The sequence below is a fragment of the Achroia grisella genome, unplaced genomic scaffold (genome assembly GCF_030625045.1).
Source record: "Achroia grisella isolate CSIRO2021 unplaced genomic scaffold, CSIRO_AGI_Agris_v1 utg558, whole genome shotgun sequence".
NCBI classification, from domain to species: Eukaryota; Metazoa; Arthropoda; class Insecta; order Lepidoptera; family Pyralidae; genus Achroia; species Achroia grisella.
In genome coordinates this window covers 1,096,578-1,221,602 of record NW_026712938.1, presented here as the reverse complement: position 1 = coordinate 1,221,602, position 125,025 = coordinate 1,096,578, and the positions used below count along the sequence as shown (strand labels likewise).

The window sequence follows — 125,025 nt, the reverse complement described above, 5'->3', positions numbered from 1 at the left end:
ATGCATGTGTTACATAATATTCAGTGTACTTTCTGTTCTGGAAATCATAAAATAACTTTTTGTAAAAACTTTGCAAATCAAAATGTAAACTCTCGTCGCAACTTTGTCCAAAACAATAACATATGTTTTAACTGTCTGGGGAATAATTATTCTGCTATATCCTGTAAAAGTATTAATATATGTCGAATATGTAGGAAGCAACACCACTCATTATTACACCCTAATAAAGACAATAGACATTTCGGATTCTAGTGGTAAAACGAATGCGAACCAATGATGCAGAGAGTAACACAAAAAGATTATCCGCGTTATTTTCATCAGGTTCTGTAAAATGTAATCACGTATTGCTACCTACTGCGTTAGTCAATGCTGTATCAAAGAACGGAAAGCAATTAGTTATTAGAGCATTGTTAGCTCAAACTTCTTTCATATCTGAGGCGACCGTCCAATATTTAGGTCTCAAGAAAACATCCATAAAGTAACGTACATCAGTTTTAGGTGGAGATACGAATGTATCACCTGAAGCTATGATTACCATAAATCTTCGTTCAATGGTCGATCCGAGCTACAAGATCTCAATGAAGGCTTATGTGTTGAAATCAATCACTAATTTTCTTCCAAATAAGAAACTAGATTCACTAGAATGGCTTTAATCACTTATCATTCAATTATTTAGATTCGAATTATCACACTCCTAATAAAATTGACATCTTATTAGGAGTTGAGGTTTATAACAAAATAATTCTAAAAGAAGTAATAAAGGCCACAAATGAAACATTCGGTAGTTCAATGCACATTATTGGGTTGGATTATCACTGGTGAATTAATGGCATCAATCAAGAATCAACGGTAATCAGAACAAAAACCTTTTTCTGTAGAAAAGATGAAAATAAAACATCAAAAATATATTGTGAAAAACAATATAATATAAATTTAACAAAACAACAGACGTTAAATGAAAATAATTTTCACTCACCAAACGGTGTAATAATTTCAAAACGTAAAGACATTGCAAATAAGGAAACTTATCTTGGATGTAATATCTGTGAAAATAAAAAGATAAACTTTATAAAAAAACGATTCCAGTGATAAAAATTGTATGTACAAATAAATATATAGTAGTGACCGATGAACATCACGATGTTATAGAAACCTGAAAAAAAACATAAAATTACAGAATATCAGATATAATTAATATAAATACACAATATAAAATATATTGATTGCTTACCACCAAAAGTATTATTATTATATTATTAGATGAATACTAAATCCATAAAATGACAATTGCATTGTATTAAATAGACAATTTTGTAACTACAAATACTACTGAATCTACATAACCAAGCTTAACAATTTATTTAGTTTAATTTCGCTGTGATAAGTTCATCAGGTGAACACCTACATACCTAATTTCATAAACATACGATGTGACCAATTTTATATGTTTGTACGTTTTACGATTGTTTTTTTAAAATTTGATAATACATATTTTATATTTCATTCTAGTAAACTGACTATAAAATTATATTAATTAAACAATTATTTAAATAAAATAAATAATACATACAATATAATATTTAATTAGAGACACTACAAAATATGACTCAACGATCTAGATGAAACTATAATTAAAGATAAAAGTCGTCACATTAAAAATAATCCATCTTATGGCAGTCGGTTGAAAATTGTTTTACATGTAACATTATCTTATCCGTGATTTTACTAAAAAATCAACAGATCTTGTGGCATTCTTGTCCAAAATTTTACAATAATTATGTTTTTTATGTAATAAACCAATACCTATATACTGTGACGCCGACGGCACAGTAATAAGCGATAGAATATCGGAAAATAATGATTCTTCATTTTAATTTGTGTATTAACGAACTATAACACAGACGGATACGCGTATTATTACACCCTTATAGAAATTACACTACTCAATAAATAAGTAATTATCTATAAATAGTTATCGTAAACTACTACATTATAACATATCTTTATCTTATTTACTGTAACAATATTAATGTTAAGGGGAAAGTTAGTAATGGGGATTTTTTTTTAATGGATGATAATGGAATGGTGCTCCCGTCTGTGCTAACGGTTTACGCTGGCGGGGCACCAGTGGAGGATGATAAGATGAGCATGAGGTCAGGTCAGTTAGCCCATCGTGACAAATTCACCAGTAATTTATCACGATGGTTTCCAGGGGGAACCGCGTGGAGGTCAACCTGACATGGTACATTGCTAGCAATGAGACCATCGGTCCACATTACTAACAATCCTCTTTCCCCCTAGTAATGGGGATTTTTTTTTTTTTGTGAATGATAGTGGAATGGAGCACCCGCCTGCGCTAACGGTTTACGCTGGCGGGGCACCAGTGGAGGATGACAAGATGAGCATGAGGTCAGGTCAATTAGCCCATCGTGGTAAATTCGCCATGACTTTATCACGATGGTTTCCAGGGGGAACCGTGTGGAGGTCAACCTGACATGGTACATTGCTAGCAATGAGATCATCAGTCCACATTACTAACAATCGCCTTTCCCCCCAGTAATGGGGATTTTTTTTTTTGAGGGTTGATAATGGAATGGTGCACCCGCCTGCGCTAACGGTTTACGCTGGCGGGGCACCAGTGGAGGATGATAAGATGAACATGAGGTCAGGTCAGTTAGCCCATCATGCAAATTCACCAGGAATTTAACATGATGGTTTCCAGGGGAACCGCGTGGAGGTCGACCTGACATGGTACATTGCTAGCAATGGGGTTATCAATCCACATTACTAACAATCCCCTTCCCCCCAGTAATGGGGATTAGTGGCCCCAATATTATCTCGACCACCGCGCGGTACCCTCTGGGATCCAATATGGTTAAATTCTGGTGAATTAGCAACCAGGATAGGCTAACTGAGTTAATTCATGTTCATTGTATTATCCGCCATCCGTCGCACTCAATTATATTTACCATAATTTTATCAAGTTTTACAACCATTTTAATAATACATTAAAATAATCTTTACAACGGTTTTTATACTGCTATGTAGTACAAGATTACGATCTATGTTAAATTTTAATAATATTAAAACAAATTGCATGTATGTTAAAATATATTTATTAACTTTTTACAAAATTAGTTAAATAATATACTATTTCATATAGGTTGCCTTTTCTCTCTTTTGTCACTTCATTTAACCCATACTTATGATAGTGAAATTAAGTAAGATTTAATAGAATGATGATTTATAGTATACAAGATTAATCCAAAATGGATATACTGACTAAAAACGTAGTGACAGTATAAATGTTACTGGACATACATTCTTCTAGTTATATGAAAAACATCTTCGATAACCTAATACTAATTATTTTTAGTATAAAAGACACAGAAGTTATTTTAATATTTCGTTTGAGTCATTTCGTCTCGTTCAGTTTCATCGGAACCTATAAATCATTAGGTTAATTATGTCCTGCTAGTTCTAACTGGACTAATCCTGTATACTTATCTATAAATTATAATACTCATAAAACCATATCGTGACAAGAAGCTTACATTTAACATTTCCACATTCAACATAACTTAAATATTTAAAGATATAACGAAACAATAACCTGTTACTCTGTAATCCCATCACATTATACGAACAATGAAATTAAGCACATTATTGATTAAATGTATAGAATAGAGAAAACATATTTGTTATATTATATTGAATGCTTTACATCAAGCACACGACTGAGCTAGATTGTAGTCGATATGAATGGACGTTAGTAACAACAGAGTGGTTACTAGAAGTTTTAATATTTTTATCCATGTACGGGAATTTAATGAACTTACTATGTTTTTGTCTTCCGCGACAATTGTACTGATTTCTTTAGGAAATCTTCTTCAGTACTAAAGTACGATTATTAATTCCAGTCAGTAAAATGACAAGTGCAACTATCACTGATACAAAAAAGGGTGACCCGCTACAATAGTGATGTCCGGCAATCAATAGACTTAGACATTTAGTCATGCTTTATTTTATTAGGTGTCGAAGACTTTTTTTTTAATTTTAAATATTTAATACATATCGTATTAAACAATACGATTTTAGAAATATGGACCTTACCAGCATATTAAAATTTCTCACTATAACATTATTACAAAAGCTGGGAAAAAATGTAAAAAGAGATTCAGAGGAATTAATACTAGAATTTTTATTTGTATAAAGGCAATTTGATATTGAATAAAAAAATGTAATCTCGACTAACTTTTAATTGTAAAAACTCGATTCTACCACATCACTATATATTTGGGACTAAAAACCTGCAACACTGGAAACGTCATTTTACTGACTGGAATTAATAATCTTACCTTAGTTCATCAGCTCGCCCGCGAATAATAAGTTCAATAAAAAATAATATAATGGGAAAATACTGTAGTTTTATTGAAATTTCCTTATATATCATAGTCATAGAATTTGAATTTCACAACCAACTTATAAAGTTTAAGACTACTTGGGACCAAATCATACCTCAACCCTTTATTTTTTTATTAGACTGAACAAATTCAGAAACATAATGCACGGTGCACGTTAACATGAGGATTACAGTTATTCTGATGATAGTCTCAAACTATAATGCAGTACTGATAAAATTAAAATTATGATTAACAAAAATATTTTTCTCATAAAACATTACAAATTTAATACAAGTGATATTAAATATAAAAGTAAACTTAGTATAAGTTTATTATAATTGTAAAATATTTAATAATTAGTAAAATGTTGTGAAATGTCTAGTATAATTGTTTCCATCAAGGCTATAAGGTATAGGTACACTAAAAATATAACAACCATAAAATAAATTATTATAAACGTTTATCATACATCTCCTATGATAATATTTTAGGTACGTCGTAAGTAAAATTTCTGTGTACTTAATCATGAGTCAGACCCATATATTATTATGATAACTTTTTCATGATAAGGAACAAACAGATATACGTCCATGTGTCATAAGATTTTCAACTCATGTTCTCAAGTGTAATATACAAAATATGCCACCTGCAGTAAAAATTAAATATATAATTCATTTCTACTACCATTTACTTCTTAAGAACACAATTTAAGTATTGGAAACAATAGATCTATTCGAAAAATATTATTAAATAATGTTAGAGGATCTTCAAATGTAAAGTATTGATATAAAGATTCAAGATGTACTGCTTGTCTTTAATCAGTCTTTTATAAATAATCCATTGCTTCAATTATTAATATTACAAAAATCTGGATCCTGTTCTTAATTAATATATTAAGTTCAAAGTTTTCTTTTTTACGAATATTTGTGAAAGCAATAACAATACTATTTATTTACAAGCGTGGACATGTATGGCATTATTTATATATTATATCACTACTATGTATTACTATGCATCCTTTCTTATTGCAAATAAAATTTATTTCATTTACGACTTATGAAATATGTGCACAGAGACAAAACAATAATCGTATTCGATATTTTTATTTTGATATCATGATATTTATGTCAATAATTAATATCTTTTAATTGCTTAAATATAATTTTGATTCAGATATAATAGACGTCATATTGTTCTGGTAGAGTTTACGCTACTGGCCGCCTACCGCTGCCCTCTGCCACCTGCTCTCTGTAGGTGTCACGTTCACGCCGCCACACTCACAGTACTCTTGTGCTCCTTGAAAAGTAGGAAAGAACTTGCTCCGTACGCGACTGTATTAAAGAGTCCAAACACCTGTAATCAGAAAAGTAACAATTACTGGGGTCTATTTTAAATAAAGTCCTTAATTATTATCCTATAATTAAATATGAAATAAACAAAATTTACTATGTGAGCAGTTTTACGTGATCTGCTCTGGTATGTATGTAGAATTTAGATACTACTTATCACAATTAAAAAATACTAATAATTTTTCATGGAATTGCAATGGTATCACATTCTCATATGACGCCCGTGACACCGCTGTGGTCATGTCATTCCTACGGAATGCAACTGTAATGTCACTGGGTTTCTGACTCTTCAACAGAAACATAGCTTACAAAACAAGGTGCAACACAGGCAGACAACTTTTGAGTAAGGATAGTCAGTCAGTTAGCGTAAATTGTTGTGCACGATAAATTACAGTGCTTATATTGTCAACATAACCAAAACTAAAAAATCCACTGCTTACAGCACAGTCACATACAGCCCTCTCATAGAACCTAGTCGCTCAGCGAATTTTAGATACAATATTTACTCGTATGCTCACTGCGTGATAGAATAAGAACCAAAAAAGAAGAACTATACTACAGATGTAATTCAATGAAAAAACTTTCTGAAATGTCGGAGGATCAGTTGTATTATAACCGCTACGGAAGAATGCCTTTGTATAAATGAATGCAGTATGCACAGAACTATCCTCGCGATAAAAATCACCTGACCTTCAAAATGTCATGGATGTAGGTGACTGTAGGACTATACTAATTTGATGGACTAGGATGATGACGATGTAACCATGACGATTATGTCTCGTGTGACCGTAAACAAATTATATATTAATGCTCTTGCAAGAAATAAATACGATGATGATGTTATCTAAAGTGAGTCATAACGAACTCGTCAATAATATGAATAGCTGCAGTTTAAACTATACGTTAATATGCGCTCCTACATGTAATAGGTTTTTCATTTTTATTTATTGTTTGTGTAATAATAGGAGGCATCTCAATTTATCAAATTTTCCATTATTAGAAGATTTTATCGTGAGATATATTTTATTATGTCGATGGATACACCCATAACATACACAATTTTTGCACATTTTGTTTAGGAAAAATCTTCTTAAAAAGTACTGCTTGTTTTCGGAATTTTATATACTAGCAAGGACTTAATTATTAGCTCACAGGACTACTTTTATTATTATTTATCCCTAAGTACCAACCAAACCAGCAAAAGTATTTAAAACAGTGTAAATTATTAGTTAATTATAAATTCTTCTTTAAATTCTTGTAATCGTCAAGTTTAATTTTACATTATCATCAATTCTACATTTTAAGTTCATAATTTAAATATCGTTCTATATAACATGTATACTTTGCTTTACATAATATCTATATATATTTTAGTGACGTAACCTGCCGTATTCGATTGACATTTTCGATAATAAATTTAAACCTACGTATTAATTCTGAAAGAAACAGGTCTATGCTCTTATACGAAAACTCTGGTAAGTGTAGGATGTTGTGACCTATAAGCGATATAAAAGATTTTGCAACTATGTAATATTTATATTATTTGCAACTAAGTTTATAGTCTTCGTATTTTTATGCTTATAATTAATTTAGATTGTATCCGCTCTCTAGCACTGATCTCATTATTATCTGAACTGGAGGCTAATTAGATAGATGACGGGGTAACATTGACACCCTTAGGGTGTTAACTCTATTAATTTTTATTTCATCACGTTAATATCGGCTTTTTTTAATAGGATTGTAATTTTTGAAGTTGATAAACGTTATTAGCAGACACCGTCCAGCATTTTTAAGGTCTTCATTTTGTCTCATCAGATATTATCCTACACTGCGTATTTTGTATGATAAGCGAATAAAGAACGTTTCATAATCATATATGACCTAGAGTTGCTAATGCAGTGTTACACCATAACAATTCAACTCACTAATCCTTTGCAGTATATTGATCAGTTTTGTTCTTCTGGGTGTATTCTACCATCGAATACTATCATTGACTACAACTCTGAGCGTAGCCTTTTCCTTTCTCGCTAACTCACTCGGAACGTCCTCATTTGTTATAGCCAGCAGTCTGAGATCACGTTTCAATTACATACATATATGACTTCATTACTGGTAACACGCACAGGTTCAAGATTTTCGTCAAATGTTGTAGTAATACGAAGATCGTGAGGCACATGATAGGAAACTTACATTGATTTATTAGCGCTTAGTTAGATGTTGTTGTAAAATTAAAAGGTAGTTTGTTTTAGTTAAAAATATGCAATTATTTTACCTAACTGTATGAGAAATTAACTGTCGGCCCACCTTATGGTAGCAACGGTCGCCAATAGCTATTCACGAGTCATCACATGTTGTTATGTAACAAAGGTGTTAATACCTCCGTAGCCTGTAATGTAATTGGTTTATCGACCCTTCAACAGATACACAGCATATCTCAATCTCAGTCACTGTCATAGTCAGGCTTCCTTCACACACACATAGGAAAAATGTACATGACTTTGTACAAAATCTAACTAGTGTAATTTATGCCAAAAGATTTTAACTTACAGCAGCTGCCACGTTGGCACCATAACCGGAGGCGTAGTAATTTGCTGTAGCAGCAAATAACACGATGAACGCGATCAAATAGAACAATGTCTGAACACCCGTGCTGATTAGTTCCTGCAATTGAACACATATTATATTAATAACTAATGACACACACAAAAACAGTTACTAACTTCTCGATCAAGTCTTAGAAACAGTGAAAGTGGTGGGATAGAAATTATAACGACTGTAAGTGGTAAATTAAACTAGAAATTGGTATAACTTTACACAAAAATTCATTTAAGTTGTATGTTTTAAAAAAAAAGATCTAATAATTTTTCATTCACTACTCAGTTATCAAATTACTGTTCATGTATATAACATGAACAGCAATACAAACGTCACGTTACCATATGATGCCCAATACCAAACATAGGTACTAAACGAGTAAACAATGCAGACGACTTTTTTAATTATTTTAAAATTTGAACTCACGACTTTTCTAAGTATAGGTAGTAACAACTGACTCTATTTATCTAAATGTGTAGATGTAGTAATGTACAGAAAATAATACTTACAGATAAAACCCAGTTAATAGGGATTTTTAATGCTTCTCTGATACTAAGGAAATAGACAAAACTCCATAGAAGCGTCGTGATGAAGCAAGTAACTGCTACAAAAACGAACCACGTCGAGTACCAGGGCGATGACAGTGCCATACACAGAATGCCCAATACCTGAAACAGAGAAACATTTTTAAGGATAAATTTTAATCAATCAATCAATTCAAGAAAGAAAGAACATAAGATTTCTTGTAAATTTTCATTACCTTACTTAATTATCTATTTTACTATTAGTTATTTATTTACTTTTTTTTAACAAAATTGTTATTTTAAGTATTTCCAAAAACATTCATTTAAAAACTAGGAATCTTATGAAATTTGATATTACGTCAAACTAATAAAATCCAAAACAAAGGCTGTTGCAATTCTTAGGAATTTAAATATTACTGCATATAAACTACAATGTTTTATATTACTCTCCATGGCAAACAAGCTGACGGCCCACATAATGGAAAGTGATAACCATCGCATACATGAACTCCATTGGATATTAAGAATAAATTATTGCACTATGTTACATAAAATGTATCATATAGAAATCCGTAATGCCATATAAAGTTGCCATATAAACTTATTTAAGTCATTTTTTTCTATATATGTGTATGCAATGTTAAACCCGCCTGCGTTAACGGTGTACGCTAGCAAGGAACCAGTGACATCGCGGCGAATTCACCTAGGTGCTTCGCATGGAAATCAATTTGACATGTTACATTGCTAGCAATGAAACCACTAGTCCCACTACTAACAATCCTCTTTCCGCCCCCAGTTAATTAGGTGTTAGTAATTTCACTGGAATAGATATCAAACTTTTTTCTATATAAATAAGTGAGACATATATGTGGTTTTGGCGTTTAGTTAAAGGATATTGTGTTTCAAAGATGATGTCCCATGAAACCCTATAGATCTATATGGTTATTTGTAGGACACACTCTAAACGATACAACTGTTGCTGGTGCACCACACCGTGCCGCATGGTCGCACTCAATCGACAAACCGGTTCGGTAACGTGCGCCGTTGTCAGAACGCACTGTCGCAATGTCTGCTAGCTCGACAGGTGTTATTTGTAGAAATTCCACATGTTAACTGGACTTTTCTATCAATACTGTAGATATCGTCTTCCTAACTTTCACTTTTTCTTTGCAGAGTTTTTATCTAATTAATGTTCTCCTTTTTTTTACTTACTTTTAGACGATGACTATTACATAGGTAGATACTATATATAATATAGGTACATATTTTATTTAACGTACCTACTAAGTGCAACCGTTCTCGTCGTTCCTTCACGTAAAAAAATACTACCATGACAGGAAATCGGCTGTAAACCGATGTGTGTCACATACAAGACGCGTGCTCGGTATATATGGAGAAAGTATGTAGAGGTAGATATGGGACGCGACCGCCATTCCAATGGCGACACGGCGCTATCAATGGGTTCACAGACCATCATCGCTTTTACTCGTTGCGCTTTGCTGTCTCGCTCCAAATAACGAAACGTGGCCGGATTTCCGATTAAATGTAGACGATGGTATCAACTATTCGATTTTATGTCAACACTAGCTATGCCCGTAGAATCACGCGCATGAAATTTATAGCCTATGTGTTATTCTGATGTAAGTAATTTTTACGTGAAAGAATAACAAACGTCCATCATATAAACTTTCACGTTTATAATATTACTAGCTGTGCCCGCGGTTTCTCCCAATAAAAAATATAACCAATGTGTTATAAGCAATAAGCTATATTACTGTAGTTACACTAACCGTTCAGTAGTTTTTGCGTGAAAGAGTAAAAAACATCCATACTATTATTAAGTTTCGCATTTATAACATAAATAAGATTAAGATTTCAACATCTATCCCTAATAGAAATAAAAGTAACATAGTAAACCAAATAATAATATAAGTCCAAAGAAAAAAAGCTGCTTGCATGCATTTAAAAATAATATTTAAGCAAAGAAATTAAAATTGTATCTACGTCATAGACTATATTTTAAAAGACTGTAATACAATTCATTAAAAATAAATTTACAAAATAATATATTAAACCAGTCAAATATCATTTAGACGAAATTATAAATTGTAGATCTACATTCTCTAGATTACATTCATTGCTATGACACAAATTGTACATTTGTTTTATTCACAGTTGCCACGAATGCAACGCAATCGCGATATAGAAAATGCAGTCAGGTAACAAGCATTGGGGTCAGTGGGTATCTGCGTGCGCGCCGATAATTGACTAACTGCGTTACAGCTTAACTAACATGTAAGTACCTACCTTGTTCTCGTCTGTCCATTGACCCATACTTCCGCATTAAGGAGTGTTCAAGCGATAAATACATCTACAAACCTTACTATTCCACCAAAAACATTTTGTATTGTAACTATACATATATTTTTAAGTGATACTACCATAACCAGTATTTGTACTAATATATTTGTCCCCAACATAACAATCTGTCACAGGTGTTTGCCAGAATCAGACTTTATTTTCTGATAATGGAATGGTACACCTACCTGTACTAGCGGTAAAGGATAATAAGATGTGGATGTAAAGAAGTTAGTTGACCCACCCAGGCCAATTACTAATTAGTAATAATAATGCTTTTCAGGTGAGCAATGTACTATAGACTGCTAGCAATCGAGTCACAAGTTTCTGTCAATTCCCCCATCCATTCTCCCTCCAACCTCCGCGGGGTTAGCTATAATAATAATAGCACAGATAGGAGAACATTACATAATAATAGCAAGTGGACAAGTCACACAAGTAAACAGGACAATGTGCTGCCGTGGAGTAATAGTTCAATTTATGTATGTACTACTGAATAGAGTTTGACACAATGAAAATTAAATATAATAGTTTGGTCGGACTGCATAAAAAATCCGTACCTATTGAATCAAATTAAATTCATAGTAGAACACCCCAAATTTTGGATTTGTTAGTAGACTTGCTGGTTTCGCTAGCTTCGTTCTAACACTATTTATAAAATGATACAATACGAGCATGACGATGAAATATCAAAATAACTTTTACTGATCAACCTGTAAATATTTTGAATTATACTTCGGGCGAGCTGGAAAACCAATTAAACATAAACGAAGATCCATTTGGCACGTCTTTCATTTTCATCTAACGCAATTCGCACCGAATAGTTCTATACTGTTAGTAACTCAATAAACTTTCGAACAATATCTATTGTATTTTCTATTATTATACAAATATTAAGTAGCTATTTACCTGCTAATTTACGTATATCTCAGACAACACAAATATTCATCTGTCTATGTATAATTTATATTTCTGCGATAAACACAAAAATTAACACATGAGATGATTATGATTATATGATATTCAGAATCTATATACCCTACCTATATAATATTTTAAATATGATTAAAAATAAGAATTTCAATTGTGTTATTGGTTTCATTCATAAGTACCTAGATAATAATTATTTCTAATATGTAAATCATAAATTAAATACATTAAACTAAATCCATAATCACTCTAGATCTATTCGGAAGTAGGCTATCTTCAATTTTTGTTATCCTTTGAAACTTAGAATATAACACAGTGATAATTGACCAAAATGTTTTGCAACATTTCAATAACATGTCTTAAACTCATGTTATTTTTGCGACATGCTTTATGCATATTACATTACATAATTTGATTCAACAATTTTTCAGTAAAGTGCGAGGTTTGTGACTTTTGTCCATAATATATGTCTAGGAAATAAATAATTTTATACGTGCTTACACTGTTACCTATGATATAATTAACAAATTTACACTTGGTCTCGACACAAAATTATACATTCGAATATAAGTTACACTATAAAATTGCAAGTAAGTTGATGTACCTATGTAGTAGGATGTATGTAGACATACTTACACATATAGATGTAATTGAATATCTAGTAATCATTGTTCTACCTATTTTCATGACGCGACAGCGAGCGACGCTCCGCCCAGTGACCTTATCTATGTAATGATTTACTATCGATCGCTTGAAACAGAGATCCAATACTCTTGGCCTTGATGCGCATGACAAGCTGTTCACAGGCAAAACATCTTCACGAAAAAATAAATATCTGAATGAAAGTTATTTCAATTTCATTGACCTCGTTTTCCTCGCACCGAGACTCGTGATGTTCCGTCATTAGAAAAAAACCAATCGATCAAGAAACATGATGTTTACAAACAAATACCGACAATGATATCGGTTACCGATAAGTTGATAACAATTTCAATTTCACACCGTATTAAGGTAGTAAGATGTTGCATTCAAATTTATTTAATTACTAGCTGACCCCGTAAACGTTTTTTTGTTTTATGACTTAAAATCGCTAGTAAAAATAGGGGTTGATGGTAGAAAGGTGAAAATTTGGTATCGGCCGTTAGATTATTTATTATTATTCGTGATAAGCAGCGTTTTTAGACTGGTAGTATATAATTTCAATAGCAACAATTTACCACACATACACACAAAGAGAGAAATTTAAATAAAAGTGTGTGAAATGATTTAAAACATCAAAATAATAAATACAAAGAGATACAATAAAGTAATTATTAACAAGAAACGTAAAAAATAGACATACTAGGTACTCTGTTTATCATCAAGAATTTTGTTGGTGCTAGTTTCCCAGGATAAGTCACCTAATAAAATCATTTACAGAATGTGTATGACTCAAAGGGAGGGTCACGCTGCCGCAATAGGTCAACAGAGATGTCCTCAATGTCTCTAGAACAGCTCATAATTTTAAATTTAGTAATTATAAGGTCACTGATGTTCTCATACACTATAGAAAGTATTCAGATAGAGATTGTGTCTATGTAAAACTGAAGATACATTAAATAACATTACATAGACTAAATAGTAACTATAGTCAACCAAGGATTATGATATAAGTACATCCATCGTATATAAGTCAAAGTCAGTCTAGTAATATTGCTACTACGCGCTTCCCCATAGGAACAATCATGATTAATCTGTAAGGAAATAACTACATAATACAATAGCAATACATATTATCCTGATTCTATTTTATAACTTTCACTAGTATCCGACCAGCATTCACTATTCAATTAAAATGAAAGCTTTATATTACCCAATGCAAATTATATTAATATTTATAGGGGATATTTAACGCCTGACATGTAAGTACTAAACTTTAGTGACATTTATAACAATGACTAGTTTTATCCATTACTGTGTTCTAAGGAAAATTAAGAGAACAAGAGACATGAGCGTATTCTATAAATAAGCGACTTACAGTAGCACCAGATATATATAAATAGTAGTAAACTCTATTAAAACCGTGACATAATACGTGATACCCCCGCCTCCATGCAGATACTGTCGTCTCGTTCAAGATACACTATGTGCAAAAAAATGTCGTGAAAACTGAAATATACTGTAAAAATGTCAATTCATTTAGATTTCTTTTGAACCGCGCATCGACGTAATAATTTTATCATAACCTATAGGTGCGAGCAGTGTAGTAAAACAAAAGACACAATCACTGCTACCAACGATCTCTATTTATATACATATTGTGTTAACCAACAGTCCTTGGGCTCGTTATTTTTACTAAGTATTCAAAGTATAGAGTCTAGCGATATATTTAGATACACCTTATTTATTGTATGTAGACAGACTGAAACTTATAAAATGTGTCCTTGAAATTACAACATTTTTACGAAGTTCAATAAGACGACATTATTGTGACAGACAATTGATATAATTTGCATAATATTTTATATATGGTAGATAATATTAAAAGGAACAAATACATAATAAATATCTTCTGCAAACAGATTCTATTAAACGTGTATTCCAATAAAATGACGATGTCTTTCTTTCCAGGTAGGAACATATTATGTAAAAAATAAGACGGCAATCAATGTTCGGTCGCCACCTAGATACGGTCGGTATTGTCAGATGAGGTAACTGGCTAAACAGATGTATTGTCAGTAGACAACTGTTAGCCTTGCGATGAACTCACGATGAATTTAAATCTAATGGTGGCAGTAGGCGACACTTTCGACTTCTCTATCTACCAAAATCCACTCTGTTCAAAGAGAAAGTTCTTGCATTTTTTTAATATCTAGTAAATATCATCTACATTTATCGTTAGAATTTGTGTTATGAATGATAGTTCACGGAAATTATATATTTTTTATTATTAACTAAAACTTTTCTCTTGATAAAATAAATAATAATAAATATTAATTACAATTACTAGTAATAAGATCAGGAAGTCGATGGACTGTTGTATGTGTCAACAAAGAATAATAGATTTTACGTGTTATAATTCATTTATTACTAATATATAGCAAAATATATGTATCATAAGTATTTCCTTGCAAAAACCATCACATGTGTAGGTATGTATTGTACTATGTAACGTACCCATGATGACAAATGATGTGTGTCACACCCGCCACGGGTTGTCATATTAAAGAAAAACCAGTTGGTATATACATAACATACTTATACTACATACAATTGCCATAATTTTTAATTTTAAGTAATGTCAAAAATATTACATTGTATTTAGATAATAAAACTATTAACTTATCGCTTATATATTACAAAAATCTAATATTTTAATTTTTGACTGTTTGTCCATGAGTTGTTCACGGTAATCTCAGAAACATGTTATCTGACTGGTAATCAGTATCCGTTCTCACTAGTATATTGTAGCGGGAAAAACAAATAACATATTATTATATTTTATTAATACAGACTTGTTTAAAAGAATATCATTTAATGCATTATAGGGACTTAACAGTAGGTATACATACGAATCTAGCTACATAAATGTGTAATCATACTACACTGTATATGTGACTATACCATATGTGTCTTCGCCACAGATATGTATGGCATATGCATAATAAATGAAGCGAGTGAAATGATGAGAAATTTACAAGCTGTCATGTGGCACCGGAACAAACTGGCTTTTCTTGCCCGAACCGCCTGAAGCACTTGAAGACTCGGTTCCTATGACTAACCAACATCTCGATGCCCGGTCGCCACGCCATCACATATCGAAGACAGAACTACTTTCATTTCTTGGCCAGCTTTCACCCAACCGCGCTCTCAAATAAAAGTTACAAATGATAAATTTTAATCACTTGTTAATATAACAGTACTCGTATGTGATAATGGTGCAATACGGGGGGGGTAGGTTAAAAATAGGGATTAGTGACCCCATTGCTTGCAATGTAGTGTATCAGATCGAACTCCATACTCCCTTAAAATCGTGGTGAATTCGTCATGACTTCATTCAAACAAAAATGTAATTTCTGCCCTAAATTACATAGTTAAAATTTACTAGCATAAATATGTTACTGAACCGAAGAATATTTAATTAAAACACTTAATATCTCTATTTAAATTAATTTTGACCAGTCATTGTAAATATTATAGTAATTGCAACAATACAATGGGTAATAAACAATACCATATGTGTTATCACAAATCATTGGATTTTCCATTTTCTACTTTTATCTTCATTATCGCAACAAATTATATTATAAGATAAAGGTTTCCATTTATTTCCTTTCTCCTTTTTAAGCGACTTTATAAAAGAAGATTTTCGCAAATTCACTGTATTTCATGTATGTGTCTATGATTTAGTGTTCATATTGATTGGAATGCTAGTCTAGGTAGCAATAGCGTATGTAGGTACTAAACATTCATCACGGAAACATGACCACAGAACAGCTCACTTCTCTATTCTGTGGTCAACACGATAATTAAGTACAGAAACCTAACTATTAGATACAGAAGACACATGATGGCGTGATATAGAGCTAGTAACAAATATAATTATACAAATAGAATTCTTACTCTAACTATAAATATTTCACGTCTCTAATTAAGCAACTCGTAATGTTCTTGTATTTATTGGAAACTCAATGTCGTTACGACACGTAGTCATGCAATAATTCTTCGAAGTATTTACATTGCAATGAAATTTAATATTGCCAGTTCCCAAAATCTGAAACTATGCATAATAAGTAGTTGGCTTTTTTAGTCTTACAAGCTTATCGGTCAAACCTAGCGGTCAAGTCGAGTCATTGAATTCTAAATCCCACGGTAGGTACCATAGGATATAGCCAACATGGGGTTAATTGACCGAAAAAGTAACTGTAATAATAAAATGCTTAATGAAGTTATTTATACTATAACATTTAAACTATCACAAAGAGTTCTTACCTCATTTGTCAACCGCCTAAAGTCTTAATTAATTACAGTTTTTATTATATTGCGACATCAAAACTATTCATAAAAGTATTGAATAAATTTTGATAATTTAACCATCTTGCGTCGACTGCATAGTGACTTAGTTTAACTTAGTATTTTCTTAATACTTATAGAGCGGTAGTCGTAAAAGATATTGATACTGTGCCTATAAAGCAGAGATAATACCTATTCAAGATACTAAACAACTTTCCCCAAGAGCAAAGTGGAAATCGAACAGCGCGGTCTCGAGATCGATTTAGTATGAAAATTGTTTTCACTGATAACAATTTTTGAACTTTTCGTACGAAAACTTTTCCGATTTCCGTCGTACTAAATCTTTAGTTCTTGGAGAAAGTAGTTCAGCATACAGCTTCGAATAGCGTCTATGACTAATTTTGTATTCTATAATATAAAATATGAGATATAATTTGATGTATTTTATTTTCACATTTTAAGTTAATGTAGTTATTTATTTGTTGCACCTCTCACCGGAGTTGCAAATTGCCTCTCCGTAGACATGACATGTATACCTACACGTAGCAGGTAACTCCTATTATGTCTAATAGAGACTGCTTAGCTGTAGAGCCGCCCATTGTGTACTTCACCTAAGTATTATTTTTAGATCTTCTTTTTTTTTTATTTAACACACAACACACACACAATAACACTTTGTCAAATAACTTTATAATTAGTGGTTAACGTAGTTAACATACCTATATGTTAACTACATTAACCACAAATTTATTTATTTATTGTCACATATTATTGCAAGATATAAACAGTATATGTAATTTAATTCTATTTCGAATACCCACAGGTTTACATGTGTGTAAGTTTTTAATGGAATAAAATTTAATTATTAAGTATTAATTTCGAAAGAAGTATAACAAATGTGGTAATAACACAGGACTGTACCAAATATGACATCAGATGATATAACGTGTTCCTGACGTTGTCGTCGCTGGTCACTAATAGTGTGTACATAAATACGCTAAACAATTGCCCATGTAAATAAAATAGTGCCAAGTAGGCATTATTTTTTTAACTTACATAATAATCATGAATACAATGCGCATAAGGAAAATAAAGTGTTAAAACTAGTAGACAATAACAACATGAAATAAATAGATAGATATTTCAATTACCTCAAGCTAACTGAACTAAGGGAGTTTTGTTTTTTTTTGCTTTCCTAAGAACAATATTATTCTGAGCAGTTTTCTGTTATATTTTTTAATCTGCGTAGGTATTTGTAATAACGAACACTAGCCGATAAATAATCATAAATAACCGTCATTTCAATTAGCACCTTGGACATCACAGAATACACAGATCACATAAATGACAATATATTTGAAAAAGACTCATACACACTTAGGGTTTGTAATTTTTTGTATTTCTCTTTATCTCTACCTGAAGAATGACTGGGTGGAAACTGAACAATTTATGGATCAAATATAGATTCTAATTTCGTTTACTTTCCTGATGAAAGTTGAGTATTATCGAAATGAATCTATAATATAGAAACTTCACAGTCGTTAAAATTGCGAACGTGTTTACTTATTCTCCTTTCAAATAGGAAAACTATTCTCACTAACGATTTCTCTACTAACATTTTATACACTTACATGAATAACAAATAGATAGATAATAATTTGATTAGTATTTACAGACACACATAAATGGTCAGTTACAAGTACTACCTATAGTATCTACACATACATCACCGAAGATTTAGAACTATATATGATTAAATATGTGTAAACTGTCATGTGTGTGCAATTACAAAATGGCTCATACCTGTGTGGACAAATGAACTATTTAAATCTGAATGATAAAAAAAACTTCAACTAAATTAGTAACAATTTAGCGCTTGTATAATTATAGTGTCACAAATTGGTATATTAGTCATAACCATTATACTTACTTCAACAGAAACATAATAATGAACCCTATTACGCTAGCTATATATATATATGTAGATTATAATAACACCTAACTAAATGCCTAAGCTATTTCTCGCGCAGGAATTATTACATTTGACTAGAGAAAGTTTTGGCGATGGCAATACCTTTAACAGTATTATTAGTTACTCCACCTAGAAATCGTTAATAACTCAGTGATTGTAGATAAAAATGTACTTTACATACATTTTATACAAACTTACGTGTTTTATAGATTATTAAGCAAATAACCTTGCAAGGATAACATGGGCGGCACAGCAGGGCAAAGCGATGATGTCAGCGTCGTGGCGTCGCTTACGTACGACACGTAGGTAGCTCGAGCACATTCTAATGCAAAATTGCAACTAATGACTTTTTTAATTAATTTTGATATTCAACATTATTTAATGTTTAGTAGTAATTATTTTGTAATTTTTTTATCATTACATAGTATAAAATAAAGTCGTTGTCGCTGTCTTCCCGTCCCCTATAGTAGGTAGGTATCTACTGTATACTTAATTCTTTAAAACTACGCAACGGATTTTAAAGCAGTTTTTAATATACATACACAAACAAATGTTGACTGAGTGCGGTCATTGTCTATAACCAAAAAGGGTTTGGTTATCGGCAATGTCCGGACTCAGTCAAACCTAAAATGTACTTTTTTTACAAAAAAAGACAACCTCAACCGTAACAAAACCAGGAATAGTATAAACGTGTGTTTGACGAAAGATGAGCTAGGTAATTTAAGTTTAAATTGAATGTTATGTAAGTGAAAGTTACACGACCGAAGTTTACGGATTGTATGCGTATCATTACATATACTTAGTCGTAGGTACCAACGAACCTACTAGATTAGAGAGAGAGAGCATAGCGTTCTGATGACTGATTGTTTTACGTAACAAGCACTTCATATTTAAGAGCAATTTATTGTAACTCAATTTTCGAACTTAATTTGTTTTAGAAGACATTGTTACATGTATAGAATAAATTTAAAAATTAGTAATTATGTTAATATTTATACTTCTGAGTTAAGTTGAGTAGCTGTAAATTTTATAATTATAATTATAACAATATATAGCTGCGTCGGAAGTTATTTATGATTCGACATATCTACTTTTATTATTTCCAAAATTAACACAACAAATAGATTTATATTCAGAAGCTAGAAGAGAATAAGAATACTTTTCGGGAATCTTATTCATATTTCAAATATATATTTGCGATGTAGTCAACCCATAAAGTCCACAAAATACCTTAAGTCAAAATTATATTACGGTTACCAACATTTAAAAAGAACTCGTGTAGTAACCATCCATAATTTTCAGCTGTACTAATGTTATTGATCGTAACTGGCCTTTACAACTTCAATGGATGTAAATAGGAGTGTGTGTAAATCCGGATTACTCCTGTCTAACGGATTCGAGTTAGTCTGAATACACCGCCAGGGATCGAAAATGGGCTCAAGCCGTCATATTTTGATCCAGTACTATGCTAAAGAAGTAATATTGTGGAAATGTGGGCATTTTAAGTGTTACATGCATCAACACGTCGACAGTGTCTTTGGGCACCACATCTAGGATAAGAGTCGAGATTGTCAATAATGGGAACTGGTGTCCTCTTACACACCCACCGGTCCTCTATAAAAACTATTCGTCGTTAATTAATAGTGACCTCACGATGGACAAAATGATCTAACTTCATGTTCATTCCATCACCTTCCACTGGTGTTACGCCAGCGTATAGAAAGATTTAATGTGTTTATTTTAATGTGTAATAATTACTAGTTAAAAACGAAATATATGTGAAATGATGTATCTGTGCATTCATATACAACAATACTGGACTGCCAGATAGATTTGTACTAAAACATTGAATATTCACCACATCCCAATTCTGAAGTAATATTAAATTATCTATTTCTACAAAATGCTTTTTGGCTGTTTCCCACCAAGTCGAATGCTCTTAGCTACTTTTTTCATCATCGACTAACTGCATAGAAACCCCACGCACCCTACACTGTCGACTGCTACCTAGTGACCTCCACTCCAACTCCACTACGCGCGCCGAAAAAGCGGTCTCAACAACACAATATCCTACCACGTAGGTATTGTGACCTCGTTAACTTTTATGCAAATGCATGCCTACATTTACTACTTAAATCGAGTCACATCACACTACATTAAGATGAAAAATACATTGGTTTGTACATTGCAAATACATTGGTACAAGTAACTTTAACAATATAAAGTATAAAAAAATATTGCGTAGTAGATATTGCTCCAAATACGTACATAGTTGTCGCCAAAATAGAAATTATAGAACGTATTAGAAAACACGCACAGTGAATAACATTACACATTGACAATACAAACAGGTTTTGTTTACCATCATGCTAGTCTACGTGTCGTATTGGCTAAGTAATAATAAAGGAGCTATCATTCGTTTATAAACACTTAATACTTCAAAGTATACAACTCACCAACTCGATGACTTTCAATATACCAGGTGGCGTTTTGAAATAGTCCGTGTTGATTTTAATCCAGTCCAAAGCGCCACCCTGCTGCTGCTGAGGTGGGGCAGCAGGCTTATTGTGTTCCACAGTCACTACCGTTTCAGGAGCCATCATCGTCTAATTAATGTAGTGATTCTGAACCAAATGTCGTACTGGTATCACGTTCACAAACACACTATAAACATAAATCCCTTAGCACACTGTGGACGCGGAACACATTTTTGTACGGCAGTGGCGAGTGTAGTATACTTCGTGCAGCGCACAACTGTCGAACCGAACCAAAGCAGAGTGGCGGGGAACGAGAATAGTGACGAAGGCGTCAGTGCGTTGCAAGCGGCGTGGCTCAGCTACTTACAACTCCGCAACCGCCGACTCCGTCGCAGCCGCCTTGGGTGACGATCGCAGTTGAACGCCGTAATAATTAAATAACGTTATTTAAGAACACAATGTAGGTTGCTGCATGACGCTACTGTTATTATTATGTATGATTGCAAATATAAATTGTCTTCTACATCAAACATAACGTGAATATAGATCATTTCGATTTATATAAAGTATTTTCAAATAACTATAAACAGAGAAAATATACATTTGTATATGCTATAGCATAACGATGGATATTTTCACCTCGACTATATGCAAATTAAATTATATTTTATTACATAACTATGGTTCACCAGTAGTGTTTTTACACGATAATTTCGGAAATTTAATTTTGATTAAAAAATTCTTCTTAACTTATCTAATTGGCCTATCATTTTATGAGTACTTATTATCAGATGGATATCACTATCTTCATTTATGTATACTACTGAAGCGTTATGGAAGTGGAAACCTTATAGTATTGTATTTTCTAAAGATGACAAAACTATTCTTTATACCTAGTAACGAAGGTGCGATAGGATAATTATATTAACAATTAATAGTACAACTGCGCAACGCCATCTAGTTTCAAACCTAATAAACAACTAATATACACAGGTGCTTTTTGTATATAAATACAAAATTATTTATATTCACGCCAGGTCTCTCTGAAGGAAGGTAGCACTGGTTAGAGAATTTTAACATTCATGACAACTGTCATACAATCAAACCGATCGCAAAAACTTCCCTCGTCTTATCCCACATATATTGTATAGAAAAAGCTCGAACAGGCAAACAGGAGAAACAAAGATTATTTTAAACTAGCTGTACCCGCCACTTCGTCCGCGTGGAATTTAGCTTTATTTTCCTAAAATAAAAGTAGCCTAAGTTACTCCTTCTTACATCAGCTACCTGCCAGAAAAAGTCCCGTCCAAATAAGACCAGCCATTTCAGAGATTAGCCGGAACAAACAGACAGAAATTGTAAAGAATGTTATTTTGGTATATGTACCGTATTTATATTCTCATGCATGTAGTAAAAATTTCAATATTACAAACAGACACTCCAATTTTATTTATATGTATAGATGAAATAAGAAATATTTTTAAGTTTTTCGTAAATATCACAAATTTCTACTTTCAATATTTCAATACTTGGATATTTTAGATATTCAAACACGTCACAAATTTAAGGACCTCTCCCACCTCTTGTGACAAAATGTCACAGGTTATTGTCCCCCTCTCATTTAACGTGTGACGTAATTTGTAATGGCTCCTAAAATACCTAAACAATTAAAATTTAACCTACAACAGAACACAGGACGTGTTTTCATAAATTTTGCAATTCAAATTAGTAATTACAAGAGAAATGTACAATTTATATGCCTTGGCACCACACTTTACTGCGTATCAGCTGAGCTCGCGTGCAATTGTACAGAGTACCGGTTCCAAAGAGCTCCAACATAAAACTTTATATAAAACATTCAAACATTTAATTTGATAGTATCAGTAGCGTCGACACTATAACGCATGGACAAAGGTGCAGTTTATTTTACCATTTTGGTTCAGAGCTCTAAAAGGAATAAGTACAAAAAGAATTACATGTACTTAATTTGCCTTATTTAATTTCCTTTTCTTAAGGATCATCAAACCCTTTTAAACTATCCAGAATGGTGACGCCATGGCTTTAATATCCCAGTATGTGTATTCATTAAAGTTAACACATAGAAAACACCGTTTTCCATTTTGTCAACTTTTGACAAGTTTTGAAATAATTGTAGAATATTTACAATTATTTCAGAACTTGTCAAATAAGCTTATTTAAAGTTTGTTTATTAGATTAATTCACAATCTGACCGATAGGCGAAATATATATTAATACTAGCTGACCCTGCAAACGTGTTTTGCAGGGTCAGCTAGTATTAATGTATATTTCGCCTGCCATATAAATTAAGTAATTAAAAATAGGGGTTGGTGATAGAAGGGTGACAATTTGGTTTTCTATGTATTTTTTTATGCCACTTAAAAATGTTTAATGAAAATTTGGTCCAAAAATTTAAAAATAATGTTAGGGGTGGACAACCCTTATCACTTGTGGGGAAAGGGATTATTAGTAATGGGAACTAGTAACTCCCATTGCTAACAATGTACCATGTTAGGTTGCCCTCCACGCAGTTCTCCCTGGAAACCATAGTGATGAATTCTTGGGGAATTTGTCACGTGGGCTAACTGACCTGATCTCATGCTCTTCTAGTCATCCTCCACTGGTACCCCGCCAGCGTAAACCGTTGGCGCAGGCGGGTGCACCATTAATATTACCATAATGGGTTCCTTATTTGCCTTGTGGTATTACAAGTTGGCCACATAAGAAAAATTAAGTAAACGAGTATTGCAGTTTAAACAATAAACACAGTATAGGTGATGACAATTATTTCACATCTACCAGGATAATTTTTTTTTGGAAATATAACTTGAAGATGGGCATTTATTAATTATTTTTAAATTGTAAAAATACACTTCTTTTACTTGTAGAATTAAATAAAACAAGAAAATACATTTTTAAATGTATTACATAAACTTAGAAAAAGAAACCTAGGATTTTCCCTCCAAGATGTTTCCTTCTTGCTTCTTCATGGTCCATGATACCACCGCTGGTGGTAAGTACAAGGTAACTGCAAAAATAGAAAATATCTTTTGTAATTTTTAATGCATCATAGAGTATGTAATTATACAAACATTATTTTTACATGTATACTAACAATAACATAAAATAGATTACTTCAACTGTTCTAATCAGTAATGTTAATAAAACTGTTTAAATTAGCACCCACAATGTTAACTACATACAGTGACATCCTTGGATACCATTTTATTTTATTTTGCACAACATATCAAATGACGACCAACAAGAACTATTGGCGATCCGCGGTAGTTGTGCGTAACATTGACATGCATAATCTTTTTTTTAAGGATGATAATGGGAAGCTGGTCTCACCACTAAAAACCTTTCCCCCTAATATGTATAATGTCATTATGGTCAACAATCACTTCCGTACAAATCTGGGGAGGGCATTAAAAAGTAGTTATGGTTAATGAACAACCCCTTACATTTTTTTAATACATGTTAATGGAATGTTACAATCATCATCAAATCTATTAAACATTATTGACATTAGTTACAAAAATATACCATTTAGATTTCTAACTTAGTTAACTAATTTAGTGTGTGATAAGGGGAACGTCCATAAATTATGTGGATGTTTAAGGGGGGTAGGGGATCAAGTCAAATCTCATCTAATCTTATGTTGCAGAGGGAGGTCTCTGCAATAATCACTGAATTTTTTTTCTGACTGAAACAAAAAAAAATACTATTTTGGTCCATTTAATCCAGATTCTACATGCTTATTATTATTACACTTAAACTCTCAGCATTATTACTAGTCTTAACTAGTCATAAATAAAAGCATGAAGCAAATGTTTTTCTTTTTACAAAGAAACCCACAATAAATTGATTGACCCAGAAGAAATTGAAAAATCTCACATGAGATTGGGAGATGGGGGAGGGGGTTGGATAAAATCTCACAACATCTCACCATTACAGATAATTAAAAAACACCTCACATGATTTATGGACATGATTTCTAAGAGTAAACAATAAATCTACAGAGGCATAACAACATAGTCCTCCTGAATGGCAATGCATGAGGCTTACCATAAACATTACATGTTCATGCCTGTGGCAATCTTTGTATATATAAGAATACATTGCCACATACCATCAGGTGGTATCTACTAATGAATGTTTGTTTTATGAAAAGGGTAACTAAACAACTTTCGTAAATATCATGAAATTTGTAAAAAGTTTCTATTGGTTTTTCTTAAAAATATAAATAGTCTTTCTTCAAATAAACTCAAACTTAAAACAGCAGTATCTTTTTTATTCTTACTACTCATTCTGAATTAAAAATTTGAACAAGAATTGAAGTTTTGAATTGAGTTAAGAGATATGTCTTTAATAGGATTATACAACAACACATTCAAAAGTATATAACATTTTACTTCTTTCGTACTCACTACAAAAATTATTTAAAAACTCAAAAGTTAGTTTGTCATAAATTAAACTGGCAACTGAACTGTATAGGTTTTAAAAAATATATAAAATTAATATATATATAGAAGTTGTTATAATTTTTCTATGAAAAAAGGTTTTTTAAGTTTAAGTCCCAAACTGAACAAAAAGCTACTATGAATACACTGAATACTACTTTTATCTAAATAATAAAATAATATACATAAAAACCAGACATACAAAAGAGGAACAATCATGTACATGTACCTACATAAATATTTTATTTGCACTGATAAAATTGACAATCAACAAATGCAGTGGATTACACTGACACATCACCAAGAGTCTTATATTAACAAAGTACTAAATAATTAAAGATAATTTATCAACATAGTAGAATTATACTACACTATGTAGACCAATTATGTGGTAATGTTCTCCTCACTGAATTCATATACATTAGAAAGTTTTTTGAGGTGTAATAACAAAGTACTACTGGATTCTATACTGGTACACCTGTAAATTAATAATACTAAATAATTCAAGTACCTGGACAAGTAACTTACCCAAACTGTCGGGATGGTAAGAGGTTAGTCCACCTCTCAATGTCGTTGATCGGTACATCAAAACGAGGAGAAATTACGCCACATTTGTTTAATCTGCCCGTGAGATTTACTACTATTTTGCCGGCTCTGTGGTCATCTACAATCTCGAACTCGCCGATGTACCCGTGCTTCATCATCACAGTCAAAAACTTGACAATAACTTTTGAGCAGGGCCGGATAAGGACTTGCCTTTTACCGCGCTTCTCTGCATTGTGGATTGATTTTAAAGCATCACTTAATACATTCATACGCACCATGGCTGGAATATAACCATAAATTGTACATTAAATTACAGGAACAAATATGAAACTACTACCGAACTGTCAAAACAATATTTATAGAAGGCTATATTATTAATGGTCTTTTAAACGAAAATATTATATTATATACATGAAACACAAAATAATTATTGAAAAAATATGATTATAACACATTTTAACGAATTACAATTAAAGATTACCTAGGATTAAAAACCCGCCTGTACATGCGAAAATGACAAGACGGTGGAAAAGAAAAAGATAGGAACATTTTACAGTGTTGCCAATATTATAACTTTAAAATAATCGACTGTACTAAAGAATTAGAAAAAACATTTATAAAGGGCGCCACTGAATTACAATGCACATAATATTAATCAAAAAATTAATTAAAAATCATTATAAATCTTTACTATATCTCGTACATTTTAAGAATGACGTAGAAAGTTTAATTAGATATGCTATACTGCACAACTATTATACACAAATTATGAGTTACACACATAACTCAGAATGTACTGGTATGAGACCATAAAAATTAGAATGCTCATAAAAGAATTGAGATCCCATTTGTCTAATAGTGTGTATTGATTGCTATGTGTATAATCACGCAATATCATCACTTTTGTTGTTGTTCCATATTTGACATTACAGCTACTATTTAATTCTCTGAATAATAAATGCTGTACATTTAATATTCAGAGAATTATTTTTTATTTTCTTCCAATTAAACTTCCAATTGCCTGAATTTCTATTAAAAATAAAATAGACATTCCCTTAATTGTTTTTGTAAACCTACGACTTTGAAAAGTATAACTTTTTTATTGTAAATCACTGCAATAAAAAAATAAATATTATAAATAAATTGTGAATGAAACCACAATAGCAAAAACCAAACAAACGCTTAGATATTTATAATAGAGAAATCAAACTATACACTACACACGCTTGCTGGGAACTTCATGCAGGTGTAAATTTGTAGGTTGTCATTTATTGTTGGTTTAATCAATCGACAGCAGTAAATAAACATCTGTAGTAAAATTGTAGGTAAAGGGTTAATTTTTATGTTATTAAACAAAAGTTTAATAACATAGTCTGTGAAATTTTCATCTTAAATTTCCTAGCCGTTTTTAAGTGAAATCATAACTCACAACCAGATAAATAACCAAACAGACAGTCCTGATCACAATTTTACGAATTTTATAATAAGTAAATATTTTCATTATAAGCCCACCATCGGAACGAACGAAGGCCGTTCGTAATAAAAAATCGTTAAAAAGTAAGCTTTTACCATATTTATGCCTTTTATAAAAAGCATAATCTGTTTTTTATAGAATGCACACTTTTTTATGTTTTTCCTAAGAACATCTCTATAAAATACTGATGGATTGACACTTCACAGATCTTGCAATAGTAATTAAACCCAAAATAGCCATAGCTATAAAATATAGCCATCTCCGTTTCTCATCATACGTAACACGTTTGCGCGACCGAGTAGTATATTCCGAAGTCATACTTATGTTATATTTTTTTAGCTGAATCTGTCCATAATGTTACCACATAAGTACGGAATCACCCAGATGTAGGTGTTATTAAAAATAGGGGAACTTCGGGATATTGAATATGGGGTCAATGAAAGAGAAAAACATGTTTTTGGAAAACATTAAATAAACGAAAATACACAGCTATGATACAAACAAATTTAATATATTGATAAATAACAACGTACTATGAGATACACAAATAGTTATAATATAGACTGTTCACTTTACGGGTATTTTTCATAAATTTTAGGGAATCTGAAGCGTTATTTGGAGTAAAAGAAAGATATATCTGGCAACTATACGGCTTAAAAAAAAATCATCAATAATTTCTCTGATCTGCGTTCAACTGTGTTGTTTTCGGACTCGTTCGGCTCGTTGAACGACCGTATGATACTGTCCCGATCTTGTTCGCGTCCTTCAAAGATTGTGAAATAAGTTTCTTACAAACTTTCAAAGTTAAAAAATTCAGTAAAGGATATTGTATACTCAATACTTGTATGTTTAAAACTAATCGGTTTTTTTTTAATCCTTGTAATTAGTAGTGAATATATATTTTCTGTGTTTAACATTTGAAATGACACAATACATTGAGTGAACTTGTGAATGCTACCTTGTTCAGTTTAATTTCGTTGAACCAAAGATAACTCCTACAAGTGGTAATTGAATGTTGTGGTGTTTTAAATCCTAGCAACCGAATAGCAATGTATTAGTATATTTGGAACTATCTTTTATATGATAGTTTCTCTAATAAAAATGTAGACATTGCCGTAGAAGCGTTAAAATTACGTGTCATGGAAGAGTTGGAGCGGCTGGTCAAAATGTTTCAATACAAAGTGTTTGGAACTTTCTTGCTGTTTATTGCTTGTGTAGTTCAGAATACATCATCCGTGGATAACACAGGTTAGTTATTTTGTCTTTAATAGTTTTATTATCATGGTGCAATTTATTTTAATTAACTTTAATATTTTCTGTAATATAAAAAAATACCGACTAAGTAATGCTGCGTGCATTACTTGTTCGGTTTTTTTATATGTCGCGTTGCGGTCACATTTAAAGAGAGTATGTGACAATGTATCCAATTAGCGGAGTTTATACGTAATAATATATCCTGTATGTAAATGACGAACCCCTCATATTTCTGATATTCATCAGTTAAAAAAATATCATAGGCAAAGGAAATAACTTGAAAATAATTTATCATAAAATTATAAATAAATTATTTAAATTTCCTACCTTTTTATACAATTTTGTCTGTGATCACACAGTTTTGTGAGGTTTACAGTCAAAATTATTACTTGATGACTTTTCAAAATTCCTCCATCCTACAAAACCTATATCTAAAGATTTAATTATTTTTAAAACTAGATTAAAAATATAATCAGAATCAATATTACTTCCTTTAAAGAGTAAGTGAAGGATAAACCTGGCCACTTACTCCTAAATTTGATGAGAAATATTGTAATTGTTATCGAAAACTTTTATATGACCAGAGACATGAAGAGGGAGTAATCTATTTAATGTTGATGCACAAAAATAAAATTTACATATGCCAGACGTAACACCAAGCGGCTTTAAGTCAACCATGAGTGATGCAGAGAAAGATTGTTGATATTTCTTCCATCACCAACATACCAAAATACTACTTGTTTGTCCTCAAGCATAAATAATAATAAAAATACCTGTATTGTTTTTATAAAGTAAATATTTGTGTAATTGGAATGCTGACAGCCCACCTTTTGATTACTGGTAACCATCACTTATATAGTTCTTATGAATGATAATGGAATGGTGCACCCTCTCACCCTGGTTTCCAGGAGGAACCATGTGGAGGTCAACCTGGCATGGTACATTGCAATCAGTGGGGATATTAGTCCATATTACTAACAATACTCTTCCCCCCAAATCACTTACATAGTTTCAGTATACGAAAATATGGGCAAATGTGGAATACACTCCAAATCTTGACTCTAACTTAAAGAACACTGATGGTTAGCTAGGTATTGTTCTTTTTTTATATCTACGATAATGGAATGGCGCCCGGAACCCGCCTGCGCTAGTTAGGTAGAGTTGCTAACCTTAAAATATTTAGGCTTGTATAAAGAAGTCGTCGTCGTAGTTGTAGGCCCAAATTGTACAAACTAGATGTTCTCTCTCGTACGCGAAAATAAATGTACTGGTACCGAAAACTAATAATCTCGCATCTGTGCGAGGATACTTAAAGATAGGCATTCCTATCGCTAGAACTTCATACTACAGCTCAAACTATCGTAATTTAGATCCGAACTAAATAGAAGATATTCACGGAATAAAAAGTTAAAACTGATTATTAATCATGTTTTTTTTTAAATCAAACCGTTTAATGATTGATTCAGATTATGGGATCGTGTTATAAATCTTAGAAAAAAGCTACCTAAATTATGACACCATAAATCTTAGAAAATAGCTACCTAAATTATGACACCGGATATGTTCTGGTGTAGTGATGTTCAGTTTTCTTGAATAATTGACGAACATAACTGCCTTCGTATGCACAAGCAAATTATGAGTTCTGACGTTAATTCATCATTGAATATTTTAGCACCACTCTAAGTTAGCAAAGTTCGTTAAAGTCCTTGATTGAGTTGTTTTCCAGGCATAGAGCTCTGTATAGAATAGACATTGTAAACTCCTACACATTTTACAGAGTGGTCCAGTTTTTTCAGTTTTCTTTTTTATCATACAACATATCTTGAAGTGTATAAAAAAGATAAGAGTACTTAAGTTAATTAAAACATGAAACTTCATTCAGTTGAAATTTTTAAATTTCTGCAAAATATCCTTGAAATATAATAATTACTAAGCTTTATGTTTTTGGAAATATAAGTATACATATAATGAATAATGCAAAAAAATACCACCTCCCCTCATCAACAAGTTTCAGAAGTGAACAATCGGTAATAACTACGTAGAGAGAAATGGTCTGTTTATCACCGTGGTTATTAGTGGACCGCCGTCTTTAAATTTACGCATTTTTTAAAAAATAAAGCTTTTTGTATGAATTAATAGTTTAACTGAATAGAAACTTCAAACTTATTCATTGAAAAACTCTTTTATGTATTTTATCTAACTTTAAGTATTAAATGATTAATAAAAGTGACGTTTTTTCAGTTCCCGGACACTGCACTCATTTTTAACTGCATTTTTAAAAAGATTTCTTTAGCTATATGTTAAGGTCGAAAATAAAAAATGTGTATGTACTTTATGACACACAAAACAAGCAAGTGCACTATAACACAACTACTTCGTTATATGATTTGATTTGTAAAACAGTACATTTAAGTTAAAACCAGCGACTTATTCCAATAACATACTTGTTCTCTCTATCAACAAAATATAGATAAATTTTATAAAAAAATAAAACCAATAACATTAAGTATATCATTAGAATGCATCCGGACAAAATTATTAATTTTCTATAGAAAAATCAATGGCCGACAACTGATACTTGCGTTCTGGTGATAAATAATTAAAATGATGAAACCGTTAATATTTATCTTTTTCCGTTACCGTTAATATATATTCTTTTATTTTAAACCTTACGTGTAGCTAAATAATTCTTTTTTAGTTGAGTTTTATATGATAGCACAACCGGTCGTAAACTGACCATTTGACCCTACTTGAATTAGAACAAAATTGTATGTAATTGATACGAGTTAAAAAAACAAGCAAACACACATTACCAAATCTGAACGTTTAGTAATAATGTCGTGTAGACAAAACTATTTTAAAAAGTATAATAATTAATGATAGTCCTTTTTTATTGGTTATCTATATAAGCAATATCATATATGTACATCATCATACAAGGACCGTGTTCTACTTATACTCTACTAGAGGGGCGTATTGAACTCTATAGTATGTAGTACTCTATTTATAGGCGTTAGTTGTATTATTACATTGTCAACCATGATAATAGGGAAACAACATTAATGTCCGACACCAAAGTATGACACAAATGAGTGAAAGATCCAATCACTTGATAATATAAAAACAAACTTCCCCACACATAAAAACGTTAGAATTCCAATTTAAATTGCGTTTATAATAATTGTACGTTACTTGTTCATTATAGCCAGAATAAAGTAATATTTAACCCTTCTCTTAAGAAAGCCGGTGGGTGCTGTGAGCGGTAAACATCTCATAAAGGCTCACCGGCTTGCGCCACAGAAACAGTAACAGGAGCTTCTTTCAATAGCGGTTATTAATACTGAAACAGCTTCCGAGCTGTACCGTTAGTACTGCTATGTTATGTTCTATCTAGTCTGTTTCTGAATAGTAACAAACTACAACAATTTAAAAATGTCGTAAATAAATGTTTAGTCACTGAACAGACGAACAATACTTTTTAGGACGAGCGAGTCAACAAGTATTTTTTACTGAAAGAAATTGAATTTTTAATTTTGTTTCCGTATATCATCGTCAGTAGGGTACCCTTAGAATTGACATGTTTAGATTATTTTTATAACCAAATTTATTTGCCGTTTTCTTCGTATCCTATAAAATATTATCAATATAAAATCAATTTATGGTTGAATGAAACATCTTTACTATAACGAAACACTTCAAATGCTCACATTTCGCTAAGCAAATTTAAATATTTATATATATAAATATATTTTATTAAACGTAACAAGCGGCGAATTTACCGCCGCGTATCAGATGAACTTGGTTTGTAAACTTTGTTTACGTCACCAGGAAAGTTAGTCAGAAATATAAATTGAACAAAGCTTATTAGACAAAGCAGATTAGAACCCATGACCTTTGTGGTCTAGAAGTGGGATTCGAAAACCATGACAGTACCAATGCTCGCACGCTCTGGAAGGATACCGTAAATAATCTATTATAATAATAAATATAACTTTTATAGCTACTATTACTAAAATGAACAACTGATATAACACTAGTTTTAAGATAGTATTGACCGACCCCAGTGTGACACTTTCGTTTTATACATCCGTGACTCTTACCAATATGTGAAGCAATGATTATTATGATTACTTAATAGTTCATAGATAAATAATAATTCAACTACAATATTATGAGTATTTCCCGAAGTTTCATCAAGATAATTGTTCTTCCCTTATTCGTACAACCTAACAATGTAATGTGCAATTGTGGGTTCGTGAAATATTTTTTCGTAGTGCATATGACTGCCATAATTCCAATTTAATCTAGCATCTTACATGGCTCAAATACGCATTGGCAATAACAACAAAATTGAATATATGGTATATCTGTAATATATAATTGATTTCTGAGCGTGTATTGTATATTTGAACGAATATTTCCACTTTGCAATTCAGTGTGTGTGTGTTTACATCATTAAAGCCTTCAAAGTTCAAATATATATATGGATAGGTATGACTAACACAAGGCTTCATACTCGTATCATCATCAGCCCAGTGCAGTCGACTGCTGAACTTAAGCCTCTCCCAAGGCACGCCACTAAGCACTATCTTCAGCTTTTCTCGTCCAGCAAACGTCCAAACGCAACCCAACGTATGTCGTCGCTACACCTAACCACGTATACTCGTATACTCTACATAAAAAATAACACAAACATATTTATTTTTCCAATAGGTTAGGATGTTATTAAATTGTGTTTTGTAGGTGTCGTAAGATAGTTTACGTGACAGGTCTTGGAAGGCGAAATGACATGTTGGGATGACAGTGGCTATATCAACCCTTCTTAATTATTCAAGTGACCCAACCAATTCGTGATTGTGTGGCTACCGACGATACACGTGCTCCGCTTAACAAACGAGGCGATCGGTGAATTAAGTTTAGTTTACGAATTATATTGGACATAACATTATCATCTGATCTATTCCTTTCAATGGTTATAAATCTTATGTCAGACCAAAAATATTGCTAATTTCTTTATTATTATCCATGGTCGTTTTGAATTTTTTTTACTAACTTATGATTAGTTTACTGGTAAGGTAGTGATAAAAAAGAGAAATATGATTAGGTATATATAAATATTAATTCATATAATCATATTTCTCTCTTTTAACTCTATTTACTCATAGTTAGGGACACCATAAATCTCTTACCGGGTAAAGAATACAGTATATAGAAACACTGAAAACAATTTAAATATTAAATAATATTTGATTATTAAGTTACCTACGTAATGATAATATTAAATCTCAACGATTAACTTAAATAAAATCATCTGTATATAAATTTTCTTATTAAAATTAACATCGCATATGTCATGTGTCAAAAAAGTCAAGTAAATATAGCTCTCTGTAATATTTAATTTTAAAAAACACAAAACGAATGAATTTTCCATAAAATATGAGTGTAATTAGTTACTCACCACCTAAAAACCAAGTGATACCGCCTTCTCCCGCACCTCCAATCAAACATGATGCCCCTCACAATCAGAACAAAGATAGATGTGCTATCACCACATATGACGTGCTACCACCACCCCTGACACCCTTGAGGCCCTACGAACAAAACATCCTCCAGCTCCAGTAAATCCATTTTTTCTTGACCCACCAACAGCAGGGCAAGTATGCCTTCAAATTCAAAACAAAGATGTGACGGATGCCATTTCATCCTTTAAACCAGGTTCGGCTGCAGGTTTGGATGGAATCTCACCCCAACATTTGAAAGACCTAACATCGCATTCTGTGGGTGATGCAAGTGAGCAACTTGTAATTTCGATCACTAAATTAATCAACTTTATGTATTCCGGTCATGTCAATTCAGAAATTGTTCCCATTCTTTTCGGCGCGTACCTCATTGCCCTCACCAAAAAGGACGGAGGGGTGAGACCAATTGCTGTTGGTTCAACACTACGACGTCTGGCCTCCAAAATTGCTGTTCAACATATATTACCAAAATTAAATTCGGAATTCGAACCCGTACAGTTAGGCTTCGGTGTAAAAGGAGGATGTGAGGCAGCCGTCCATGCCCTACGCTCTTTCCTATCTTACGGGCAGCCTGACGTGTTGCTCAAAATTGATGTCAAAAATGCATTCAATTCTGTAAATAGGGATACCCTGTTAACGGAAATAAAACAACATACACCGGAAATATATAATTATCTCCTTCTCAGTTACGCTGACCCAACAAAATTGTTATATCGTTCTAATGAACTGTCCTCGGAAGTAGGTTCTCAACAGGGTGATCCCCTTGGGCCTGCAATTTTTAGTTTGGCTATAAATCCAATAATCAAAAATATAAATTCTAAATTTAACGTTTGGTATTTGGACGACGGATCTCTGGGAGGTGATGTGGATACTGTGTTTTCGGACCTTTTTTTAATCAAAAATAAATTTGAAGCCATTGGTTTGGAGCTCAATTTTAGCAAATGCGAACTTTTTATAAATAACTGCGACTTAAATTTAAACAACGTAAAACAAAAATTTAATATTTTGACTCCAAATATTAAAATAGTTAACAGTAATTCTCTTTACCTTTTAGGTACTCCAATTTTTGATGAACCTATTTCTGAATATATTAAAAATTCAATTGCTAAATTTCAAAATTCTGCTGACCGTCTACTTGAAATCAGTCCACATTATGCTCTTTGCATCTTAAAATTCTGTCTTTTCGCCCCAAAATTTACGTATGTGCTCCGTTGTTGCTCCTTCTGGAAATACCCAGATTTTTTGACACAAGTAGACGATTTAATAAAAATTACCTTAGTATCGGTTCTTAATATGCAGCTAAACAAGCCATCTTGGACCCATCCGTTATGGTGGTTTAGGGATGCGCAAAATTTCCTCTGTCGCTTTACCAGCTTTCCTACCTTCTGTCCATAGTTCAGGAATTCTCATAAGTAAAATTTTAAGGGCATGCCCTTCAAACTTTGAGATTGCTGGCTTGGAAGAAGCTAGGAACGCTTTCTTAATTGCATGCCCATTTTCCAATATCTCCAAATTCACAGAGGAGTAAATTGATATACGACAACCTTTTGGGCTGTAGTACAGGTTCGACGCGTGCTAGGCTTTTGGCCGTGGGTGCGCATAATGCCGGCTACTGGCTTCACGCGTACCCTTCGTCAAATACAGGAACATTTCTTGAACCTGACGCACTCCGAATAGCAACCTGTCTACGGCTTGGGGTTCCGGTCTGCGCTCCTCACAAATGTCCCTGTGGCAGTGATGTCGACTAACTAGGACATCACGGACTGTCATGCCAAAAAAATGCAGGCCGTTTCTCGAGACACGCCGCACTTAACGATATCATACGCTGGTCCCTTGCCACCGTCAACGTGCCAAGTCTACTTGAGCCGACTGGTATTGCAAGAGACGATGGCAAGAGACCAGACGGTATGAGTTGGATTCCATGGAAGATGGGCCGGGTGCTGGTATGGGATGCAACCTGTTCAGACACGCTGGCCCCATCCCATCTACATGGAACCAACAACAGAGCTGGTGCGGCGTGTGAAGCGGCTGAAAAAGCCAAAGCATATAAATACAGGGGTCTAGGCTCCGAATATGATTTTGTCCCATTTGGTGTCGAGACCCTTGATCCGTGGGGTCCTAGTGCTATAAGATTTTTCAAAGAAATAACGAAAAGGTTAGTCGACATCACAGAAGACCGAAGAGCTGGCAGCTACCTTGGACAAAGAATTAGTCTAGCTATTCAAAGAGGGAACGCTGCCAGTATCTTCGGAACTTAAACTTTGCCTAAAGGGGTCCCTTTTAATAATATATTTTAGTTATTGTATTATATTTTTTAAGCTTTTTAATTTTAGGTTGTAGTTGTATAATTAAGTTATTTAAATGATATAATTAGTTTAGTATTGTTGTCTTTAAAATTAAATAATTACATATTAAAATTATACTTATTTATGTTGTTTAAAATGATTAAATTTTTATCTTCATTCATCCATTCAGCTTCGTAATTTAACTTCTCCTATAAGTAATTTACGTCGGAAAGTAGGAAGTAAGCCGTGCGTGCGGAGTGTTTTCAAGATTTTACGACAGCAGTTTCGTGTGAGCGCCGCGAGTGCGTACTAACTACGTAATCACCGATAAATTATAAACGCTTAAGTATATATATAACCGTTTAAGTTTTCTCAGTGCGTATTTGCTTTTCCCATTCTCCAGTTTTAACCCCGTCAAAAACATACAGTAGGTACAACCATCATTAATTAAGTTCAATTAATTAAATCGCAGCTATTATTTGTTAAGAAACGCGCTAAAGTAAATTGATTTTTAAGGATCGATAACTTACAATACCTCAGACCTCACAGTAATAATTTCATATAGAACATTTTAGGTTGTACTTTTACTGTTTGTTTGTTGTGCTTGTACTATACTAACTTTTATGTCTAGAAAATATTATTAAACAAAGTTTACAGATGTTAGATGGAAAAGAATATTTTATTGAATATTTTACGCATTTCACCAGCTTCCAAATTAAACTTATTTTAATTCATTCCGCCGCCACTATCATGGGTAAGCTGGTGTTCAGAACTAGCACTGAAGACCAGCTTTGCCATGATCTTTTTTTTTTAATAATAATTCCTCCTGGTTTTACTTTTATGAAAATGAAATTAAAATAAACTGAAAATAATTATCCTACTTAACCATTTCTAAACGCATTTTCCGGCATTTATTATTTTGCTATTACTAGTACTTGAATAATTAGATTAGATTTCATAATTAACAAATTCAAATTCAAAATCATTTATTCATGTAGGATGCGGCCAATAATACATTTTAGCCGCTTATAAAGCGGCTAAAATCTATTATTAGCCGCTTCATAAGCATAGTTCTTAGATAAAAACTAATCCATCCCGTGAATTAACTAAATGAAATTAATAACTTATATTTTTTAAATAATCTATTTACCTACCACGAAAAACATCGGCCCTGAAAATGTAATGATTCCTTTATACTCTATGTTATCATACTAACGAAATCTATACATATAAATAAAATTGGATTATCTGTTTGTAATATTGACCCTTTTTTACTACATACATATGAAAATAAATACGGTACATATACCAAAATACCATTTTTTACCATTTTTGTCTGTCTGTCTGTTTGTTCAGGCTAATCTCTGAAATAGTTGGACCGATTTTGACGGGTAGCTGATGTAATAAGGAGTAACTAAACCTACTTTTATTTTAGAAATATAAAATTACGAACGAAGACGCGGGTACAGCTAATAAATAAATAAATATATATATCTACAATTCCCTGAGAATAAAACATTTATTTATATACCTTCAAAGTTAATCTCCGCCCAGATTGTTGTGAATGTTGAACCTCTGTGTAATCTTACTAATTTGCCCATATCCAGATTATTCATTTGGAAACTTTTAATTACAAATGTTTCATTTGCATTTAATAAGGAATCTTCAGCTATGAACTATAAAATTTAAACAAAACAAATATGTTTGAATATTAACCAGATTGCTCAATTAACCGACTATTTTTCTTTCGTATTTATGATCATATATGTAGATGATATTTCGTATGTAGAAGATTTGTCATAAAACTTACTTTTTTTCTAGCAATTTGAAAAATAATGAGACTCTCAATTCCACAGTAATCATCAATGGGATTTAATTGTTTATGTTCTAGTTCTAAAAGATATTATTATTTACTGAACATCTCATTGAATTTAATTATGACCAACATAACAAACCAATTCATTGCGTATAGCTAGCTTTCTTACTCTCCTTTTATGAGTATTGTTTTTTTAACTTATCATAAATATAGTACAGATACTAACCCTATTTATATTAAATGGCACTATTTCAAAGTATAGTAAGTAACCACGTGTTTAACATACTTTAAAAAATGTGTTCTTCCTGTCGAACGGCTCCTGTTGAGGTTGCGAGCAGCTGACACGAATAAAAGGATCGATTAACTTCTATTTTTACTCGTGGCCCTACCTTGCAACTCTTCGGCTCAGCGCCCAGCGGCCGGTTGCCTCAAATGTGACTGGGATGAACAAAGGACATCTGACATTTAAGCATAAGAGCATTTTTGTGTTGCGAAACATTCATCTGAAACGTACCATTGATTCAATGTAATTAATGGTAACACTGTGGGAACGCCGGTCGTGTGTCAGGTTAATAAAATTCAAATATAAATGATTATAAGCTGAGCTAGATACATGTTCTGATTTTCAGGACATGAAAATTATATAAATACTCTTGTATAAAAGACCTGAACCAAATATGTACATAGTATAAAATTAAATCGCTTTCGCTTTATTTTATTAAACAATTATATATATTTTTTAAATATTTATCTGTGTACAGCAGTTCTTGTGTTTAAAAGTGCTTCTAAGGATAAATATATTTATTACTTGTTTTTACCACGTTAGATATATCGGTAGTATGTTGTATAGTACTTGCAACTCGTTGCAGTAACTGCAAATTTATTATAATAAATATATTTAATATTTATACACTTGAACATTATAAAACTTCGTCAATTTATAAAGATAAGTGTATGTAATAATATATACTATCACAAAATAGTAATGCATAGCATGCAATAGTATTAGTTACTGTATCGTAAAACAATGAATACAGAGTCACATTGCATACTTGCATGGGGCCGTGGGCGGTCGTTGGCCTGCATGCTATGCTATGCCTTATTGTGGCTATGCTGTGAGGCTATACGAATGCCACGTAATGCTTTTAGAGGTAACTGGTGACCTGTCGGTCGGTAGCGGATTGTTCCCTTCAAGCGGCCCATTTGTAATAAGTATTTGCCTACTCGTAATATCGATTGTTTGATACACCCGCAGGACAACCCGCCTCAATATTCTAGTCCATTGATTTTATTCATGTACGTCGAGGACCCACTCCCGCTGTTTCCACTGTAAATTATAAATCAGAAAAAGCCTGTGACCTAACTTTATACTGTAAATCAATAGAAAAATGCAATCTTGTATTCCGAATCATGTGTTTATTTACACTAATGTATTAGAATTCAATATATATGAAAATCTTGAAAATTATCATTTTTTGTAACATGTATTACTTATATTTTACAATTAAGGTTTTGTACAATATCATAAAATTAAAGACCTTATGTGTAAATTTTTATGGCATTCCTTCGAAACGCATATAATTGGATTTATTAATTAATAATATAAATATTATAATTAATTAAATCATATAATTAATAATATAAGTTAAAGGTACTTCATATATTGATATACTATTGTAATGAACATAAATATAATATTATAATAAACAGCAAGGATCTTAGGAATCCAAACAACGGCTATGAAAAATATGGTAAAAATAATACGGTTTGAGGTATAACCTTAATAATAAACCGTATCATTTTTACCATATTACACCCATGCAATTCGCTTGTTTTTCTTTAGAGAGAAGGCCAGAAAAATAGACTGTGATAAATACAATAAAATGTATATATATCAATTAATTCGGAAATAAACACGCCATAATATAAGGTTATGATAAAAATTTTAATCTAAGTAAAACAACCAACGAACAATCAACATCCAGTTTTTTAAAGTTTTATCTATCGAAAATAAACAATTTTGTCTCAGGATTTGTATCTTTTTTAACAACGTGCCTTATCACTTACGTATCAGTGTCTATAATAAGATGATCAATTCTATAGATATATTTTTAAAACCCAGTCCCAATATTTTTTTAATATCATCAATCTAAATATTTTTATTACTTTCTTATAGTAGTACAGTTAGGGACCTAATTGTGGTAATTATTCTACGCTGATGAGAGCGAATTGGTCCCTACTGATCTATAAATAAAAATTAAAGATGTTTAGTTTTTCACATTTGGTGAGTTGATAAAATGATGACGCACGGTTTCTCAATTTATTACCAATATAATGCGTTAGACACGTATTTATATCTAAGTAAATGGATAATTGTCAACCTAATATGATCTATTGTAATGTGTAATGAGGTAAAGTTTGGTGTTTGCATGTTTGTTCGTTTGGTTGGTTCGTTCGGTTCTTCTCATCCGATTTTAAAAATTCAATCACTATTATACTCACTATAGCTTTTTTATAGTATACAAATTTATTCTAAAATAATGCATTATTTGCGCAATTTATGACCACAGATCACTGCCACCATGATACATGCATTGTAACTTAATATTGCCACACAATATCAGGTTACATTATATTATATTGCACCTCAATTGGAGGAGTTGGTTAATTTTATTAAGATGCAATAATTAGGGAAAAAGTAACTATCGGGTTTCTTACCTAGTTTTTATATAAACTTATATAATAAAACAACTCCTTACAATATTTGGTCAATGAATGTGATAATTGTTTGTTGCTCGAAACCATTGTGTCTGGTTGATTATAATTAACTATGTACATCTTGTGTAACCACGTTGTACTATCCGTGTTCCACTTAACTAACCATATTGATTAACTGTTTGAAGACTTGCAGAGGCCGGTACTGTAAACAATTTCATGTGTTAGTTTTTGGACACGGATATGTAGATCATAATGTTAGAAAACAGAATGTTGTTAATTATTGTTTCACTAGCAAATTAACTTTAAACAAGTACAATGTGTGGATGAGGACACAGACTCTTGAAACACATGTTTTAGTTACACTTGCGTCGGGAATTAATATTTCTCAAACAAAACCAAAAAAAAGATACAGTGAGGTTAAAGTAAAAATTAAAGGTTACGTTTAGATATTGCACGACATGTACCTGATATGACCGTATTCCACACATAAAATATCCAATCCACCATTCCTTCGACCCTAGTCAAAGGGCAAACCGATGAGGCGTTGTGGGCAGTCTGTTGGGACTTAGCTAAACAATAAATAAACTTAATAACGGTACACCGCAGTAAATTTTTCACGTAAACACCCTTTGAGCCTTTGTTATTTTAGGGATTTGTACGTCACTGAAAAGTCATCAGGTATTAATTTCGAATAAAAAAACTATTTATACTGGAATTTCTATAAAATATGTAATCGGAAGATTAATTTCAGCAGTATGTATTTATCACCCCAAATTGTTTATCAGCCGTCTTATTTTTTTGTCTTAAAAAACCGATTGGTCATATAGCTATTCATGTTTGGATGCGATTTATATCTGAATCAGAAAAAAAGACCGAATTTGTAAATTTAGTAAGTAGGTATGTATAACAATATTACATTTAAAATACCTTACCTTCTTTGAGTCTTCATTTTGATGAACATTTTTGAAGCGTAACGAAACATTTCTCCACCGCTGGATTAATGTTCAAGTACCGTGGATGCGTAGTCTTTAGAAAATAAAATTATCAGTAATGCATTTTTCTTTTATGATTATTTTAAAATATAAATATATTATAGTTAGATCTGCATCATAATACGTATCACAGCAGGGTTTGTTCTACAAATAGCTTAACGCTATATAATGCAAATGACAGTGTTACTCGCATTTGTATTAAATACATGTTAAACGTACTCTATGTAAAAGAAGTACCTAAGATTATCAGTAACACTATAGTTTGGAAAGAATCCTGTATCCTGTAAAAAAACTATCTTGTAAAAAATATAAAGTAAAAAGGAACAAATAAAAATTTTATGTAACTGTATACTTATTTCGAAATGAATCACTTTCTTTCGGCGTTGGATTAAGAACTGATAAAAACAACTGAGACCAACGTTTCGAAATACGAAATGCTCAAGATGACGCACTCAATATTGCCGTTGACCGACACCGAGAACCAAATGCAACTTAAGCTTTAGTAGTTACCCCATGTATACACTTGCCGACTACACTAACTATAACATGATTGTTGGAGCGACTACGACTCAATTTTACTTGTTGGCTTTTATATCCGCTCCTGACCTAATTTCATAATGATCCTTTCAAAATTTAACGACTTACTACCTTTACTAATTTCAAAATTTAACGAAACCAGTTTACGCTTTTTATAATCATGTGTCTCGACTCGACGCAATGGCGAACAATCGCGTATTTGAACACTGCGGATGTGGCTGGAAATATGGACACTTCCCATCCACTCGTTCCGTATTGCAGGCTAAATATTGACGCAATTACGATCAGAGCGAAATCACATGAAACCACAGTTAAATTCTTGTTTTCAATATTACAAATACTTGTTAGTTAGTATTTGTGATATTGATTTATTCCTAATACAATACAATCGGCTGAATTCAATCTGCAGGTATCATACAAGTTAGTCGACGAGTGTGCGTAGGGATTTATATTCGTCACTAACTGCTGGCCGAGACACGCCGAAAATTTAAATAATGTATATAATGCAAAGTTTGGGTTCCATCCATACCCAAAGAACCAAAACAAAACGAATCTTATTTTTACAAGCTTCAATCATATTACAATATTGGTTATATGAGACAGGTTAGAACGTTAGTGATAGGACTACTTTCCACTTTGTATTGGACGTCTTTAATTACGTTAACGTGTTGCCTTTTGCAAGACATTTCAGGTAATTAAACCCAATGCATCAATGTTTCTAATAACTGAGATCTATGTTCAATAGTTTCTTTTTCGGATACGTAATATACCTGTTATATATTTAAAGTGTGATTTACACTAACAAAACTAGGTTACTTGCGTACCCAGTAACATACTTAAATAGAATTCTAAAAAAATGTTATTGTGTACCACATAATAGTTAGAACATTTTTGTCGCCATTAACTATGTTTTTAATATTACATGTCCTTTTTTTTGTAACCCTCGCGCTAACAGTATTTATAAGGCTTCTTTGTAAAATATACAAAAGGAAGACTAATAAGTTTCCCTTGTTCCTAACAGACCGAAAAATTAATGTCCGATATAGCTGATGTAATTGTTTAAAAGACATTGCATAATATATTTTTTTAGTAAATTATTTATTTATTACTCATTAGTGAATTAATAGGGGTTGGAACCCCTAGCCAATGTGAAATAACTGGGCTCATGATTCTTGGAAATCTAGGTATATATGTATGGGTTTTGTTGTTGATTTTTTTTAAATGATTAATTTTGCAAATGCTGTGTATATTTTTATATAATTTCAACTTTTGTCAGTTCCTGTCACTAGTCAATTAGGAGTAATCGAATAAACGTATTTGAATACATTTATATATTTTGTAGAAAACCTTTTATTTCACTCGGTAAATTTGTCTCATGAAAAGATAGCAATATAATATTTAAAAAAAAAAACAAATAATTTCAATTTTAAATATTTATAAACTATTATCACTAAGTTCGGAATGCTTCCCTCAGATTGAAGGCTTCTCAGAAATAAAAATGGCCTTCTGAACTCACCTATTAGTATGTTAGTGGTCGCTGGCATCGACTGAACGTGCCATAGGTGTGAGTCACGTAACGGAAACTCTTCTTGCTCAGTTATTAATGTCTTTACTTGATACATTCCCATGGTTCAATTTGTAAAATACCATTTCAGTAAACACCCTAGAAACTTACTAATCTCAATCCGAATATTATCAATGTTACGCTAATCCTAATTAAAATGAACCTTTTGGATTAAACCGTTTATCAACAAACATCTGCGTACCCGCTCGGTGTATAAATTAAACTTGTTTAAACGACTGTTTCTCCTTACAAAAACTCAAGCAAAGTGCCCTGATATTGAATGAGAATACTGTAATTGCAATTTAAATTTTACTTGACTTTATTTATGAGGCGACCGATTGTGGCTAAATATATTTTTCAGTTATCATTTTTAGGTTCATGTAATTTTATTATAGTCGTAATTTATATATATAGTATATTGGAAAACTAATTCATTTGCGAAAAATCCTTTTTATTTAATTCAAGTATTGTGAGTATTTGATATAATATGTCAACCGTAGAAATAAAATAGCATGCTTAGCATTATTTTCCAACCCAATTATGTCTTTGTTTTATCCCAGCACACCCAGCTTACGGTTAATCGCAAAAAGATAAATGACACTAATTTTATTAAGCACCAGGTTATTCAGCATTACATTATTTATATAATTATGGTCTTTGTATGATTTTAAAACTGCCAGCCTGGGTGTCATGAATACTTTTAATGAAAATAACTAAAAAAAAAGAAAAATTGTACCATTATCGGTACTAGAATTTATTTAGTGTACTTAATTTTTTTTATTAATTATTTGATAGTAATTTTGGAGTCAAACCATACACAATTGAATTATTCTAAATATTTCAAACATATAGTACGTAAACACGTAGTGTGAAACGTTAATCTAACAATAAATTCATAATGTACTATACTGCATTATCAGTATAGTATCATACTAACCCACAACGCTTTCTTTATACCTAAAGGTTAGCTGGTGGAGAACGGTATTATGTTCGCCTTTGTACAAGGTATATTATGCATAAAAGAATAAAAAAATACTATAGTACATATCAGATTATATAATAGTTATTGAGAAATATAGTCTAGTATACCTACCTATACGATACTTACTGCATTAAAATATTTTACGTAGACAATATTGTAGGATTTTCGACGGAAAGAATGTCGATATATGCCCGAGCGTTTAGTATTTTTAAGAAGTTTTTTTTTAAATAATACTAGGTATCGTTGGACTTCGGATTGTCCTTATACTAGTATAGTTACCGTTATACTTAGTGTAACATTACGATGCGCACATTCTGCTAGCAATAATCTAAATTAATCACTTGGCTTATCATTTTTATCATGTCAGCTCATTGCACCGCCAGCAAGTTTAGTGCAGACGTATCATAATGCCACAAAACAATAAAAAAAAATACAAATAATCTAGATATTGCTTTTTCAATACATACTTTCACACTCAGACATATACAAACTCAGAGACTATATAGATATATTTATTGTTTTGTACCAATTAAAACGTTCAGTTCTACACCAATATATGTATATAGATACAAAGCCAATAGCAATTTCAGGGAGTCGGTTATGCCAAGGAAAGAAATTCGGTCCATTTTATTACCATAATGCAAATATTTTGAATTGTTGTAATAGCTAATCTAAATATTTAATGAGTATCGTCTTTAATTAGAATTGAATACTAATAGCTAATATCCTGAAAGAATTGTAGAACATGCTTGTTTGTTATAAATGGCGAAAATTAATTTTCAATTTTGTAAAATATCGTCGATATATAAAGGTAATATGATACACACTCACACGTGTTAACTGCGGCAACTGGGGCAGGTTTACTCAGGTCAATCAAGAATACCATCGAGAAAATAAACAACTTGCACGTAGCAAGACGGATAGATATGTGGAATTAAAAACTATATTTGTAAGTAGGTATTCTGAAATATAAATATGTTGTTTATGAACCGATTGGAACCAAAGGATGATACTCAAAATGATGGTATTTTCTTTTACATACATTCTGTATCTTCGTAAAACTAAAGTGATTCTGATGATTATTTTTGCATAATAGTTTTTCTTTCGCACCATTTTTTGTCACAATTCGTAGTCTGATTTTAATAATAAAATAAAAAAATTGGTATCTATTAGTTCTGCGTTTAATTAAATCTACGGCGTGTAAATTATTTTGCTTACATAAAGCAAGCAGTACCTATAATTAACGAATCAAAAGATTTTCAAGCAAGGTAATTGAAAACAGTAAGCTGTTGCAATATAAATTATGCGACAGCAAATTAATTATCATGACAAATGCATTAGAATTTATTTCAATTATTATTTATTAAATAAATTAACTAGCGGTATATTTTTCGGAAGTAAAAGTATAATATGCACGCTATTTTTGTGTACATTTTAACGATTAAGTTTACTAATTTATCAAGTTTTGTTGTTATGTCTTAGTTTCTCAAATATTAAACAAATATAAATTAGATTATATCTCACTAGTTTTAAACTTACAAAACTACCGCACCGATTAGTCCTTTCATATGAACATTATCTTTTTTTTTTATTTCATACCTATTCGAAAAAGTGAAATGTACCTACATGAATTGTTATACCTATATGTATAACAATATCTCTTTTCATCTTACCTTTAAATGCGCTCGTCATAAAACAATTTTGTAGTGAATGCGCAGCATTTTGTAGTACTTTATCAAAGTAGTAACAATGTGCAATAACTTTATCAAGCTTCATGGTACTTATCTTATACTTATGTGCATAGATATCTATTTCACATATATAATGAGAAATTTATATTCTCATTATATATGTGAAATAGACACATTTACCGTGCTGTCTCTTGCAGCCCAGTCAAATACAGTTTGTCTTCTCGTACCTAGCAGTAAAATTAACTTTCGTTTTCAATACTTCTTATATAGTAATGGGTACAGTTTGTACTGTTATGTCATTTTGTACCTAAGAAACTTATGAGCTATTCAGTTTGGTGAATAATAAGTAGATAGATGTTCTAGAGAAATAGTTTGTTGTTAATCACTAAGTGGTTATGATTCGTACCATGGAGTTCGGTCAATTTTCTTAAATCTAAATTCTACAAAATAATAACACTTTATTTTTAGTGGATAATACGAGTATGACGTCCCAGTAATAAACTAAGTAGGTGTAACTGTAAGGATTACAAGATGACTACGGATCCATAAAGAATCCCTTATGAAATCTGTCCAACACCTGTTCGTGTGTTACTCCAGTGAGTAAATACATAAGTAAAGGATACTGTTTTGTAATATACTCATATTGACATTTAGTTTATTTATCTCTTATAAGTTAGAACGTACATAGCGTTATAACGTACATAACTGTCTCTTAGAAATTATATACTAAATAATATGAATTTAAAACATATTTAACTATTATCTATAAATATTTAAAAAACTCTGCATCAATTTTCCTTTGTGAATACTGAAGGATACATCTCGATTTATTTGTACCAAAGCTCAACGATCCCTTTGGGTGATCCTCAATAGAAAAGGGTTTGACCGTCTTCATCTAAACCCCTCATATGTTACAATTATTAGTTCTAAATAAAGTAAGTACTATAAAAAGAAAGTAAGTACATACAGTAAGTCAGGATTATATGGGTGCTACATATATATCGGCGATAATATTTTTAGATGGATTTTACAAGTATAGCAAAAATATTTGCTCGTAATTAAAAATATTATGAGCTTTATTTTCAATCGACTACCAAAAATAATCTTTTCAATTTGATAGCACTTTTTGTATGTATAAAATATAAATATACATATATATATATAAAATCTCTTTTTACGATATTTGATTGTGAAAATTGAATGTATTTCTGAATAGGCAAAAAAGTAAAAATAATATTTATTGCCCATCAGTATTGATAGCATTTCATTGCTCTATTTGAATTATTCCAATTTCTCTCCTCAGTCGTGTACAGCTTAATTACAACAGTTGCTCCCACATCTGCACAAGTAATGTTTTAAATAGTTAGGCAGTAACATGTTTTAAAAGAAGTATATTTTGAACAAGTATTTTAAAATTAGAATAGTGATAATATTTCTACACATATTTATATAGCTTTGGGACATATTATATATTTTAATGGTTATGTTATTATGATAAAAATGTGATACAAATTTAAAAAATATAGAAAATTTAATACTAGTAATAGTGTATTTTTGTAGAAAAATATGTTTGGAAAATGTATTATTATATTATCGATGTTGGCTTAGTATCTACATACACTAAATGAACGGTACTATTAGCATCCATCCACCAAAAATTTCTATAATACCTGATATGAACTTCATCTTTTAACCTTCAAGTTAATGATCTACTGGATATTATATAGAAATAGTACTTAAAAAGGAAACGGGTTAACGGTAAAATTTGTAGGAGTATGACGCGTTCAACCGACTCATACAATCTTGTACAAATAACCTCGATACCCAAGTATTCGGTAAAGAAAATAAACAATAACTTTTTTCAGAATGATGCGATATTAAACTCCTAAGGTGATAAAATTGGGTTAGGTTAATTTAATATCTGTCCGAAATGTCCTGGGGCTATACCTTTTGTGTGAATATTTACATATCAATTTAATAGTTATTTAATACCCAAATTCTGCCTACCTTGTGTGTTAATAAAGAACATTACAAATCTCCCTTATTGTAAAGTACCTATAAAATTATACTTGACCCCATTTATATAGCTATCCTTGTACTTACTGTGAAACCAAATTCCTGAATTCTCGTGATTAAGTATAACAATGGTGATTATTTATTTTTTCCAAATTGAGCTTTTTTACATTACCATAAGTCTTTATTTCAATTGCAATTGGATTGTACACAGTCCATGAATCCACCAGAATTAGAAGACGACGAAACTAAAGTAGGTAAGGTTTCCGGTAATTACAATTATAAAAACGACCGGCACCAAATAATCTTTGTAAGCTCACAAACTATTTAAACAATGTAAAGAGACCTCCGAAAAATGTATCTATTATGTAAAATGTGGTCTTTCTATTCTTCCCTTTCCCTTTGGATTCTTCAAGCGTATCATAAAAATGCACCGAGAGGTGCCAAATTAAAACATGAATATGAACACAGAATAACCTGTGTTCATATTCATGGACTATTATGGCCCAGCGAGCGCTCGTGGTGATGCAGGCACTTGTCGATAGCTAATATAGATTAAAATACACTGAAAAAATAACATATTACAAAGTAAGTATACATACAAGGGATTATATAAGGAGTCATAAAACAGGATGAACCATTCCAAACACAGTTTAGGTAATTGGCGTACTTTGCGATTCCATTATATTTCAGATAACTTAGAGTCCTATTAAAACCGGAAACAGCCGTCCATAAAGAGCGCAATTAATATTATTTATTGCTAGTTATTATTTTATTTTAATAACTATAATGTTTTTAATTGATTTCAATAAAATGTACTTAATACTAATAACGGATACTATCGTTTCATAAGTAAAAAACTTTTATCTAACTTGAGTAATGGTAAATATATTTTTACTAAACCCTTAACTTTGCTACTGTTGTTCCGATAAATTAGTGGGTACTTTCTAATGCCATTGCGTTGAAATGGCCCTTGTCTATCTTAGAGCTATGGTAATGTTAACAAAATGTTTGCGTAACTGATTAATGATTTCTATCGCAACGACTTCTGAACGACCGCAGCCGCCATTCCGATACGAAGATAAATTTGGTCAACGAGCACTGTGACTCCTTAATGTTGCTGAAACAGGACCGGATCGAATGACGTATCTCCTAATTGATTTAGTTTTTACTTTAATTATTCACTTTGGATCACACCAATTTTTTCCAACTAACGAATGAGAAATAAAATGATCCTTCCAAATAGGTATAGCTCAGTATAAAATAAATTTGAAGACTTTACATTTATGGGCTTAACGTTAAGGTTTATTAACCTTTCAATTCCCTAATTCTCAAAGGCATCGTAGAGCTCTTTAAATATACAAAACATTTTTGCATGAGCATACTCTTTTCCGTATAATATATATTATATCGATCAATAACATTACAATGTCATTTACTGCGAATATAAGTAGAAAATAAAATTATCGTTGAACTCTATCTACCCCGTAATTGAACTGGTATGAAAATATTATAGTTTCTTAGATAATGTTATATTATACATAAAAACATCATGAAATTATTATTTTTTTGTTTAATTGACGTCGTATAGGATAGTATTATTACAATACCTGCTTCGTATTGATCACATAATATTCTCATAGCACAAAAAAATCTTATAGCATTAATACAACACAACTGCCAGATCTTGTATATGAAAATGCAATTGTATATTGATGTAGTAAAGAAACGTCTATAAATATTTATTATTTGGTTTTATAATCAATTTATAGACTTGCAAATTTAAATTTTAAAAATGGTCGATTTGGATTCTGTTTCTTTACAGTCTTTTTGAGTGGTGCTGGGATACCTTGATACTCTTGATTGTAACTCTAGATGTGGTAGTCATATGCATTGTCAACTGGTAAAGTAAAAGTAATAATTAAATTAAAAAGAAAAAAAAAGCAGTATATACGATTTTCTATTATATATTTAAATAATTAATCATTTAAATTTTGTTACAGTACAAATGCAACCGCCTAGGTTCAGCATGCAGCCATCATCATCAAATAGTATAGTGAGAGAAGGTACCACAAAAATTTTGCAATGCTCAGCAATAGGTAAGAATATACCAATCCTTTTTTTGTTTATTCGTTTATTCAAAAAAACAATTACACTTACGATTGTTATATTCCGGTCCTGTAGGAATACCTCAACCAATGTATCGGTGGTTGAAAAATGGTGTGCCGCTTGGCGAATACTCTTCAGAATTATTTTATAAGATACACAATACCCAGCGGCAAGACGCTGGAGCGTACCAGTGTATTGCCAAGAACGATGTCGGTGCAATTTTCAGCGAAAAGAATAATATCGTCGTCGCCTGTAAGTAAAGTGCTTTTTGAATGACTCACTATTTATGTGACCAGGATAGCAAGCAAGTTGTCAATTTACTCGAAAATGGTAACGGTCGCCTATACACATGAACAGCAACATGGTATCTTAATATATATTGTCATGCTCGTGGGAACATTACGTAATTTACTGCGGGATATATGAATTACATCTTTAATTATTTGAAAATAGATATGTTACTTAAATAATTAAATAACACTATTTATAACCAGAACATATCTACACAATTTAATCTAAGTTTATGAAAAGCCTCAAGATGCATTGCATTTACGATTTTCGTATACGCTCACCATGCATTCAGCTTGGTAATTTTTATAATTAATTTGTAGTTACTTACGTTGTTTACAAAAAATATTATATCTTACTTGATATTATTTCGTTTTTTCTAATCTTTAAATTTGATACGCTATATTAGACTATATTTCTTTTTATTATGAACCCTAAACCATGATTTGTTATTATTAACTCATACCTCATTCTAATTTTGACTGTTGACCCGATCAGAATTTATCCAAGCTCTTCTCGCTGTTATGTAAATATTAAAAAAAAATTACAACATAATTATAAACTGTTGTTTTTACTCTATGTATATAAATAAAAAATGCAATTCATAATATAGATATGGGCGTCTTCGAAAATGCTTCTGAGCAAGTTGTGACTGCCGAATCAGGGAGGGCTGTTATTTTAGAATTTCCCCACATAGAGTCGGAACCTTCACCCTCAGTGATTTGGCAGGATGAAAATGGAGCTTTGCGATATGACCAAAAATACGCAATCACTGACAAACATCAATTAGTTATACTGTCCGCTTCGCAGGAAGATGAACGAGCCTATAGGTAAATATTATTGCGTCTTTATTTATTCTTCTTTTACAATTTATGTAGTGAATTGAAATATATAAATAATTGCAAATTATTTCAGGGTAAGAGCCATAAATACTCAACTAGGTAAAGAAGAAAACAGCCCTTACATTACTTTAAACATCTTTGGAGATGACACTAGGGATGTCCCTCCTGAAATCATTATAAAACCACAGAACACTAAAATAACGAAAGGTCAAGAATATACTAACTTATATTGCGTAGCTAACGCCAAGCCCCTTCATGAGCTAGAAACTTTGTGGTTTAAAGATGGAGTTATGATTGATTTAGCCGGAATCACCTTTGATTTAAATGACCAATGGAATAGAACGCTTAGTCTTATATCTGCTAATTTGACTCACACTGGCCAGTACACGTGCCAAGCGCGACTAAAGTCTGGAGGATTTGCCACTGTATCAGCCTCGGCAACTGTTACAGTATACGAAAAACCTGTTTTCTTAACAAATTTAAAATCCGAGACTTTTGGAGAATTTGGTAGCACAATAACATTGGAATGCAATGTTCAAGGCATTCCTATACCGGGCATAACTTGGTATAAAGATGCTAAGAAGATAGCAAGTGTAGGCGCTGAAGCTGGCGATACTGATAATAGTGATGTTGATGATGGAGGTGGCAGATATAGGGTACAACTTGATCGATCTCTCATTATCAAAGACCTGAGAATGGAAGACATGGGAATATACCAGTGTGTTGCCAACAACGAAGCAGGAGAATCATCTATTTATACATGGTTAAAAATTAAAAGTAAGTTCTATCCTTTATGTTATTGTTTTATGTGTATGTTATTATTACAAATCATAACTAGTATGAACAATGAACAATATAACAAATTAAAACTCAATAGTGGTACAAAATGTAGAAATAAAGTTACTTTCGAATAGAGAGTAAACATACACATACACACAATGAAATACCATTGAATCGACTATTTTGGTGTCAGAAAAATGTAACATTGCTTTTATCCTTAAAAAACGTAAAGTGCTTAATATCAGCTTAGGTGATATAATTCCTTGAACAACTATTAAAAGATTTAATGAAATTTTCCTATATTAACGGAGACATCGAATTCACGCGAGCGAAATCGTGATAAATAAACAGTTAGTACCTATAGCTAACTGTAATAATCGTAACGACAAAAATAATTTAAATGTTATTTATTAAAAAATCTGTCTGTGTACAATTACTAATTATCTTAGCAACGTTGGTTATATTGAGAAGTTCTCTAAAACTAAACGTCCTAGCCACTGTTAAATTATAAGTATAGGGCGTTTTTTGAATCTCAAAGATATCTGCCAACATATCTTACAACACTATTTATAATTTGGGTTAAACATTCCTAATTTACAGTACTTATTACAAATGTACACTCGTTTATGGTTAGTAAATTTACTTACTTAGCTCTATTTGGTGAAGAAAGTAAACACGCGAGAAATTAATAATATATTAATATTGACAACTGTCGTACAGCAAAGGAAACTAGACGACTTCCACGCAGTCACATGAAATTAATAAGAATGAGGACTACAGATAAAAAAGCAAAAACATTCAAATTTGATACAGGCAGTAAGCAAATAGTTATCGTTTTTGCACAATATAGCGATTTTAAATTTTTATAGCACAGAGTGATTGCAAATTATTGCTTCTTTGCAACTTTTATTTACCTTGGTACAGGTCCGATTGTGTTTTTTATGGTTTATTTATATACTGTATCAGTCTTTTTGTAGTTTACATGCTATATTAGGCACACAAGCAAATAAATATTTAAATATTAATTTGTTCTTTTTATTATTACTACTGTTATTTAGTCCTAGAACAATTTGTTAATATTGCATGTTATATTTAGTATCTTGTGTTTTTGCATAGATAGATAATTATAATAAATTCAACGAGATTAATACTTTTATGTAAAATATATTACAGCAACTAGGATTCAATTGTTAAGTAGGACTCGCTATCTCCGTAATTTGTAACATAAGAAACACCCAATGGCAAACAAGTCTTATCACCTTCGGCACACAAAGAAGGCTTATCCTTAAATGTGACCTGTTTCTGACGAGACTAGAACTACTTCAGTCAACAAGAAACTCTTATTACACAACGGTAAAGCTGTATTAAGGAAATGATTAGATCGCCTCACACAAAATCAAAGTTTGTGTTGTTATATCGTAATATTAGCTTTATTTTATTTAATGAAGTACTACTAAGTAATATGTTGCAAGTAATTATTTGGTATTATGAATTTATAATATATGCTACTAGTGTATCTAAAGGATATAAGAACTAAACTACACATCCTTTGTAGATATTTCTTATTAGATATACGGGATTCTGGGCTGATAATCGGTTCACAGTTAAACAGTTCATTATTAAAATACGAACAATTTTTTTTTTATGAAAATAGAATATATTTATTACAAAAGTAAATGGTATTTTTTAAAAGTAACAAAATATACATAAATTGTACTAACATGTGAAATCGAACTATAAACATTGTTATAAGAAAGTTTCTATGATATTATTTACAGTCTGAATCCACAAGTACGAGCTATCAGAACATTTGCTAATTACATCAGGTTGGATCTGTAAAATTAAACGGGACATTGTGGAAATTACTAAGCTTTATTGAAATTTATCGCTCTCCATAGCTCAATATTTAAAAATTTTACTTCTTTATCTTATTATATTATCAAGATCGATATATAATGACGTTATCTAAAACGATATAATAAAATTGTTATTTTCTATCTTTACTTATCGAGTCGTGAGATATAATATATACTTAATATATTCCTTCCAACTGAATATTTCAGTTCCACACAAATATTCTTACTATTAACAATATTAATCTGACATACAATTTGTATATGTATTTGTCAAATGACATCAAAATTAGTGCACGGATGGTCATTAAAGCCTAAGGGTGATTATTTCAAGGGATTTATAGAGCGCGGCATCATTAATACAAAGCAAGTTTTAATGATGTTACACTCTAAATAATAATCACCTGATCAGGTTATCTTGTTTTGTTAATTCAAAACCACTTTTATTACTATTCTATTATTTCGTAGTTAATTAAATATTTCATGAGTTTTCCTTTATTACGCTTCAATAAAACTTATTTTCTATAAATATTTATACATTATTATTATTGTACGACACGTCACACATGAGAAAGCTCTTACTACGCTTAACATACATTAATACATGATTATTTCATTACCTACCTTTATTTCAGCAATATATTAACTAAAAATATACAGGCCAAGGACGTGTCGAAAACACATTAGGCTTTCATAACTATACTTTAAGGTTTTAGGAAGATTGTCGATATAATACGTCCAAAATTATACCTAGTTATGTTTGTTTTTTTTTTCTAAAACTAACATACTCGTGTATAATGATACGGACACTCAATGGCCCGTATGACTGTAAGAGATGACTAATGAAAAAAGTTTAACTGTATGTAGAAAAGATAAAAGAAAAGATTTGAACGAAATTATAAATAGAGCAAGGAAAAATTATATTAGTCACACAGCTGCGGAATAAAAATTTCTTAGACTTATTATTCGACATAATAATTAAACATTACAACACCCTACCTAGCTACCCTTCCCCACTTCCCTTAGCGAACTTGAGAACATTAAATAGGTAGTTTATAGAAAACATTAATTTTATATAGCCACTGTCAAGTCTTTTTAACCTATCGTCTCGATATAATATGGATATGAAAATACGTGTACATGAGATCAAAACTACAGGTACTATAGTTCTTCAATCAGGTTTATTATTTGAAATTATAACTGCCGCACACCAAAACAGCTATTGCACTATAACTTAACTTGCATGTTTTTTTTGTAATGTGTGTACTAACTAATATATTATCTACGTATTATAAATTACAAAACGCTGCTAGTGTAGATCATGTACTAACCGTAATGTGTGGCTGTAGCGTCCCCGCCAGTAATGCAGAGCCCCCCAGCCAATCTGACTGTACTCGATGGAAAGGACGCCACTATCGCCTGTAGGGCCATCGGCGCACCGACTCCCAACGTCACCTGGTACTTTAATGGTGAGTAGCCTCTCCCCTGCACATCGTACACAAATATTAACAAAAAATATTTTTTATCTATTTGTAATATCTCCATATATTTAGGCCATGTTGTAAATTATGCTTATAGATTGAAATCGTTGAATTAATCTAATCCTATAGTAAATCTTTAACGTTCTAGAAGAATTTATGTACAAATATACTGCCATGTATATGATGTAGATAACCTAAGTGTTGTTGTGGTTTCACCAACTGCCTCATATTCCAATTGAATCTCCTCAAAACACGAACATCTGTTTGTATTAGTCTGTCTATTTTTGTACACTATTATATGTCATGAGTATAGTTACTTCCTTAAACCTAAATGAGTTAGAAGCTTCCTCGTGGAGCTGTCACAGTTATTTTATTCAAATAACATTCTATCGCATGCAGTGCCTACATTAATATAATGTGCACATATGCAACTGATTGTCACTTAGTTTGTATCAATAATATTATTTTTTTACAACTTGTCCGAACGTATTTTAAGACTAATAGTTAACTACGCTAGAAGAGTTTATCCGTTGACAGTTAACTTCATAATATTTTAGTCACGCAACAATAATAAATCAATGGTCTTTAACTGCCAGGTTGAGTGGTGACGTCCGTATTGATAGTATTATATTCAATCAATGCACGTAACTTTTCTTCATTACTTCATTTGTCAATACATTGTAGACATACTTTTAATTATTAAAAATAATTAGGGGTGCTGAGTATCCATCCGATACGTATTATATCATTCATCGTTTAATAAGTGCCAATTTTAAACATAGATAGGAATTCAAATACACAAGAAACAAGAACTTGTTCTCAGTGCTATTCACTTCAGCAGCGGGTAACGATTTAATACGAGATCCAATAATAGTCTGTACAAGTAGAATTTAGAATCGTTATATATTATTATAGTGTATATGTGGGATCTTTATCACTATCAGAAACATATCAAGTTATTTATATATGATAAGATAAGAATTCTACATTCAGTTATATTGTATATATCATAGCTGTATTAAGATATGGAATACATCTGTTTATTTACAGATTCACTTATTATAAACTTATCGGGTAGACTACAAACATTGGACGAAGGAGACCTATTAATTACAGGGACTACAATAGTCGACAGCGGAAAATATACTTGCCTTCGGTCTAACGACGCCGGTAACGTTTCTGGAGAAGCTTACCTCACGGTTCTAGGTAAGTTTTGTAACATTAAAATTAAGTAGCACAGAGTGTTACTGTATTTTTATTACAACGTTTAAATTTAATAAACCACAAGCTAGCCGCACATTTAATATAGAGTTATTTAAGACTTTCTGGCAAACTGATTAATTATGAGCGACTTTCCTTATTACCTTATATACCATGTTTTTTTTAAAGGACATGTTGTTTTAATACATTTTTTTTTCATATTTGCAATTTTTGTCCTTGAAATTATTGTTCAACTATTTTTGCTTTTAGGTATGTATACATATTAGACATAACAGTACTGACTATTAAAAAATATGTTTATATTTCTGGTACATATGTTTGTAAGTGAATACAATTTTTAGCAAATCAATTCCATTAATGTTTTGATTTCTTTGTTTTGGTGGGATTGATCGCCGGCAATATACTTAGTTTGTAACCTATGACCATTGGGTATAATGTATAAATAGTTTTCTTATATCTTCATTACATTTACTGGACAATCTTAAACAGATGTAAACAACATGTCGGTATAACTATTTAAAATATTTGTAATAATTTAATGCGTATATTTTACAGTAAGAACACAAATAATAGCTCCGCCGGTTGACACGCGGGTTTTACTGGGTCATACAGCAACGTTACAATGCAAGGTTTCAAATGACCCGAACGTTAAATACAATATCGATTGGTTTCACAACAAACAGTAAGTATATATTTTTGAATAATTCATATTACACTAAAACATTGTTTGAAATCTATATTGTATATTCCCATAACATAAAATGAACAACGCTCTTGTAATCACTCGCTGTTACTACTGGATACATGAAAAGAAAGTTATGCCCGCAAAGTTTTGACATTCTTATTTTTTATGTTGAACCAAAAATAAAATTGTATATTTACGACGTAGTAAAATGTTATTGAAATTACTAAGCACGGAGTTGATTTTACTCGAGATTACTTTCTTAAACTATATGATGTATCTACAAATAATTTCAATTTTATTAGACCCATGACGGTCGGATCGCGGGTATGGGTTGCGGCAGATGGTGCGCTCCAAGTTCAGGCTGTACGCGCCAGTGACGCGGGCGAGTACACTTGTATCGTGACGTCACCGGGCGGTAACCACACACGTCACGCTGTCCTGTCTGTCATCGAGCTTCCGTTTGCTCCCACCAATGCTCGCGCTACTAAACTCGAAGAAGCTTCACAAAGAGCCGTTAACATCTCATGGACACCGGGCTTCGATGGAAACTCACCTATTCAGAAATTCATAATCCAAAAACGAATTGTACCCGAATTTGGTCTGTATAATGCCAATTATGTCTATTTTTTTAGTTATAAAAGCAAACTGAAATTTGTCACGGCCACTTTTATCACTAGGTCCTACGCCGGATCCGCTATTGAATTGGGTAACAGAGCCACTGAATGTGTCTGCAAATCTGCGCTGGGTTCTATTGACCAATCTGAAAGCAGCTACATCGTACCAGTTTCGAGTGTCAGCAGTAAACACTGTCGGAGAAGGACCTGCCTCCGACGCTACCGACGTTCTAACACTGCCCCAAGAAGGTATATTTCAACAGAAATATTAATAATATGCTAATGAAAATATTTCGCTACATAGTAAATAATATGCTTTTAATCGGCACAATAATAAAAACTCGTATGACATCTATTTATTCGTATTCACATTGCAGCAAGGATGTAATACTAAATACAAGTTCGTAATCCAGCCATAAGTGTTTGATAGGAAATTTCTTACTACTCTATATGGTAGTTAACTTGCACTACTACATGGTTACATATATCATCAGCACTTCATGTCTCAACGAACCTATGTATTATTAAGCTTCGATATTTGTCTACTTTAGAATATTCTCAACGAATAGTTTAGTGGTGAAATAACATGTACTAAAAAATGTCACCACCACAGTGAATGACTTGTCGTTTAAGTTTGGGTATTACAATGTGAGTTATATGGTACGTTTTACAATAGCAAGTTAAACTACCCTAGAACTTTGTAGAGACAAGTAAGCTATTGGTTAATATAACTTGTTATTTATAAAATGCAGTCATAAAACAAACTCCTTTAAGTCTAAATTTTAATAAGTTGTTTGTGTGTTGTTTGAGTGTTGTGGTTGTAATAAGATACTTGTAGTGGTTAAATTTCTTTTATTTTTAGATATCGTTATTGTTATTAATTGTATAACACCATTTTCGAAGTTTTGATATTAACATAGGTGTCGTTTGAATTATGTAGTAGTTTAACGCTAGTCATTGTAAACACTAACCGAGCAGGTAAAGTTAGGCAAGCATTTCACTACAATAACTGTGTTTCTTTGTGATCTAGCAGCCAGCGATATAATATGCTGCCAAGGTATGATTTACACTGTACAAGTAGATGGCTTGTATCGTTATCATTTATATTTATTTTATAGCGTGTCCAATCTCTTAATAGTTTTTATTAACAGTTTTATTTTTTATTTCTGTGCATGAATCGATTTATTTTTTCTACAAGATAACAGTTTCGTTTGTGGTAGCCATTCTGATGTACAAATTTTTATTCACAATAAAATATAAAGAATATTAATATTTAACCATTTTAACACCCGGCTATAAATAATGTCTAATAAAAATGAAAGTTTAATAATAACTTTCGTATTAACTTCGTATTTAAGTTGTCTTGGTTAATGAAGACCTACTAGAGTTCATATGAATGCATCAGAATGAGTTACATTTTTTTTTTATAAATGTGTTAGTGAACATACCTATTTATGATTGTGGGTGTAATAATCAAAATATTTTAATGTTTATGTGTGTAATAGTGATTGTCGCTAAACGTTTATGGACGTGTACATTACTAAGTATGTCTTTACTTCGGTAAAGTACTGGAATATATAAAACTGACTGCCTTACTTGATCTTGTTATTATGATCGAAAAATAATCTAACCGAAAAATACATATGCATGCATGTAATACATGTACATAAAGTACACATCCAAATGAATTAGGGAAACATGTAAGGACTTATAAATAATTACTGGGCGAAATTAACTTATATGACTTTAATGTTAATTCAAGTTTAAATTTGGCACGAAGTAACTGCGCATGCGTGTTCCAGTGCGGTTGGTTTTTCTATAAATATTAATCACGCATATTTATGTTGATCTTAGTACGCTCTGTTTCTAATGAAAATTATGAATTTTCTGGTTTGAGTAATTATACTGGGTATACTTTATTAATTTTGTTTTCAAATAGTTTTCTACAACAAATAAGCGCCCTTACGATAGCTACATGTGCGCATTCACCGATGTGTGCACACTATGTATTATTTCCATTCACACAATGATATATGGCATTTTTTTTATATATAAAAGAATGTAAATAAGTCCGCTTCCTTTGTGCCATACTATATGTAGAAATAGAAGTGTAAAAATCTGGAATATTTTTTTCTCTATTTTTGTATTGTATCATATTTTTAGTGTACCTCTCCATGTCGTATGGTTACTCTTATGAGCTGAATGTGGTGATATGATGTCTATAAATATTTTATTTAGAATTACTTTTATACCGTTCTGAACAATCTGACATTTTCTTTGCAACTTTTATATTGATTGACAATATAAAATGTTTTGCAGCACCTTCAGGTCCGCCAGTGGGTTTTATGGGATCAGCACGATCCTCATCCGAGATAATAACGCAATGGCAACCACCACTCGAAGAGCACCGTAATGGGCACATACTGGGGTACGTAATCAGATACAGACTCCGCGGCTACGATAACAGCCCATGGACCTACCAGAATATTACAAATGAAGCACAAAGAAACTATCTAATACAAGACCTGATCACGTGGAAGGACTACAATGTGCAAATCGCAGCGTACAACGATAAAGGCGTAGGAGTCTTTTCAGACAGCTATACTATTAAGACCAAAGAAGGAATTCCCGAAGCCCCTCCAGATAATATCCGGTGCGATCCCTTTAACTCAACTGCTATAACTGTCTGGTGGACACCACCTAACCCTCAGAAAATCAACGGCATCAATCAGGTACATTTATAAGATATCAAATATTTATAAGAATTAAATCTCTTAGTTCAGTCGATTTTCAGATCACGTCTGTTTTATTATCTTTTTATATGGTATGAAAAATAAATTATGATTTCGAACATCATTTTATGGTCTGTAATGTATAGCGTAACTGTAGTAATGTCCTATCGTTTTATTGCAATATTTATTGCTGTAGTGTGTCCAACTAATGATTAATTTATTTACTTGTTATTGATGAATGCTTCACCGGGGTAACAATATTTGAGCAATATTTAATTGCTTAGATAAATCGTATATTTTTCTTAATACATAGAGCAAATAGCTCTAATCAAGATGCTATTGATTGTATTCACAATCGTTGCAGTAATAACGTAATATTATTATACAATGCGTAATGTTTTACTTTCATTGTTGTTGTTAAAATATGTGTCATCGCCTACTTTCTAATAAAAATAAATTTATATGTATACTAAAATTTCAAACTCACAAAATTAGTCAGTTCAAGCAGTAATAGAAAATTAGAATTATTTTACTTCGCTAACATTAAAATTGTAATGTTTGAAAAATATATAATCTTCCGCTTATCTATATATGTATATGAATTTTTTTGTACGTTCTAGGACATAAGGTACTTTTTATCGTGTAAATGAAACGTGAAGTGGGTATAGAAAGAAAGTTTGTATGGGGAATCAACCATTATTTATCAAGGGATATAGAAGTTATACTTGTACATTAAGGGAGAAAAAGACAATATTTCTGCCTTATGGACTAATTTAAGTGGTTCGGAGATATACTAATTCTAAACAGCCTTAGGCATGTATTGATGTGGTTGTTTTTTGTTACAGGGTTATAAAATTCAAGCATGGCGCTGGAATGAGGACGAAAATATTGATGAAGAACAGAAGCTTGTAAGCATTCCTCCAAATCTACTGGATCCTCTTACCGAACAGTCCGCTATCATAAGTGGCCTAGAAAAGTTCGCTAACTACAATATATCGGTACTATGTTTCACTGAGCCAGGCGATGGACCCCGTACTGATTTCGTTTTAGTCAGAACCAAAGAAGACAGTAAGTATACGTATAAATTGATAGTAGTAGATAGTAGATAATATACATATTACTTTCACAACTGTTATCTCATTTTTTATAAGCATAGTACCCTTTACTCTTGTTACTGACAATTATGCTATAATTATACGTTTAATTCACTGTTTATATTTCTTAATAGATAGTTCTATTATTTTATAATATCTACACATATTATAAAATAATAATAGTACTACTAATACTACTATCTAATACTATCATTACACTTAGTTTATAATATCTTTCAATATTTTATAGTAAAACTATAGCTAGAAATTTTAATATAATAAACTAATAATGTTTTTTATAATACTGTTTGATTAAATCCCCCGATCGAAAGGATCATCTCGCCTGTTTATTTGTATAGAAGGCATAGTTACTACTTATAAATAATAATTGGTCGTAATATGGATTATTTCTGCAATTATATGCCTGTTATATGAAATTTATTATGTACAGTACCCGATGAAGTGGGCAGTCTACAATTCGATGACATATCAGATCGAGCAGTTCGCGTCGCATGGAGCCCACCAAAAAAATCAAATGGAATTCTAATTGGTTATAAACTGACTTATCAAATAATAGATGACGAGAATTCTTTTAGAGAAGAGGTTCTACCGCCTAATGTCACCAGTATAAAAATCGAACACTTACAGGTAATACAACTTGTTTCCTATGTCTTGACTATTAATTTGTTACTTGGAAATTCACACGCAGTAAAAAAAGACAATGCATTTCCGAGTATGAGTATATAAGCATTAACAGTAGTTATAGCAGAACCTAAGATTATGGTATTGACTCAGTCTTCTTACTTTATGTTTAAGTATTTGGGCCGAAATATGTATACAGTTTTCATGGTTTTCGTAATCAATCTATCTTCAGATCACAAACACTTAAACTGTAGGTACAACATTAAAAATTATAAATAATACCTTTATTATACACGTTGTTATATAATACATGTATCAAGTTTTTTTATTTCTACTTGGAAACGTGAGAGGAAGTTTACGTGCCTCAATCTATGATCACTAACTCACATCTCAAATATCATTAAATAATCAGTAGATAAATTCCGAAATGCAATGCCTATATCGATTTCATAATGTTCTTTTTAAACGTAATCATGACTAACCGATGCTTATTAATAAATCAATAACATTGTCAGTTAATCCTTTCAATGAAAAAGAAAGGTGACATTAATACGGTGCTAGCGTATAATTCAACAATATAAAAAACGCAAAACAACGCAATTCAAGTGCATTGAATAGAATTAGCTTTCCAGTGTATACCGACAGGCAATTCGTGAGTTCTATGATGGTCGTATAGAGCCAATATGAAATGTTTAATATTCGTCGCGGGTACATTGCAGGCCAGTACGCACTACAGACTATCGCTGCGTGCGCTGACTGCTGTGGGCGAAGGCGCTGCACGCACGGCCACCATCCAGTCGGGCGTGGAGCCAGTGCTGCCTCACGCACCACGGAACCTCGCGCTCTCCAATATTGAGGCGTTTTCGGTGCTGCTGCAGTTCACGCCTGGCTTTGACGGCAACTCATCTATATCGTTATGGACTGTTCAGGTAACGCCCAATATACGACTACTAGAATACAGAGTATGTACCGTTTATTAATAACGTTTATATTTACATTCGTGGGAATCAATCAATAAATAAAAGTATCAAAAACCAATTCAAATCTGTTACCTTCAATAGTCTATGGTAATCTAGAGATAATGCTTAATAAAATTGTAATAAAAGCTGTTAAAAAGTCAACTGAACACGATAAATTTGTTTTTTAAGATATAGTTTACATTGTTAAACTATATTCAACCTATAGGTCAAACATGAACAGACTTAAAATATACATAGGAAACTAGAGAAGTGTGTAATGCTATTGTTATATAACATTGTAATGTTTAGGCGCAAACAGCCCGCAATTCATCATGGGTGACGATATACGAGGTGAACGCACCAGACGTGCAGTCGATCCTGGTGAGTGGACTGGTGCCGTTCACTACATACCGTCTTCGGCTGATCGCGACGAACGTTGTGGGTTCGTCGCAGCCGTCCGAGCCGTGCAAAGAGTTCCAGACTATCCAGGCGCCGCCCGCACACCCGCCGCGTAACGTCACCGTGCGCGCCGTCAGCGCCCACAATCTGCGCGTCCGCTGGATCGTAAGTCAACTCTTGCTTACATACATACTATGTAAATCTACATGCACTTCAATATTTTCTTACAGAGACGTTAGCTATTCGCTAGATGTAGCGAACCGTATCACCGGTTTAAACCTACTACAAATATTCCTATTTCTTAATTTCTTAATAATTTATAGTCAGCTTATTATATATTAGAAAAATAATTGATCTTTGAATATAAATTTAATAATAACTTTTCGTAATTAAAGTATAACACTGCTTGACACCGAATGTTCAGCTTATTCAGAATATTTTGATGGTATAATATCCTTATTCCTTTATTTTACAGCCACTGCAACAAAGTGAATGGTATGGTAATCCAAAAGGTTATAATATCACATACAAACGGAGTGGTACCAATGAAACATTATTTATCATCATCGACGATCACACTGCCAACTCGCACGTTCTCTCAGAGCTCGAGGAGTGGTCCTTGTACGAAATTCAAATGACGGCTATTAACGAGGTCGGCACGTCAGCAGAGAGTCCTATAGCTACAGAAAGAACGAGAGAAGCTGGTAAGTATTTAATTTTTCTATAAGTAATTTATTCTTTTTAAAAACAAATAAAGATACTATTTGTTAAGGTATTAATAAAAAAAGCGATATGGTATAACAATACAACATACTTTGTGAATGCAATTCAGTAAAGAAGAAACAAGTGCCGAACAAATACATCGTGTGTCATTGTTATCTATAAATTGTGTCTTCATGAAATTTGTCAAAAAAAATATATAGTATTTTGTTTAATTCAATAATGCATATTAACTTTCCAGTGCCATCCAGTGGTCCCATAGATGTGTCAGCAAATGCCACATCATCCACAACTGTTGTAGTCCTTTGGGGTGACATACCAGTACAAGATCAAAATGGTTTAATTGAGGGTTACAAAGTGTGCTATGCAGCGATTGTCCCTCCACCACGACCTGAGCAGCAGAAGGTAGAATGCCAAGCTATACCTTCTAATCAAACGCACACCGTAACATTGACGGAACTTAGAAAATATGTTGTTTATCAAATACAAGTATTAGGATATACAAGATTGGGAGAGGGTGCATTGAGTGATCCGCCTGTCACCGTAAGGACTTTTGACGATAGTACGTATGATGGAACATACCTATTTATTTTTTACTTTTCCTTTTTATTTTTATTAATTTTTATAATTAACATTATAGCTCCTGGGCCACCGTCAAACGTATCATTCCCTGACGTGACGTTTACAACTGCTCGTATAATTTGGGATGTACCTGAAGACCCCAATGGCGAAATATTAGCATATAAAGTGACGTATCACCTCAATAATACATCTCAGCACACATTCTCTAGAGAGTTCCTGCCGTCGGATCGAACATTCCGGTGAGTACACATGTATTGATAGTAAAATGAATAAATATATATATTTTGAAAATACATACATTGTATATTTTGTCATCTTAAAAAAATATTGAGTTCTTCTTATTGATTTTTATTTGTATATATATATATATTTATCTAGTAAAATACATATACATTAACAGTGAGTAATATGGGTCATATTACATATGTTGTAATAATTAAATGTAACAACTACAACAGTTGTACTTTAGCACAGCGGGGGAGTGGAGCTCTAATATATTGTAGTCTTTAAATGGTTTCTTTTCTTTCTCGATCCTTAATCGTCTGGCTCATAATCTCCTCCTGATTTTGAGGTACAGAAATGTAAATGTAATGTGATCATAAATCTGATCGGGACAATTTGACCCGATATCACCCTTATCCTAACTCCACTGTCGCCTCGCTGTACTAGAAAATAAGTAGGATAATAAAGGTATGGTTGGTGGTCAGGGCGACGGAGCTGTCGTCGGAGCGATATTACCAGTTCGCTGTGCGAGCACGAACGCGGCTGGGGTGGGGCGCGACTGCACGCGTGTTGGTGCTGACGACGGCGAACCGCGCCGCGCCCGCCCCTCCTGCGAGGCCCCACGTCGCACGATCGCTGCTGCAGCCGCACCACATCACCTTCTCCTGGACACCCGGCGACGACGGATACGCGCCGCTCAGGTTACAATGCACACATACCACTACTAATCTAATCACACGAGGCCTTCTTTAAACAATTCTTTAAACGATGCCTTCTTTAAACGACCTCTGTGGTCTAGCGGTCTAGCACTAGCGCTTTATGTCCGATGGTCGCGGGTTCGGTTCCTCGCACGGCACAAACATTTGTATTCATGAGTATGATTGTTTGTATCGGTCTGAGTATTTTCTATGTATAATATGTATGTATTACGAAACAAAAAAAAATTGTCTACGTATTTGTATCAGTTGTCTAGTACCCATAACACATGCTTTAGCTAGCTTAACTTGGGTTTAGATGGCTCTGTGTGAATTGTCCTGAGATTATTATTATTATTATTATTAATTACTCATTCATTTTACTAGCTCGATGAGTTAATTCTTCTGAAATTCACAACTCTCCAATACAATAATGATGGTAATAATAACACAAGACAAGAAAACTGTTATGTATTATTGGTGATAGTAGATAATATATTTTTTCTGTACACCGTTACTTGTAGTACTTTGTATCGGCCATTAATAAATCTCATTCCGCAGTCTTCATCTGTCTTTCATTGGATACATTACAAAAACATTAATAATAATAATAATAATAATTAGATATACAAAAACCACTTTACATCACCCTTCAAAAAGCTGCCATCTTAAATACTTGCCGTACAGTCCGAAAATTTCTCGAAATCGATGAAAATTATATAACACCAGTCACACCAGGCACACAATAAGTACACACACACTCACACATACATACACGCGCACACACACATACACAAACTCTGCAATTACTTGGTTTCGGCCCGTAAGTGTGAAGAAACCAGCAATAGCTGTGAAAAAATAAAGAATAACAATAAAAATAATATATTTATTTTTTGACACTATTTATATTATTACACTGTGATATATATTTGGTCAAAATATGTAATCTGCTTAGTTAAAGCTTTATTCGAAATTACGTATTCAAAATGCCACGTGCCTTGCGACGTAACTTGTAGCCAGATATTTGCCAATGAAAAACATCAAAATGTGTGTTGTAATGATTGGTTTTAATTAATTATGACATGCTCTCCAGATATTACACTGTACAACAAAAAGAAGAAGGAGGAACATGGCAAACGATTCCGGAACGAGTAGACCCTTTTGCAACTTCGTACACGGCCGAGGGTCTCAAACCATATACTGCCTATCAGTTTAGGATAAGAGCAACGAACGACATCGGACCTAGCCGTTTCAGCAATGCCACTGAAACCATTCGTACTCTTCCCGCCGGTAAATATAATATTTAGACATATGTCATAATTTTATTTCATTTACGACACTTCTTTTAACTGCTGAGTGTTCGTGGGCAACCTCACTTCTCGCAACCTCATAGTCGGTGACTATGTCATTCGCCAGTTACTATAATGGGTACCACACCAGTAGATATCTGCGTTGCTAATGTAAATTTACGCATTATAATGATTATTTCGATGTTAAGCTCCCAGCAAAGCGGTGGAGAACCTGCACGTGGTGCCGATAACGCCGAGCAGCGTGCGCGTGCAGTGGAGCCCGCTGGGCGAGCCGCACTGGAGCGGCGACGCGCGCACCGGCGGCTACCGCGTGCTCTACCAGCCGCTCACAGACTTCGTGCCCGCGCTGCACCACACCATGAAGGTGGACGTGCCCGGCATCAAGGTACGCCGCGATATGACACACGATCACCTATATGCCATTCATTAGGGCTAATAAAAAAAATATTGTCTACTAAACACTGCCCAAACCGTGTCACACCACCTTATTCTTTTACTATTGTTATTTTTAGTACATAAGATCGATCATAAAGATAATTATAATATATTTCCAACTTAAGCATAATTCTTAACAATTCCTAAAATATACAGAGGTTTCTCTAAACTCGGTGTAAAATTGGATTACAAATTTCAATAAAAGAGTCATTATGGTTGACGCAGATTGGTGAGAATATTTCTCAATACACACCCTGATTATGTTGCGAATATCTATTAAAACATGTCAATTATTTAAACAATTTTAGTTCGGTAAACTATTTCTAACATTTAGTATAGTCAAAAAATTCTTACTGTCAAATACAATTACATCTATTCACATAATGAAAAACAATCATTGTAATCCAACGCGACACATCGAGGCAGTGTATCGACATAAGATACTGACAGCGTTGCCGCTTTGAATAGCCATACCTTCTGTGTAAAGTAGCTAACAGTTCTCGGGTCACAAGTAATCTCGATGAGACGCGCTGAAGCTTCTGGGGTTCATGGGCCCAACGTGTCCACAGATCGTACTGTCGATTGAGGATTGGAGTATACCGTAAGCGTTTAATGCACGTGCGCAGAGCGAGGAGGTGGTGCTGACGGAGCTGGCGGTGGACCGCAACTACGAGATCAGCGTGTGCGCGCTGAACTCGCAGGGCGGCGGGCCCGCGGGCACGCCGGCCGTGGTGTGGGTGGGCGAGGCCGTGCCCACCGCGCCGCCGGGCCACGTGCGCGCCGCCGCGCTCTCGCCCACCGAGGTCGCGCTCTCCTGGCAGCCGCCGCTCGCCGCGCACCAGAACGGAGACCTGCTCGGGTACAAGGTGAGCCTCCGCCCGTGCTCGGATACAGGGCGGGCCCGCGGCCGTGGTGTGGGTGGGCGAGGCCGTGCCCACCGCGCCGCCGGGCCACGTGCGCGCCGCCGCGCTCTCGCCCACCGAGGTCGCGCTCTCCTGGCAGCCGCCGCTCGCCGCGCACCAGAACGGAGACCTGCTCGGGTACAAGGTGAGCCTCCGCCCGTGCTCGGATACAGGGCGGGCCCGCGGCCGTGGTGTGGGTGGGCGAGGCCGTGCCCACCGCGCCGCCGGGCCACGTGCGCGCCGCCGCGCTCTCGCCCACCGAGGTCGCGCTCTCCTGGCAGCCGCCGCTCGCCGCGCACCAGAACGGAGACCTGCTCGGGTACAAGGTGAGCCTCCGCCCGTGCTCGGCTACCGGGCGGGCCCGCGGCCGTGGTGTGGGTGGGCGAGGCCGTGCCCACCGCGCCGCCGGGCCACGTGCGCGCCGCCGCGCTCTCGCCCACCGAGGTCGCGCTCTCCTGGCAGCCGCCGCTCGCCGCGCACCAGAACGGAGACCTGCTCGGGTACAAGGTGAGCCTCCGCCCGTGCTCGGATACAGGGCGGGCCCGCGGCCGTGGTGTGGGTGGGCGAGGCCGTGCCCACCGCGCCGCCGGGCCACGTGCGCGCCGCCGCGCTCTCGCCCACCGAGGTCGCGCTCTCCTGGCAGCCGCCGCTCGCCGCGCACCAGAACGGAGACCTGCTCGGGTACAAGGTGAGCCTCCGCCCGTGCTCGGATACAGGGCGGGCCCGCGGCCGTGGTGTGGGTGGGCGAGGCCGTGCCCACCGCGCCGTCCTATTAGGCCAATCCAATGTCACTAACATTGGCAATTTCTTTGTTTTTTTAATGATTTTCATGTGTCATCATCGTTCAGATTATAATTAATCTATTAATGTTTTTAGATATTCTATCTGATGACGGATTCGCCTGAAGAACCGGAACCCGGTAGGCGAGTTGAGGAAGAAACTGAAGTAGTCCCAGCGACAGCTACGTCACATTCACTAGTTTTTCTCGACAAATACACGCAATACCGTATTCAGGTAATTAATAAAAATCTTTGTTTGATAATTGTATATCTGTGTCACACATCTATGTGTCTGTAATATTTTTTTTTATTAAATATATTTAAACTTTAACTATATCATAAATTTTAACTGTTTTTGTTTCACGTATGTATATTATTTGATTAGGCAAAAATACATGACCAATAAAATAATATGTTTGAAAATTACAGGTACTTGCATTTAATCCTGCTGGAGATGGTCCTCGATCAAGTGCAATCTCAGTACGTACTCACCAGGGCCTGCCGTCGGCACCACGCAACATCACCTTCAACGACATAACGATGAATAGTCTGGTCGTGTCTTGGGAGGCGCCACAACGACGCAACGGACTGATACAGGCATATCTCGTCACATATGAAACGATAGAACAAGACGAACGTGAGTATCTATAAAATTAATAATATTACATGTTTCTATAAATACTATGAAAGTTTTATTACAATATATAAATACTTTTTGGTGTTACATTGTATTGTCTTCTTGTATACGATCACTACCAATAGTAAATTTATTCATTTCCTCTCCTTACCACATTACTAACACTGACTAAACTTTAATTCAATTATTCAAACATTGCTCTAAATTCTTTTATTCTACTTGTTGACTCTTAAAAATACGAAGCAATTACACATATTGGCAAATAACGTGAGTATGATATATTAGTGTATAGTGACAAATTGACATATTTAACTTGTACGTATTTACTTTCGTGGATTAATGTTAACAAATCTATTTATTACCATAAGACTAATGACAAATGAGGAGTACATAGTATATTGTACTAGTGTCAATAGATGTATATCTTTCAGGGTTCAGCAAGCAAGTGAAACAGAAGGTTACGGAGCGGCGGCTGGCCGTGGGCGGCCTGGAGGAGGAAGAGGAGTACACGTTCAGCGTGCGCGCCGCCACCGACGGCGCCGGCGCGGGCGCGCCCGCAGTCGCGCGCGTGCGCACCGGCCCGCAGGTACACTCGCATCCTAATTAACACTCGTGTGACAACTCCCTAATTACTATAGTAATAACTTATTCGTGTGGCAATATCACACGAGTATTGACTAGCAATGACAGCGATGTCTTAACGTAGAACATTCATAGTATCTTGTCGTAAATACGCACCTGTGGCAGCTCACTAATTAACTACCTATATATGTGTCGAAAAACCAGGATGGAGATGTGCAAAAATATGTTTAACATTTAAACTTTTTAAAATTATGAATATATTTTTCCACAAATTCAAACATATATGTAATGCTTTTAAAAGTATTGAACATATTTTGTTGCTTATTTTGTATTTCTCTTGTTTAGCTATTTTAGAGTATTGTCGAAGTATTTTTTTTAAATCCTACTATAATTCGTGGCTGTACACGATATTTCATTAACACGTTTATTTTAATTACCGACTCGGCATCGAATCTTGCATAAAAAGTAGAACGCCCTGCAATCTGTATATTGTGACCGGTTTGTCCTGCGGCAGGCCGGGTCGCCGTCCGCGCCGCGCCGGCTGCGGCTGGCGCCCGACCCCGCGGCGCTGCACCTCCGCTGGGAGAACGCCGCCTCCGGAAGGGGCCCGCTGCTCGGGTACTACATCGAGGCCAGGAAGAAGGGTACGCACGCACGCTCCGCTCTCTATCCTTCTCGCTATCCGGCTCCCTCCCACTTCTACATTTAACGGCCTCGCTGGTATAGCACACCGCTTTACTTCCGATGTTCCCAGAGTTCGATACCTCGCACGGGACAAGTATTTATTATATAGTATGTATGTATAGTATAGTATTATATAGTATGATATATATCGTACATATGTAATATATATTATGTATGTATTTATATCGGTTGTATAATACCCATGATACAAACTCTGCTTAGCTTGGGACTAAATATTAAAATAAATATTATTATTTACTCTGTTCCTATAGAACTTACAAGAATAAAAACGACACTTGCGCAGCCTACGACAAGCTAGTGATGCCAATAGCAATACGAATAATTGTATTAAATATTTTGAAGAACCTATTAAAGATTTCGATTTCTTTTACTACATTAATTATACACATTTCAACACACATATTGTACTAAAAAATGTCATGTCATGTCAGAGGTGCTTTTCAAATAATTTTCCTAATACTACTCATGCACTGAATCTGAACACTCCTGTCTGTTTTATAACCAGAATTTGTTATTATTCTTATTCTTATTAAAATTGTCATTTATAAATGCAGCAAAGGAATCGTGGCAAGCCTGTAAGTCTTCTATTTTTATTCAATATACAGCACCTATATTTTCCACTCTAAACTAAACTAACTGTTACAAAACATCAACTAGGTGAAAAATATATAAATCATATTGTAGTGGCTAGGTGTAGGTTCTGAAACCGATGTCTTAGTCATGTTGTGATGATAGTTGGTGTACCATTTAATGAATGTCGCCTATTGAATATCTAACGATCACTTGATGTTTGTCTAAACCGTAAAGAAAACTCTTATTCCACTCACATCTTTCTACTGCTAATTTATTTCTCATGAATACTACTTACTAATTTTATTTATTTTATATGTATGGTAATCTATAAGGTATTTATAATATGGGCTATTAGTGCCCTATTAAAAATTAAAAAAATATATTATTATATAAAAAAAATATTGTATACATTGTATTTTTTTTTACTCAGACGACACAAGGTGGGAAACAATAACGCGCACTAGCAACGGCATGTTGGAAGAATTTACGATATCATACCAGAGTCTTTTACCGTCAACAACTTACTCGTTCCGAGTGATCGCATACAACACGTACGGTATCAGCAACCCAACATACAGCGACAAGGTGATCGTGACGCCATCGAAATTGTACTTAGAGTACGGCTACCTGCAGTACCGCCCCTTCTACCGACGTACCTGGTTCATGGTTGCGCTAGCTGCGGCATCCATCATCATTATAATTATGGTGATAGCCATTTTATGCGTAAAAAGCAAGAGTTATAAATACAAAAGTAAGTAATCATTTAACAGTACATATTTCGTAGTATATGTGCCAATTCTAATTACGGCTAACAGTTTCCTCTATATGACATATCAGTAAACTTAGACAAGTAAATGACAGAGATAAATACTATTAAAATATATCAATATTTTCTATGTGATGGAGGAGTCAAGCCCCAAAAGACTTAATATAAGTTACACCTGAATATTTATACTAAAATAGGTGCTTACTTCTTAGTTTCTATTAATGAACATATTGCTATCGATACATACTTCACTTCTGTTTGGGAGGTTTAGTTTGATGGGAGGGAATACGTTCCTATACGTCACTAGTTGTTTAACAAATTCCTCTATATACCGTGGAATATTCGTGCCAATTTACTCATATATTTTTTAAAACAACTTTTACAAGTTTGTGACGATCTGTTATAATTGAGGTACCTGATTGTAAATAAACACTAATATACTTTCAGAAGAAGCACAGAAAACCCTAGAAGAATCGCTCGCGGGCGAGACCGACGAGCGGGGCTCGCTGGCGATGGATCTGTACCGATCGCGGCAGAACTCGATGGCCAGCACGGGCGCGCTGGGCGGCGGCGGCGGCGGAGCCACCCTGCGGCGTGGCAAGGCAGCCGCCACGCTCGCCAAGTCCCCGCCGCGCCCCTCGCCCGCATCCGTCGCCTACCACAGCGACGAGGAGAGCCTGCGCGGCTACGACGAGAACCCCGACGACTCCTCGCTCACAGAGAAGCCCTCCGAGATGAGCTCCTCCGACTCCCAGGTGATCACCATTAAAATAAGCGTCGTGTGAACTCTCACGTCGACGTCACTAAATACGGACCTTATTTTTTTCCCCGACTACCTTCGACCGGATACTGCGATGGTAAATATCTGAATTAAAAATCCGCATCTGCTAAGTTTTAATTTTAGTCACGCTTCCATCCCAATCGCGCACTCCTTGTAGTAGGTGCTGCATCGTTTACCGATTAACCATACGATAGAGTGATTGACCCGACACCGGCAATTCATAAACTCTAAGTCTTGTGGTTAAATTCTACTTAAAGGGAAATATGCATTTATTTTTTGTTATGCCCACTTGTACATATATAAGTTCAAGCTATCTTCGTTCTTTCGTAATGTGTATTGTATTAATTAGGTTTCTTATTTATTTCTATATTCTGTCGACTGAACTTATCGTAATAATACATGTATAAAGAATATATAATATTAATAGTAAAAGATATAGTAAATGCTTAACAAATCGAATACTAAAATGAATAATATTAAATAAGATTAAATTATTTAGTGCATGATCTATAAAATACTGAATGTTTCAAACCAAAAAGGCTAAACTAGTGTAAAGCATGATTAATATTTATTTACAGAATTCGGAAAGCGAAAATGAGAGCGTGAAATCAGAGCCACACTCTTTTGTAAATCATTACGCAAACGTAAATGACACACTGCGACAGTCATGGAAGCGACAGCGGCCGTTCCGGCAGTACTCGAGCTACACAGACTCTGAACCTGAGGGCAGCGCCGTGGTGAGCCTCAACGGCGGCCAGATCGTAATGAACAATATGGCGCGTTCGCGGGCGCCTCTTCCTGGATTCTCCTCGTTCGTATGACACGAGCCCTCCGCCGCGCCCGCGCGACTTATACTCCATATGTAATTCTCATTGCCCTTTCTTCTATTTATTTCGAATGTACATATCACTTGACAAGCTTTACGATTACGTAAAATATTAAGCTAGTTATAAATTAATAATATACATACATCTATAATTAAATAACGTAGTTAATCGTGTTTAGTTTTCAGAGTAACAGTTGATGTAAGCGTTACTATGACCAATGTTATTAGCTTCACGTTTTCAAATTTCAGATCTCGTTAATTATTTATATTAAGACATACTGTTAAGATAGTTCTCATAGCAACTCTTATGCATAGTATAAGATTAGTATACTATAAATTAAATTAGTGTTTTACCAAAACAAATTCAATAATAATATAAATATATAATATTATTTGTTTGTAATAATTAAAAAATGCGCTTATTTTACTTAGTACTTACAATGCGCATAATCAATATTCATTATCATTATTTTTTATATTTAAATAACATTGATCAGTACCCCCTTATTCTTACAAGGTATAGGTGCCACTTTCAAACGAAGTAAATAACTCCTAAGAAAAGGTGTAAGAACAGTTGAGTAGCTTTTATGTTTCATGAATAAGGGGGCAAGTGTTTGACTTGTTTTTTTAGTCTTCGATCATTAGTTTAAAGCTAGTGTTATTACAATTTTTGACGTTTTATTGTTAAAATATACAATTGACTGATAGTTATAGTAAAAATCCGATTTATAGATGTAAATAGATTTAACAATTACTACAATGCGGACACATGCCTTTATATCATAAATTTGGCACAATATATATAAAATTAAACTGTGATTGATCGTATTATGCTCTAATATTACGATAATTATGAATTATTACTATAAGAATCAAAATATTAATACACCGATTGTGTGTTCTTTTCTCACTTAGAGCAATTGAAGGCGTTATCGATGCAATGGGATCTGCAGTTCTTTGGGATGAGGACAACTACGTTCAAATCAAATCAATCAAATCGAAATCTCTTTATTTATGTAGGTAGACCTACAGACTCTTATGATATGTCAAATTTACCATTAGTTCCGAGTGCCTTCGAGCTAAGAAGAACTGCCAAGAAACTCCGCTCCTTTCTTTTCAAATGAGCTTGTACCTGTTTCAAATAATTGTTTTTGTTTTTTTTTTAATTGATAAAATGAAGTCAGATAAGACATCAGAGATTATGGAAATTTTAATCATGCATGATTTATATATATAAGGCATTCAGATAAAATAACAATCCCATAAGAGGCAACAACTGCGATAAATTATTTTTATAATTCTGTCAGTCATACATATGTTGCATGTAGATACTGGCCGGAATTACGCTAGATACGAACGCAAAAAATTCAATAGCGCCTTCTATTGTGAATACTGGGAAATTTCATCGTAATTAACAAATTCTCTTTCATTTGCATTGTAATGCAATATTTGCATTTACAATAATTATAGCACTATTGTTAATAATAGAATATTATGCCTTTAACTATAGAGGTGATTGGTTTATAGATTTCGTAGGTGTTACCTATTCTACATATGTACGTTCTACTATGTTGAACATGATGCAACACCTGAAATATTAATACTTTTTACTATAAGCTAATAGAATTTAATGAAATTTAATGTAATAGTTATAAATGATATCTTCTCATATCATTCATTTTCTTTTGATCTTCATAATTTGGTTTTAATTTAACTGCATACTGGGGTGACACCATGCTATAACGTACATTGTATAAAAACTTATAATGGTACATAAGTATAAACTCACCAAGTACTAGTGCCATTGAAATGTTAAACCAAATGAATCAGTCATTAACATTTTTACACAAATTTATCTTCTTTACAAGCTGCTTTATAGCTTTTATGTGTAAATAGATTCCGTTTGCTTTTTTATGTTTGCCATATTTAGGCATATCTTTTATCAAAATAACTGAAAAAAGTTATGAAATATTTATTTATAGCATAAAAACATTTATGATTTTCAATATTTTATTAATATTTTTAATTTTTGTCTTTTATGAAAAATTCCAATTTGATATATTCTATAACATCAATGGAAGGTATGCCAAAATTGTTTACTGAATACGTATGACAAGTGTACATTAAGTTAAAAACTATTATTATACTTGAAACTTTGAACCAAGAAATTACGCAGGCGTCATTTGATTTGGTTCCCTGAATTATTAGACATTTTATATAGTAATAATACCTATTAGAAACAATTAGATTCTTCTTGAATTTAGATATTAAATTAAGGCGAGATAAATGTAGATGAGTATATTTACCAGGAATAAAAGATTAATTGCACCAACTTAATAATTGACATTCCAATTTATAGATATTATTATACATGTATATTGACATGGGTGTAGCCAGCCATGGGCTCAGGGTGAGGTAACCCTGATTTCATACAAAATGGTTACACCCTATAGCACCCTGTAACTTTGTTATTTTTGTGTCAACTGTCGGGTATGAACTTTCTTACGCATATTAAGTATCGTATAAGTACTTAGATAATATTTTTTTTTATTTGATTATGTACCTTACAGTTCAGAGCCCCACCGTGGTTACGCCCATGTATACTGACAGGCTCTAATGTTCTCTAAAAAAAGTATGTCTTTATGCAGTGTACATAGTAGCCAATCACTGTCATATCCACAAAAAAAAATGAGTATTAGTTTAAAATGTAAGTGGTCTTTTGATTTACACACAGCAATTGAAACTCGTTCATGATGATAAACAATGCACACACTCAAGACCAATGTGGTATACCAGTTTAGTATACCGCCTTTCTCATATGATACAACATTTTTTATTTATGAGTATGATTGTTTGTATTGGTCCGGGTGTTTTCTATGTATATAGTGTATGTATTTACAAAAAAAAAATTAAGTATTTCTATCAGTTGTCTAGTACCTATAACACAAGCTCTGCGTGACTTGGAACTTATTATTATATTGAATTGTATACATGACATTCACAATATTTTCTATTATATTTTTTTCAATTGAATTTTCAATTATATTTCAAAAGAAAGGATAAAAAAAGGTGCCATTCATAAAAACTAGACTCAAAACTTCAATTTATACATCAAAATATTTAAAATATGAAATTTTTATATAAATAGACAATATTAAAACAATAACTAGTTTTATTTTGATGTTTCCTTTTTGGTATTAAAAAGTGCTCAAAATTTAAACATAATCCTTTTTTAAGTTAATTTCACCATAATGTTATTTTATCCATTAAAACCCAAAAAAGGCACATTGTTGTGTACCCATACATAATGTTCTTAAATTAATGTCATGAAGGTATTTTTTAACTTTATATTGGAATACCAAGCTTTGTGCAGTCATTCATAAAACTTCCTCCATCTACGTAGGTTTTGAAAAAATGGGTACAAATATTTTTGCTTTATATATATTTTAGGGTGTCTAAAAGTGATTCCTTAGTATGTGAGTTGTCTGTCACTAACCTATTTGTATTATAAATAATCAATTCTTTTTTTCGGACTCGTTTGAACTGAAAAATATTGATATTTCACTGCATATATCTTTTCAGGTTTAATTAAATCCTTCATTCAACAATTAGTTTGTCTATGATAAGTGTCATAGGCGAAAACTCAAGTGAGTATGGTAGTGTTCTCTAAAAATCATTTGAATGTTCACTGTGAGTAATATCACAGATAAAATAATATTATGTTCGAATGTCCAAGAAATTGGTAATTCATTTTTACATTAATTAAAAAACTATTCAGTTGTTAAATACATTTTATTTTACACAGATAGGCAAAGTTTGTTGCAGTTTTCATACCATACTTTTGGTACTGATTTTGGAATTGTTTTCCACTGCTTAGCAATATTGTATGCTGCCAGGTCAACAATTGTAAATTCATTTTTATATATCCAATTTTTACAATTTAAAAATAGTTTTGTAATCTGAATTTCTTTGTTCTTTTCTGGAGTTCTTTCTAATATGTGACAGATATCTAGTAGCCCATCCACAGTATGGTCTTCATGATCATAAAATACAACAGATGGGAAAACCAATGATAAATATCTCAGTACATTAACATTGCCAGTTATTGGTATGGCCAAGGGTGATAATTTTAATTCAGTATCAGCTGAAACTAAACATTAAATATATATTATTTATTTACAAATATTTTAAAACTAAAGAAATATACTATTTAATTTAATTTAATTAATAATTATGAAACTAAATAAAATAGTAAATTTCTTTATAAAAACTATTTTCATCTTACCACATTTGAATATCAGCCTTAAAGTCATAACTGCATTATTTACAGAAGTTTGTGTTTGCAAATTTTTCATGAAGCCTTCAATTTTTAAAGCTTTGTCATTAGGCACAGATGAATGAATATGCCATGTTGTTTTTAGAGCAATATTGGACTGTGAAAGTATTATCTTCAAAAACCAAGGCCAATTATCAGGACTCACAATTAATACAATTTCTTCTGGTTGTATCTGAAATGTTTTCAGTTTAAGATTAGTTTAAATACATTCTTTTATTGAAGTTTAATTTCATAAGTAAATTAATTAAAGCCCATTCCTTGCCCAAACAGAACCTATCCTATTCCATATATTTATTCCTATTTGATTTATGTAAGATGTTTTTTTAATGTAATTTATAATGTTTTTTCAAGTAATATGTCTTCTGTTACAAAAGGAATGTATATTTTTGTGAAAAAAAGTGTGGTTGGGGTGGAACGGGTGTACGGGGTATGGGGTATTCGGGGTCAATATGAACGTGCCTCAGGCGACGTTGTCGCGTATGTCGGATATTACTCCTCGGTGCGTAGTCGACCATACTGACTATAAGCGGGTTAGGGTGGAATTGGGTAGAGTCGAAGTAGTGTCGAGATTCTTCCTTCATAAACTGCTTGATGGAGGGCAGATTAAGATCGCGGTGTAGATCAACGCTACGAACAAACCACGGCGCACCGGTGGCTCGACGCAAAATCCTATTCTGTATTATCTGTAGTCGGTTAATTAAATAATAGGGTATGTGGGCGAATACGGGACTGGCGTTTGTCATGCTGGGACGGATGCAAGCCTTGTATAATGTCAGCTTGTTGCGAAGCGACATTTTACTATGCTTGTTAATAAAAGGACGGAATGTATATGCAAAGTTGTAAGTTTCTAGTTAAAACTGCATAAATTGCACATTGATAAATGTTCGAGCCACTAAGGCCTAATTTATACAAAAGTAATTGTTTAGATACCCGATTGTTAAATAAGATTCTGAGGAGGTTAACTTTGCCACAACATCATTATTACCATATAAAACATTGCTACTAAAATTGCTTAATATTAAAAAAAATCTAAGGATAACTCACATTTATGTTTATTTTACGATCTTGTCCATTAAACTTGCAGTGTGCACTAATTGTTTTAATTCTATCATAGAGTGTATCAAGTTTTTTCAGGAGCAGATCTTGTCGCTTTTCTAATTCAGCCATTTTATTGTTTGAAATTTGTGCCTGCAATTAAACAATATTTTATGTAGAATTCTTAGAAGCCTTTGTCTATTATTAGGCATTTTAATATTACTATAGAATAGAAGAAGCAATATAACACAATATTAACAGTTCTATGAAAGAGCAATGATATTTTCATGAAATTTAATGTATAATTTGTACCAAGCCAAGAAATGCCACAAGACAACATATCAATGTAAAAAAAATAGTATCAGGGAAAATAAAGAAATGTTTTTCGATTTGCACGAATATTATCAAAAATAGATATCAATGATAAATGAAATATCTGCATTATGTTTCAGCCATTATGAACAAATTTTTAAAAGTAGTACATAATACACCAATTTTAGTTTAAAAATGACGAGTGTTAGTTCCAAAGAAGCATTTGAATATTGTGAAGTAAACCTTAAGAAGCTTGATAACCTGCTCACTGATATGAATATCGCAATCGTCTGGTTGCACAGAATGGTTTGGATTTTTCATGCGATACATGCACTTCGGCAATGACAGTTGATCGTCATATTTTATGATATTCTTCATGCGATACATCATTTTAAAAGGTAATGAATGAACAGGAGGTATAATATATCAAATACCTCAAAATAAAATATATATGACTGTGACAAAAATGGAAAATTTCAATAAAAATAAAATTTTAAAAAGTAATAGTACTAGTGCTCTGTGAAATAGGTGACAATTGGTGAACGAAAAAAGAATGACAGATTTAACAGACGACAGACAAGATTTTTTTTATAAAATTCACAAATACTTGGCACGTTGTGCATTTGCAATGAATAGTTTTCGGGACAGATCAACCTAAACCACCTTGTTGTCCTGTTGACAAGAAAAGTCTGTTTTGATGCTACCTTAGATTTATATATTCTTATTTATTCTATATAAAATACGAAATAGAGTAAAGGAATTTGGACGCATCGCCATACGCTTTTTGCGCTCACAATGTTTATTCACGCTCAGTCGTAATCTAAAACTACCATGAAACATAGTCAAATAACCGAAGAAGAACATTTATCCAAATTAATTTAACCAGATAGACAAATTAGAATATTTTCTCTCATCTAGGGATTAGGTCGTACATTTGGAAATTAAGATCCAAACCACTCTCGGGATTCATTCACTAAGAAAAGAATCACTAGGTTTTCAACCATACAATTGCTAAATCATTTCGTTTCATCGGCGCCGGGATATAGCTGGCTATTTTCCTGATTTTGTTGATTAGTATTTTCCTAATTTAGTTTTACTTTTCTTTTCTTTTCTTTTCTACGTATGATTGGTAGGTCTAAAACTTAGATTGTCACTTTACCATAGAGGTAAAACTTTATGCGTCTCACAGACGCTGTGCAAGTTACCAATATTACAAATAAACAGTGATTTCCGATATACAATTCATTAGAGTGACTATCTATAGACTTATTATTAAATATATAACATATATACACATATTGTAATTTATTTTATTAAAATTTTTGTATATATTTTAAGTCATATTTTTAATATTTGATATAGTTACAAATTATAAAGCACTGAATTGATAATTGATGAAGTACTAACTAAAGAAAATGGCTACCCATACGCTTTTCATTCTGTATATTCAATAAAGTGTTCTGTGTAACAGGTCTGCAGCATATAAACTAATTTACTACGATTACAAATTACATACTGTGATTCTATTATTATACATTTTGTCGTAAATAATATCTGTTTGGCAAAATTCTCAACCCTTGTCCACAATACTGGGCTAAAATTCTAATGGAAGTATGAAAACGACATGGCGGACTAGTAATTGACCAATAGGAAGCCAGCATCTAAGCGTTTCAGAATTGATATACTCTCATTTCGCGTCATTAGGTTTTTGGAGCCTTTCCTCATTTACAAATTGAAAATATTTTCTTATAACATTGATTTGAACGCCTTCTCGTAAGTTTAAATAAAGCATCGTGTGATTTTTGTGTGAAATTAGTGAGTGACGTTCAATTTGTGGAAAGCATTATAAACGGCTGGGATCATGACTGCGTTGGATTTAGGATGAACTGAAATGCAATTCCATCGTTTTGTTTTTGTAAACAAGACATGTTTTTGTGGCACACGTGCGAAACAGTACATAATTGACAGTTGCTATCAATGATGTCGGGAAGGGGGGCGAAGAAACGTGGGAGACCCCCGAAATCTGGATGTTTTGAAAAGAACAGGAAATTCCAATATCATTTATTGAAAAAGCCGAAATATTTACAAGCACTAAATGTGGGATCGACTTCTCTTGTAAGCACGCCTTCTGCATCTAGAGCATCTTCTCCACAAGGAAGTGACATTAGTAAACGTAGTACGCGAAAACAGAGAGGAGGAAAATCTCATAAAAGTAAGAGAGGTGGATTGTCAAGTGCATATTCGCGAAGGGGCTATAATCCTCAGGCCGCAGAATATCATGAGTCGGAATATCATTATGGGTCCGATTTCGGAGATGAATACAGTGATAGATCTGAACCAGAAGATGATCGCGCTAGCGAAAGTTCGGAAGGAAGCGCTGGGGAAGGTGCCGCCAGTGACAGCGATTTTTCTGTGAGTAGTTACAGCACAACAGGGGGCATTGTCAAGAAAGTTGGCAGCAATACAATCCGTCTACCTAGCCCGGATCCTCTATGGCTACAGGACGAACGACAAATCCCCCCACTGGAACTTCCTCCATCATCAGATGATTTAATCATACCTCAAAATTTAATTTTACAAGTAGTTGGTATTTATGAAGTTTTACGACATTTTAGACATTTGGTGAGGTTGTCCCCATTTCGTTTAGAAGATTTGTGTGCAGCTTTAAGCTGTGAAGATCAGAGTACTTTACTTATAGAAGTGCATATAATGCTGCTTAAGGCCTTACTGAGAGAGGAAGATGCTCAACAGACTCACTTTGGTCCTCTAGACCATAAAGATAGTATAAATATTACTTTATTTTTACTGGATGTCATGACATGGCCTGAAGTACTAAGGATCTATGTAGAAAGTGATAAGTCTTTTGATCAAAATGTCTTAAAAATTTTGAATTCATGTGAATACCCATTTGCATCTATAGAGAACAGAGTAGCTGTATTACAATTCTTGTGTAATCAATTTCTAATAACAAATCCTGTACGTGATGACCTGCTGAGTGAAGGTAAGTACTTAAAAGTTCTATCTTACTATATTCTACATATAGAAGATTCTTAATAAGATTTGACTAAGCAGGCGACTCAAACGAAGTCATATATGTAATAAAAATAAGGAGGAAATTTTGATTGTATTTTTAATATGTATAATATATCAGACTGCTTTAGTTATTTTTTTACTTTTATAAATAAAGTTAGTTTTATAAATAAATTAACATTAGAAAAAAATATTGGTTCATAGGTACAATAGGGATGGGGAATAATAATTAATATAAAATTTAAATAAAGAATATATATATATACACCAATAAACTATGAGAGACCATCCTATATGTCTTTAGTTGTCACCAATATTAATTGGTAGGATATTATATATTTATTGAATTAGCCTATAATGATACCACAATGTACTTGGAAGATGACTCTGTATAGCATTAGTTGTTTATAAACCTGTGTTTTTTAATATATATAGAATAGAATTATCATAGGTAAAGTCAGATTCTACAGCATGCAGCAGTCTTAAAAGGCTTAAAATATTAAAGAATATTTTTTAAGTGACAATTAAGAGTGTATCCTCTGGAAGTTATGGCCTATGTGACATAAGCATTGTGCATTGCAAGCATTGACCACAAAAAATTTATCAATAAAATTGCATCAACCTATGAAATCATTCCGAATTCAATTTACATAACTCGGGAGGATATTAATTGGAATTTTTGTCTCTAAGTAAAATTGCATTAAGCTTCTTTAAATATGTATAACACAATAAACCTTTGGTTATTCAAATATCTGTTATCATTATGATTAATTTTAAATATTGTGGTCCAGTATATGCAATAAGTATTTTACTTATGTAATTTTTGTTGATTTATCTAATTAACTATATTTCAATTGTACATTCATTCTCTCTTTGGTTGAATGATGTTCTTTCATATAGAATATATCTGTCAATACTTGTACTCTTAAATTAGACATACAGAGTATAATTAAATTGTCATGGGAGTCCATTTTTAACCATTGTTGCCTGATATTATGATTTATGTTCAAGAAATATATCTATTGTGAATAGGCAACTACATATTTGAACTTTTTCTAGAGCAGGTATCAATTCAAGAAATTAACAAACTTGATAAATAAATAAAATATTCTTATTAGAGATTAAGGTCATTATTTTCTAATTATAACATTTAGTTTTTTAAGAGATATTATCCATCAAAATAAGAAAGCTCTAGACTGCCAAGTGATCTTAATATAGAAGATAATGAAATCTATTTTGCATCTTATTTTGTTATATATTAATGAATCTTTTTTTATTTCTACAGTTCCTATACATTATGATGATCACTGCAGAGTGTGCCACCGTTTGGGGGACCTTTTGTGTTGTGAAACTTGTCCAGCTGTATTCCATTTGGAATGTGTGGATCCACCTTTAGTTGATGTACCATCTGAAGACTGGCAGTGTGCACTTTGTAAACAACATAAAACAATTGGTGTAACTGATTGTTTGCCAGATGCCGAAAAACAAGGTTTACTTTGTCGCCATGAACATATGGGTTTTGATCGCCATGGAAGAAAGTATTGGTTTATTAGTCGCCGTATATTTATGTAAGTATTCAAATACACTATTATTATTCATTATGTAGTGTCATATTGTCACAGTGCAGTGCCTTCGATGAATTGCAGTGGTTTGGCCTAATCTAAAAGCAATGTCATATTATACTCTATTTCACTTTAAATTAAATTAAATTTTCAATTATAGAAATTTATTGTTTTAGAGAATCTGAAAATGGTCATGTATGGTATTATTCAACCCCTCAACAATTTCAAGAACTATTAAATGTATTAGATGCTCATGAGATGGAAACTCCTCTGGTCCGAGAATTATTAGAAACAAGACAAGAAATTACTAGGCAAATGGAAATTACGGAGCGATTAACAAATCAAGCAAAAGGAAATCGAAAATCCTACTTAGAAGTAGAGAATTCAAATATTTTAAAACAAAGGAAAGTGAATGAAGAAACAAAGCTACATGAACAAAATGTAGGATTGAAAATTGATGATGAAAAATCAGAAAATGATTCTACATTTGTTTCTGATGATATGGTGAATGAAGTCACGGTAACCAGTGAAGACATGTTACAAGTGGATAATGAAGAGTCCGATGTAGCCGATGATACTGATGTGAAGAGAAATAAAAGTCATAACAACAAAACTAGGTCATTAACACAGAAGAAAACTGAAGAAGGTAATTATGATTGAAAACCGTGGGAAGTTTTATTGAATTAAATAATTTATTTACAGAATACAGTGCTCATAGGTTTTAACTACAATTAATCATAATGTCCAGTGTATACAGCTTGCATAGCTGAAAACTTCTATGTAAAAAGTATGTAACATTATTTTTATATTTACTGTAATATATTATTTATTTTCAGTTTCTGAAAGAGTAACACGGTTAAAATCTAATCAAATATCAAATGGAACATACTTATTCAAATTAGGAAATGAAAATTCATTTAAGAATTATGTAAATCAATACTCTATTAATCCTCTGGCATTGAACAAACCTCAACGTAATGAAGAAAGAGATAAAAAACGCTATATGGCACACAAATTTTCATTATCTTCAGGACAAGAATTTAAATGGGTTGGACTTCTTAATGGTTGGTCATTAATGCGAGTTATTGAACAATTATATATTTGAATAAATATGCTATGCAGTATATTCATAATGTATATATTTCATTCCAGCTACAAAGCCATTATTAGTTGCTACATTGAGACAAACTTTACTACAACTAGAATCCAATATAGTGATCCAGTTTATGCATCCTAATTGGTCTTTGTTAAGAAAACCGTGGGTGCAAGCGGTACAACTTTGCCAGGCTCCACGTGATTTTTCTAGAGCCCTATGCGTTTTACAAGTGAGTATTGCTAGTTAAAGTTTTCTCTTGTAAATATTTGGAGGTCAATATGACCTCCAAATATTTACAATTTAGATATGAAAGTTTGAGTTAGCATATTAAACTTGGTCCAAGTGAATAAACCAAATCCTATTGTGAACTATGTAAAATGTCATTTTTATACCTACCTAAGTTTTTATGTTTTAATATCACTGCAACGTACAGTACTAGACATGATTTTACCTTGACCTACACATTTCCTTGTATTTGTGGTACCCAAAAAGGCAAAAAATGTACACAAATGTAAAGAGTCGACAATATAAAATACCATGGTGGTTGTGGTGCTGTGGTAGATGAGAGATTGACATGGGATGCAGACATAATGTTAATAATTAAAAGAATTAGAAAACTAGTATAGATGTTTCAAAAATATTAGAGATCTCGGAAATGAAACGCTGACAATGTACTTTATACTGTATTTACTCATGGAGTTTAATTAACCTTAACAATTAAAAGCAAGAATAACTGAATCATGCTGTAATAGATCAGTAGACAACATATTAAAATAAGTTTCCTAAGTAAGAATTTAATAGAACTTTAAAGTTGTATTTTGGAATAGCTTTCCTTAACCCACTTCAGAACTGCAGCTGTTGGTCATTAGACTTCATAATACAACTACTTAACTAACATAACCATTACAAAAGCTTTCAACTGGAAGGAGGGTCTCATTGTTACTGTCTCACAGGACGCTCATTGGTGGAAGTGTAGAATAATAATTTGGGTTTATGGGTTATTTAAAGTTATGTTTTTAGTATATAATATATAATTTTCACAAATATTTTTAGGCATGTATAAAAAATGTGGTATGGATGCCAGCTTGGCATGAGCAACTTGGGCATGTAAGATTAATACGAACCACGGCTGCCGAGCGGGAAGAACGTAAAAAACTAGACAAAAGAGAAAAAAAAGAAAGGGATGAAGAAGAAGAACGTTATAGAACTGGTTACAATTTTGTTAAATATACATTAGGCTTCCGACATCAGGTAATTTGTAATAACGAAGATGGATGAGAGGTATAAAGTTTGTAGGAACATGAAACCTTAAAAATAGATTAATAAATTGTAAAGCTAATTATTTAAGGAAATGTATACTATTGTATTGTAGTCTTGTAAGTTTAATAAAACATCTTAAATAACATTAAATTCTTAAATACCGCAAATGGAATCTTTGTTAGACGTAATAATATCTCTGAGAGCAGTTTCATTTTCTTACTACTTTAAACAATTTTATGCAAGAATTATGTCTTATATATTTATTATTTAATACTTTGAGGTGTGGAAACAAAAAGGAGAAGAATACAGGATTCATGGACAATGGGGATGGCTATGGAACTCAACTACTAGAAAGTATAAGAAACATAACATGACACCGAAACTAAACCTTAATAAAGGACCTGCCAAAATTGCAGTTAGAGTTAGAGAAGGAAGCACAATTAAAGTATTAGCTGTTGAACCCAAAACATATGAATATTTAATTTCTGATAAAACTGACAAGGATGTTCTTGACAAATGTAAGTAACTTGTTTATAATAATAAATGTTACTTTATTTATATATTTTTATAAATAAAATTAAATAAATTTTATACTCAATTATGCCCCAAATTGTAAACGCTTCATTATACCATTATATCTTAGCAAGTGTATAAAAGATTCTATTTGATCATTGTCTTTTAGTGTGTAACACATTGATTAAATAATTTTTTAGTACCCCCATCGATGCGTAATTTATCAGTGGAAAAAGAAGACACTGACGATTTCGAAGAAATTGATGTAGAAAAATCTTTGAGTTCTTCTACAAGAAGATATTATCCGAAAATAGCAAGGAAATCTAAATTGGATGAGTTCTTAACACGACGTACTTATTTAAAATTTATGGAAGAAAAGAAAATAGCAAATCTTTTAACCAAAGTGAAAAAAGAGGATGTAGATATCAAGAATGAAGATGATAAAAATATTGATGTTGAGAATGATGAGCCAGAAACTGAGTTTCCATCTATTTGTGAAGCAACAAAAGAAAGTAAACAGAATAACATAGATGATTCTTCTAATAAGACTGCTGACTCATTGAGAGATCGATATCAGAAACTAGTAGCATTAACGAAACATTATAAATGTTATTCCAATAATTGCAACAAAATGGATTCTACAAATTTCCTTCAAAGTTCAGCCTTAAAAATCAATTGTTATTCACCATTATGTATTCTCAAAGGAAAACTGCTGAATGAATTGTTGACAGTATTAAAAGGCGATATTAACAACTCTACCAGTAGTATTCTAACAAGTTCAAAAGAAAACACAAAAATGTCAATTCTAGAACAATACTTATTAGGGAAGAGTCCATTTCCAACTGTAAATAGTAATGAAAATATTTTAACAGATTTATTGTCTGCTGTGGCCTGCGCACAAGAATGTGATAATAAGAGTACAGATGGTTATGTGAAAAGGAAACTAAGTAGCGATTGTGACACTGGGGCCGTTGTAAAGTTTGAGAAAGATGACCGTATAATGTCTCCTCTTAAATCCGAGAGTACATTAGAAGAATCAGCTGTACCAGCTGTAGGTAATGAAATGGATATTGATATTACTTGCAATAATACTGAAGAAAATGAAGTTGAAATAGGTCCTTTAAAAGAATTGACTGACCCTGATCAGAATATTGATGATAATCTACTGGATTCCGATTCTGATAAAACTAGGCCGCCTATACCAAAGTTAAGAATAACTAGAGGTAGATCATCTAAATTACCCAATAATTGTTCCACGACACCAAGTGATAACGAAAATAAAGATTCTACATCATATAAATGTTCAGTAACCTTATCTAAGACCAATGACAGTAGCAAATATCGTGCTACAGTTAATAGGCGGTTTGGGCTTACTAAACCGAAAAGAGACGATAAACCTATTAAAGAAGAAACGGCTGAAGATGGTGTGGTAAGAATATATTCTGCTAGCAGCCCTCATGGTAAAATATACTTGAAAAGAGTACAAGCCACAGCACTTGAAAAGAAGAAAAAAAGAACGCCAGTCAAGTATCCTCTATGTTCCACTTTTCACACAAGAAGTAAAGCAAAAACCTTAATGGTTTTGCCACATCATGAATTGAGAAAAATTTCGCGACAAGCTGGACATAATACCGTATCTGGCTTTAGTCATAGTGCTAAACCAAATCAGACTGTGTGGCCTTATCCTTGTGCAAGGCCTTTACTCAAAACATGCTGGCTATATCGCACAGTAAATTTGCATTGGCTTGCAAGTGCAGCTTTACAACTTCGTATAATGTGGGCTTGTTTACGTTGGGATGATATGGCTGCTAAAGCTGGAACTGCTGATGGAAAGCATCAATTAACAACTGATACAGAAATTGTTTCTTTAGAATTGTTAAAGCACCGTCACATAGGACAATTTTCTGAACGTACACAGTATCTTCGTCGCCGAGTCGTTATACCATTAGAGCTACCAAAAACTGTACGTGAAGTAACTTCGATACGCAGTGGCTTGCGGAAAAGGAAACGTGCGGAATCGCCACAAAATACTGAACCTCAGGTAAATGTTCCATATTCAATATTTATCATAAATTTTAACCTGATTTGTTTTATATCAATTATTATGTAAAGCTAAATTTTCAGTTAAGCAAGATTGCATATGTAGTGAGATTACAGTTACTATTCTAAAATGAGGAATCCTGAATTATAATTATTTATATTGCTATACACATGGGTTTGTTTGCATCTCTTCACCGAAGACCTTGTTTATGGGCTTGTGTATGGCATGCGCCAGTGGCACTCAGTACTGGGATTTTAATACCCTATTTCTGGCCCTTTGCTATTACTTATCTCCAAGCGTAAATAATATTTCAAAAATATCTAGAAAATTGTGTTTGAATATTGTTTCTTGTTCATGTTATATAACTAAAATTTTCCATAAAATTTATCTAAATTAATAATTATTAATTTTGCTAGAATAGATAGATTCTTGCTAGAATTGTTGGTTTAAATAAAGTAATAGTAAAGAAATATTGAATAATATTGAAATTACAGGTTTCTGAAGAGTGGGTTGATGAAGATAAATTGGAATTATGGGAAGTACGTCAATATGGTGAACGCACTGAAAGAGCAACACCTGTTACTCGTACATCAACTGGTAAACTACCTCAGCGAACACAGCCACCACCACCCCCAAATGCTTCGGACCTCAAGGATAAAATGGAGCAACAATTGCGAGAACAAAGAGCTGCACATCAACAAAAAAGAGCACTCGAGATTTCTCAAGGTATTGTATTAACTAAAGTGTTCATGATTATTATTAAAATTATTTGCACATAATTGTGAACTCATGATTTATGTCCTTTTTAGAAAAATCTAAATCAACACCGAATTCTGGTAAGAGCACCCTCACTTCATTGCTGACAACAAATGCTAATACACCAACTGGTCAGAAAACAGTAATAGGCACTCGAAGGATTATCATGACAAAGGGAGCAGATGGTTCAACAAGAGTCATTAGTCAACCTGTTGGAGCAAGTACCAAAACGATACAAAATACTGATGTTCCATCAAAACCTACCGCAACACCACAAAAGGAAGGACCACAGAAAGTGCAAATAATAAGGGCGCCAGATGGTAAAATAACAGTTCGGGGATTGCTGGCTGGACAACAGCTAATTCAAATGCCCGATGGAAAATTGCACGTCGTGATGGCTGGTCAACAGGGAATCACTGGTCAACTGGTGGCAGCATCGCCCGCTTCGAAATCTTCAGACAATGAGAAAGAAGACAAAACGAAAGAAGCCAAAAACGCAGTCGAGGATACGAAAGCGACGGCGTCGCCGCGCGTCGTTACGCAACCGACACAACAAATCGTTCTGCAGGGTAATCGGCAATTAGTCGTGCAACCGCCGCAACAGGTGGTGGTGCAACAACCACAACAAGTGGTCGTCCAGTCGCCGCAACAAGTGGTGGTGCAACAAGGAGGAGCTAGAGCGAGCTTGCAGCCTCGCGTGCAGCCCGTACAGACGATGCTGGTGCAGGGCCAGCTCATGCAGCGTCCTGCCACGGCCGTCACGACCGCCACACCGCGCACTCCCGTCGCGCGCCCGCACACGCCTCGCGCGCGGCCCGCTTCTACTCAACAGATCGTAGTCAATAATCCCGTGCTCGTGCAGCAGATCGCAGCTGGCAAAATACAGTTGGCAACCGTGAATGGACAGCAAGTATTGATTAGACCTACTGGAAACAATCAAGCGCAGATAGTAGCGCACATAGGACAGAGCCCGGCGCCTGCTCCGCGACCGGTGGCACCGGCGGCAGTCGTGCCGCAGCCGCCCCCACCGCCGCAGCCGCAGCCGGTCCAGCAGCAACCGCTAACAGAGGATGAGATTGTTGAAAAGCGTCTACTCGTGGGTCAACCACCTGGCACAGTCATAAAAACTGTTACAGCACAGGTACTACTTTCAAATTTTCAATTGCATAGATATAAGTGCATTGTCTATTGGGTAGTGAGCTAGCAAGTTGATAACATAGAAAAGTTCTGATTTTAGTAGTACATATATAATGTAGTTTAACACTCATAAAATATATATAAGCATAGATAATATAAATAAACCATACATATACATTATACATAATTATATTACAACTGTTGTTTTTCGCAATATAAACGTCGTGAAATTGTAATGGTGTAACTGTAAACTTATTTAACATGTTAATATTCATGTAACGTAAATGTAGATATTCTACTAGGGCGCCAATTAACTTTTTTCAAAGTTAATATAAATATATATATATTGTATTTTAATTATTTTTAATGTTTTCATAATTTTTTTGTCACAGGTTATGCAAACCAGTAGTGGACCTAGTATAGTATTACAAGGTTTGCATGGATATTCATTAACACCTCAACAATTGGCTTTGGTGCAACATCAAGTAAAACAGCAACTATTGAAAGGTATTTTGATGAATTGTTTTACATACAATAACTACAGCAATAGTTACCACATTAAAAGATATATAGGTTACAAATTATAGAAATATATAAATTTTCTTTCATGAAGATCCTTCCCACTGACTGTCTAATTGCTATGGACTATATATAATTTATTATAATTCACTATGGTCTGTTAGCATGATTGAATTGTTTATTGCATAAATATATGAATATATCACATAGCTATATGAAGACGTATAATTAAAAAATACAGTACAGTGAATGAATTAAAAAAAAAGTATATTTTCTGAAATGAACATTGTATGTGATCATTTTTATACCAATACAATTTTATTCTATTTTAGGTTATTACTAAACTAGCTGTAACCGCGACTTCGCGACCTAAAACCTAAAATAACTTAACTTACTACTTACTTTACTACTTTTTAAATATTTTTTCATTATTTGGTCAAGGCGACCTTGACCAAACAACGAAAATATTTAATAATCTAACCCAATGAAAGAGTTTCATCGATTTAGCTTAAAAAATCATGATTCCCATACAGAATTTCATATAACTCAATCAACGGTCTAAAATATAAGTTTGAAGCTTCTATCTTTAAAAATGACTATTCTTCTATACAACCTTGCATCTACCCTTTCAATTCCTTACATCCCTCTTTTCACATTAAAAAGTAGCGTTTGTCTTTTCTCAGGGTCTAGACTATCTGAGTATCAAATTTAATTTTAGGTTTTAATTAGTAATTCAGTAGTTTTGGTGTGAAAGCGAGACAGACAAACAGTCAGATTTACTTTTTTAAATTTGATAATGCACCAGTGGAGGATGATAAGATAAACATGAGGTCAGGTCAGTTAGCCCATCATGATAAATTAACCTGGAATTTATCACGATGGTTTCCAGGCGAAATCGCGTGGAGGTCAACCTGACATGGCACATTGCTAGCAATGGGGTCGAGAGTCCACATCACTAACAATCCCCTTCCCCGGTCAGAGTTACCTTTCGCATTTATAATACTAGTAAGGATAAAGTTGCGGCAAAGAATCTTATTTCCTGAAACAATCGTAGCACAAGAGTCGACGGGCAAACAAGGCATGCTGGGCCCGAGGAAAATGTACCTGGCGGTGCAGCCCGCGCCGGGCGGCGGGCCGGGCGCTGCGACGGCGGCGGTGGGCGCGGCGCCGCTGCCGCCGCTGGCGCCGGTGGCGGCGCTGCCCGCCCAGCCGCTGCACGCGCTGCAGCCGCTGCACGCCGTCTCGGTCCCCGTGCCCATGCCGCATCAGGTAATTTATTACTACTAGCCAGGCGCCTCTCCGAGCGCCTCCGATTCGTATCGCAGGCGATCCGCTGTCGCATACCAGACTTGTAATCTGATAAGAAACGATCCCAGTGGGATTTATATTTTTACAGTGGCACTTAGGAACTCGAATCTAGACAAAATTGTGATATTTAGTTTTTGTAGCATGTAGTAACTTATTTGTGTAAACTCGATAGTGAATTGTAGGCGAGGCTCGAAAATTGATCGAAGTCGTTTAAAGGGAGACGATATCAAAACGAGTGCAACGTTGTTATTTAATATTTGTTTTGGTATTTTCTTTGAAAGGAAATTCACATTCGTATCTTGACATATACTGACGTTGCACTCTTTCTGATGAGAACCTAATATCTATCTCGATCGCATGAATTGTCTTGTTAAGAATTATGGAAGAGAGTGTTTTAATTTTCGTCCCTTTCATAGGTATTGTAAATTATAAGACTGGACGCAGTTTTACCATCGAAATATTGAGCAATAATACAATTATTATTGTTAAAATAAATACACCAAAGATAATTGTAAATGGTTGCAGTAGCTATATAATAATGTAATTATAATATCTATGTTGTTTTGGTATTTGACAATTGTTAGTACATAAGTTATATCTATAGTAGTTAATTAATAAATCAAGTATTGAAACACTTACCAAAATTTATGCAAAACTTAATATTACATTTTATTGACTTAAGTTTTGAAATTTTTACTTGATTCAAAAGTCATTACGTTTATTTAATTATTATGATATTAATACGATTATTCTTGTTATTTTCACTCAATTACCTGAAAATTTACTATTATTAATGATTATAGCTAATCATCATTTCGCAAGGCAACCTAAACGCTTGGCTACGGACCACGGATAGTATTACATATGACCTGCAATATATAAAGATTTTCTTGACGTTACAAAAAGCTAATATTACCTAGCTATATTTTTATGTTATTCATTCATTCATAATTTAAGAGCTGTGCTCTTGTCAGTGGATCTCCCGCCACCTTCCACGATCTTCTATGTTATAATATATAAATATTTAATTAGACGTTTAAATCTTTTATTAGATAATTTATGTTATTTTTATTGTCCGTTAGTCTTAGAGAGTTGTCTTCTTTCTTCCAATATTTAATAGTCAAAGATAGTCTTTCGCTACTGCGTCTCAAAAATATTTTCTATTCTACAGAATATTAAACTTTATGCCCTAATGGTAGTTTATTGAGAATCTACGTTTTAGTTAAATAATACGGTGAAAAATGGGGATAACCAATATATTACTACGGTTAGAAAATCGAATATCATCAAAATCATTGGATTTTAAATGTATGCGTAGTAATCAAAACTAGATCGTATGCCTAGAACTCGCAGTGCTATCAGTTTTGACAATTATCCGAGCGTTTAGGCTTTTTAATTAAATATTTGATATAATTTTATTAAAAATATTAAAATGTTATCTTATTTTAAATGAGCCCAGCGAAAATTTTTTATAGTTTTGGATATTTAAAATTATTATGAAGAAATGTCCAAAATATACATTGATGTAATTTCTTAATTGTCATTGATCAAAGAGTTAAGACGCCATATATGCATTTATATTTAATACAATTCCTAATATTTTATTTAAGGCAATTGTTATTGTATAGGTACCGACACACATGCTCAAAAGTTTAACAACGAACATGTTAACATGAGTATAATTCACCTAATAGCATATGTATGTAGAGTATTCGAATATGTGTATGCATATATTGACCGTATTTTTTATAATCGCTAAAACAACACAAACAAACGTTTTTGATCATGTGTTTCTGTGCCATTCATCATTGTCTGTCAATCTGATAGCATTTATAACTATATCATTATTTATATACACGCTTATACGTAAGAACTTAGTATTTTACCAACATGTATAATTCCTGATATACATATTTATCAATATTTGGTAAAATACAAAAAAAATAGGGAATGTAAAACTCGCCTTGTTAAACTGTGGGCTACTCAAGTGGCATTCCGTTTATAGGTTAAAGGATATTCTATATTTAAATCTTTAGTAAAATATCATTCTTCCATTTCATCTATTGTAGAACTTTTAGTAATCATGTCCGGTAAACAGTACTATAAATTTGTGCATTTAACTCGCAGATATGTTAATAATTTTTATACTAGTAAAATAGTGATATTTAAAATACATTTGGTATCAGGAATTGCTCATACACCACCTGTATAACTATGTAATTAAGCTATTACAGAACAAAACATTATTTATATATGACTAGTGCAATAGTGTCACTTAAATAAAATAATTTCAGTAATTCTTTGACTTTTATTTATCCAAGTCCTGTTTATTTATGTAAATTTATTTTCTTGTTATTATTTAATGGAAACGTTTTGTGGGGGTGTATGGGCAATTTTGTACCTAACTATAAATTAAAACATTTATTAAGAAACATATTTATTGAAATAGGGAATGGGAGATCATTCGAATATATTCATTAATGTAAAACATTTAAAAGTTTAAATACTTTTTATACTGATATATTCCCACAAACGAATTTTAAATGTTATTTGTTTCTTTTTACTTTTCCCTGTTTTTTTTTTTAAATAGTAATACATGTTAGTGATTTTATTTATTAATAAATTAAATAACGTATGATGCTACAATATAAAATATGAGGAATCTGGTAATCACTATGCTACTCGGATCAAATGGACTTCTCGACGATGAGTAAGTAGCTGTTAAAGTATTTTTTTATATTAGTTATGCCTTTTACTTTTAGGATGTTAATGAAGAAGAGAAATTAAAGAATGCGCCACTTCTAAATGGCGATGATAAAGTGATAAGTTGTTCCAAAACGGAAGAAACAAAAGGAAGTAACAATAAATCAGATATAATAAATACCAATCCGGAAGGAGTGCATGCTAATAAGTTCGTGCTCACACCCGATTATATACAGCAAAGTAAGTATTGTAGTTTAATTATTGCATAATATAATAACGCAAAAAGCGTAGTATTGTTTATGTATACTTCTCTTATTAAATACAATTCGGTAAAGATACAAAAGACTAATTTGTAAAAATAAAATAGCCATAATTTGTACTATTATTTATTATAAACTAGCGACCAACCCCGGCTTTACACGGGTGCAATGTTGATAATAAATATACCTACCTACTACAGAATGTCCTTATAAACAACGTTTACAGCTTTTTTGTCTATAGACAGTACAAAATTGTTTTTAATTTTTTAAATCATACATGTTTATTGGTCATATATACACTAAGTCTTACTTCACTTAATATCATATAGTTATGCTCGCTACTACCAAAAGATAATTCTATAGAAGGTATCACCCTTCATTTTTCAGCAATCAAAAGCGCCTTAAAACAAGAAAACCTAAATCCTGAAATCGAAGAGAAACTTCTACAGTTACAAAGATACCAAGAGAAACGTATGAAACCGGAACCGCACGTTGAACGAGAGCCAAGAGCGATCGTAGTCTCAGCGCAATCCCCTTCGCCACCGCCACGGCGTCGCGCTGTGTCGTCTCGCCATGACGATGATGATGAATGGGTAGACAGCAGTCCGCGCAAGCGGTCTCGTGCCGCACGCCAACCGTCGCCTCCGATTACACGCGCGGCGCCCCAGCCGCCGGCCAGCCTCCAGCAGCAGTCCGCACCCGCGCCCTCGCCTGTCCCCGTCCTTGCCGCCGTCCCCGTTCCCGCCGTGCCACCTTCCACGCACCCGCCGGCTTCACCCGTCCAGGCGTCATCGGCAGATGAACGACGCCGTGCCGCCTCTACTCACTCCCGCCTCCAAATGCTTCTATATAAACACAAAGAAATGCTGAAAAAGGACATAATAAAAAAACGAGGTCTTCTCGAAAAGGAACTCGGCGTAGAGATACAGGTAAATGTAGTCAACATTAATTAACACTAGGTTTACGGGCGTTTCTTATATATCTATCTCTACGAGCATCCGTCAAATTGACGGGTGGATGAAAATACGTATTTATTTTTAAAAAATCAATTTATTCAAACTAAGTCTGAGTTTAACAATATAAGGCTTCACGTAAAAATAAAATACTAATAAGTCAAATTTTTTGTTAAGTTATTACGAAAATGATAACAATAATATAAAGGCTATATAATCATATTTATCGAGGACATTTTTTACATACGTATTGAATTTCTTTTGTGCATTTTCCGCATACGATACGATATTTTTACAATACATACAGCAATTACTGCTTCTATTTTTATTACAGTAGCCCACTTGGCAACTTTTTCGCACTCCCGATGTTGAAAGTGACCGATCTGAAACGTCTGAACTGTAACCAACGTTCTCCTTGTTTTATCCAGCTAATTCATCGGCTAAAGAAAATATAAACTCCTTTCTCGATATTTTCGATCCGGTACACTCTTTGTACAATATCCATGCGTTTATCGCTGCCAAATCTAAAATATTATAAAAAACTTGGAGAGGCCATCGAAAACACCCTGCTTTCACACTATATTTGCGTGCCATCTGCTACCAAAGTCTGTGAAAGTTCCTTGTGTGTGTTGTTTATGTTTGCACCAACACATGAACTGAATATCTTTTCGATACGACATTTAGTCTGCTGCTCGCTTTGTGTTTCGAATAACGCGAGGATTTGACACCCGGGCTACACAATTCGTTATCGAGGCGCTATTGAGACTATGAGTTGGGGGGGGGGGGGGGGGGGGTCTTAACCCTTTCTTTTAGTCTTATATTTGCATTTAGAGGTATAATTTTACAAGCGAAGCAAATATATATGGATTGTTGACGTAATCAGCTAACCCGTCAAATTGACGGGTTCCGTAGAAATAGGTATACAAGATACAATTTTCAAAATTTATAAAGCTTAGGAAAATACTAATTGTGCGTATAAACTCTTTTAATGAAATTATAAATTTACGATGCAAAATAGATTAATGCTATGGTTTTTTGCATGTTTCATTTCAAAGTTTGAAATCCGTCAAATTGACGGGTCCCGTAAACCTAGTGTTAAAAACATAACATTCATTCATTTCTTTATTACACGCACGTAAGCCTAGAACGCTATAACTGCCAATGATTGCCGTTCTCTAACCTATTGCAGACCCTTGCTAGGCGTTCTGTATTCTGTGTTCTGTAGTGCTGTATAGTACAGCACTTCACACACTTCTCGGAAATCTTAAATATGCTTGTTTCGTTTTCGTTTAAAGTATTATTTTGTCAGAAACATAATTATTTTATATGGTTTTTGTAGAAAGAACTATCGGCCGAGTTGGCATTGCGGACACGAGCCGAACGCAGCAAACAAGAGGAAGTTCGGAGCGGTAAACGACGACCAACGCCGGCGGTCACTCGTGACTCTACTCCCAGAACCACTAAGAAAAATGTTAAAAAAGAGAAACTTCTTTGTATATGTCGAACGCCGTATGACAACACCAAGTAAGTTGTTATTGTGGAGTTCCAAAATTAGGCTGCTAAGTTTTGTCATTTTCCAAAATAAACCATACCATGTAGGTAGGTATGGCTTTTTTTAAAGCTGAACTATTTAAAAACTTACAAATTAATAAGTTCAAATACTTGCACAAAATTATATCCACCGATAACTTTCTGTTTTCAAGAAAATTATTTTTGTATCTTCATCAGTTCTATGCACAATTTTTTTATTCCTTTTACTTTACATTAGTCAATAATTATTCTTATCTTACAGGTTTTATGTAGGTTGTGAACACTGTAGCAATTGGTTTCATGGTGATTGCGTTGGTGTTACGGAAGAAATGAGTAAAACTATGGAAGAATATATTTGTACCGATTGTCGACGCGCTGAGGAGACACAAGAACTATATTGTCTCTGCCGGCAACCCTACGATAATTCACAGTTCGTAACCTGATATCACTCATTTTTGTTTATTTTAAAAGATTTTACAGAATATATTGGATGAGCATACGTAAATACCGGATGCTTTTTTTAAAGTTCAGTGAAAGTGCTTCTAGTTCATATAGCATTTATGCCGCACATACTTTATATGAACTATAAACACTATACATAATTAAACATAAATTACAATCAATAATAACACAACACAAGGTGTGTAGGAATGTGTTGGGAGTCTGTCCGCCATTTTTATCATAGTCATCTTCTATGGCGTAAAGACCTATAGGAAACGGAAGTATAATTAGTATATTGTCAACAAATATTATAGGCCATAATTAGTTTTTTTTAACAAAGGCTATTTTTATGACATTTAAATTTTAAATAATTACGTCTGCCTGCAGGCCTTTGTTTAGCATTGGACGTCTTCCGAACTGAGATGATGATGACGGCTGTCTACTATATTCTAATATTTTTTATGCTATATAATTTAATCAAATTGCCTTCATGTACTTATCATGACATACTTTTTGCCCATACTACTGTACGGGGAAAAAGTATGTCATATTTCTAAAGAAATAAATAAAATCAAATGAGAATTTTCTTATGTTATTATATGTATTTGGTGTCAAATATTGTACTATTTACAAAACCAAGATACTCAACCTTCACAAGTATTTTAGTTATATATATATATATATATATATTATTTTCAGGTTTTATATTTGTTGTGATCGCTGTCAGGATTGGTTTCATGGACGATGCGTGGGCATTCTCCAATCAGAGGCAGACAATATTGATGAGTACATTTGTCCCAATTGCCAAAAAAATAATTCTGTTAACTTTGCAAATATGAAAGAATTAACTGCAAAGGACTTTGAAAATTTAAAGAGGCTAATAAAGCAAATACAGTTACATAAAAACGCTTGGCCATTTATGGAACCTGTTGATCCTAGAGAGGCCCCTACATACTACAAAGTTATCAAAGAACCAATGGGTACGTAAATAATAGTGATAGATACCAGTATAATATATTTTGATGAAATTTGGCTTGAAATTTTCTGGTATACATATATGGTATACTCAATGGGATATTCTAGCATCCATTGTTTAAACCTTTTAATATTTAAGAATTGCATTAAAAGTATATGTATTTTTTAATTTTAGATAGTCTAAAATTAAAAAAAGAAACTGAATGTATATGTTAGAGGCTAATCAGAGATTGTAATAAAAAAAGATTAATAACTGTATAAATCGGTACTTACTAAGAATTTCTGTTTGTAACAGAACTTTATTTAATAACCTCCAAAAGTTTGCAACAAGATAATGTAATTTTTTTTCTAAGATAAAAAAAGCAGACAAGCGATGAGTACTTTGTTCATTTATCTAATGAACTGAATATATTATTTATGTAGTTAAAAAAATCATTAGGCAATACGAAACTGGTATAGGGTACTTACATGGATTCCATGAATGTCCTTCAGAAATCCTTCATACTTAATTTCGAACATTTGTTAAAAGTTCTTATTATTTTTCAGATCTCCAAACAGTAGAAAGGAAAGTGAATGAACAAATATACAGTACGTTAAGTGAATTTATTGGTGATATGACAAAAATTTTTGACAATTGTAGATACTTTAATCCTAAAGACTCTGAATTTTATCGTTGTGCAGAAGGTCTAGAAGCTTTCTTTGCACAGAAAATTAAATACTTTCGTGAAAAATTATTTGAATCTACTCAATGATAAGTGCCAGTGTATAGTGTTTTAAACTGTGATTAACCTGTACTGCAGAAATATTAAAAAGACTATGAATTCATCTATGTTATAGGTTCTTTGCAACCTGGTAACATCTGTAAATTGTACACAAATAAATTGAAAATATTATTTATATATAAATGATGTTGAAAATATCTATTGAGTATGTCAGTGTGGTACCTCTAAATATTTATTGTATTTATTACCTGCTTTACAAATTCGTAATTGAAAGCTGACTAGCTCTTTAGATATAAAATTATTGACAGAATAATTATGTATGTATCAGTTCTGTGAAATATTATGTTAGCTATTGTATCTTAGCACCTTTAGTTATTTTAGAAGCCTATAGATTAAGACAAACAACTTATTGTATGTAAGAAATAAATTTTTAAAATACACATCTACGTGATGATTTAAGTTTTTAGGATTTTAGTATAAAATTCTTTATTCCTGTGTATACTCAAATTCGCCCACTATCCATATCTATAACTATAGAGAAAGCAATGCAGGTGTTCGCAACAAATGCAGCTCGCTGAAACGGACCTACAATGTATCCATGCACAGGTCAAGTGGCCATTGAGACTAGAATCCTAATGGTGTTGTTTGTTTTCTGAGATGCTAAGACTATGGAACAGATTATTCTGCGACCCTAGTATCTCCTGCCCAAAGGCCTACGATTCCGTCTAGTTTTGTGCCACGTCATCTTACTATATTAATCCTTTCACGCTATGGTACCGATGGATAATCCCCCGCTCCGTCCGGACTATCCGTCCCGCCACCGATAGCGGTACGGAATTGACAAATTGTTAAAAATTAACGAATACATTTTTCAAAATTTTTTATTAGTACATTTACATAAAATCTTCAAATTTTGAATTTGCAGTCGTATATACGAAATCTTCGTATAAGGGTTAGTAAAGTTCGATGTTTAGGCTATATTAGAGTAATATAGTATAAATAACCGTGATGGTACTATTTATTGTCGTTCAAATTATACTGGTGTTTATAAAACTACCAATATACGAGGTTTTTAGTCTTTGAACGATGCAAAAAGTTTAAGGTTGGCAACCCAACTTATCGAAAAGTATTTCTTTAAATATGATATTACTGACTAATATTGGATCCATAAATAATTTCCCAATTTGTATGATGAAGATGTTATATAAAATATATATCCAAGTGTAATTTTTGTTTATTCAGCACATTTCTGTCAATTTGCACAATCACTAATCATGAATTTAAAACTGGTCACACTGTAGCTGGTTTTTTTAGAGGTTATGTTTACTGCATAATTTTGTCGAGTCAGATTTTTGAAATCTATTTAAGTACATAAAAGTTACTGATTCACTATAACAACAATAACGCAGTACAACAAAAATGTTTGTGACTTTGAAAACATTACAACAACAAAGTTTTCAAATCGAGATCGACCCAGAGGAAACTGTCAAAGCCTTGAAGCTAAAAATCGAGGTTGAGAAGGGTAAAGATTATGCGGCTGATTATCAAAGACTTATTTACGCTGGAAAGATTTTACTCGATGACAATAAGATAAGTACTTATAATATAGATGAAAAGAAATTTATAGTTATCATGGTAACTAAACCCAAACCAGCAGACGCTCCGGCTTCTTCGACCTCTGCCCCAGAGTCTGGCGAAAGCGCTTCAACTGAAAGTGGTGATGTTAAAGAGAAAACTCCTGCTGAAGAAACACCGAAACCCCCAACTGCTACAGAACCAGACCGCGCTGTTGAACCTGCAACTGTTGGTAATGAACCAGACTTTGAAGCCACAGTTCAAAGCATAATGGATATGGGTTATAATCGACAACAAGTAGAACAAGCTCTTCGTGCTTCATTCAATAATCGAGAAAGGGCAGTAGAATATTTAATAACAGGTATACCAGATGAGTTGCTTCAAGAACAAGATGCCGAAGAAGGTTCAGATGAGGACCCATTAGCATTCCTCCGTGATCAACCACAGTTTCAACAGATGCGTGCAGTTATACAACAGAATCCTAACTTGCTAAATGCAGTTTTACAACAAATTGGGCAAACCAATCCTGCATTATTGCAAGCAATTAGTCAACACCAGCAAGCATTTGTGAGAATGCTAAATGAGCCTGCCAGTACGCCAGCATCTGGAGCAGCTGCTGCTACAGAGGAGAGTGCAGCAGTGGACTCTGCACAAGCACAACAACCACACAATGTCATTCAAGTCTCCCCCCAAGATAAAGAAGCCATTGAAAGGTTAAAAGCTTTGGGATTTCCAGAACATATGGTAATTCAGGCTTACTTTGCTTGTGAAAAAAATGAAAATCTGGCAGCAAATTTCTTGCTATCACAAAATTTTGATGATTAAAATCTTTTTCATTTATAGTAATAAACTTGTTGAAGTGGAGAGACAAAATTATAAATTAAAAATACATAATAAAAAAATGTATTTCATGTTTTACTTATGTCAAATAGCCTAATAGTTGACAGTTTATATGTTCATGTGTATATTGTACACTACATTTCACAATTTGTCATGTCTAATAAATTTCTTATTGTTCCAATGCTTTATTAATTTCATTGTATAATTCAGGGTATGATCAGTAAAATTGAATTGAAATCTTGTATACAACTGGTGAATTACAATGGTGCTGATTTAAATATTACAATTAATTTACATAAATTTGTTTGACACATAATATTTATTCAGGATTATCAGAAAACAATAGAGAGGACTGATTATTTACTACAGCAAAAATTTAAAAAAAATATAAAGATTTAATAGCTCTATAACTATAAATAACTAACTCCATCTATGCTTCAAGTTTGTCATACTATAAAAAAAACTATTTTTTTTTCAAGGTACTACCTTTTTCTTATGTCTACCTACATTATAAGTATTTATATATAATAGATCCAAAAGTATTCTTGTTAAGTTAAAACTTTGAGATCAGTTTATCTTTTTATTATTTTTTCATAAATATTTCATGGACTTATAAATAAATAAAACAACACCAATATTATACAACGTCAGAAGTATGGGCTCTGAAAGCGAAAGTTACTTTCAATATAAAAATTGATGTTAACAATTGGAATAGTAAACTTTTAAATAAAAATTATGATTTTTAATAATGATAACTACATTCACAGAATGTAAACGAGTATATAGTATAACATTCTTTTAATTTCTGAATTGCAGTGGACTATATATTATATTATGGATTAATTAAAAAAAATATTTATATAAATAAATAGAAACTGGTTTTTATTATCAAACAATTAGACATTCCTACAAAAATTGTTTTAATGTACGACTATGAATGAGGTCTCCGCGCTAGTAATTGATCAAGTTATCAACGTTATATTTTTCCAAATAAAATACTAATTAAAAATTTATCATTCCTACCTTTTTACTCGTGCAAAGCCTAGTTTAATGATTACTTGAGCCCGGAATCAAACACTTCTTTAATTTTATTTACAGCACCAGCTAGCGCCTATAATTGTGTAAGTTAAAATAGATCGTAATCGCAATCATTTCAGTTACATTAAAGAAAAAAAAATATATATATATATTTATTATGGATCCCTTTCTTTTCTCTTTAAGGGCATTTCCCGTAATAACGGGAAATGCATGTAAGCCATTTTATATTTCAAGTCAATAAACTTGAAATGTACAATGTCAACCACCGAAGTTAAACAGTCAACCATTACAACCACAGCTTTTCTATTTTTCTTCTTTGGAAGACAGTGACAAGACAATTTTCGGAGAACATAACAATATAGAAGCAACATCTATTTCCTGCTCTCCAGGTAACAAGTTTACATTTTGAAATTCATCTATAACGGTTAAACGGAAGACTTGCTATTAGATGCTCGGGGCAGTTGATGCTGTTGTTTCAATACTAGTGAGCTATACTACTCCGACAATAGTCCATAGTGATTGACGTAGTGTAGGTAGTCTTCCTTCCAATCCGACGTGCCCGTAACGACGTCACTACCGTATGTAACGCGAGTGAGTGTTGCAAAACTGTGACACTTCTAGTGATAGTCAAAATTTAAAACAATATAGTGCAGGTGTGGAAAGGCGACGTCGCTGTGGCCTATATATACTATTATAGTACCAATTTAATCTGTACCATACATTATATAGACTATAATGAAGTATAAGATAACATTGACAAATTTACCTTGTGAATCACCAGCACAGCATCACCACCTCATTTATTCTATTCCGGGTGCATATACGGTATTGTCAGAACGCATTATTCAGTATCATTTTATTCACTACATTTTGATTAAAATTTGTTCATGTTCAGTCACCGACCATACCGAGCTCATGCTCATATTACCATTTTACTATTAATTACCATATACCCTACCAATAAATTTAATTTTATAATTTATAACCTTTTAATTATTATTACATTAAAATAAATGTGAAGTGTGTTTGTGTAATCTTAGCGAAACGGCGGCATACCACACAAATTATCTTTATGAAAAAAAATATTGACAGTGATTATGGACATGGGTTACTATTCTTCAGGACTAAAATATCACAGGCCACAGTAGCTATTACCTAATAATTTCTCTGTACCTGTTAGAACGAGGTTTGCAATCGATGTCTAGACTGGCTGGTATGGCAGATGAAATATGTTTGAATATTTGAAAAGAGAGTGTGTTTTGTCATCTTGTCTGTCGTCGTATTGATGTATCTATAACTTATCTGTATATTGTATTAAATGTGTTTTATATTATTTTATTTTGATTAGAAATATATTTTGTTTATCTTATTCTACGTTATTTACTTGAACACCACTATAGTTACTCTGTTAACGTGAGAAGTTCAGAAGTAACTTCACTAACAGTACCTACCAGAGTAGAAGCTGTCAGTTTTTCCATTTCGTTCTTGATTCTTAGGAGTCTCCACTCTATTCTTGGGAGTGTTTTTATGAAAGTTATATATGGTACGATACAACTTATTTGAATGGGCGTATACAGGATCTGGTTCTGCGGGATGGGGCAGGTCATCATTTTGTAGTACCTATACACCTTCTTTATACTATAAACATACCTGCAGACGACCTACATGAAATAAAAAGTATATGTAGTGTGTAGGGGAAAAACACGTAAGAAACTCTTTTAGATAGATAGATAGTAAAAAAGATAAGTATAGGTTTAAATTAAAATTATATATTTCATTCGACTTTTAAAAGTAACTTCACGATGATCTTCAGCGATTTATGAAGTCTTCCGTGAAGGAATCGCCCGTAGGTACAAGCTTTTTATACAGTTTTTCACATCAGGAATTGTTGTTTTTTATAAAAATCTAATTATGCAATTTTGGTTTTCATCAAAATCGACCACGACTCCTTTGAGCATTTTTCGTTTGCGTTTAGGATTTAACCTGTCGTGCCCACTTGAAAAATCACCTCTAAATACTCCGTCGTTTTTGTCCACGATTGTGGACCATGGCCACTGTAAAGTATTCGAAACGTCGGGAAAATGCAGTTATTGCTTGCTGCCTGATTGCTTTTAGCAATAAGGCCGCCTTATTGTAACGATACACGTGTACTTTTGTTATATTGTTTGTGCTAATTATCCGTAATGTAAATCAGTTTCATTTAAAATGCAATATGGGTTATTAAATTTTCCTATATTTTATTTAGGTTTTAATCCAAATTTCAATGTTTTATGTTAGTGCATATATAGTTCAAAATATTTTATGCATTTACTGTGCTATTCTATGCCGTAGGTATTTATCTTAATATAATATTATAAACGCGTAAGTTTGCGAGTATGTATGTGTTACTCTTTTAGCAAAAACTACGAAACGGATTTTGATGAAATTTTACTGTAATATAGCTTATGTATTAGAATAACTTATAGCCTATTCTTTTTATAGAAATTGATGTATTGAACTTTAACGCAGGTGAAACCGCGGTCACTGCTGATATATAATAATAGAATGAACCGTTGGCATTATTTCAAATTAACTGTAAACGGTTCAAGTAAACGAACGCTCGGCTTGATTCGGAGAACTTCGTCCGTCGTCGGAGCGGTTGGGACGCTTGCTTATTAAGCGTTTTATTTTCAAAGTTAACGCATAATATTGTAAATTAAACGTATTCCAAGAGGGGCAGCTGCCTTCCTCTGCCTAATACATGGGCGTACCCAGGGCGGGAGAGTACGCCCATGTATGTATCTGAATTTATACACATGCGGAGCATTCCAGAGGTAAATAATGAAAGATGTGTAATGACCAGTATTGAGGTTGATTTGAGTGGTGCATGAAAATCAACAAGGTTTTTCATGCATTAATTTATCGTAAATCGACAGATCAGCTGGGCGGATAAATGTGAAATTTTATAGTGTTTTAATTTGTAAGTGTCAAATTAAATAGAAGTTCTTAATAACATATTATTTGATAGGGTTAAGCATTACGTTAAAATTTGCTAACATATATATAACATGCCACCCAATATACAGTTTGAAGCAAAACGGTACAAATTCTCAATAATCAAGTATCAAGACTTATTTTGTTGTCATCGTTAAATTCAAAGTAAGGGATGAATTTTAACTTGGTTCCCGCATACAGAGTTGGTTATCGTACGTTCAAATAATAAGAAAACTACAATAATACATCAAACAGTTAATATTATTAATATTTATAAATAGCATTAAGTTAACATAAAAAGCTATCTTGGTATAAACTTTATTCATTCTAAAAGGCACTTTGCACAATGTCTATATTTAATCTTAAATCACTTGCCATGATTGATGTTGATTTATTGAAGATAATCTGCTACAATGGTATTCACGCCATCTAATGGTAATGGAGTACACATAGGTACTAAAGTTTGTGTTATAAATAATCTGGTCAAGTCAATCATGGCAAATTATAATTCATAAAATCTTAATTTTACTCTGGTAGTCATCTAAATTACCCTTTCACAAAAAATATAGTCATTTTTTTTGTAATTTATAATGAAAGAATGGGACTGTCGTTCGTAATAACCTACTTACACCAGCAATGATTCTTAATTCATAATGATACTTTGAAATGCAGTGAAAATTAATTATCATTGAAATGTACAACATCAACCATTCCTTGTCATTCACAAGATTATAATAACTATTAAACTATATACAAAGAAATTTCATTTTTATTATAATACATACATTCTTTACAATTTCTATATCTCTATACACAATGTACATAATATTTTAATTTCTTATTTCTCACATTTGAGAAGAAATAATGATAGATAAAAACTGTACATTGCAATATGGCTATTGCACAAAATAACTAAATATTATAACTTTGGCTTACCCACAAACACCTGATAGGTGTTAAAATTCATTAACAACCATGTTAAATTTATAGAGGACAAATTCACCGATATCTTGAATCACAGACTAAAGTGACAATAAAAAAGATACCATGGCGACCATAGTTTGTTAAAACACAATTGACAAGAACGGACAGACAGGCAAGTAAAAAAATTTCATAAATCAATTGTCGTATAAAATGAGCATATTCACAATTAAACTAAAAAGAATAATTTTATTACTATAAATTTTTTGACCCAAAAATGGCACTTGAATGCTTGATAAGACTTTAACTTTATATAGTATTACAGAAAATATAGTATTTGGAATGGTCAACAATATTTATAGATATAATTAGGTATTCAGGATAAGTATTTAACATTTTAATCATTATTCATTTCATATTATTATTACCTAGTTCGTTTATTTTTACTGTATCTAAAATCAAACTGATATTAAAAACAATAACAGAAAATTATAAAACAGATATTAACAATTCAACATATCAAAATAATCTAACAATACTTTATAAAAATTCACTTGATATTAAATGGTAATCCAAGAACATTATTTGACATAATTGAATTCATTCCAATCAAGTCTTACAATGTGACTCATTGCATCAAGAGGGGAGCAAACGCATATCCATTTCGACAGCAATATGTAAGCACAGTGATCATGTGTGCCTCAAAGTTTTCACCGGCAGGGCAACGGCACACCCGGTTAGCCGGCTGGGTCTCATTCTGTTTTCTGCTGGCAATATAGTTCTTTTAGAGATTTAAGTTCCTCTATCAGTGCTTTGTTTTGATTTTCAAGCACTGCGACTCTATTTTCAAGACATTTAATGTATTCTTTTTTCTTGCGACGACATTCCCGCGCAGCTTCCCGATTCTTTAGTAGTCGTAGTTCACGTTTACGAGTTTGGTCTTCTAGCATTGGACCTAAAATAATAGTACGATTTGTTCGTGTCTTTGATAAAACATGGTATAAATATAAATATATAAAATTTTATTTGCATTTGATTAAAATATACTAACCCGGCACATAGAACTGGCCATCCTGATTAGTCGCATATTGTACAATGGCACCGCCGCCAGCGGCTCCTGAAACAGCCAGTGTATGCAAACCACTGTCTGTTTGAAGTGCTCCAGCTGGTATCACTAAAAATTTTTTTTTTATAAATATTCACATAATACTTTTTATGTTGTACATATTAATTAAAAATAAGTTAAAACTGATAGAATCCAAAACAATACTATTGTTATATAAAGATTGTGCTCTCTTGTTAAAAAAAAAGATCTAATAAATACATAAGAAAATTACATTAAGCAATACCTATCGCAAATGACAATTCCAGAAAGTCAATATTGCCGTTAGTAAATGTAATGGTTACAGCAATGATTTATTCATTTTGAAAATATCATGAATATTATAAACACTATACCTACCTGAAACATAGTCAATTATAAAAATTATTTATCAAATGTATTACGCGTAACAAAAAGAACTCTACATCATACATTAAGTCAGTTCATTTAGCTTATCATGGTGAATTTACACAATTATTCCTAGGATGTTTTCCAGTAGGTAGATATGATAATATATTTTGTTTTTTGTTTGTTCAACAAATTGTGCCACCAGGAGTATAGAATAATCATTAATAGTAATGAGACCTTTATCCTATAGTTGCTATAATAGTTAGTTATTAACCCTCTCCCAAATTTGAGATAAAGGTTCGAATGCTAACAAAGTACCATGTAGGTTGACTTCCACTCGATTTCCCTAGAAATTACTAGTGAATTTGCCAGAGTAGACTCAGTCCCATGTATGTACACATATAGTGCAGGAGCAAGAAAAATAAAAAAGACAATAAATAATCCTTGTAAAAATGTGTCTTTCTGTTGTTGGCATTACTTATTCCATACATACACTATGTAATAATGTAATGCCTGGAACTGGAACCAATTCTAAAAATCCAATTGCAATAATAAAAAGTTCCACAACACAATTGGAGGTGATACCCGAACTTAGATTGTACTCCAATAGGTGACCCTATTGAAGCACAGTCTCAGTTCGGGTATCTAGGGGAGCGTAGGGTAGTGGTATTTTTCTACAAATGCTATAACTTCTCCTTTTCTACCCCAGATTGAGTAGTGGTTTAATGAAAACCTAGAAGATTTATTTAAGTTTGAAACAATTTTGCAAAAATAGTCTTACTTAGTAATCCAGTTTTTTATAAAATGGCAAAGTATACACTATGAGCAATTTATAATGACTATTTAAAACCCAATAAAAGATGTTTATATATATACATTGTAAGTTGTAAGAGCTTCTCTTGGATATCAGTGAAAAATTTTCGCTCTGAGTAATTTGGTGTAATATTTGTGCAGAGTCGTGTACGGAATATTCATAAATTTAGCTACAGGTTTAATTTTTTACACTGCAGATATTTCAAATAAATTGTACTTCCGTATGCAGACCAATATTGGTCTTCCTTTTCCTATTCCGTGACATTTTTCCTACAAAAAAATCTTTTAATCTGTCACTGTATCCCAACTTAAAACAATCCACTGATAGATATCCGATTTAAGAAATCGCAATATTTATTTTATTTGCTAAATAAATAAATAAGACTAATAAAATCCCTGTACATTAACTATAGACCATAACAAACAATTAAATCTTGCAAAATCTTTGCACACAGAAAGGCAACACGTTTTGCAAAAACATGTAAAAAGATATTTATTATCTTACTTGTTGACTAGTAAGCATGCGACGCAAACCCTATCTCTCAAATTAAGATCGACTAGTTAGAACGCAGAAGAAATGTAAGAACGACAACGATGCGAAAACGCAAGTGTTTGTGCATATTAGATGCAAAGCTACAATGATTTATCCACTGTGACCCGTGATCCACTGTACCCCACGCTCCCTACTCCCCACGAGAAGAGACATTTCACTTACTATAACAATATTGATTTAATATAACGAATGTTTTACAGATATTTATATTTAAAGCATAATATGATATTTATGTCAACAAATCCTTAGGCATAGAATTACATAAGTCTCTTTAATTAGATAATTAAAGACCTAATGTAATACTATGCCTATGGATTTGTTGACATCAAAACGCAGTGTTTTGTGTAGACTAAAGATTTTTAATTACGTATATGAAAATGTTATGAGATTAGAACCGTTTTTTAATTTATTGTAAGGTTGTAATAATTTGATTCAATTTATAGGTACTTCTAAAATTGAAGTTTATACCTAATTTTTTTTAAAGTGGTATTCGTATTTAAGTATATTTTTATTTAATATAAAATAAAATATTATAACACAACCTCTAATATATTATATCTAATTTTAGTTAATATGTAGTTTGATAGAATTGTCTGTAATTAGATAAGAATATTTGTACTACTAATATTCTAATAGTGTTTTTAATTATGGTGTTTTATTTGAAAACTCTATTCCGAATTTAATTTAAACTAAAACAAACCGTACTTAGTAAATAATAATTTATAACTAGACCAGTCCAACCAATAAATGCCTAAGAGCATGTATGACGAGGGCAGTTTCAATGAAAAATAAATACAGTAGGTACATCATATTTGTTATGCTAAAATAAATACAAGGAATTATATATTTTTTTAAATTGAAATCTTAATTAAATAATACCTTAAAAAGTTTTACATAAACAACCGCACGAATCAGGTTAGCATGACGTCACCCACACGCTTGCGCCCGATTACGTCATTAGGTAGAATGTCAGTTAGCTACAGTGGTAGGATGACGACATCGTTTTTGTGTAAATAGGTAGACTAAACATGAAGCATTTCAATTGCTACAAAGAGTTTAAGACTACGTAGGTATGAAGACCAAGCTATTAAACTATAATTAATATAGTCACGGTTTCGTTGTGAGCAGAATAAAAAGTTTAAGATTGATATACAAATTATTAGTATACATATGTATAACCGAGAATTTGATGTATGTGGCACATTAGAATAATTATCATTCCAAGGAACACAGTTTTATAGAACATCAAAAATGTACCTACCTTACAACTGACAGACTTATAAACATATTTAAATGATGTAATTTAAACATTAAGTTTACGTGTAATTGTTAAGAAATTAATTGCAAGTTATGATTAATGTTAGGTCCTTAAAATGAATCACCTAATGGTATGGGCCCATTCAAATTTAATCCAATAATGGAAAATGATTAAGATGTGAAAGTTGGCAAAGATGTTTGGATGTTTATTACATAATCCCTTACAAAAAGCTAAATGGACTTGAATGAAATAGTTATACAGATGGACCATATCCTAGATTAACACATAGACTGTTCTGAATTCACGCAGACAAAACCGCATGATGCGCTAGTTTATTGTTTCAAAATAGATCACAGAAAAATGTGTCTGAAAATATAATGACATAACTCCAAATTTATTGGTGATTATGAAGTATGTAAAACACAGAGCTGGTGGATCGTAACAGGTTAGTGACACATGTTGCACACAGAAACAAGTAGTGTCAGCGGCAGCACATTAAACTGACCTGGAGCAAATGACAAAGGAGACGACAGCGACACTTCATTTTCACATCCTGGTTTAGATCCCATGCGATTTTCTGTAATGTTATCAGGGTCTTATACTCTTCAGTACCTTTTATCTGATATTCATCCCCCTTATGAAATTTTTACTTTTTACACTGATATGTCAATAAACAAATAAACCTACTGCATTCAGAACTGCTGAAGAATTTTATTTGTAAGTATACCACTTAAATAAAATAACTATAATTATTTACTTTGAAACCTATAATTATATTTTAAGTGATAACACTAAACTTAATCAATTGTCAAAAAGCACAATCTTTATATTTTTGTACAAACACCATCAGTATTGCCAGCTTGTTTTTAAACCTAATCAAGCAAAAAATTAAAAAAACCAATAAGTTTTTTAACATTATTAAGTAAAGTATATTAAGGTAACTAGATATAAAGTTAGATATATAGCCATTACTCATTCCAGTTTGTAATCCATACAATTACTGACTGTTAAAATTATACAATGACTACTAACCAGCAATTTCTGCTCCTCCAAGGTCATTAAGTATCTTTCTGTAGGATGGACGTCTACTCAACATTTCTCGATACTTTCTTTTGGGGCTTTCATCATCACTACAACTGTCATCACTGCAGGATTGACCTTGTGCACCCAATACTGCATTAGGTTCTGGCTTTATCTGAAATTAATATGTGAGATTTTAATAAATCTTATTTAATTAACTTTTCATATTAAAATTCAAAGCTTTTATTATTTGATTACAAACAATTATTTAATTAATTTATATTTATCAAATATTATTAACTTCAATGAAAACTGTGTCACAAATAGTATACCAACAGCAATTTTAGTATTGTAAACAATTGTCAAGAAATACTTATAAAAACATTTAAATTTTAATGTAATAAAAAGACTGGTTAGGTTAGGAACTTACCTGCAAAGTTTGCAAAGTCCCCTGGGTAGTATGTATTACAGAGCTTGGTTTACCTACTAGTATAACATTTCCTTTTGGTAATTGAACAGATTGTATATTGGATGCTGTTTGTATTACGGACTGTTGATTGGGCTGTATCACACTCTGAACCTGAAAAATATAAACAATATTTATATTATACATCAACATTTAACCTACAATAAGATTTTAATAAGCAAAACAAATTTAGCCTGATTTACACAGATGTCTTGTTCTAATGTGATTTTAATGGTAAATATGAATAACAAACTATGCTGGTAAACACATAATATTATTATCGCGTTATCATATCAAAACAAGTACCTGTGCTGACGGCGCCTGTGTGGGTAATGTGAGCTGCACAATGCTGGTGACAACAGCGTGAGGAGGGCCGCCTGCGGAAGGCCCAGTGGATAATGCGTCAGGGGCGCCTGCTCCACCGGAGGTGCCGTTCTCCTCCACCATTCCGTCCATGCCCACTAAGGTCACCTAAAATATTCAAGGTCAACCTTCTGTGTACATCACGCTCTTCGCCACTTACGGTAGAAACAATCTTTCATATTTATCACGAAGCTCTGATGACCATATTGGAGAGATAAATCCCTAAAACTAAATCATCGCGTCATAGTCAAGATATTTTCATTATTGCGTCTAAATTATACGCAACATATTTTTCATTAGCTCGAGGACTTGTATACGTTGTTGAAATTGTTCTAAAATTATATAGAACAGTCATATTTTGTAAACCCAAATTTAAGTGACCGTGACAGGTCGCAAGTTTTGTCTTCATTACAAGCACTCACCAGTTACGTATTCCTCGTCACCGTCTATGCTGCGTCCGGAGTGGGCGAACGGGATGGTACGTAGTAGCCACGTCAACTGCGAGAAGACTCGTCACTGGCGGAGACCTATGATCTTGTATGCGTCATAACAATATGGCCGAAATTTGTCAGACGCATGCGCGGTTATGCTTTCCGTCGGTTTTTCTCACTATGTATCTATGTATATAGATACCTATGTATTATAGGTAGGTATGTAAGAAATTTCTACTAAACAACAAAGTCAACAGGAAGACAAGACAATGTCATTCTGTCAGTATAATTTTAAGCTCTCTGTGGGGTGACCAGATTGAGAAAAATTTTGCTTTTACAGATATAATTGAATGATTTTGAAAATGTGTATTATGATTAAAACATTTTTACATAACTTTTCAAACAACTACTCTACGTTTCCATAATGTACTCTGTAGTTTACAAACGACTGTAGACTAAATTGTAAAGAGCTAAACTACTCAAACAAGTTCCCGTGGAGGTGGATTCTTTTAAAATATCTTAGGACAATTCACACAATTCTGCTTAGCTTGGTACTACATAGTGTAAGAAAGAAGAAATTAATTTGTTTTTTAGAAGGATGTCACAAGCGCTGTTTAAATATAACAGTTGTTCTGTAAAAACGTAAAATTCTTTTATTCCAATTTTCCTCGTAAAACCTTTCAGGTTATGGGCTATCACATCAAATAATAAGTAAAAATAAATAATACTGAAATAAAAATAGAGTAGAACAACAGTAAAAATATTTAAAATGGCAGTCGCAACGGCTGAAGAAATTCACCGAATTTGTCTTTTGGACGAGGTCACTTCCTTTCAGCTATGGAAATTTGAAATAAAAATTCTTCTCGAAGCAAAAGTCTATTAGTCAATATATTGATAATGCAGAGGAATATACTACAAACAGGTACAGACTATGACAAAACATATTATTCTGCAAAGTGTATTAAAAAAGCATAAAACTCAATTGTTCCAATGGATAACTGCATACGAAATGTTTAAGGTACTATGTGATGTTTTTGAAGGCACAGAAGAACGAAAAAAAATGAATTTGCTTTAAGATTTTTACAACTATAAATTAGAAAATGACATGTCCAAGGATGAAAATTTTACAAAGCTTGAAAATTTAATACATAGACTGACACAATTAAAAATGACATTTGATGATGCAATAATAGAATCTAAAATACTAAACATTCTTTCAAATATAGACAATTACCAATCTTTCGTAACAGTTTGGGAAAGTACTCCTAAAGAAGAAAGAACGCTAAAGAACTTAAAAATAAGACTAGTAAAAGAAAAATGAGAATATACAATCAGTGGCCTTGGTTGCTGGAAGTAAAGGTAGAATGCATAAAAATACAGATAACGGTCAGGCATCTAGCTCGTATTCTACTAATGTGTGTTATAAATGTAATAATATTCTGTAAAATTTGTAAGAAAACAAATCATAAAGAAAAAGATTGTTTTTTTGGGAAAAATAAAAAAGAAAATAATGTAGCGCTCTTAGCAGCAAGTAACAATGTTATAAGTGAGAGACCATATTTTGTTCTTGAGACTGGTTGTACCGTACATATGGTCAACCACATAACTTTACTCTCAAATATTAAATCCAAATCTATTGATATTGGTATAGCTTAAAAAGATGCGACTATGGAATCACAATATTTAGGTGATTTTATAGTAACAGAATGTAATGTAACGAACGTTTTGTGTGTGCAAGACCTTTCGCGTAATTTATTATCCCATCAAAAACATAAATGTGAAATGATAGCCGAGTTTAATATTATGATATATACCTTGATTGTTGACTTCTACGACAAAAGAGATGAGATCTAAATGGGTGCCAAGTTCAATGGTCAGTCCTGAAATGTATTTATAACAATATAAAATATCATTTCTTCTTATAACTTAGGATAATATACTGTAGCCTAAGGTCTAACTTGGCCAGTTCTCATATACCAATTATTACTTTCTATTGCTAGTTACTACTAATATTAAAATAGGAACCGACAAGTAACATGTTTAGAACTTGCGAAGGCTACAGTATATTTCGTATATGAATTATTTATTTCAATTTTTTCCTTTATATTCACCTAATTACCTATCTGCATGCCAAATTTTGAACTTCCTAGGTCATCTGGAAGTGGGTTATAATTTTGATCTATAGTTGATCAGTGATAAAAATGACGATTTTTGGACATTAATATCTAAATAACCGTTTGAGATATGTTTATGAAATTTGGAACACATATTTATCTCGTAAGTCTCAATATATGAACCAAATTTGACAGGTTTGTGTGAAAGAGTTTTTGAGTTATGAGGGGGTCAAAAGTGGCTCCAAATGGTTCGTGTAAATATACACACGGTGCTGCTTGCCAGTTTACTTGAAACTCGGCTTTGACACGCTACCGCGTGTCTAGATCTGTTCCAGAGTTTGTTAAAAACGGTGGTACCTGGTAAAAAAGAAGATTCAGGATATATTGTAATAAAACTGGCTAAATCAATAAAATTTGAAAAACAGGCATACTTGTCTAATGTAGAAAATGATAACTCAGCTGAAAATTGGCATATAAAATTAGGACATCCAGGTGAGAAAATTTTACCTGATGTAGTAAATGGCGTAAAAATAGAAAATTAAAAAGGTATGATGACGAGTTGTGAAGTATGTATAAGAGCCAAACAACCATTCAATTCAATCAAAACTGTAAGAACTAGAGCAAGTTGGAAACTTGAAATAATACACACAGATGTTTGTGGTCCTTTACAAACGGAAACGTGGAATGGTTATAGATATTTTTAACTGTTTTAGATGAATATAGCCACTACACAAAAGTGTATCTCTTAAAATTTAAGGACGAAGTTACAACATTTTTAAAGAATTTTATTGTAGAAGCAGAACAAGAATCAATTTTAAAAGTTGTTACAATTCGTTGTGATAATGGTGGTGAATATACTTCACACAATTTTAAAAGTTATTGCATTGAAAAGGGAATAAAATTAGACTACTCTGTACCATACTGCCCACAATTGAAAGGAAAAGCCGAACGTATAAACAGAACTACATATACTCGAAAAGATTCGTTTTTGCTATACATGTCTGAAATGAAAAAAGAAATTTGGGGTGAAGCTCTTTATTGCAGTGTATATCTACTGAATCAACTACCAAGTGAATAAATAACAAAACACCATTTTAACTATGGTATAGGGAAGGTTACCAAATCTTTCGAATGTTAGAGAATTTGGATGTGATGCGTTTGCAAAGATACCTAGTAAGAAAGCTACCTAGTAAGAAATTGTATGCTAGAGCAGTAAAATATAGAATGATAGGATATACAAATAATGGATACAGCCTTTCGGATGATATAAAAAGAAAAGTTATTGTAGCCCGAGATATTACATTTGTAAAAGAAACATTAAAAATTATGATAGTGAAAAAAGGACAAGAAAGCTACCAGAAAAATACAAAGACTATGTTTTGCTAACCTACGAAGAAGTATTAAATAAAATGTAATAGAAGTATAAAAATGCAACAAAAAAATAAAAGAATTGGGATTTAGTCAAGTAAGAAACGAACCTTGTATTTATAAAAATCAAGATATGTTAGTCCTTTTAGCTATATATGTTGACGATGGACTAAACATTGGTAAAGTAGAAGACTTAAAACAGCTGTTGTTTTGACTAAACGAGAAATTCGAGATAACATCGTGTTCTGGACCTAAGTGGTATTCGGGTATGGAATTAAAAGCAGATAATGTAGGATGGCATCTAACACAAATTGTAAAATACACCAAATCACTTTTAAAGAAGTTTAATATGAATAAGTGCAAACATGCCCAGATACCCGCAGGAGAGGGAGAAGTAGAGTGCGACAAAGAGGAAAAGTTGCTGTACCCTTATAGAGAAGCTGTAGGCAGTAGGATATAGCGTTTGCTGTCAGTAAAGTTAGTAGAAATATGGAGAATCCTCAGAAAAGGGACATAGTAGCAGTTAAAAGAATCTTTAGATACCTTTCCGGTACTATAGAGGATGGTTTGTGTTACAGGTTCGATTCCAATCTAAAGTTAACATCATTTTGTGACTCTGACTATGCGGGTGATTTAGAAACTCGTAAAAGTACTACAGGATATGTTACTAAACTTGGTAATGGACCAATTGCCTGGTGCTCAAGAAGGCAACTTATAATAGCATTGTCTTCTACAGAAGTGAAGTTCATTGCGGTAGCAGAGTGCTGCAAACATACTATGTACCTATATCAAGACGCTTTTAAGTGAACTAAACGATAAACCAGAAGACGTGTTATTTAAAATTGATAACCAAAGTGCTATTGCTTTGATTAAAACGGGCGTATTTAATAAAAGGTAAGTACATAGATGTTCGTTACCACTATATCCATGAATTGAATATAAATAATGAATTTAGCATAGATTATTGTCCAATAGAACTGCAAATAGCAGATATACTTACAAAAGCCTTAAATAAAATAAAGTTTGATAAACAAAAATTCTCTCTGTTAAGAGGACTATTACAAAATGATGCCGCTCAACTTTAGGTTTAAACGCATGGATTTACGCACACATACAGTAATACACGCACACAGACGCAAATAACCGTGTAGCTCAATCGGTGTGGATTTAGTATGAACCATTTTGATCCTTGTAATATTTTAATTAATAATGTGATATGTTTCTACTTAACTGAGACTACTTATTGGATTTTTTTAAATAACGTGATTTATCTTAATTATCAAAGTGCTAATAATGACCATATTTTTTTATTATATTATTCCTAGAGGGTTGATGTCAGGATGCTGGCCGATTGTACAACTAAAAGCCAAAACCTTAAGTAATATGAGTAACAAATAATTGGGATAAGGACAGAAAGATGAAATTACTATAACATAAATTTACTAATTAATTCTTCTTACATATTAATTCAGTTTATTTATTAATAGATACAATATAATTTATTATAAGATACAATATAATTATTTTATTTATATATAATAGTTCTGTTTTCAAGGCTTTGTTTTGATTTAAAGGTCCCATCTTTATATGTATATTAGGTGTGTCCGCGACTTCGTCAGCGTGGTATAATGAAATTGACCAAATAAAGGAAATATATTTAGATTATAACCTAAAAAAGTTTCTTTGTTTCAATTAAACAATGACGATACTTTTATACAACCTTTCATCTCCGCTTTTAATCCCTTACAATACTTTTTTCGCACTATAAAGTAGTCTATGACCTTTCTCAGGGTATACTATCTGTGTATATGTATATCTATCTATATAGACTACCTGTGTATATATATGGTAGTGAATTTACAAGATACAGTTTAATAACACCCGAGTTTTCAGGAATGGTAACGCATGAGGGAAACAATGTGCTGATATGAACATGGCAGGTACTGCTCATGTATATAGGCGACGGTTACCCCTTTCCATCAGGAGAGCCGTCAGCTTGTTTTCCTTTCTAAGTTGTAAAAAAAAAGCTTCAACTGCTATCATTGCTGTTCCTGCATCATTGACGTCGCCGCATGATATTGGCTGATATTGCAGCTTCTCGTTCTTGGTTGGCCGATTCTTGATTCTTGATAAATAATTAATTGTTAATGTCAAACCTTTTTATAAATTATTATAAGACGCCTCATTGATTATATGTAATGAAATCACCATGAGCTATAGGGATTTTGGACAGAACCTTAAAAGACCTTAGAAACACCTCTGCTCTCATTGGCGGGATTACTTTTATACTTTTGCTGGAGATTTCTGAAAGACTCTCTGTGTCATTAACATCGTCTCCCTTATGGACTTTAATTGAAAGTTTAAAACTACTGACAAATTTGAGAGCTCATTTTTATGGAAGCACAGATAGTGATTTCCCACACTAAATGCTCAAACTTGAGGAAGGAATTTTTCAAAAGCATGATCCAGTCATGAAATTTAAGCCCGCCGAACATGTGCAATGGCGTCCCATTGGATATATTGCTTACTAAAGAATTGAAGCTTATATACCAAGAATACCGATGATTCCAACTGATATAATACCATTTTAACGGCTTCAATTTCCGGTTAAAATATCATCTACACATGTAATAGATCTATGTATGTTTTGATCTTAAAAAACTACGCAGATTTTGATTCGTTGTTATTTAATAGACAGAATAGATAGACTCAAGAGGAAGGTTTATATATAACGTCCCAATACTGTACACGGATCTTTAAACGCGCGATAACCTATATATCTAGGAAAAGCTAGTCTCTAAATAAAAACATTTATAATGTTGTTGACTTTTCACCCAAACACGCATAATTATTTGACATAACTGTACAGTAATGAAAGTCCAACGAGTATAATAACAGAATAGCTACAATTTAGAAATATCTGTATTGTGTAAAATAAAATAAAATTGGATAAAATATCTCTAAACATTAAGGAATATAATTTATATATAATTTGGTAATTTATTTACAATCCACATTGCATACTAGATGATATACACTATATAACACAAGACAAATGTACGTAAAAATAATAATGGTATTTTTATAAACAATAACCCTATTTTAATTTAGAAAAAAGCTACAAAATATACATAGAGTAAAATTGGTTTACATTTTCTTACATTTTTCTCTCAGATAAGCGTTATTTTTTAAAATACTAAAATGTTCTCTTTTTTAATTTTAACAATTAATTGCCATTAGTGTGACGAAATACCATGCTCTTGTGCTTTTCATAGTCCAGCAGGGTAGGTAGGTTTTATTTGTAGCATAACTGTACTTTTGTCTTGGCATGCTAAAATAAATATTATTATTATATATATATATGTATATATATATATTTAACAACAACTTTAAATTAATATTCGTAGAAATAAGTATATATTAGCAAAATTAATTAAATATTACTTAAATTATCAAAATGGTTTAGTCGCTCTATACTAATGTTCACTGACGAATGTCTTATCTTAGCGGTGTTGTAAAAAATGGCATAGGTCCTACCTCGACGAGCGCTAGCGCGCCACTGAGAATTTACTTTTGGCGCAACGGAATTTATACAACTTTAAATTATTATTATTGTTTATTTTTTTCTTAGAAACTTATATATTTTTTTTATATTTCTAATTTACAAGTATATTAACTTTATTATTATGTTTTTTTTTATGCAAAAATTTCGTTGTATTTATGAGAAAATTAGAAATGATTATGGCAAAGTTTTGTTGAAATTTCGGGTTTCATTATGATCAATTTTTTAGATATTTAAGTTGAAAATGAAAAAATGGACGATGCTGTCTCAATTTATAAAGTAATTATCAAGTTTTAGTACAAATATCATATCAATTTATGTTTGTTTATTAATGAATATAACCCCAAACTTCTGTCATTTAGCGTTTTTGAATAAACTATTTTAGAAAAAAGACTATACAAAGAGAAAATTAACATTTCAAAGATGTTGTTTTTAAGATTAGATATCTATCTATATAATTCAGGAATCAAAATGTATATCCGACTCTTAATTTCTTAGAACCAGAACCCCAAAGACACTGCTTTTTAGGCCAAAAAATGTGAAAGGCCTCTTAAGGCGAAGTACTTGTTAAGTTAGTTTTGTATATTATTAATTTTATCGTGCACTGTTGTTATAGAAACCATTCTCACGCGTGTGAAAATTAGAAGAGAGTGTAAAAAAGAAGATATTAATTTGTTTTTTTTTTATTTTTTAAAAGGATGTCACAAGCGTTGTCTAAATATAATAGTTGTTCTGTCATCATCATCATCATCGCAGCCCGGAAGACGTCCACTGCTGGAAATAGGCCTCCCCCAAAGATCTCCAGTTGTTCTGTAAAGACGTTAAATTCTTTTATTCCAATTTTCCTTGTAAAACCCTTCACATAGATCTCAAGCTAAGAGGAGCTTATGTTACGGATACCAAACAACTGATATAAGTATAAAGATACATTCTTTTTTTAAAATGCAAACACAATATGCATAGAAAACACTCAGATACATACAAAATAAATATACTAATGAATACAAATGTTTATACCGTGCTAGTAATTGAACCCGCGACCATCGAAAGTAAGGCGGATCGCTAGACCTATAAGGATGAAATCAACGTGTATTCAAGTTCTAAAAGCCGAGAGTGTAAAATGTAAACTAAATTAAATGTGCACCGGTGTAAATTTAGATTTATCGCGTTTCTAAATGGTAAGTCGACATCAGAGCACTTTCAATTGTATTTTCGTGTTCAATTCGCGTTTCGAAATTTTGTATCAAATACTGTAGCATAAGAGAACACATAGTTGAAATCGAATACTTCAATAATAGTAAGAATATGATTGAAATGGTAAGGTCGGATAATAAAGTCGTAAACGCATTAATTCCTCATGGAAGTGTTATCGGCTGTATTTTGTTTTTAATTTATATAAACGATCTCCCTAAAATTGTATAAAAGCCCTGTATTCTTTTCGCGAATGACGTCTCTCAGCTTGCCAAAGTGGTACAGACTTGGATGCCCAAATTAATTCGATTCTTAATAGAACGTCAAATTGGGCGCGCGACCATAACTTAGATATTAACTATAATAAAACGAAACTAATGACCTTTCACCCATGTCAAAGAAGGCCAATTGAAGTTGAATTCGTGTATAACGGAATGCAATTGGAAGCGTCAATGAATTCACGCTTCTCGGCATATCCATTTACTCACAAATAAATTGGAAATCTCATATCAAGAAAATAAAAAGTAAAGTGTTTAGGTTTGAATATGCATTTCGGGAAGTTAAAAGAACCACCAACTTGCAAACCGCTCTCACCACTTATTATGCATATGCGTACGGAAGTTGAGTTACGGGATTATAATGTGGGGAAACAGTACCAATGTACCTATTGTCTTTACTTTACACAAGAAACTAATTAGAATATTAGTAAATATTGAAAACCGTGACTGGGTCGTTTGCTTGTCCTTACGGACCGCCGGGTACGGGCCTCGAGCTGTGCTCTTCGTTCTCGCACGGGATAACAAAAAGCACAGCTAGAGTAAATTCACCAGTAAATTCGTCCGAAAGTACCCTAACTACGATAAAACACGCGAGGAAAGGTGTGAAAAATATAATTTAAAGCATAGAGCCAGGCT

At 32.8% G+C, this 125,025-nt stretch overlaps 7 protein-coding genes across 13 annotated transcripts; 3 read left to right on the top strand and 4 right to left on the bottom strand.

Moving 5' to 3' along the window:
- Positions 1 to 3,708: 3,708 nt before the first annotated feature.
- Positions 3,709 to 22,020, bottom strand: LOC131848432 (myelin and lymphocyte protein-like). Its single transcript, XM_059198282.1, has 4 exons — positions 21,580 to 22,020; positions 8,857 to 9,015; positions 8,300 to 8,413; positions 3,709 to 5,756 (listed from the first exon to the last, which is right to left on the bottom strand). Exons 1-4 carry the CDS (start codon positions 21,724 to 21,726, stop codon positions 5,667 to 5,669), a joined length of 510 nt encoding a protein of 169 aa, XP_059054265.1. The 5' UTR covers positions 21,727 to 22,020; the 3' UTR covers positions 3,709 to 5,666.
- A 2,506-nt stretch (positions 22,021 to 24,526) lies between these two features.
- Positions 24,527 to 27,175, bottom strand: LOC131848473 (small ribosomal subunit protein uS8A). The gene is made up of 3 exons (XM_059198350.1): positions 27,109 to 27,175; positions 26,610 to 26,907; positions 24,527 to 24,646 (listed from the first exon to the last, which is right to left on the bottom strand). The coding sequence occupies exons 2-3, from the start codon at positions 26,903 to 26,905 to the stop codon at positions 24,553 to 24,555; spliced, it is 390 nt and encodes a 129-aa protein (XP_059054333.1). The 5' UTR covers positions 26,906 to 26,907; positions 27,109 to 27,175; the 3' UTR covers positions 24,527 to 24,552.
- Positions 27,176 to 29,211: 2,036 nt separating this feature from the next.
- Positions 29,212 to 78,230, top strand: LOC131848542 (protein sidekick). Its single transcript, XM_059198445.1, has 30 exons — positions 29,212 to 29,349; positions 51,476 to 51,571; positions 51,657 to 51,833; positions 52,483 to 52,699; positions 52,785 to 53,488; positions 54,212 to 54,307; positions 56,694 to 56,813; positions 57,876 to 58,031; positions 58,602 to 58,728; positions 59,034 to 59,329; positions 59,409 to 59,594; positions 61,665 to 62,077; positions 62,923 to 63,145; positions 63,623 to 63,819; positions 64,533 to 64,742; positions 65,082 to 65,336; positions 65,647 to 65,875; positions 66,133 to 66,453; positions 66,532 to 66,712; positions 67,181 to 67,396; positions 68,484 to 68,680; positions 68,889 to 69,085; positions 69,762 to 70,001; positions 70,914 to 71,051; positions 71,246 to 71,453; positions 71,885 to 72,039; positions 72,550 to 72,679; positions 73,744 to 74,064; positions 74,527 to 74,834; positions 75,439 to 78,230. The coding sequence occupies exons 1-30, from the start codon at positions 29,241 to 29,243 to the stop codon at positions 75,679 to 75,681; spliced, it is 6,666 nt and encodes a 2,221-aa protein (XP_059054428.1). The 5' UTR covers positions 29,212 to 29,240; the 3' UTR covers positions 75,682 to 78,230.
- A 1,008-nt stretch (positions 78,231 to 79,238) lies between these two features.
- LOC131848541 (aminoacyl tRNA synthase complex-interacting multifunctional protein 2-like) lies at positions 79,239 to 81,910 on the bottom strand. Of its 4 annotated transcripts, none has more exons than XM_059198440.1 (4): positions 81,613 to 81,910; positions 81,067 to 81,210; positions 79,972 to 80,194; positions 79,239 to 79,836 (listed from the first exon to the last, which is right to left on the bottom strand). In XM_059198440.1, the coding sequence occupies exons 1-4, from the start codon at positions 81,757 to 81,759 to the stop codon at positions 79,484 to 79,486; spliced, it is 867 nt and encodes a 288-aa protein (XP_059054423.1). In that variant the 5' UTR covers positions 81,760 to 81,910; the 3' UTR covers positions 79,239 to 79,483. The 4 variants fall into 4 exon arrangements, with proteins under 4 accessions (XP_059054423.1, XP_059054425.1, XP_059054427.1 ...); XM_059198442.1 differs by having other exon boundaries at positions 81,631 to 81,910; XM_059198444.1 differs by having other exon boundaries at positions 81,804 to 81,907.
- Positions 81,911 to 82,801: 891 nt separating this feature from the next.
- LOC131848545 (nucleosome-remodeling factor subunit NURF301) lies at positions 82,802 to 102,610 on the top strand. Its single transcript, XM_059198447.1, has 18 exons — positions 82,802 to 84,370; positions 85,685 to 85,967; positions 86,138 to 86,607; positions 86,798 to 87,025; positions 87,114 to 87,286; positions 88,111 to 88,308; positions 88,598 to 88,835; positions 89,031 to 90,871; positions 91,366 to 91,597; positions 91,681 to 92,768; positions 93,157 to 93,271; positions 94,338 to 94,552; positions 97,354 to 97,534; positions 97,942 to 98,483; positions 99,847 to 100,031; positions 100,300 to 100,467; positions 101,178 to 101,458; positions 102,000 to 102,610. The coding sequence occupies exons 1-18, from the start codon at positions 83,347 to 83,349 to the stop codon at positions 102,203 to 102,205; spliced, it is 7,668 nt and encodes a 2,555-aa protein (XP_059054430.1). The 5' UTR covers positions 82,802 to 83,346; the 3' UTR covers positions 102,206 to 102,610.
- Positions 102,611 to 103,458: 848 nt separating this feature from the next.
- Positions 103,459 to 104,967, top strand: LOC131848451 (UV excision repair protein RAD23 homolog A). The gene has a single exon (XM_059198318.1). The coding sequence runs from the start codon at positions 103,595 to 103,597 to the stop codon at positions 104,573 to 104,575; it is 981 nt and encodes a 326-aa protein (XP_059054301.1). The 5' UTR covers positions 103,459 to 103,594; the 3' UTR covers positions 104,576 to 104,967.
- Positions 104,968 to 108,858: 3,891 nt separating this feature from the next.
- On the bottom strand, positions 108,859 to 116,079 carry LOC131848435 (cyclic AMP response element-binding protein B). Of its 4 annotated transcripts, none has more exons than XM_059198290.1 (7): positions 115,868 to 116,079; positions 115,389 to 115,553; positions 115,047 to 115,196; positions 114,629 to 114,791; positions 114,102 to 114,173; positions 110,574 to 110,696; positions 108,859 to 110,465 (listed from the first exon to the last, which is right to left on the bottom strand). In XM_059198290.1, the coding sequence occupies exons 2-7, from the start codon at positions 115,536 to 115,538 to the stop codon at positions 110,275 to 110,277; spliced, it is 849 nt and encodes a 282-aa protein (XP_059054273.1). In that variant the 5' UTR covers positions 115,539 to 115,553; positions 115,868 to 116,079; the 3' UTR covers positions 108,859 to 110,274. The 4 variants fall into 4 exon arrangements, with proteins under 4 accessions (XP_059054273.1, XP_059054272.1, XP_059054274.1 ...); XM_059198289.1 differs by having other exon boundaries at positions 108,859 to 110,477; positions 115,868 to 116,076; XM_059198291.1 differs by lacking the exon at positions 114,102 to 114,173 and having other exon boundaries at positions 108,859 to 110,477; positions 115,868 to 116,071.
- Positions 116,080 to 125,025: the final 8,946 nt, after the last annotated feature.

What these genes read in the sequence shown, in the direction of transcription:
- LOC131848451 (XM_059198318.1), top strand. Translation starts at nt 103,595, where the DNA reads ATGTTTGTGACTTTGAAAACATTACAACAACAAAGTTTTCAAATCGAG.
- LOC131848473 (XM_059198350.1), bottom strand. Translation starts at nt 26,905, where the DNA reads ATGGTGCGTATGAATGTATTAAGTGATGCTTTAAAATCAATCCACAAT. An exon ending in TTACCATCCCGACAGTTTGG is followed by an intron (nt 24,647 to 26,609) that starts GTAAGTTACTTG and finishes CTATTTTTGCAG; the next exon opens with TTACCTTGTACTTACCACCA.
- LOC131848541 (XM_059198440.1), bottom strand. Translation starts at nt 81,759, where the DNA reads ATGATGTATCGCATGAAGAATATCATAAAATATGACGATCAACTGTCA. An exon ending in ATCGTAAAATAAACATAAAT is followed by an intron (nt 80,195 to 81,066) that starts GTGAGTTATCCT and finishes AAAACATTTCAG; the next exon opens with ATACAACCAGAAGAAATTGT. An exon ending in AAGGCTGATATTCAAATGTG is followed by an intron (nt 79,837 to 79,971) that starts GTAAGATGAAAA and finishes TTTAATGTTTAG; the next exon opens with TTTCAGCTGATACTGAATTA.
- LOC131848542 (XM_059198445.1), top strand. Translation starts at nt 29,241, where the DNA reads ATGGAAGAGTTGGAGCGGCTGGTCAAAATGTTTCAATACAAAGTGTTT. An exon ending in GAATAATATCGTCGTCGCCT is followed by an intron (nt 51,834 to 52,482) that starts GTAAGTAAAGTG and finishes TTCATAATATAG; the next exon opens with ATATGGGCGTCTTCGAAAAT. An exon ending in GATTGGTTTCACAACAAACA is followed by an intron (nt 58,729 to 59,033) that starts GTAAGTATATAT and finishes CAATTTTATTAG; the next exon opens with ACCCATGACGGTCGGATCGC.
- LOC131848432 (XM_059198282.1), bottom strand. Translation starts at nt 21,726, where the DNA reads ATGATGGCTCCTGAAACGGTAGTGACTGTGGAACACAATAAGCCTGCT. An exon ending in TATTGAAAGTCATCGAGTTG is followed by an intron (nt 9,016 to 21,579) that starts GTGAGTTGTATA and finishes TCTCTGTTTCAG; the next exon opens with GTATTGGGCATTCTGTGTAT. An exon ending in GTGCCAACGTGGCAGCTGCT is followed by an intron (nt 5,757 to 8,299) that starts GTAAGTTAAAAT and finishes TTCTGATTACAG; the next exon opens with GTGTTTGGACTCTTTAATAC.
- LOC131848545 (XM_059198447.1), top strand. Translation starts at nt 83,347, where the DNA reads ATGATGTCGGGAAGGGGGGCGAAGAAACGTGGGAGACCCCCGAAATCT. An exon ending in AACTCGGCGTAGAGATACAG is followed by an intron (nt 98,484 to 99,846) that starts GTAAATGTAGTC and finishes TGGTTTTTGTAG; the next exon opens with AAAGAACTATCGGCCGAGTT. An exon ending in ACGCCGTATGACAACACCAA is followed by an intron (nt 100,032 to 100,299) that starts GTAAGTTGTTAT and finishes CTTATCTTACAG; the next exon opens with GTTTTATGTAGGTTGTGAAC.
- LOC131848435 (XM_059198289.1), bottom strand. Translation starts at nt 115,538, where the DNA reads ATGGACGGAATGGTGGAGGAGAACGGCACCTCCGGTGGAGCAGGCGCC. An exon ending in CACAGGCGCCGTCAGCACAG is followed by an intron (nt 115,197 to 115,388) that starts GTACTTGTTTTG and finishes TATATTTTTCAG; the next exon opens with GTTCAGAGTGTGATACAGCC. An exon ending in TGGAGGAGCAGAAATTGCTG is followed by an intron (nt 114,174 to 114,628) that starts GTTAGTAGTCAT and finishes ATAACATTACAG; the next exon opens with AAAATCGCATGGGATCTAAA.